Source organism: Dendropsophus ebraccatus, chromosome 6 (assembly GCF_027789765.1).
Source record: "Dendropsophus ebraccatus isolate aDenEbr1 chromosome 6, aDenEbr1.pat, whole genome shotgun sequence".
Classification (NCBI taxonomy): Eukaryota; Metazoa; Chordata; class Amphibia; order Anura; family Hylidae; genus Dendropsophus; species Dendropsophus ebraccatus.
Genome location: NC_091459.1, coordinates 130,025,471 through 130,169,649, shown reverse-complemented (window position 1 = coordinate 130,169,649; position 144,179 = coordinate 130,025,471). Strand labels below are relative to the sequence as shown.

At 44.9% G+C, this 144,179-nt stretch overlaps 3 protein-coding genes and 2 long non-coding RNA genes across 8 annotated transcripts; 3 read left to right on the top strand and 2 right to left on the bottom strand.

Annotated features, from left to right (window-relative positions):
• Positions 1–32,252: 32,252 nt before the first annotated feature.
• LOC138796066 (uncharacterized) lies at positions 32,253–81,799 on the bottom strand. Its single transcript, XR_011363706.1, has 4 exons — positions 81,526–81,799; positions 72,450–72,663; positions 33,789–33,827; positions 32,253–32,473 (listed from the first exon to the last, which is right to left on the bottom strand). It is a non-coding gene; the product is annotated as an uncharacterized lncRNA (long non-coding RNA).
• On the top strand, positions 45,647–61,919 carry XKR5 (XK related 5). The gene is made up of 7 exons (XM_069975959.1): positions 45,647–45,776; positions 49,092–49,275; positions 49,428–49,615; positions 50,026–50,235; positions 52,343–52,512; positions 54,974–55,085; positions 57,408–61,919. The coding sequence occupies exons 1-7, from the start codon at positions 45,704–45,706 to the stop codon at positions 58,484–58,486; spliced, it is 2,016 nt and encodes a 671-aa protein (XP_069832060.1). The 5' UTR covers positions 45,647–45,703; the 3' UTR covers positions 58,487–61,919.
• On the top strand, positions 81,432–114,328 carry TRAM2 (translocation associated membrane protein 2). 4 transcript variants are annotated; one of them, XM_069975962.1, is made up of 12 exons: positions 81,856–81,940; positions 82,805–82,869; positions 100,438–100,501; positions 102,581–102,690; positions 103,014–103,130; positions 103,643–103,701; positions 104,203–104,287; positions 106,838–106,908; positions 108,080–108,184; positions 108,428–108,571; positions 108,730–108,899; positions 109,232–114,328. In XM_069975962.1, the coding sequence occupies exons 2-12, from the start codon at positions 82,852–82,854 to the stop codon at positions 109,303–109,305; spliced, it is 1,017 nt and encodes a 338-aa protein (XP_069832063.1). In that variant the 5' UTR covers positions 81,856–81,940; positions 82,805–82,851; the 3' UTR covers positions 109,306–114,328. The 4 variants fall into 4 exon arrangements, with proteins under 4 accessions (XP_069832061.1, XP_069832062.1, XP_069832063.1 ...); XM_069975960.1 differs by lacking the exons at positions 81,856–81,940; positions 82,805–82,869 and adding an exon at positions 81,432–81,615; XM_069975961.1 differs by lacking the exon at positions 82,805–82,869 and having other exon boundaries at positions 81,834–81,940.
• Positions 114,329–115,537: 1,209 nt separating this feature from the next.
• EFHC1 (EF-hand domain containing 1) lies at positions 115,538–132,007 on the bottom strand. The gene is made up of 10 exons (XM_069974050.1): positions 131,839–132,007; positions 128,858–129,079; positions 127,732–128,019; positions 126,661–126,810; positions 125,179–125,371; positions 122,901–123,121; positions 118,934–119,074; positions 118,315–118,528; positions 117,811–117,952; positions 115,538–115,683 (listed from the first exon to the last, which is right to left on the bottom strand). The coding sequence occupies exons 1-10, from the start codon at positions 131,899–131,901 to the stop codon at positions 115,653–115,655; spliced, it is 1,665 nt and encodes a 554-aa protein (XP_069830151.1). The 5' UTR covers positions 131,902–132,007; the 3' UTR covers positions 115,538–115,652.
• Positions 132,008–137,079: 5,072 nt separating this feature from the next.
• Positions 137,080–141,756, top strand: LOC138795093 (uncharacterized). The gene is made up of 4 exons (XR_011363568.1): positions 137,080–137,094; positions 137,517–137,601; positions 140,922–141,046; positions 141,407–141,756. It is a non-coding gene; the product is annotated as an uncharacterized lncRNA (long non-coding RNA).
• Positions 141,757–144,179: the final 2,423 nt, after the last annotated feature.

Here is a 144,179-nt window from a genome sequence, read left to right as displayed (position 1 = left end):
AGCCATATGAGCCCCGACGACACACAAATTCCTAGTGTACCTATATAATCACCTGATGAGGCATTCTGACATCTTTGTTTTATCCTATTAAACTTTATCTTAGTATATTGCTTCTATGGTGTTGATGCAGCATCAATACAATTTTACTTTTTTAGTGGAGGTACGTAGAAGCGCGCCTGCGAGCGAAACAATTTGTCACCACCTTGTTTGGTTAGTGTCTGCCGTTGTCCAGTGTGCACTACGTCCATTTTTTACTTCTTGACGTGAAGAAATAAAATTATATGGAGTTCTTTGAGTGCAACCTTTATTCCTTTTATTGCATACGAATTATACTTTCTTAGTATAATAGTTTGTGCATTTTCAACTCCATGTCAACACCATATATGTTAATTTGTAAAGCTAGTTGTACGTTGTCATACTGCCCTTCAATGTATCAATTTAAAAAAGGGTTTTAGATGAAACATTAGGTGGTTTGTCTTAGATTTACTCTGCATTTAAAATTATGTTACATGAAGGTTTAAAAAAAAAAAAAAAAAATCAAAATTCAGCTTAGAAAAAAATCGAATTACACCAAGTTTATATAACCTTTAATTAATTCTACCTTTAAAAACTTTAAAAAATTGTTGTACTGACTCCTATTACTTTTTTTTAAGTCTATGTGGCTTTAAAGGCCCCATTTTTGCCCAATTATCTGTAGTTTCTGCAGTACCAGACTTACATATTTGTGACTTTTTTTCACTCTACACTCTGAGCCACTGGGTATAGAGTGGGCTCAAGCTGTGACTTCTCTGTATACCTACAGCACCATAACTATGTTGTGGTGCACGTGAGGGTTAAATTTTTTAGTCTTTCCATATTATAAGTCACTAAGAGGGATCTAAATATTACATGGTGTGCCACTAATAGGCTATGTTCACCTGTCTTTTGAGCTCCATTTAAAATGACGTTCATTATTGAGTCTAAAATAATGGACGTCATTTAGGTGCCTAGCCTTCCCTTAGTGCAATGACGGCTGTTGGCACATTATTCTAGTTGGGTTACTAATTGGAATTTGAGTGTCTCAATTGAAAAGTGCATTAAATTTAATAGTAAAAACAGAGCAAGAACAGTGACAAAAGAAAAACTGAACTAATAAAAAAAAAGTCCAGTTTGCAAAAGACGTCCAAAAATAATATTATTTTGAAAAACGTCCATTTAATGCATTGCCATTGGTGTCCGTTAAATCAAGGCAACAGACTTTTTTACATATCAAAATCAGACACCTTTTCTCTATTTTTGCCATTGTGTGAACATAGCCATACACTGATCTCAGTTTTCTCTTGGAATACATAACATTTGCACTACACTGCACTTTACATTCATTCCCAATGGCCCTGTCTATAATTACTTCTCTATGATGCTTCTCCAGCACTTTTAAAGTTGTTGGTGTTTCTGATCCGATGGCTTAACCCTGCAAGTAGCTGTCAATTTTTATTACTTCCTCCACCCCTTATAAGGCTTGTTTCACATGCTTTTCTGTAATCCAGAGTAGTGTTGATATAGTGTTAATTAATACAGCCATTTTTTTCATGTAATTGCTAGATCTAAGGTTTTTTTATCTTTACTAAATTATGTGACTAAACATTTCCCACATACATTTAAATTTCTTTTTTTTTTTAGGAATTATTTTTATCGTATAGAAATATACTGGGGGAAAAACACCACTAAATGGGTGAAAAAATACCAGTCACTACAAGACTGCATTTAAAGAAATAATCTGCCATTGATCCAAAATGTACCAAAAAAGGGAGAAAAAATATCAAACCCTGCTGTGTGTATACATACACACACACACACAGTTTGCACCCCAAAAAATTTTTTTCCACATTCTTAGGTAAATATGCCATGTCTGAAGCCAGCACGACTTATCCTTCTGTCAGCAGCCTGTATATGCTTTTGTGGAGGACCTTGCACATATATATATTCTGTCTAAAATTTTTGTACATCTCTATTGATTGTCAGGTCACTCATCAGATGCTGTTTAAATCCTGTCTTTGCTCAGGGCTTCTCTCTCTCTCCCTATATATATATATATATATATATATATATATATATATATATATATATATATATATATATATCTTTCCTCAGTGCTCTGTATACTCCTCCCCACACCTCTGGTACCTAGCCTGTTTTTCCTCAGGGCTATGTATACTTCCCCACACATCTCAGGGCTCTACACTTATATATATATATCCCTCAGGTCCCTAGCCTCTGTCTTTCCTCAGGGCTCTGTATACACCCCACACCTCAGGTCCCTAGCCTCTGTCTTTCCTCAGGGCTCTGTATACACCCCACACCTCAGATGCCTAGCCTGTGTCTTTCCTCAGGACTCTTTATATGTCCATAGCCTCTCTCTTCCTCTATTATCCGTCTCTATCTACAGCAACTCCTTCCTCCTCTTTACTCTCCTAAAAACTATTAAAAAATCTTGTCACTAAAGCGTCTCCTGTCCTTTTCCCTCAACCTCTCTCAGACATAGAACATCTCCCCCCAACTTCATCTCTAAAATGGCCACTAACCAGCGCGCCCGTTCTTATTTATAAGACCCCGCCTCCTCCCCTTCCCACAATGCACTCTGTCCCTTCCCACAATGCACTCTGTCTTCATGAAGAAGGAGTAATAGGAGGAAACACAAGATGGCCGCTGTGGGCAGGTGCTATGTGGGAGTAGTGGGCGGGGCGCTGTGGGAGTAGTGGGCGGAGCTTGGAGTCATTGAGGGCCGGGTGTGAACGTTAGAATGTCATGTGACTTTGGTCATGTGACTCGTTACTGTGTCAGCTCTGTGTAGCAGGCTCTCTGTACACTTGTAGGTTCCATGCATTGAAGTACAGGGGGTCCTGTGATCATGGAGGTGCTCACATCATATAGCATGTCTATCTATGGCTGTGCTAGGGCATAGATGCTATAGGGAGCTGTATGTTGTTGCTAAAAAGAGGTGGAGTGATGTGCTGCGCGCGCCTCCCATAGACTCCCATTATGAGACAGAGGCTAACAGAATTTCGCGGCGGACGATTCCGCCACGGAATTTAGCTAGTTTTGCTACGTGTGAACGTAGCCTTACAGTAAGATTCCTTGTTGCCCATAGCAACCAATCAGAGCTCAGCTTTCATTTTACCAGAACAATATGAAAGTGAAAGCTGAGCTGTGATTGGTTGCTATGGGCAGCAGAGGCACCATATCTCGCTCAGGTTGGCGGACCTGACATTTTTATAAATATTTTACTGCAAAAAAGATGAATTTATCTATGAATTTTCTGCTTTATAGATGGTGTCTGTGCTCAGGGAAGTTTCTGGGTAATTGGGCCAACAGAGTGAATCTCTCCCTCCATACGACATAAACGATAATGTTATGTGCCCTCCTAAAATTATTATAATATACACTGTATCTCCCTAAAATCCAATACAATATACACTGTACCTCCCTAACATCTATTATAATATACACTGTACCTCCCTAGCATCTATTATAATATACACTGTACCTCCCTAGCATCCATTATAATATACACTGTACCTCCCTAGCATCTATTATAATATACACTGTACCTAACTAGCATCCATTATAATATACACTGTACCTCCCTAGCATCTATTATAATATACACTGTACCTCCCTAGCATCCATTATAATATACACTGTACCTCCCTAGCATCTATTATAATATACACTGTACCTAACTAGCATCCATTATAATATACACTGTACCTCCCTAGCATCTATTATAATATACACTGTTCCTCCCTAGCATCCATTATAATATACACTGTACCTCCCTAGCATCCATTATAATATACACTGTACCTCCCTAGCATCTATTATAATATACACTGTACCTCCCTAGCATCCATAATAATATACACTGTACCTCCCTAGCATCCATTATAATATACACTGTACCTCCCTAGCATCTATTATAATATACACTGTACCTCCCTAGCATCTATTATAATATACACTGTACCTCACTAGAATCCATTATAATATACACTGTACCTCCCTTGCATCCATTATAATATACACTGTACCTCCCTAGCATCCATTATAATATACTGTACACTGTACCTCCCTAGCATCCATTATAATATACACTGTACCTCCCTAAAATCCTTTATAATATACACTGTACCTCCCTAGCATCCATTATAATATACACTGTACCTCCCTAGCATCCATTATAATATACACTGTACCTCCCTAGCATCCATTATAATATACACTGTACCTCCGAGTCCGCGGCCCTGTATGTATGGAGTATTGGCCGCACAGTTATGCTGAGCGCTCCATTCATTGCGAGAGGATTGCGGAGGTCCCCGCTGTCAGACCCGCAGTGATCAGCTTGTTGTTCCCTATTATATGAACAGTGCTCTGATGGGAATACTCCTTCAACACTTGTGTAGGCAATTATTAAAAATCTGATGTGCCCATCTCTCATATAGATGAATACTAGATGTGTCACAGATGTCACCGTTAGAGAGGCTCACTCATCTCTAGTCACCAAATGTGGCATCTGATGATAGTCCTGGTATCACAAGATCTGATGGGTCCTACGCAATCATCCACGACGTAATCAGTAACGAATACATACAGTTATGTGTAATTTACCACACCGCCCCCCGTCCTTCTTGTCCATTTCGATTTTTGTAGATAGACTGCAGCTATGTGTGATGCCCTGTACATAACACTATGTGGAGCCCAGAGCTAATGGAAGAGATTTTTTTCAGTTCCCTCTTATGGTCAGCGTGCTATATGAACAAAGTATAAAGCTTTTAATGCAGTCATCCGCTCACACCCAACTTGCTGACAGCATCCAAAGACAGCGAAATTGTAAATATGATGTTGCTGCCTGTTTGAGGAGCATGATAAATCCCAGTACATATGGCTAGGCTATAAGCCAGGGGTATGCCATGGTATACATCTTTTTCTGTTTATCCAACATTTAGCACTGCCTGATATGAATACATCCCAAAGATTCCTGTACACGTCTCTAGTGGTTTTGCTTTATGCAAAGCCATGGGATTATTATGCACTGACAGCTTATGAAGTGTTATCCATAGGTCCGGATGTAGGAGAATAGCAGTCTAGAGCACAAATCTGTACCGTTTAATGACAACACAGGGTTCTGGGAAGATGCACGGACTGTGGAAGCCATAGTCATCTGCATCAGCCTATAGTGTACAATGGCTCCTATACTGTCCAGAACGCAAAATACAGACTGGTGCAAAGGGCATAACTGCAGTATACAAGATGATTGTGCCACTTGTGACTCACTAGCTCTTGCAGTACTACAAGCCTAACTATTCCTGGACATCCTACAGCTAGCTGCCTAGACCACCTGGTGGAGAATAATGTGGTACAGTCTGGTCATAGATAAGGATCCAGGGAATATACTAAAAATGTGTATGCTGCTTGAAATCTATATACTACCATACATAGGGTTATATACTCACAAGTTATATCACAAGTTATATACTTAGGTACGCCGGTTAAGGGTGCGTTCAACGTAACGGATCCGCAGGGGGTTCCTGTACACCCTATGGGCAGACAAACTCGCAGCAGGATGTACATCCCGCTGCGAGTTTGTCAGCAGCCCGCCACGTTAACCCCCCACCGCCAGAGCATATACTTCACCTGGTCCCCGCGCCGGCTTGCTTCGGGGCTCCCGATGTCTTCACGTCCTGCTCAGCCAATCAGTGCGCTGCGGCGGGGCAGCGCACTGATTGGCCAAGTGGGACGTGCCGGGAACCCCTGAAGCAAGCCGGAGCGGGGACCAGGTGATGTATACGGTTTGGCGGCGGGGGGTTAATGGGGCAGGCTGCTGACAAACTCGCAGCGGGTCTAATCCCCCATTATTACGCTACTACCCACCGCACCAGGGGTACTGGGATGAGCCGGGTACCAGTAGTTCTGTAGAGTCAAAAATGGGGCTTCTGGACTGGAGGCACGCTGGTATTATTAACCCCTTAAGAACAGAGCCTAAAATGGCCTTAAGGACCGAGGCAATTTTCAATTTAATGTTTTAGTTTTTTTCCTCCTCTTCTTCTAAGAGCCATAAATCTCTTATTTTTCCAGCTACTGGGCCGTGTAAGGGCTTGTTTTTTTCAGGAAGAGATGTACTTATTAATGGCGCCTTTCGATCTACTATACCATATGCGATATGCAGTTTACATAGCTTTTCTAATGTTTTATTATTTTTTATTAACGGTAAAACCTTTTTTGTGCAAATAGGTGTGATTACAATGGCCGTTTTTTGGCCCTTTTTTTATAGCGTTTCTACTTTTTCACGTATAGGGGCTGTATGGGGTGTCATTTTTTGCGCCATGATCTCTAGTTATTATTAATACCATATTTGTAGATTAGACATAATTGATCAATTGGACAGAGAGGAGGAAGCAGCCTAACGCGTCGCATTGCACAACACAACGCGTTGGGCTGGTTCCTCCTCTCTGTCCAAACTGTGATGCACTATGGTGCAGGTTGTATGTCTTGCCATGCAGGCTTTTGTATTAATATTAATATGGTTCCGCGGCACTGATTGCGGAGGTGTCAGCCTCTTTTTAGATCCCGCTCTCTGTTCCCAAGTTACAGCCTTCCGTACTTGCTAATGGATCAAATCTGACCATCAGCATACAAAGAAGGCTGTAAATTTTATTTTTTCTGGCAGCCCAGCCCAGGGAGGCAGGGTTTAAAGGGGTTATCCAGCGCTACAAAAACATGGCCACTTTTCCCCCTACTGTTGTCTCCAGTTCAGGTGTGGTTTGCAATTAAGCTCCATTTACTTTAATGGAAATGAGTTTCAAAACCCCACCCAATCTGGAGACAACAGTACATGGGATACCTAAAAATTGCTATTAGGCAATACATATCCGGTTATAGGTCCTCTTTATGCTTTCTAATGGTAAGAGTCTCTTTGTTGCCCATAGCAACCAATCACAGCTCAGCTTTCATGTTCCCAGAGCGATGTGAGAAATAAAAGCTGAGCTGTGATTGGTTGCTTTGGGTCTCTTGTTATAAGACAGCACAATAACTTTCCCTTAATGTTCTTTGTAGCCCATAGCAACCAATCAAAACCCCCCTTTCACTTTACCAGGGCATCTTAATATGTGGAAGCCAAGCTGTGATTGGTTACTATCTGGAAACAAGGACACTGTGTGATAAATCCACCGAGAGCCCACCGGGCAGAGTATACTGCCAGCGGGGGAGAGAAGAGCTGGAGAAGGAGAGTGACCAGCAGGGGGCGCTCCTGTGTGCCATCCACTATGGTTGTAGTTCCCCTTTCCTCCTCACCTTACACAATAACGGTGAGTACTGCAGAGCGGCCATCTTTGGGGGGGGGGGGGGGCAGAGCTGACAGGTGCAGTGTATTATTTACACACTTATACCCTTGGACACCTTTCTCCATGCTGGTGTATACCAAATCCCCCCTATGCCTATTTCCTAATAACAAGAAGTACACATTTTTGCCAAATAAAAACATTTATTTTGCATTTTAAATTATCCGCTGTCGGCGGTAGGGATGCCCCTCTGAGCGTGGTGTGGTGGTGGTGGCGGGGAAGCCACGGAGCAGCTCCTGGGATATCATGGCGATGCATCTCCTTAGCGCCTCGGTGCTGGTAAAGCATCGCAGTAATAGTCTGGTGCTGTTGATACAGCTAATGAGCATCCTGCAGGTGGTGTTGATCCAGCTCAAGGTCTCACTGGCGGTTATGAGCCAGATCCACCTGTTGGAGAGGCTGGTCACCCACGTGAGAAGCTGAATAGTTGTTGCAATCCATACTAGCTTCTCGCTGACCATGCCCATCAAATTTATCAGCTCACCGGTGGTAGGGGTAGTGATCCAGCTGGTAACAGTTGTCCAGATGTGCAGGTAGTTGCTGCGGGTGAGGGTGGTCGTCCAGATGATCAGGTCGCTGGTGGTGCATATCCAGGACATGATATCATTGGTGGTGGTGATCCAACTCAGCTGCTGAAGAGTGGCAGTAATCCAGATGAGCAGGTGGCTGTCAGTGAAAATCCAGCTCAGCAGGCGGCTGGTGGTGGACACCCAACTGAGCACATCACTGACAGCGCTGATCCAGCTGAGCAGGGTAAAGAAGGCACTTTCCATGCTGTGCAGATGGCTGGTGATGGAGATCAGGCTTATCAGGTCTCCGGTGGTCACATTCCAGTTGAGCAGCTGTCCAGTGGTGGTGTTTGGACCCTGTAGGCTGCTGGTGCTGGAGCTGGGCCTTTGCAAATTTCTGGTGGTAAAGTTGGGACGCTGCAGGGTGGTGGTATTGCCCACTGCAGGTCACTGGTGGCATTGTCCCAGCTGAGCGGGTCGCTGATGGAATTACCCCAGCTCAGCGGGTTGATGAAGGGTTCAATCAAGACTAGCTGGTGTCTGGTGGAAAGACAGCCCACCAGGATTGGAACCACATAACAAAGGAGGTTGCCAAAAATAGCAAGATCCCTCTCAATCCTCTCCTCTCTCTCCATGGATTGACAAAAGTAAGAAACACTAGAAATAACTGGCAGTATACGCAGGCAGAACGCAAGGTAGTACAGACAGTGTGATCACTAGTGAGTTCCTAAGAACAGAGAGTCTGGGGCTCTGCACCTTCTTTTCTAGGGCCCTGGGATGACATCACCAATTATGTCACTTACTTGATGTCACTGCGTGTCGTGTTCTGATATGATGTCATGAGCGTGCCCAGGAACGTTGTTGCCAGGCAACAGTGCAGACACAAGCTGGCCTGCAAGTGAAGTGAAAACCAACTGCCAGTACTAACGAGACAGACCATGTGACTGTGATTGAACTGAGCATGTGCAACGCATGAAAGAGGATGCCTGGCGGGCTGTTACCTAGGGCAACGGGTTATGAAATTAAGCAGCACATGGGGGGATAACTGAGTTTATGGGGGAGATTTATTAAACATGGTGTAAAGTGAAACTGCTTCAGTTGTCCCTAGCAACCAATCAGATTCCACCTTTCATTTTCCAAAGAGTCTGTGAGAAATGAAAGGTGGAGCACACTTCAAAGAGTCTGTGAGAAATGAAAGGTGGAGCACACTTCATAGCGGGAGAAACACCCAGGGCGTACAGTTACGCCCTAGGTCGTCTGGGGACAGACTTCCATGGCGTAACTATACGCCCTGGGTCGTCTAGGGGTTAAGTCATGCTTGTGCAATGGAAATTTGTTTGATTTAACATAATGCATCACTATAGACGTAGTTGTGACAAAACTCCTTTAAATGAGCGGGGAATGATCTCTAGCACCAGTGACAGTGACAGTGAGCACACTCAATTCATATAAGAGGTCTGGAAGGGCTGTGTAGGAGCTTGTATTCTTTTAAAGGAGTCTACCCATTAGGGGGAGGAGGCAGTGATCCTGCAACTTCTGTACCTCCCCCCCCTAAACGTTGTCTGTCTCCATGGTAGCTACAGCACAGCACCCACTGGCAGGGTAAGTATTGGGGGGTGCATACAGGATTTATGAGGCACTGTACAGTTTCTTGCTGTGAGGCCCCTGTGGATCCTAGCTAGGCCCCTGGCAGTGATTTATTGCAGCAGTTACTGTTAACTGTGGAACCTTATGTGGTTAAATGGCGTGATGTGAGTTATCTCTGATCCCGGCTATTACAGCAGCTCGCACCTGCCAGTGATGGTGCAGCCTCTGTGCCAGTACCTTCCCACACCTCCCAACCGTCTCAGGTCCACTATTTGGGGACTGTACCTATTTGTCCCGATGAGCAATCAGTTATATGTAGCACAGTGTATCACTACGCTATAGGGTCCATTTACACAGAGATTATCTGACAGATTATCTGCCAAAGATTTGAAGCCAAAGCCAGGAATGGATTTGAAAAGAGGAGAAATCTCAGGTTTTCCTTTATGACCTGATCTCTGTTTATAGTCTTTTCTGGCTTCAAATCTTTGGCAGATCATCTGTCAGATAATCTTTCTGTGTAAATGGACCCATAGGCTCCCCACTCCCCTTGTGGCCGCAGGCTTTATTATGCCTTCAGGTGCGAGAGGCCGCTCCTTCCCTCAGGGCTCCGACACACGTCACTTGTGTGCTGAGAGCAGAGGAGATGTGGGACGTATGCTGCGCTTCAGATGGGGTGGGGGAAATGCCCACAGGAGCTCACTGAGAGCTCAATAGAGTTAGGCTGGGTTCACACTGCATTTTTTGCAATCTGTTTAACGTATGTTTTATTGAAAGAAAACGGATGCAATTATGTGCCATCCGTTTGGATCCGTTTTTCTATTGACTTCCATTATTTTAAAAAAAATGTAACGGATGCGTTTTTTTTAACGGACACAAAAATAGTGTTGACTACGTTTTTCTGTCCGTTAAAAGTAACCAATTAAAAACAAATATGTTAAACGGATTGCGAAAACGCAGTGTGAACCGAGCCTTACAAAAGAAACCATCTCCTGCAGTGAGGTACCGCGCTGGGGAGTAAAGTGCAACTGCTTCCCCTGATTGGTGTTCCCTAAAGGCCGTATTCCATGGCCCAACTCTGAGAAGCAAACGAGCGATATCAGCGCTCTTTAGCTTCTGGTCCCCTGCTTGCTGCCGCGCTATTCCAAGCGGCAGCAGCAAGCGGGGAAATCCGGGGAGGGCCGGAGGCAGCTGTGGGAGGGGGGGGGTGCCCGGGTGATCTTCCGGGCAACCCATAGGGTATACTATTACACGGAGCAACAACAGCAGATCGTTGCTACATAAGTCGTTTGTCTTTCAACATGTTGAAAGACAAACGACTTCAACAATCAGCCGACATGAATAGTGTTGGCTGATCGTTGCCTCCTATTCCACGGGAAGATTATCGTCCGTAACGGCCGATATCGGCCAAATACGGCTGAGAATCTACTATAAACAAGACTATGGGGGAGGGCTGGTTACTATATGAGACTACAGGGGACGGCTGGCTACTATATAAGAGACTATAGGGGAGGGCTGGCTACTATATAAGAGACTACAGGGGAGGGCTGGCTACTATATAAGAGACTATGGGAGAGGGCTGGCTACTATATAAGAGACTATTAGGGAGGGCTGGCTACTATATAAGAGACTATGGGGGAGGGCTGGCTACTATATAAGAGACTATGGGGGAGGGCTGACTACTATATAAGGAGACTATGGGGGAGGGCTGGCTACTATATGAGACTATTAGGGAGAGCTGGCTACTATAGTAGACTATTAGGGAGGGCTGACTACTATATGAGACTACAGGGGAGGGCTGGCTACTGTAGGAGACTGTTGGGGAGGGCTGGCTACTATATAGGACACTTGGGAGCTGGCTACTATTTGGGCCCTACTGGGAGGGCTGACTACTAAGGGCAATTTTGGTTGGGTTGGCCACTACATAGGGCAATATTGGGGGAGGGGGGGGGGTTGGTTATAACCTGGGTTGGGGTTTAATCGTTTTATCATGTCATTTATCTTAGTGCACAGCGCTGGGAGACGCACACCGCTGACCGCCGCATTCACGCTTCAATAATTATCACGGGTGGCCGCCACTTTGTTAAATTTTGGCCCACTGTGTATTTGACACCCCTGATTAAGATGCTTAAAGAGAACCTATCACCTAAACCTTACTTTCTCTACTATTAATCTATCTCCCTGCCTATGTCTGCTTATGAAGATACAGAGTGCCTTTGCAGTCTGTATCTAATATTTTACCTAATTCTCGTTTTTCGGGCTGTACCGTCAGTACGCAGACAGTCATCAGAAATTTCGGGGCTCCATACAGCCAAAAAGTCTGGGCCTCCATTAGCAAAAGCGATAATCCCAAATATTTGCAATGCATCTTTAACTGATGTCTTTAAAGTGGCATGCAGACACAGTTGCTTTGACAGGTTGGCGCTCGCTTGCTGTTAAGATCAGGCCGTGTAATAGGGGCCTAAAGGGGTTGTTCCTCTTAGGTGTGTCGCTGAAAGAGACAACAAATGGGTTTCTGCCCAGGAGAATATCTGTTGATATATTTTCCATAGCCGATTGTTTTTCGCACTACCTTGATGTCATGTAATGATGTAATATTGTCTGATAGGATGTGCACGTGAACACCCTTCAAGGTATCCTGAGCTGATATTAAGGATATCTGAACTGCTTTGAGTCCCTTCATGTTTGAAGACTGTTTCAGGATTTCTTGATCCCAGGTACCCTGAAAATCTGGGTTCCTACTTGGGCACCCCAACGCGTCTGACTTGCGTCTGTCTTCATCACATATTTTGGTTGAGGGTTCCAAGCTATTCCCTTTTCCAGGTTCTGTCTTGTAAGCCACCAGCGAAGAGAGGAACTGACCTGAGGAGTAAGGGAAAATTTCTTTGAGGCCCTTTAGTCTCTTGTTCCATACCTTCAGTACTAGTGCTTGTAAAGTCCTGGAGTGAGCCTGACTCCAAGGCACCGCCAGGATGCAGGCTGTCATTGATCCTAGGACAGACATTGCTTCCCGGACTGAGGGAAGTAGTTTCTCTTTGAACTTCCGAATTTTTTCCGTTAAGTTCTCTATTTTTTTCTTCTGGGAGAAATGACATCTGGAGATCTGAATCCAGAAGAATCCCTAGAAAAATTTTCTGGGAGATGGAACCAAGTTGAGACTGGAGTAGACTGCGTGTGGTCTCTAAGTCCCGTAGTATCTTTTCCTGTGACTCTGCTACTATTAGTAGATCGTCCAAGTATGCTACTATATTTATGCCCTGTATGTGGAGGAAGGATACTACCTCTGACATGATGTTGCTGAAAATTCTTGGTGCCGACGATATCCCGAAGGGAAGGGCCCTGAATTGAAAATGACCTAACTTTTTGTTTATCATTAGTGCAAATCTTAGTAATTTCTGTGATTGGGAGTGAATTGGCGCGTCCTGGAGATCCAATGAAATCATCCAGGCGTTCTTGGCTATCAATGGAGTGGTGGATTTTATCGACTCTATTTTGAACTTCAGGTATTTTACATACTTGTTTAACGGTTTTAGATTTATTATTAAACGGTATGTTCCATTTGGCTTCCTCACTAGGAAGAGACTTGAGTAATGGCCTGACCCCCTCTCTTCCCGGGGGACAGGGGAAATGACATTCATGTGGTGGAGTTTGAGAACACTTGCCACCATCTCTGATTGTAGGGGACCTGGAGACTGTCGGGAGATGACGAATCTTTTTGGGGGAGGGTAAGCAAGTTCTATTTGATAGCCTTCCCTGATGATATTTAGGACCCATTTGTTCTCTGTGATAATGCAGTCTCCCCCCTACCGGACAAGTGTCATTGCTTATCCTGGGGGGGCTTGAGACTGTAAAAAATATTCTTCCCTTTGCCCCCCTTTGGATAGCTCCAGCGGCCTCCTTTACCTTTGCCCCGATAAGTTTCCTGATATCTGGGCTTCTTAAATTGCTCTTTTTTCTGCTGAGTTTTACTTTCTGGAATGGCTTTCTTTTTGTCTGCGCTTTTTTCAATGATTGTGTCAAGGGCGGAGCCAAATACATATTTTCCCTTAAAGGGGATTCCACAGAGTTTGGTTTTTGAAGCGGGACCCCCCCGTCCAATTTTTTAACCAGAGGGCTCTACGTGCTGCGTTCGTCAGAGCCCCATCTTTTGCAGCAAATCTTACTGATTCTGCAGTGGCATCTGATAGGAAAGCTGTTGCGTTCTTCAATAGAAGGAGAGAATTAATAATTCTCTCTCTGGAACAATCACTATTTAGGTGTTCCTACAGTTTTCCTATCCACAAATGTAAAGCTCTTGCTACACAAGTGGATGCAATGTTGTTTTTTATTGAATATGAAGCCGCGTCTCCCAAGATCTCCCGTATCTTCTTCACTAAAAGGGAGACGTCTCCTAATCTCGCTTGAGACCTGTAATTTTCTCTCCGGATCAGACCACTCATCTAAAATTAAAGACTGGAGTGTCTTGTGTAAAGGAAAGACCAGCTTTTTTTTAGGTTTAAGTCCCTGAAACATCTGGTCTTTTGCCGCTATTTCCTCTTGTATTTCCTCGAAGCCCAGGGCACTCCTTACAGCCCTAAGGAGTGGTAGGGTATGATCGGAGGAAAACATATATTTTTTAGTTTCTTCCTTATATTCAGCTTCATCTGGCATCAGATCTAAAGATTCAGGGATCTGGCCAGATTCACAGGATGAGTTTGACGAATGTCTTTTGCGTTTTGAAGAAGAGGCCATAGACATAACCGAGTCTGTATCAATATAGGCTGACGCCAAAGGGTCAGGATCTATGATCTGAGGAGTAATTGGGGTAGTGTCCCTGATAGAAGGGGCAGCTGGCGGAGATGTAGGAGGGACAGCTGGAGGAGGCATAGCCTGGGGAGGAACGGCTGGCACTTTTGCCATAGAGGCTAAGATTTCGTCCTTTTATCATTTTCCTGATGTCTTTGAGGAAGGAAGATCTATCTTTTTTAATAATGTCCTCTATGCATCCTGCACAGATATTCTTTTTATAGTTAGAAAGGATCTTGCTATTACAGGATACGCATCTCTTTACAGGCGTTTTAGATTTCTCTTTTTTGCCTGCAGAGGTGGTTGCAGTAGTAGATTCTTTAGTCTCCTAGAATAAATATGAGAGCCAAGAATCCATGAGTGTGAGTATATAGTAACACCCCCATACATACGCACATATATACCCTGATATATATATATATATATATATATATATCAGAGAAAAAAGTCCAGCACCAGGTCAGCATATACCATTAAAATTCCATACTTTATTAGAAAATCTTCACATAGGACAGTAATAAAAGTTTACGCGTTTCAGCGCTTCTCGCGCCTTGTTCACAACTGAAGCATGATACATACAAGCTCATATTGCTATATAAAGGGTAGTGCTGTACATCACATGACTAACCCCCAATTAAGAACCATATAACACATGTTAAAAACTTCACAGGCTTGGAAAGCAAGTTAACCCTTAAGGAGTAAGTTCAAAGTAGAAAGTGAATATAACCAATTTTTCTCATACATCATATAGGTTATTGAAAGCATGGCTAGAAAGTTGCTTACATTAAATGTAGTATATAAAGCACCAGACAATATATTTATAGACCTTAATATGTCAGGATCAAATCATGTCTAGAATTCAGACCCTCTGGGACTCTCGTTCCTAGTCTAAATATCCAGAAGGATTCTCTATTTAATAGTTTACGTCTCAGAGAGCCTCCTCTTTTTGGTGGACAGATTTTCTCAATGCCCATAACTTTTAGGGACTGTACCTTTCCAGCATGGGTTTCCCTGAAATGTCTGGTTAGGGATGACACATTCACCACCTCATTGCGCACATCTGATATGTGTTTCCTAATTCTCATTTTGAGGCTGGTGGATGTGCACCCCACATACTGTACATTGCAGAGTGTACAGGTAGCAACATAAACTACATGGGTTGTATTGCAGTTTATGTAACTTTGGATTTTATATGTATTATTATTAGAACATGATGTTACTTCTTTGGAAATCGCAACATGTGAACACGTTATACATCGCTGATGTCCGCACTTATATGACCCCTTCACATCTAGCCAGGTTTGTTCCCTGGGTTTCTCTCTAACATAAAGTGAGGGGGATAGAGTCATTCCTATGGTAGGGGCTCTGCGAGACACTACTTTGACTCCTCCTTTCGTCATCACCTGCAGTTTGTCATCTTGCCACAACAGTGGTAAATATTTTTTTATTATTTTGCTTATTTTAGAAAATTGTTTACTGTAGGTGGTGACGAAAACTACTTGTTTATTGTCCGATCTGTCCTTAGATTTCTTTCTCCTATTAGACAATTCCTCACTCAGCAGATCTTCTCTACTCACTAATGCTGCCCTCTCTATTGCTGAATCCAAAATTTCTTGCGGAAATTTCCTTTCCTTAAATCTGTCTTTTAGTTTTTCCAACTCCAATTCATATGTATCTTGCTTGCTACAGTTTCTTTTGAGCCTTATCAGGAAACACATATCAGATGTGCGCAATGAGGTGGTGAATGTGTCATCCCTAACCAGACATTTCAGGGAAACCCATGCTGGAAAGGTACAGTCCCTAAAAGTTATGGGCATTGAGAAAATCTGTCCACCAAAAAGAGGAGGCTCTCTGAGACGTAAACTATTAAATAGAGAATCCTTCTGGATATTTAGACTAGGAACGAGAGTCCCAGAGGGTCTGAATTCTAGACATGATTTGATCCTGACATATTAAGGTCTATAAATATATTGTCTGGTGCTTTATATACTACATTTAATGTAAGCAACTTTCTAGCCATGCTTTCAATAACCTATATGATGTATGAGAAAAATTGGTTATATTCACTTTCTACTTTGAACTTACTCCTTAAGGGTTAACTTGCTTTCCAAGCCTGTGAAGTTTTTAACATGTGTTATATGGTTCTTAATTGGGGGTTAGTCATGTGATGTACAGCACTACCCTTTATATAGCAATATGAGCTTGTATGTATCATGCTTCAGTTGTGAACAAGGCGCGAGAAGCGCTGAAACGCGTAAACTTTTATTACTGTCCTATGTGAAGATTTTCTAATAAAGTATGGAATTTTAATGGTATATGCTGACCTGGTGCTGGACTTTTTTCTCTGGTATGCTGTGACCCTGGCTCCGGGTCTTACCGTGCACCGACGGCTATACCACAGCAGGTGAGCTGACCAACAAACAGACTTTTGCAATTATCCTGGAACCAACAGGTCGTGCACACCTAGCTGAGCTGAGCACACTAAGACTGAAAGATACAGCATGTCTCAGCAATCTTCACAAACGGATAATGGAGAGGCATCAACACCCGTACAAGCAGGCATCGACCAGATACCACTGGGAGACAACGCTAGCAGGAAGGCTAAAGCCGCAGGCGTGTTTGAGATGAACCTCAGCTCAACGGGTGAGAATGCCTCTTCTGACCTACTTATACTTATGCGAAAGCTTGAACAGTTGACAATTAAGGAGTTAAAAGTGTGGTGGGATAAAGAAACCTTAATGAAATACGTGGAAAAAGAGATGATACCACGAGGACTGAGGTTGAAAAAATTGCCCACACGTGTATATGACCCTGAGTTTAAAGAAGAATGGGAGGCAGCTTTATCCGAGTGCTCACAAAAAATTATGAAACTTATTATCAACAGAGAGCAAAAATATTTGGCTGCATTGGCGGATGAAATTAAAGAAGCCAGAACCCAGATAAACCAGTTTCAACAAGTAACCGGCTTTGATGAATTAAATGTTGCCATTAAAACTAATGTGGAAAAACTAGAAAGCGAAATCATGACCTTCAAGCGCACCAAATTCCAAAGAGATGTATTGGACTATGAAAGAAAAGAGGTATACGCCTGGAAAAATTTCCAAGAACAAAATGATTTGGAAAATGGTGCCTCTACCCCACGGTCTATCCTAAAAAAACGCTTCTCCAAAAAACGCAAGTCGAATAAAAGTCCTGCGGATAAACCGCATGTGAGCTTTTCAGATTCTGAGGACCAACGAGGACTTTCTTCCGAATCAGACACATCGGTGGCAGGACCATCGACCGCAGCAACGAAAAAAAGCACTACAAAAAAGACGAAAACTCCAAAAAACGGAGGAGAAGAGGCGGCCGGAAACACGGGAATAAGAAGGTACCCAAAGAGACAATAATACCTGAACTGTCAGTTATAAATCTGTCTGGCCAAATTATCTCTGATATACAGTTGTCTGTCTTACAAAAGGGATTGAACTTTTCACCTACCTGTAATTTTGATTTATTTAAAACTATACTAGATGTTAATAAATTTTCTCGCAATTTAACAGTCAAAAGACACTTTTTTGACAGCCAGAAGGAGGATAAGGTAACATCTGGTATGGAAAATATGTATTCTGTTAACATGTGTACTAATTTAACTGAACAGCTGTCCACTTTGAATCTACATTGTCTAGCTGCAGAATCTATGATAGAGGACAATTCACATGCTGCATCTTTTGTGACTAGCAATCCTGGGTTTTACCCAGTGGCTTCACGCTGTGAGGCACTGGATAGATTCCAGGAGCTAGTAGAGAGGGATCTAACGAACCTTGAGTCGGCAGTAACACTGAACCACGCACAGGATAATTTAACTAAAGAAGAGCGGCTTGCTCTCATGGAATTAAAAAATAATAAAAATCTTACGATCCGTAGTGCAGATAAAGGTGGAGCGGTAGTACTGCTTGACTCGGGTTTATATGAAAAACTTAATTATGAAATGCTTGCGGATACCAATACGTATCGTAGGCTTTCATCAGATCCTACAAAGTTGTTTCAGACCAAACTCCAACGATTGGTAGAGGATGGTGTAGTTATGGGGGCTATTACTCAAAAAATGGCAGATTTTCTGCTGGTAGAAGATCCTATTACCCCGACATACCACTCTCTGCCAAAAGTACACAAGGGGATCTTCCCCCCCCCCATGAGACCCATAGTAGCCGGGATCGGCTCTATGGGAGAACGACTAGGCTCATGGGTAGATCACTACTTGCAACCTTTAGTTACAGTAACCCCCTCTCATGTGAGAGATACGAAACATGTACTGAATATCATGAGGAATTTTGGTTGGTGTGAGGGGTGGAAATTAGCTACAATGGATGTGGTAGCGTTATATCCTTCCATTCCGAGAGAGATAGCTATTACATCACTAGAATACTATTTAAAAAAATTTGGCTCATACTCAGATCCAGAAATTGAATTTATCATTATGGCTACAGATTTTCTTTTAAGCCACAATTATTTTGTGTTCAATGAAGAATATTATTTACAGATCCAAGGAGTGAGTATGGGAGCCAAATTCTCACCACCCCTAGCCAATATTGTGATGTCATGCTTAGAGGAAAAATACATATTCTCAACAAACAACAAATTTCTGAAGCATATTCAGTGGATCGGTCGTTATATAGATGACTTGGTCCTGGTGTGGAAGGATTCGGAGGATTCCTTCAAGCTATTTGCTGAGTATATAAATAACAATGAATATGGTCTGAAATTTACAACATGTTTTGGAGGTAATGAAGTATCCTTCCTGGATGTACGTTTGGTGGCTGACACGAACAATAATTGTGTACAGATTATGCCATATAGAAAGGATTGTGCAGGTAATTCTATATTAATGGCTACATCGTGTCACCCACCACACGTCATCCAGAATATGCCCTATGGGGAGTGTCTAAGGCTCAAAAGAAACTGTAGCAAGCAAGATACATATGAATTGGAGTTGGAAAAACTAAAAGACAGATTTAAGGAAAGGAAATTTCCGCAAGAAATTTTGGATTCAGCAATAGAGAGGGCAGCATTAGTGAGTAGAGAAGATCTGCTGAGTGAGGAATTGTCTAATAGGAGAAAGAAATCTAAGGACAGATCGGACAATAAACAAGTAGTTTTCGTCACCACCTACAGTAAACAATTTTCTAAAATAAGCAAAATAATAAAAAAAATATTTACCACTGTTGTGGCAAGATGACAAACTGCAGGTGATGACGAAAGGAGGAGTCAAAGTAGTGTCTCGCAGAGCCCCTACCATAGGAATGACTCTATCCCCCTCACTTTATGTTAGAGAGAAACCCAGGGAACAAACCTGGCTAGATGTGAAGGGGTCATATAAGTGCGGACATCAGCGATGTATAACGTGTTCACATGTTGCGATTTCCAAAGAAGTAACATCATGTTCTAATAATAATACATATAAAATCCAAAGTTACATAAACTGCAATACAACCCATGTAGTTTATGTTGCTACCTGTACACTCTGCAATGTACAGTATGTGGGGTGCACATCCACCAGCCTCAAAATGAGAATTAGGAAACACATATCAGATGTGCGCAATGAGGTGGTGAATGTGTCATCCCTAACCAGACATTTCAGGGAAACCCATGCTGGAAAGGTACAGTCCCTAAAAGTTATGGGCATTGAGAAAATCTGTCCACCAAAAAGAGGAGGCTCTCTGAGACGTAAACTATTAAATAGAGAATCCTTCTGGATATTTAGACTAGGAACGAGAGTCCCAGAGGGTCTGAATTCTAGACATGATTTGATCCTGACATATTAAGGTCTATAAATATATTGTCTGGTGCTTTATATACTACATTTAATGTAAGCAACTTTCTAGCCATGCTTTCAATAACCTATATGATGTATGAGAAAAATTGGTTATATTCACTTTCTACTTTGAACTTACTCCTTAAGGGTTAACTTGCTTTCCAAGCCTGTGAAGTTTTTAACATGTGTTATATGGTTCTTAATTGGGGGTTAGTCATGTGATGTACAGCACTACCCTTTATATAGCAATATGAGCTTGTATGTATCATGCTTCAGTTGTGAACAAGGCGCGAGAAGCGCTGAAACGCGTAAACTTTTATTACTGTCCTATGTGAAGATTTTCTAATAAAGTATGGAATTTTAATGGTATATGCTGACCTGGTGCTGGACTTTTTTCTCTGGTATGCTGTGACCCTGGCTCCGGGTCTTACCGTGCACCGACGGCTATACCACAGCAGGTGAGCTGACCAACAAACAGACTTTTGCATATATATATATATATATATATATGTGTGTGTGTGTGTGTGTGTGTGTGTGTGTGCGCGCACATCACCCTGGTGACATCTGGAGCTAGTGTATACAAAAAAAAACAAGGAGGCCCTGATGCAGAGTTGGCATAGGAAGCGTACTGAGCATGCAGAGATCGGCACACACAAGCGTGACTGAAGGGGGGTTACTCATGGTTACCGCCGAGGCAGTCTTTTCTGAAGCGGAGGAATCGATCTCCATAGAAGACGATTCGTCCCACTTGCGCCCTCCTTTTGAATGATGGCGTTGGACCGGAAGTGCCGTGACGTCACTTCCGGCGTGCGCGCCAGGCCTACTTCCGGAAGCCGTCGGACCCTCGTAGCAGTAGTAGGTGAATCCGACGGTTACCTCGCACTGCCGCCTCTTCTCCGTGTCCACCGCGCGAGTCCCCGATATGGAGCGAGGTCTCCGGAAGATGAAGGACCATACCCGGTAAGGGACGGAGGAGGAAGGAGACCTAGGCCCGATCTACCCCCGTCCTAAATGTGTCCTCTGGGGGATCTCTCCTCATCTTTACGCGGATCCCTCCCTCTCGTGTCTGCCCTAGCAGGACAGGAAAAAGCACTAGTGCTGGAGGGAAGGGGAGGGGCTTTTAACCTCTAGTGCTTTTTTCTGTCCCTAGGGTACAACCCATCCTCCTATGGTGCCATCGTGAAGGTGAGAAGAGAAAATTTCTTTCAAATCAACTGGTTTCACAAAGCTATATAGATTTTTAATTTACTTCTATTTAAAAATCTCAAGTCTTCTCATACTTATTAGCTGCTGTATGTCCTGCAGGAAGTGTTGTTTTGTTTACATTCAGAAACAGTGCTCTCTGCTGCCACAAGAGATAATATTTTTTTTTTTATATAATGGTAATAGGTGACGTGGATATGAGGGTGTGGCTATGGGGGACGGTTATGGGGACAGCGTGGCTATAGGGGGCGTGGTGCATTGTCGTGACTGTCTCTTTTCTCGCAGCAAGAGTTGGGAGGTATGCAGTAGTATATAGCCCCCCCCACACACACACTGTGTGTCCCCCAGTAGTATATAGCCCCCCTGTGCTCCCCCTCCCTTATAGCATATAACATAAAAAAGAAACACATACTCACCTGGGTCCTGGTGTCTCCTCTTTTCTTTACTCTTGTGGCGCACTGCAGTGGTCACTGCATGTGGAGTGCAGCAGCGGGCGGGGTGCCCTGCAGGGGGCGCCATGGATGGGTAAGTAGATTAACTTGTCGCCCATAGCAAACGCTGGCCTGCTCGAGGGGGCCCCTTTAACTAGTGGGCCCGGTGCAGATGCACCTTTTGCCATCGGTATCCTGTGAATTACGTCAGATTCGTTGGACTACGCCAATGACCAGTGTTTTTTGCTTGGATTTTAAACCAGTCGGGTTATGAAAAGGGGGGGGGGCCCTATGCGTTTTTTAAATTAATAACTTGTTTATGGGGAAAAAAAACATAGGGTTCCCCCATTTTTATAACCAGCCAAATAGCAGCAGTCTAGTAGTACCAGGGTGGGAAGGGCCATTTTTTTGGCCGTCCCCAGCCTAATAATACTAGCCTGCTGCCGCCCAATGCAGGGGAGCCAAATTTGACACACTGGGACTACTGGTACCCAGCTCTGGTGGCATTGGGTACTGGAGTAATAATGGGTGGGTTAGTACCAGGCTGGACAATGTAGCCCCCAGGGGGTTGGGACACTGGCGCCGCCTAGGCAGCTGGTGCTTGTGACTGACGGGACCAGGGAGCAGTCATGCGCATCCCTGAGGGTCGGTCCCTGGTATAGGATAGGTCTAGGTTCGGTGCTGCAGGGGCATACAAATAGACAGCCATGAAGTCACATGACTTCAGTGCAACGTCCCTGGCTGTCACAGTAGGATTCTCCCTCCCTCCCTGTTTTTTGCTTATTGTATTGTGTGTACAGTGTGTCCATGAGTTTTTTTTCTCCCTGAAAAGTCACACTAAAAACCAGCTATGGCATTTTTCAGTGGAGCAGAAGACTTCCATTGAAGTCTATGGGAGAAAAGCAGCAAAGTTTGCTGAAAAAACGCCAAACTCTCAGCCTGCTGTGTTTTGGAAAATGTGCCACAGAACCACAAAAAACACCACAGTGGAGAAAAAAATGCAGAGTAAAGCCAGCCTCAGGCACACAATCAGCCTAGAATCACACAAGAACAGCTTAGATACACATGCTGTGCAGACAGTATCGCACAAGATGGTTGCAGTTGAAGAATTCCTTGGGTTTAGATACACTGCCGCACTAAGGGTGCTTTTACACAGAGAGATTTTTTTGAAGCCAAAGCCAGAAATGGATATGAGAAGAGGAGAAATCTCAGTCTTTCCTTTATGCAAAAGAACACTGCAGAGACACCATCACATGTCTCAACGTCAGTGAGCTAGCCAGACCTCCCTCCGGAAAGGAACAACCAAGCCAAGGAATGCCTCCAATCAAGGAAACCACCCAAGCAAGGTCTCCATCCACAGACAGCTGTTTCGGGGTATTTGCCCCTCATCAGTGTGTAGTAGGAATCTGGCTAGTGGGAGCAATGACTAGTAAGTGCAGTTGGGGCGGTGAACTGGGCCGGCGGGGCAACACAGGAAGGGGCGGGCTGGGCGGGACACAGTGGTGCTCGGAGCAAGTGGGACACGCCCCAAATGCTCTAAAGCTCATGATATGCATAAAAGCAATTAGGGTATTACTAGGCAATGTGGGGGAGTTGGACAAGTTTCAGAACAGTGATGTGCAGCTTAGGCAATCAGCTTATGGAGCATATCAGCAGGTTGTCTGGTCAGAACCTGCTGATAGTGCCACTTTAACAAACGGACTTGTTAAACTACAAAAACATAGTGGGACCCAGACCAAGTCCAGATAAATGTTAGTGAGCCAGTGTATTTAAACCCGTGAAAAAATTCTTTTACTTTGTCTATCATGTGTGATACTGCCTGCTTGGCAGGTGACTGTATCTTAGCTGTTCTTGTGTAATTCTATCTATTAACTGTATCTAAGCCTATCATGTATGACACAGTTACACTGTATCCATGCACAGGGGCGTAGCTGAAGGCCGATGGGCCTTGGTGCAAAATTTTAGCTTGCCATCCCCCCATCCTACCTGATGAGGCACAGTCAGAGGCCAAAAAAACGTTATATCTAAGTACTCTAGCTTGACGCCCTGTAATGTGCCCCCTCATGTACTCTACCACTGCTTCCCTCTCATGTACTGTACCACTCCCTCCCCCTCATGTACTGTACCACTCCCTCCCCCTCATGTACTGTACCACTGCCTCCCCCTTATGTACTGTACTACTGCCTCCCCCTCATGTATTGTACCACTGCTTCCCCCTCATGTACTGTACCACTGCCTCCCCCTCATGTACTGTACCACTGCCTCCCCCTCATGTACTGTACCACTGCCTCCCCCTCATGTACTCTATCACTGTCCCCTATAATTAGTGGACTGTACTGTGTCATTCTCAAATCATTGTTTCCCAATCTTTGACTCTCCAGCTGAATAACTACAACTCCGATCCTGAACTGCCAGCAGGACATGATGGGTTTTGTACTGCTGCAACATGGAGAGAAACAGACTGCAAAACTACAACTGCCATCATGAACTGTTAGCAGGACATGATGGGGATTGTAGTTCTTGGGATAATCTCACCTGTCCAGGTCCTTGCTGTTCACGTCTGGCTGTTGTGTATGGGAGAGGAGCTAATTGCTCTGCTCATTACATAGAGCAGAAGTCCAGGAGGCAGAAGAGGGAGCACTGAACTTTTTTTTTTCTTTGGTAGAAACCGGTATCTCCAGAACTATGTTGTATTTAGTGGACTACGTCGATGACTTCTTTTTCAAAAAATAAAATGGTCAACAAGTGGTAAGGGGGTGTTTATCTTCACTTAACCTCTTGGTTGCCAGACTGTAAGCAGCTATCTGTTAGGAAGCTTCATATTGTAAGGAGCAGAACACCTATCAAAATGATGGGTGTTCTACTCCTGCCTTTTTTGTGTCTCTCTTCTTTTTGTTTTTTTAGATATCGGTATCCAGAGGATTACATCAAATTCCCTGGACTACATCCATGAACAGCTGATTTTTTTTTTTTTATAAAATGGTCTATGAGAGTTTTTTTAAATAAAAAATATTTATCAATTGTGTCCTGTGTTTTTTTTTCCTTTTTATTACAGGCTTAGTTGTGGAAGGTGTCTGATAGACGGCATCTATTACCAAGTCAGGGCTTATTAATAGCTAGTATAAAATGGCTAACACCAGGCCTGGACTGGCCATAGGGCATTTCTGGCAAATGTGTAACGCTCGTAATGAGCGCTCATAGTTACCGTTCAGCCTTCGGCTCCCTCCCTGTCAGTCACTCTTGTGGCTGCAGCGGTCACAAGAGGCGGCTCTGTCCTCTCTCTGGTTTCAGCGCTCGAGTGATGTCACTGGAGCACTGACGCCAGGACAGGGGAGAGCGGCCTCTTGTGACCACTGCAGTGCGGGCACAAGAGCGAAGAGAAGAGGAGACACCAGACCCAGGTGAGTATAAGTGTTTGTTTTTTTATGTTATATGCTATATAGGAGAGGAGCACAGGGGGCTATATACTACTGGGAGAGTGCACAGGAGGGCTATATACTACTGGGGAGCACAGGGGGTCTATATACTAATGGGGAGCGCACAGGTGGGGCTATATACTACTGGGGGAGCACACAGGGGGCTATATACTACTGGGGAGCACACAGCGGAGGTCTATATACTACTGAGGGAGCGCACAGCGGGGGGCTATATACTACTGGGGGAGCACACAGGGGGGCTATATACTACAGGGGGAGCGCACAGGAGGCTGTATACTACTGTGGGAGAGCACAAGGGGCTATATAGTACTGGGGGATCGCACAGGAGGGCTATATACTACTGGGGAGCACACAGGGGGGCTATATACTGCTTAGGGAGCACATGGGGGCTATATACTACTGGGGGAGCGCACAGGAGGGGCTATATACTACTGTGGGAGTGCAGAGGGGGCAATATACTACTGGGGGGCACGCAGGGGGGCTATATACTACTTGGCACAGAAAGGGACATTTTTACAATACGGGGGCACAGCAAGGGACATTATTACTATATGTGGGCACAGGGACATTATTACTATATGTGGGCACAGCAGGGGATTCTACATACAGGGGGCAACCCAGATAGAGCCTACAGGAGAGAAAAGGGGTATAAAGTTCCTAGAAATGTTTGGAGCCTAAGATGTTTGCCTGGCAGGTTGAGAAGAGACGGATTGTAGCTGCAAGAAATCATCATGGTGGTCTGGGCCGGATAAAGAGGACAAGGTAAGTGACACCTCAGATCAAAGAAGACGTCACCTGTAAGTCCCTGAATGATCATTTTTGCATTCAGTAGAACATTATTTGGTAGGAGCGCTGCACTGCTCTATGCGGCAATAATAGTAACAGTTCATGAGGAGCAGTGAGTGCTGCACTAGGTAGCAAATGTTTACAGTTTAATAATAAAATGATGATATTAATAAAGTGAAGCGGTAGAGCCGGGGCCCTAGAATTTAAAAATAACAGTAAGGCTGGGTTCACACTACGTATATTTCAGTCAGTATTGTGGTCCTCATAGTGCAACCAAAACCAGGAGTGGAATAAAAACACAGAAAGGATCTGTTCACACAATGCTGAAATAGAGTGGATGGCCACCATATACCAGTAAATAACGGCCATTATTTCAATATAACAGCCGTTGTTTTAAAATAACAGCAAATATTTGCCATTAAATGACGGCCATCCACTCAATTTCAACATTGTGCTAACAGATCCTTTCTGTGTTTTTAATCCACTCATGGTTTTGGTTGCAATATGAGGACCACAATACTGACTGAAATATACGTAGTGTGAACCCAGCCTAAATATGAAGTTGTGAACAACACCTCCCAGCATGCCCTGACAGCTATAGACCTTCAGGAACTGCTGGGAGTTTTAGTTCTTCCTACAAAATTTTAAAAAATTTATTTTGTAGGGAGAATATAACTCCCAGCAGTTCCTGAAGGTCTATAGCGGTTTGGGCATGCAGGGAGTTGTAGTTCACAATCTATGGGGTTGGGTGTTACATTTTTTATTCCTGTAAAATGAATACCCCAGAACTATGTAACACTTAACCCCATAGATTGGGAACCACAACTCCCATCATGCCCTAACAGCTATAGACCTTCAGGACCTGCTGGGAGTTTTAGTTCTCCCAACAAAATATATTTTTTATTAAGGTAAAATTAATACATCAGAATTATCTATTTTGTTGGCAGAATTACAACTCCCAGCAGTTCCTGAAGGTCTATAGCAGTTAGGGCATGATGGGAGTTGTAGTTTCCAATCTATGGGGTTAGGTGTTACATAGTTCTGGGGTATTTATTTTACATGACTAAACATATGTAACACCCAACCCCATATATAGTAAAATACAACTCCCAGCATGCCCTGACAGCTATAGACCTTCAGGAACTGATGGGAGTTGTTGTTCTTCCTACAAAATATTTTTTTATTAATGTAAAATGAATACCCCAGAATTATGTAATACCTAACACCATCAATTGTGAACTACAACTCCCAGCATGCCCTGACAGCTATAGACCTTCAGGAACTGCTGAGAATTGTAGCTGCTGGTATTGTCCAACAAGATTATATGGTATATAGTGTCTGTGCTGCAGTGACATTTTATCATATAATTTCCCCCGTACGGTAAGTGGGCCTGTGTGCGTTGAAATGCCGGGGCCGATTTTCAGTCCCATGTGGATGGATACCTTGCTGAGGTGGTTTCCTTGACTGGAGAACGCCTATGGCTTGGTTGTTCCTTCCCAGAGGGAAGGTCTGGCTAGTTCACTCACGTCGAGACATGTGATGGTGTCTTTGCAGTGTTCTTTTGCATATTCGATTTCCCAGGGGGCAATGTTCTAGAATACATTGACGTTGAGACACGTGATGGTGTCTCTGCGGTGTTTTGGTTGATCTCCCTGAGGTCAACCAGCGTCCTTTTGCATGCACTTACTAGGCATTGCTCCCACTAGCCAGAAACCTACTCCACACTGATGAGGGGCAAAAAAACCCGAAACAGCTGTCTGTGGATAGATACCTTGCTGAGGTGGTTTCCTTGACTGGAGAACACTCTGGCTTGGTTGTTCCTTCCCGGAGGGAAGGTCTGGCTAGATCACTGATGTCGAGACATGTGATGGTGTCTCTGCAGTGTTCTTTTGCATATTCGATTTTCAGTCCCAGTCCGGCCCTGCAGCGGGATATCCATCCTGCTGCGAGTTTGTCTGCCGATAGGGTGTACAGGGCAGGGATCCGCAGCGAGAAACCCGCTGTGGATGTGCTACCTGTGAACGCACCCTAAAGGGGTATTCCAGAGAAATAAATTTTTTTTTTTACATTTCATTCTTTTTAGTATAACTGTATTAAACAAAATGTCCTCCTGCGGTGTCTCTTGGTCCCCTGCTACCACCTCCACCTCCAGGTTGAACTTACCTCGTCAGTGACAGCTCGCTCAGCCAATTACTGGTCACGATAGGGCTGGGTGATTAATCGTGGAAAAAAAAAGTAGACTAAAAATCGCCTCAGTTAGCTGAGTTAGCAGGTCAGTTTTCTCAGTTTGGTTTTTCCACACCGGTCTTGACACTCATCCGGCACCCACAGTCACCAATTTTAAACACCTGCCACAGTGGATACCACCAGCATGTGAAAACTTGGGGGACAACTCTCTAGTGCCAAATTAAAATAGCTGGCCCTCCCCACTGTAGGGGACATCGCTGCCAGCCTTAATTGTGATGTAGATTTAGGGTGCCTTCACACGTACCGTATCGCTGTGTAGTTATCACTACGAGTTTCTCGCACATAAATCCACAGTGATACTGATTGCTTTCAAGCCAGTGTATGTGTATTCTCATTGCGTGTTTGGTGCGATTTTTACATGCAAGTTTTGATTTTCACAGGCGAGTTCAACACCACAAAAAACGCAGCTAATTTCATGCGAGTTTGATGCAAGTTTGGTGCAAGAAATAAGCAGCGATACGGTACATGTGAAGGCACCCAGCCCTGCTGTTCACTCTCAGTCAGTGATTGGCTGAGCGGGCTTTCACTGCTGAGACGAGTTTGTCTTTTAGGTTATGGTGGTAGTGGTCAGCACGGAACCTAGAGACATTGTAGAAGGATACTGGTGGACCGCTGTGGGGTAAGGATGAGATGTTTATTATGTTTTATATAAGGACAGCGACATATAACAGACATTTAAGTGCCGGAGTATCCCTTTAAATATTCCCCACGTTGGGCACATGGCAGATGTCTTTTCTTTTTATTTTATTTCACTCTGTAACGTTCTCTTCTAAATAAACTCTTAACTGTTTTAATCCACCAAAAGACAAACATGATCCTTTATTTATCCTTATCAGAAGAATAGGTTATTTTCTTAAAGGACAACTCCGGCGGAAAAATTTTTTTGGCTTATTTAACATACATTACAAAGTTATATAACTTTGTAATGTGGTTAAATACCCGGTCTGGCCCCCTTCCCCCACTTTCCGACTCCCGACCCCCCACCCCGGAAGTTAAAGAATGTATACATTACCTATTACGGTCGTCACGGTCCTCTTCTCCCGGGCGGCATCTGGTGACGGGTGACGTCAGAGCTGGGGGGCGGTCCGGGTCTTCTTCCTCTTCGGCGTCTTCATTGAGAGTGAATGGGAGAGAAAAGGCTGCTGGTGCACATGCGCACCAGCAGCCTTTTCATTGGCTGGAGCGCATCACATGGCTTCCAGCTTGCTCAGTCTTGATTGGCTGAGCTTGCTGGAAACCATGTGATGCGCTACAGCCAATGAAAAGGCTGCCGGTGCGCAAGCGCACTGGCAGCCTTTCCTCTCTCATGGACCTGGAAGCAAGAGACATCGCTGGACGGCGGACGCAGGTGACGGTGAGGCGGACGGCGGGCGAATGGAGTGGCGATCGTCACCGGAGGGATGGTGAGTATGGTGTCTGTGTGTGTCTGTGTTTTTTTTGGGGGGGGGGGTCCCGCCGGAGTTGTCCTTTAACACAATCCCTTTAAAGGGTTATTCTGGAGGGAAAAAAAAATTCAAATCAACTGGTGTCATAAAGTTGTATAGATTTGTAATTAAATTTTTCAAATTTTCATTAAAACAGCAATACAAATCACACCCTAGTGGGCGGCTTAGTACACATATATAATGCACACGTGGATTTACGAAAACAGAACAGCGGAAACAACAGGCTAATATAATGTAACCAAACCAGCACACACCATGACTCCCGGTGGGGGACGGCATTACGCAGGTACATAAAGAGTAGGCAGTGAGCTAACACTCGGTCAAAGACCAAAGAAGAGCCACCTAGAAGGAAAAAAAGGAAAGAGAAGAGAATGGGGAGGGGGGGGGAGGGGGTACAGGGAAGGCTGTGCCTCACTGAGCCAAAAGAGTCTTGTATTCATTCGTCTCGGTGAATTGTTCCTAATAAAACCATGTCCGAAAAAACTTGGAATTATGTCCATGTAACTGTGCACAGGCCCGCTTCTGCCATGAGGCGGAATGAGCCTTCCGCCTCAGGCGGCATATTTTGCGGTCCGGCAGGGGGGCGGCATTATGTCCCCCCTGCTGTCATTTTTGTTAAGTATCACTTAACAAAAATGACAGCGGCCGCACACCTGTCCCGTCGCCCGCGCTCTCCACATCCCGTCAGGTCCCGCGATGTCACCCTACAGCTGTCACGGACCTCCAGGCTGTGGTGAGTGCCCGGAGTCGGTGGGTGACGTGCTGGGGTGATCGGGTCCCGATCCCGATCACCCCACTCACTCACCACAGCCTGGAGGTCCGTGACAGCTGCAGGGTGACGTCGCGGGACCTGACGGGATGTGGAGACAGCGGAGAGCGTGGGCCGGCTGCGGCGTGGGACAGGTTAGCGGCTGGCTGGGGGGGGACGTCAGAGGGGGGCGATGCCGGCCATCACTCGGGGGCGGCCGCCTGAGGTTTGCCTCAGGCGGCAGAGACCCCAGAATCGGCCCTGACTGTGCAGTGAGGTCTTCCATGCGTTTAATGTCCTCAACTTTGCGGATCCACATGGCAATGCTAGGGGGATCAGGGTGGCACCAGAGGGCCGGGATACATGCTTGTGCGCCGTTAATCAGATGTCGGAGGACAGAGCGACGGTAAGTTTTAAGGGAAATATCTGATAGATGCAGGAGAAAGAGCGATAGCGAGAAGGGGAGCTGATGGTCAGTAAAGGTGGAGGAGATGCGCCACACCTCCTTCCAGAAAGCGACTAATTTGGGAAAGCTCCAGAAGGTGTGCAAGAGAAAGCCTTCTCCACCACAATTTCTCCAGTATAGTGGCGAGACGTCAGGGAAGATCCGGTGGAGACAGGTAGGGACCCGGTACCAACGTGAAAGTAGCTTATATCAGGCCTCTTGGAGGCGCGAGGAGATAGAAGAAGAATGTGTGCAGGTAAGGAAAGTGGTGTATTCTTTCCAGTCTTACACAGCGCTCTCTGCTGCCACCACTGTCCATGTCAGGAACTGTCCAGAGCAGGAGCAAATCCCGTTAGAAATTCTCTCCTGCTCTGGACAGTTCCTGACATGGACAGAGGGGGCAGCAGAGAGCGCTGTGTCACAAAGATCACTGATATTGTGCTTATAAAGGCATTAGCAGTGCCCAGTAGATACGGATATTTTCTTTCCTACAATGTCTTCCGCCCATGCATATATCATCCAGCATGCATCCCTGCAATCAATCCTGTTATCTAGTCATCGGATTGGAGACCACACTGTGGCTAGTCATGGGTCACAGCTCTCTGCCTGTCAGTGCGCTCTGCGGAGGTGATTGACAAGTAAAGAGGCTTTTACGTCACATCCTGCCGGGACCTAGAAGCCTCTTTCCTTGTCAATCACCCCCTCAAAGCGCACTGACAGGCAGAGAGCCGTGCTTAGTTATGGCCCTGTCTCCGGCTGCTTACATAGCAGGAATTTGCATAACCCACTGCATTAAAAGTCATCTTTCCCACATATAATGTTACCGGATTGCGGGAGGAAGATATGGTAGGAAAGATAAAGGGGGGGGATTTATCAAACATGGTGTATAGTGAAACTGGCTCAGTTGCCCCTAGCAACCAATCAGATTCCACCTTTCATTCCTCACAGACTCAATGGAAAATGTAAGGTGGAATCTGATTGGTTGCTAGGGGCAACTGAGCCAGTTTCACTTTACACCATGTTTGATAAATCTCCGCCAATGTCCATATCTAGTGGGCACTGCTAATGCCTTTATAAGTGAAATGCCGGTTATTGGTTCCCTTTAATAGCATTGATTTTTGGATCTTGTCAGATGTCTAGCTATGGCATCAATCAGGCAGTTCTCCATAGAAGAAATGCTTAAGAATATCTGTACAACTTAGGGTAGGGGTGAAGGAGTGGGCATCATAACCCGTCATAGATGTCGGTGGTTCTGCTGATCTGATTTCGACCCATCATAGCTGTAGGATGATTACTATTACCTCTAATGGGTGAAACATTTAAAAACTTATCGAAGGGAATTGTTCCCCCAATATATTCTGAATATGACCACACCTTACGAATTATCACATATATACATATATATAATCGGTCATATATAGATATATAGTAGACAAGCATCGTGTGTTATTCATCATCAGCACAGTATCACAGCAGTAGTCAAGCATTGTGGGTAAGATATAGTGGTGGATGGCGGCTATACGCTCCAGTGCTGCCGTATCTTCTAGCTCACACCCGGCTTCTCAATGCAGCAGTTATGCATCCGGTTTTTGCAGACACCGATCCGGGTCGCGTTCTTGTAACAGGGTTCAAACTGGCACTTTCCATTTTTCTTACCGCAGTCCAAAGAGTCCTGTGAGAAATACACTGCGCCATAGAAAAAAAATCATGAAGAGAGACTCTACCCAAAATGATCAAACACCATCTAATAGTAATAGAAAAGAAATCTAATTGGTGCAACAATAACGTCACACCGCGTCCAAGAAGTCCCATATAGTGTTCATATAAATAGTCCAAATAGCCCAAATAGTGCCTAAAACTATAAAAAAAAAAAAGTATATACAGCATTGAGATGAAAAATGTCGCTGTACTTATAGGGGGATTTATGAAGAGCGGCGTACAAGTACCCAGGTCTTATATAAGGCCCCATCCCCTTTTCCCCGGCAGGATTCACTTAGAGGCGCACGCCTCGCTAAGAGGCGTACTAAATCTACACCTGCTCCCAGCAGGTGTAGATTTGGATCATGATTTATGCCTGCGAGCAGGCGTAAATCATGATAAATGAGGCGCGGGGGGAGGCCACGCCTTTTTCCCCGCCTCGTCACACCCCCAAGCTACCCCAGCCCGCCCATCGGGCGAGCGGGGCGTGTGTAAAGTGTACGCCAGGGAGATGGGGCGAATCTGCACCTGCGTCTTGGGCAGATGCTTCGTAAATGTCCCCCATAGTATACAGTGCGTATATGAAATGAGGCATTATGGGGGGGGGGGGGGATTTATCCAACATGGTGTAAAGTGAAACTGGCTTAGTTGACCCTAGCAACCAATCAGATTCCACCTTTCATTCCTCACAGACTCTTTGGAAAATGAAAGGTGGAATCTGATTGGCTGCTAGGGGCAACTGAGCCAGTTTCACTTTACACCATGTTTGATAAATCTCCCAGTATGTGTCCATATAATACGTTTTATATGGGGCTCCTATAAATTGCTCCATACAGGGCCCCATTACTGCAATATGGTACATTGCTGCCCCTTCTTTTGCAAAGCCGACAGGTTCCAGAGTTCAGATTATTGTGGCGTATCATTATGCCATTGTGTTCAGTAATTGGGATGGCCCCTCCATAAAACAGCCCTGTGGCAGCTATGGTGCCGGGGGTAACATTTATTTCTTCCCTATGGACATTGTAAATCTGTGCAGGGCTAGATCCTTCTTCTGCTGGCACCCTAACATTGGCAAACAAGGTTGAAGAGAAGGGCTAGGGGTCATAATGTCTTCCTACAAGAAATGGGAAAGAGGGGACAGACACCAAGCCATTTTAACCCACGATGGAGAATCAGCAGTATGAGGGGGGACCTTTTATTATTACGGTGCCCCTTCCTTCCCCTCTCCGTATCCCCCTAAATCTATGATTATTATTATTGGTTTTACAACACTCTGGAGTCCCAGTGATTCCTCATTACTGACCATCACTGTTCTTTAGATCCGGTTCCTGTGCTTGGCTTCCTGGAAAACATAAAAAAAAATTATGAACTATTTGTTATTGGGGAAAGGATCAATATTGTGCTGAAATAACTGGGTGCATGGGAAACTGAACCCTGAAGAGATGATATATAAAATAACCTCAAGGTATACGGCCTTCTCCAAAGCTGTAAGCACCCTAGCATATCCCTGTCCAAGCTAATACTCAGAAGGACGAGTTCATTTTCCGAACGTCAGTATATAATCTAAGGGTGCGTTCACACCTACAGGATCTGCAGCAGATCCGCAGCAGATTTGATGGTGTAGATTTGATGCTGTGTTCAGCTTTTTAAATGAAATCAGCTGTGGATCCGGTAAGTGTGAACGTACCCTAATAAGCATTTTCTGACATATCATTGATTGGCTGCATAACTCTTCTTACATCTGGCCTTGCTCTCTCTTAGGGTCCTATTAGACAAAGCGATTTTTAATGACTAACGATTCGTAAGCGAGATTGTTCGTAACATTCGTAAGCGAGATTGTTTATTGTTTGCCTGAAATCATTCACCATATTACACAGAACGATAGTCGTTAGTTATGATCGTTACTACAATTGTTTACTCCATCTAATCCCAGCAAAAGAATGAATGATGTGCAATTATACTGAACGATTAGTGAACGAATGAGGAATTACAGCAGGCGATTTACGAACGATTAATGATGATTTTAGGGTCAGATTTAAATCAACGATCAGCGACACATGAACAATTTTTCAACCATTGCCTGCAATTACACACAATGATTATTGTTTGAATTCGAACAATATAACAATTTTCTGCTTGATAATCATCCCGTTTAATAGGGCCCTCTTTAAAGGAGAAGTCAGGCGAAAATTTTTATTAAAGTATTGTATTGCCCCCCAAAAGTTATACTGTACATTTCACCAATATACACTTATTACGGGAAATGCTTATAAAGTGTTTGTTTCCCTGTACTTACTACTGCAAGGCTTCACTTCCTGGATAACATGGTGATGTCCCTTCCTGGATAACATGGTGATGTCCCTTCCTGGATAAAATGGTGATGTCACTTCCTGGATAAAATGGTGATATCACGACCCGACTCCGAGAGCTGTGCGGGCGGTGGCTGCTGGAGAGGATGATGGCAGAGGGATGCTCAGTGTCCCCAGGGGCGGTCTTGGCATTTCTGGGGCCCCAAGCAAAGTCATGTCCACCCCACCCCCCCTTAACATGCGCTCCCCCCTCCAGTAGTTCTCTTATAACCCTCCTACCACCATACAGTAATTGCATATTGCCTCAAAACTGCTTTGAAAAAAAACAGATATATAGACTAAACAAAATAATATATAGATTCCTTGTGTGCTGTCCCCAGTCGTATATACCTCCTGTGTGCTGCCCTCAGTTGTATATACCCCCTGTGTGCTCCCCCACTTGTATATAGCCCCCCGTGTGCTCCCCCACTTGTATATAGCCCCCCTGTGTGCTCCCCCAGTTATATATAGACCCCCTGTGCTCTTCCCCGTTTATATAGACCCCCTGTGCTCTCCCATAAGTATATAGACCCCCTGGGAGCTCCCCGTTTCTATAGCCCCCCCTGTGTGCTCCCCCCCGTTTATATAGACCCTCACTGTGTGCTCCCCCCGTTTATATAGGCCCCCGCTGTGCATTCCCCACCCACCCATTTATATAGACCCCCCTGTGTGCTCCCCCCTCCCATATAGCATTTAACACAAAAAAACAAACACTTATACTCACCTGGGTCCGGGCGTCTCCTCTTCACTCTTGTGGCTGCAGGAAGTGTTTTCCCTGCGGTCACAAGAGGCCAATGTCCCCTTGTCTTGGCACCGGCACTCCAGTGACTCGGCAACAGAGACACAGAGCGGCCTCTTGGGACTGCAGGGAAAATACTTTCTGCGGCCACAAGAGTGACTGACAGGGAGGGAGACAGTGTCTCTCACCCTGTCAGTGCTACCACTGCTGCTGAAAGTAACTATGAGCGCTCGTTACGAGCGCACATAGTTACAGTTAAGATCGCAGCAGCGGGGCAGCGGTCTTGGGCACCAGAGCAGGGCCCCCCTGGATGTAGGGGGCACCGCGCAATTGCGTGGGATTCTTGATGCCCAAGACCGCTTCTTAGTGTCCCTCCAGTGCCCTGTGTCCCTTAGTGCCCCCCTGCCATCATCCTCTCCAGAAGCCACAGCCCGCACAGCTCTGGGAGTCGGGTTGTGACATCACCATGTTATCCAGGAAGTGACATCACCATGGTATCCTGGAAGTGACATCACCATGTTATCCAGAAAGTTAAGCCTTGATGCAGTAGTAAGTGCAGGGAAAAAAACATATTATGTGCATTTCCTGTAATAAGTGTATATTCGTGATTTGTATAACTTTTGGGGGCAATACAATACTTTAAGGGTGCAAACACACAGGACGTATACGCAGCGAGTTTCTCGCTGCGTATACACAGTGAAAGTCGCTGCGTTTCCCGTCCCTGTGTAGTCAATGGCAGGCAAAATCGCAGCAGGGATAAACAGCCGTGGGGACGATCGGGGCTGCCGGGGCTGTAGGATGTGTTAAGGAGGCTGCGGGCGGCGGCTGGCTGGAGCATATACTTTACCTGGTCCCTGCTCCGGCGGCCGGGGTTAAAAGGGCGGGCTGCCGACAAACTCGCAGCAGGGATAGTCAATGCCTGCCATGCCTACCATGCCTGCCAGGGATAGTCAATGCCTGTCTTCTCACAAGATGTGAGAAAACAGTCCCAACAACAACACACCTCGGATGGTACAATAAGGAATGAGGCACATGTGGCATCTTTCTGTCTGTCTTACATAACGTCCTGGAAAACTATTTCCTCAAAATAGACCCCAAAAAGATATTTTATAAGTGGTCTTCTTTGACAGGGGATCAGGAGACAACTGAAGTCATTTATTAGGCTGGGCAACTATCAGGCGTCATAAACAAGAGGTGGAGAGAGACCTATGTTAAACTCTCCCTTTTTGCATTATATTGTTTTATTATATTGCCCCCCCCCCTATCTTTCCCCAATCACGGCGTGCTCCAAATGTCATCCTCCTTTAACAAACCTTTGGCATGTGGTATGGACATGCCTGTCCACATTGGGGAAATGGAATCAGGTCGTTTCTTACATTCATAACCATTACAAAATCAAATTGACCCTGACACCTCTAGAGATCCTGTTTCACCAAATATACTCTCCATAAATTTTATGCTGCCCCAAGGCAAAACTTTAATTAGTACATGTCCCTCTACTAGTTGCCCTGCGGTGTCTGTTTACCAATTGGCTATTACCGACCACACGAGACCACACGCGCAAATGTTAAGAACGCTGTTAAAGATTTTCTTTAGGGTAAATAGAGACAGAGAGGCACAAAGGATAACGTTTTCTCCATGAATGAAAGTCTTTTAGGGCCAGTTCAATTCTTTGAGCCGAGAGCGACAGAAGCAGAGGCATTATTATTAAAGGGTTTTTCCGACCAAAAAACGCTTTCTATATTGTTGCCTTTTGGGCGGGGGGTATTTATATTTACCTCCTGGGCTCACGCCGTCGCCTCCATTTATCGGCACAAGACCCGGTAGACAGCCAATCAGTGGCTTCAGTGATGTCCCGCCTCGGCTGAGACTGTCTGAGGGGAGACTGCATTCACAGAGCCCAAACATAGCAAGCACCGTCTACTGGGTCTGGTGCTGGTGAATGGAGGTGGTGGAGCCCAGGAGGTAACTATAAATACCCCCCTCCTAGCAGGCACCAATATAGAGAGATTTTTAGGTCAGACAACCCCTTTAAACGGTGGGGTGAATTTATCAATGCTTTTAACAGAAAACTAGTGTAAAATATAAAAAAATAATTTCACAGTGCTCTGAAACTTTGATGATTCAGACTTAGGGTATGTTCACACTGAGGAATCCCACCTGCCTCTGTGTGCCATAGCCCGTCTATGGGAGAGCGCACGCTCCTCCGCTGCCGCCGCTCTCCGGCTTGCTACCTTTTCTGTCATACTGTTGGAGAGAGGGCCCATTGTAAAGCCCCTATTACAATGGGGCGATCTCCGAGAGCAAGCGAGGTCAGTTCTCGCTTGCTCCTCGCTCCCCGCTCACTTACAAACGCCAACAGTGAGTGGATAAGTGCGGGGGGCCACAGGGGGGTTCCCCAGACAATATTTAGATAGCCCATGGAGCCCGTAGGAGAAAGCGGCAGTCTTCTGCTGCTCCAAGTACACAATGTAACGACCAGCAGATCATTGCTATACAAGTTGTTTGTCTTTCAACATGTTGAAAGACAGTGATCAGCCAAGTGATTATTGGCCGTAAGGGCCGATAATCACTTTGTCCAATAGAGCCTTTAGTCTAGTAAAATTGTCAGCAAGGCAGAGATTACAGCCACATGGCAGAGAAGCACTTAGCCAAACGTTTCTCCCAGCTCTAATGATCAATGGGGGCAGAAGTGTGCGACTGAACTTTTTCCTCCTTGGCTTTCTTCTCTATCTGACTGTATAGTAAAACTATGGAGCCTGCTGGATAGAGCAGTGACTCCAGGAGTGAAGCACACAGCCACGACTTTCTCCTCATTCTATCTAGGGATCAGTTGGGGTCTGAGCACCCAAACACCGAAAGGCATGCAGCTTTTCTTATATATTGCTGGGGCTGCACAGAGAATAATAAAAAAAACACACAGTCATGTAACACTCTCACACAGGGGTCCCCAGTGGTGTCTTCGGGTCCCCCACTGACCATTCTGATCGCTGCTTCCAAAAGGACTCATCTCAGCAGTGACAGCCCACCTAGCCAATCGCTGGCCACAGTGTTATCCCATTGCAGCCCCAGCAATATATCCCGCATCTCCGGTCCCCTGGTCCCAGACACTACTGGGTCCTGGGACGTGATGTGTTAGGCCCGCTCAACCAGTTGTAGCAGTGTCCAGTCTTGGTCACTGACTGGCTAAGTGGGCCTGTCACGTCCCAGGTCTCCACTCAGACCCAGAAGCAGCCACCGACACCAGCGCTGGAGCACGGGGAGGTGAGAGCATGTTACTCCTTTTATCTTCCCCTGCCAAAAATCACATCACCTTTAACTTGCCGCGCCCTACGTATAAGTATACCTATATTACTTAGGATGAGAATACCCCTATAACCCTTTTTCGCATTCCTGAATAGATTTACATCAGAACTGCAGTAGAGACATAGGAAGCTGAGCCCATTGCATGTGCAGCTGGTGCTGGTTGTATATTACAGCCAACATTCCCTGTCAGTTTAACCCTCTAAAGTCCCATCTACCAAAACGGCACCAATAAAACTACAGATTGCAATGCACAAAATGAGCCATATCACCGCTCTGTAGAGAAATTTTGTCAAAAGTTATAGGGGTCAAAACACGGCAATGAAATGTAGTACAGTAAAACAAAAATAACATTGGGTATGACTATAATCATAGTAACCTGAAGAATAAATGTAAAATGCAGAATTGCATTTCTTTTTACATTTCAATTCCAGTATGTTGCATAGTAAAATAAAGGATAATGTTTAAAAAGTACAGTTGGCTCCGCAAAGAACAAACTCTCAAATAGCTCAGTCAATGGCCAAATAGAAGAAGAGGGAAAAAAAGAATAAAGAAAATGTTTGTGGTCATTAAGGGGTTAAAGAAAGACTGTGATATACTGTGGCACTGCCAAATCAAGACTATATAGGGTCATGCACTGGAGGTGACACCTGTATTGGGGCAACTTACCGGACTATAATAATACAATATCATAATCTCCATATAGTATGGAGCTCCATATCTACTGGATTTAGGTTTCTAACATGATCTACCAATAGAACCATGAAGGTTGAAAGAATTTGGTCATATTTGGCTGCATGGACACCCTAATAGGGATCCCTATTTTACATACATTACACTTTAACATTCTATTTTTGCTGCCCCTCGTACCTGGATAGAAGAGTAAGAAGATGCAGAGAAGACACAGAGCTCGCATGGTGTCCTTCATGAGGAGACCTCAGCGTTGGTGTCAGTAATGTCAATGGGGAGGAGGAGGTGGCTCTTGTGTATTTATTGGGGGGGGGGGATACCTGCGAGACAAAACGTGTCTGACGGGAACTGAATCCATTCCTGACACCAGCGCTGAGGTCTCCTCATATAAATCACTGCTATAATTAAGTTATACAAGTATATTTACTTTTTACCTCCCAGTTCATTATTTTCCATTGGATTCAAGCCTGGGATAAAATGAATGCGGATTTTGTCTGACTCTCCTTAACCCTTGCAGAATCTGAACATATTTACCAATGGGAAGGCATATTCTACATCACATCATGTGAACTTAGCTCATTTATTTTTACTGGAGTCTGAATGTGAGATTGCAATCTCAATGCACCCAGGATTTCACTGCATTGAGCGCTTTAATCGGCAGCCGGCAGTGTTATTATTTGGCTGGTCTCCCTGAGATCAGCGATGTTTCTTTTATGGCTTTACTAGGCATTGCTCCCACCTAGCCAGAATCCTGCTCCAAACTGATGAGGGGCAACACCCCGAAACAGCTGTCTGTAGATGGATACCTGGCCTTGTTTTTTCCCTTGTCATTACATTGACTTATAGGGCCACTTAATATGGTGGTTTTGGTGGTTTCCTTACAGGAGCCACCCCTTGGCTAGGTCCTTCCCTGAGGAATATCTGGCTAGTCCTGTGTTTCGAGACTCTTCGATGGGCTCTTATTTTGCATATTCATGTTTCCCAGGGGGCAATGCACCTAGGATTTCACTGCACTGAAGGCTTTTACTAGCAGCCGGCAGTGTTATTGTTTGGCTGGTCTCCCTGAGATCAGCGATCTGTTTCTCCTATGAATTTGAGACTGCACACCCTAGCTTTATATTTACAGTCTCACAGTCTCTCAGCTCTATGGTGCTGATGGGCAAAGACCGGTGACCTAACTTCCAGGGATATCACTATGAAAGTGCAAAGGCCGATACCATAAATCCATCTCTGATTATGGACCATCCCACTCATCTTTTCAACCTCATACTTTTGCTGACCTGGTATTTATGCCTATAGCCATATCCACACAGTGTGGTTAATGCACTGGTGCCTCTCCTAAACTCTGCCCTGTCATCCTATGTGATTACTGATCTCATCAAATTCTGCTTTTAGTTTAGAGTGGCAAGCTATACCCTTTCCCCTGTGGTCAGTGACCTGCCGGGCTGTGAGGGGGTCCCTTGGGTGCTTATCACGGTGGTCCGGAGTGGAGTTGTGACCCACCCAGACTATTGGTACTGCAACACACAGACAGGGGAGATGACCCAAAGATGTGATGTCTGCTGTGTAGGTGCCTGAGTAATAACCACTGAGTCCAGTTAGCATAAATAAATCTTCTTTACTGAGGAAACACTTTGTACAATAGCTGATAGCGGACTGTAGACTTAAAAAGACAGAAGCTGTACTGAGGACCTTTAGAGTAGAAGAGGTGTGAGCAGTAGAGAGGAGTTTACACTGAGAGTCCAGAACAGTGGAGAGGAGTTTGTGCTTCAAGTTCGGAGTAGTGGAGAGGAGTGTGTGCTGGGAGTCCTGAGTCGTAAAGAGAAGTTTGTACTGCAGGTTCAAAGTAGTAGAGAGGAGTAGGTTGTGAGAGTCCCAACTCAAGTAGTAATGTGCTCTGCTGAAACTTTAGAAGAAGAAGTAGTAGTAGTAGAATAATGAAGACTTCAAAGTAGAGGTTTATTTGTGCCCGTGTTTCGACCGTGCCCGTGTTTTTTGCCCACTAGTGTCGGGTGACCCATCCTATGAGGGTGACACAAGCCCCAGACCTTGTTACCTGGGTTGAGCAGAGTGGCAAAGATTTCCTGGTTACACCTGCGCTGTGAGATAGAGTACGTGGGCTTTTAGCCACTTTGCTCTATCCGGATCAGTTCCTCTGCTATAGGATACCGTCCTGCACCTTTAGACTTGTTCTCGGCATGGGTTGGGGTTTCTCTGACTTTTCCTCTCCCTGGAGTAGTTTAACACTGCATAGTGTATAGAAGCGCTGCTTTCAAGAAACTTGTGTCTGAGTCTCCCATGTGGGTCTGCTGTACATAGGAACCTGACTAAGACTGTGGGCTAGTTCTGGAGTGGGGACCTGGCAAAGCCAGAGCCCAGCTGGACCACGACAGGGACCAATTTGTCTTGCATCCTCTCTGTACTGCGACCAGACTAACACTGATTAATGTGACTCTCCCCATGTGACAACTTCCTACAGGAGGTGTTATGTCCCCTGTGAGTGGTGGAAAAGAAAGCACAGAAAGAAAGGAGCTTAGAGATAGGCAGAGAAGAAGAAACAATAACCCTTTGGTTACCTGCAGCTGTGCAAAACATAATTACAGTTATATACAATAGCAGCATCTTGTGGCAAAACTTAGGTACTACTTCACTGCAACAGTTACTTGGAGTACAGACTTTTGCAAGTGGTGTAACATACTAGTAACACCCGTGGTGGGACACCACACCATACCATTTATGCTTTTGTTAAAGGCTCATAGAGCATGAGGCAGACAACTACCATCTGTGACATTGATGGCACCCATGTATAGCCGGGTGAAATGCCCTTCCGGCCACCCAATCTGACTAATAGCAGGAGATGGTTTTCCTAGACTATAATAGAGCCTGAGATAAGCATAGGGGCCCTATTACACCAACAGATTATCTGACAGATATCTGACAGAGTCAAAGCCAGGAATTGACTATAAACAGAGAACAGGTAATAAAAGGAAAGACAGAGATTTCTCCTCTTTTCAAATCTATTCCTGGCTTTGGCTTAAAAAAAAAAAAATCTGTCAGATTTTCTGTTGGTGTAATAGGGCCCTAACATGTTTGTTATGTTTTCTCATATAGCAGCAACATAATAACAATGAGCTATAGGTTCATATATAATAAGTCCGCAGCGGACTTCACACTGCGCATATGGCAGCAAATCCACTGCAAAACTCGTTCCCATTAGAATCTATAGCCTGAGCTTGAGGTTCGCTCATCTCTAATTATATGGGTGGGTTCAGACTACGGAATTCTCGCTGATAAATTTCGCTGAACTCCGCCGTTAGAATGCGCTCATGGCTGCGTGCCTTTCCGTCAGCTCCATAGACACCATTCTATGAGCCGGCTGATTCTGCTATCCACTGAAAGAATTGACATGTCAATTCTTTTGGCGGAATGCAGAATCTGCCCGTGCATAGTATGGTGTCTATGGCACAGGCGAAGAGGCGCACGCCCGTGAGTGCGTACAGGCAACAGAATTTGGCGGCATTTATCCGCGATAATTCCGTAGTCTAAACCCACCCTCACATTAGATTGAATACACTGAGGGTGAGGGCCTGGCTACTGATAGCAGTCGGTCCCCACCCGCTCTGAAGCAAGATGAGCTAAGCATGCTCCAGAGCACGCCCCCACAGGGCGTACACGTACGCTCTGATGCGCCTGCTGTCCTTAAGGGGTTATGCAAGATTAGAGAAACATAGATGCTTTCTTCCAGAAACAGCACTTCCCTTGTACTCAGTTGGTATGTGGTATTCCAGCTCAGCTCCACTGAAGTGCATGGAGTTGTAATACCACATACCACCTGAGGACAGGAGTGGTGCTGTTTTTGGAAGAAAGCACCTATGTTTCTCTTATTCTGGACAATCCCTTAGAAAGGGGGCTATAGTGTGTCCTTGGTCCTTGGTGCTGTGTCCTGGGACATAGAACTCTTGTCCCAGGAGTCTGAGTACAGGCCGTGTACCGTCATGCTGCCCCTGGTTTAGGACTGGGAGACCCTGTGTACAGACTTTGCTGCACAGAACTGCCAGAAGCAGCCAACATTGTGAGCTTGTGTAAATGTGGAAGGTGCGTCACCTGTGTACAATGTTCCATGTCAGCAAACACCATCAGTCACGTCTCTTATTGCACAGAGCAGAAGAAGTAAATAAAGGAAAAAGTAGTTATATTGCAGGTTTTACAGCAAAATTGCGAGCGCAAGACCTCCCATTGAAAGACATAGCAGGCGGAGTCTGTGGGCGGGATTCCAAGCGGAATCTCCGTGACGATTCTATAGAACAGGTCCTTATAATGGAACCCACTGTGTGGACATGACTGCAAGTCCTAGAGTGACATGCAGGACTGTGAGCACCAGCTGAGCTCTGAGGGGGGGGGGGGTTCACACAACGAAATCTGCACGGATAAGTTCTGGCAGATTCCGTGGCTCGTACCCGTTCACGGCAGCGCGCATATCCGCCCATGCCATAGGCACCATTCTATGGCTGGCCTGATTCCACGTTCATGTGGAAGGCGGAATCGGCTCGGCCATAGAATGGTGTCTATGGCAAAGGCGCCGCAAACGGGTACGAGCCACAGAATCCGCTGGAACTTATTCGGGCGGATTCCATAGTGTGAACCCACCCTAAGAGAGTGAAGAGCTCAGGCGCACACTTCTCCTGGCTCTATCTGATATCATATGATTTATCAGAAAGGATCTAAACTTTTGACATGTATAAATGACAGTAATGCCGTAAAGAAGTCTCCCAATATAAAATGTCATCCCATCTCCAGCACTCTAATCCTTCAAGGGACAGACTTGGACTGTAAAAAAATAAAAAAAAAAATAAAAAACTACCCCTCCCCTCGGTTTCATCTTGTACCGCCTTTAAATAGTTAACAGGGGGGGCATGAAAGCAGATAGTGGGCGTGGTCTGTTCTTGGGGTTCGGCCAGGGGCGGAGTTAGTCCATTGATTAAAGGGGTTGTCCGGCGAAAAAAAATTATTCACAGAATAACACACATTACAAAGTTATACAACTTTGTAATGTATGTTATGTCTGTGAATGGCCCCCTTCCCCGTGTCCCACCACCCCCATCCGTGTACCCGGAAGTGTGGTGCGCTATACATTACCTGTCGCGTGCCGACCACGGTCTCCGATCGTCAGCAGTGACGTCTTCTTCGGGAGCTTGGCGGATCTTCCCGAGTGCCGGCCGCCCTCTGCAGCGTCATCCGAAGCTCAGCCGCGATTGGCTGAGCATAACTGTGCTCAGCCAATCGCGGCTGAGCAGCTGATGACGTGGCCGCGTCATCAGCCGCTCAGCCGCGATTGGCTGAGCACAGTTATGCTCAGCCAATCGCGGCTGAGCTTCGGATGACGCTGCAGAGGGTGGCCGGCACTCGGGAAGATCCGACAAACTCCCGAAGAAGACGTCACTGCTGACGATCGGAGACCGTGGACGACACGACATGCGGTGAGTATAATGCACCACACTTCCGGGTCTAGCGTGGGTGGGGGGAAACACGGGGAAGGGGGCCATTCACAGACATAACATACATTACAAAGTTGTATAACTTTGTAATGTGTGTTATTCTGTGAATAATTTTTTTTCGCCGGATAACCCCTTTAACAGATGAATGGAGAGAACCAGAGATGTTAGGAAAAAGGTGTGAGCGGGGCGGGGTCGGCGCGGAGTATGGGCGGGCCCTGCGTCCGAGGGGAGGGGTCTGAGTATGGGCTGGTTTTGTATTTCAGAGGCGGAGTCAGTGAAGACTAGGGGCGTTCTGTGTATAGGATCAGCGTGAAGAGGTTAGGTGAGAATGGGCGTGTTCTGTACGAGGGCGGGGTCAGCGTGCAGCGATTCGGTGGGTGTGGGCGTGTTCTGTACGAGGGCGGGGTCAGCGCATTGAATGAAGGATTTATAAGTAGTCTAGTATTAGGGGCGTGGTCAGCGCGGTGAGGTATCGGCAGTATGGGCGTCTACTCGTCTGTAGGGCGGGGCGATCGTGGAGACTGGCGGTGCTGGTATGGGCGGGGTTTGTCTGAGGGGCGGAGTCAGCACCGTGAGTGGCGGGTTAGCGGGAAAGCGGTAAATACGGATCCCGGCTCCGGTTGCAGGGCCCGGCGGGAGCAGGATGGTGGCCGCCGGGGGCATAGGCTGGTTCGCGACTGTGTCTCTTCTCCTGTACCTGGCGGAGCGGGCGGCGGGTGAGTGCGGGATGCTGGGTGTTGTAGTGCACGCTTCTCCTATTATCTGCCTGCTCTACCGACACATGGAGCCACGGGGAGGGCAGACTGCACCGGGTACTGACCCATCCCTGGCACTGCCCTACCCTGTGCCCCCCCCCATCCCTGGCACTGCCCTACCCTGTGCCCCCCATCCCTGGCACTGCCCTACCCTGTGCCCCCCATCCCTGGCACTGCCCTACCCTGTGCCCCCCATCCCTGGCACTGCCCTACCCTGTGCCCCCATCCCTGGCACTGCCCTACCCTGTGCCCCCATCCCTGGCACTGCCCTACTCTGTGCCCCACATCCCTAGCACTGCCCTACCCTGTGCCCCCCATCCCTGGCACTGCCCTACTCTGTGCCCCCCATCCCTGGCACTGCCCTACTCTGTGCCCCCCATCCCTGGCACTGCCCTACTCTGTGCCCCCATCCCTGGCACTGCCCTACTCTGTGCCCCACATCCCTGGCACTGCCCTACTCTGTGCCCCACATCCCTGGCACTGCCCTACTCTGTGCCCTACATCCCTAGCACTGCCCTACTGTGCCCCCCATCCCTGGCACTGCCCTACCCTGTGCCCCCCATCCCTGGCACTGCCCTACCCTGTGCCCCCATCCCTGGCACTGCCCTACCCTGTGCCCTCCATCCCTGGCACTGCCCTGCCCTGTGCCCCCCATCCCTGGCACTGCCCTACCCTGTGCCCCCCATCCCTGGCACTGCCCTACCCTGTGCCCCCCATCCCTGGCACTGCCCTACTCTGTGCCCCCCATCCCTGGCACTGCCCCACCCTGTGCCCCCCATCCCTGGCACTGCCCCACCCTGTGCCCCCCATCCCTGGCACTGCCCTACCCTGTGGCCCCCATCCCTGGCACTGCCCTACCCTGTGCCTGGCCCTGCCTTTCCCTGTGCCCACCATCTCTGTCCCCACCAGCACGATAATGAGTGCAGCTCTGGAGTATAATACAACATGTAACTAAGCATCAGTACAGGATAAGTAATGTAATGTACACAGTGACCCCACCAGCAGAATAGTGAGTGCAGCTCTGGGGTATAATACAGGATGTCACTCAGGATCAGTGATTTTTCTTTTATTATTTTTTTTACATAAAGACTCCATTTATTATATAGATCATATATGTAATATGATCATATACTGTAATATAATCTCAGCTAGCCCTCTCCTGTATGCCATCCTGCCTGGCAGTGGGGCGGCGGGGGTCACACATGGCATCACTTATAGTTACAGTGCAGGTAATCTATTCCGCACTGACATCTATAGGTCTCATCTAATACACAGTCTATGGTGTAACTCTTCTCCACCTCTCTGCCAGCTATGCTGTCCAGGCATGATGGGAATTGTAGTTCTGCAATAGTTGGAGAGCCTGAGTTTGACAGCCGTGTCCTAGAGGATAGACTGGGTGAGAACCCATTAGTCCCCACTCTCTGGCAGGAAGCAGAGCGCCCCCCGATCCCTATGGATGATATGGGAAGTGTAGTCTATGGGGTTAGTTACATTGTTCCCGCTCCGCTCTGCCTTCCCCCAGCAGTTTCCAGGCGTCATCGCTCGGCCCTCTCCCCTTTCACGGACTCTTTGCAGCAGTCATTGTGAGACGGTTTTCTGACCTCTTTGTCGCGGAGCTGCTCATACATTAGAGATGAGCGCGGCTTTGTTATCTGCCGACTCCAGGATAAAGTGACACATCCTGAGGTCAAAAGAGGAGGACGCTCAAGTTCTGACTGTCACTCATAGAGACCTACAGAGACTGCTCCATAGAAAGTACATACACAAGGGGAGCGGTGCAGCCATGTGGTCACAGGAGTCTTATTCCTGTACATAAGAACAGTATTATAGCAGTTATAATGAAGTGGAGAGTAAAGAATGGGGCACTCACCAATAACATCAAGCTTGACAGTCCTTTATTGCATGCGACTCAGATCCTAGGTAAGGGAGGACAGCTGGACTTGGTGGGCACGTACACCACCAGAACGACGTTTCATGCCCTTGCGACGTTCTGGGGGTGTACGCGCCTGCCAAGTCCAGCTGTCCTCCCTTACCTAGGTTCTGAGTCGCATGCAATAAAGGACTGTCAAGCTTGATGTTATTGGTGAGTGCCCCATTCTTTACTTTCCACCTCATTACATTTTATTATAGTAATTATATTCTTGTATATAGGAGCAGTATTATAGTAGTTATATTCTTGTATATAGGAGCAGTATTATAGTAGTTATATTCCTGTATATAGGGGCAGTATTATAGTAGTTATGGTTCAGGGAAGAAAAAGAGTGCTGCACCTCACACCTATGGCTGATACTAGTACCTCTCGGCTGCATAAAAAACATCAGAATTCTGTATGTGAATTGATCAAGCCACACTGCCCCATGTACCTCGTGCAGGTATCTGATACACATGGGTCCCTACACTAAGTCCACACTGTGCCGGTCAGTGACCACCACCCCCGCAGGCGTGCACAGTCAGGGAAGGGAGGCCAAGGAAGGGCCCTGCAACCCCCATGCCACAGGACCAGACCCAAAAATGCCACACCAAAACCCAGCCAGCACCACCGGCGGAGGAAGCTGCCCCCAAACAGCACAAGTCTGGATAAGGTATTGCACTCACCATAGCTATCAAAGATAGAATGGGACAGACAGGAGGGATTAGAACCATGAGCACTCAGGTGTCTCCTGCTAATTGCGGTCATGTGGGTCTCACCAGGAGGAGTGCAAAACACGGAGAAAAGAGAGAAACAAAATATGGTTCAGGGAAGAAAAAGAGTGCTGCACCTCACACCTATGGCTGATACTAGTACCTCTCGGCTGCATAAAAAACATCAGAATTCTGTATGTGAATTGATCAAGCCACACTGCCCCATGTACCTCGTGCAGGTATCTGATACACATGGGTCCCTACACGAAGTCCACACTGTGCCGGTCAGTGACCACCACCCCCGCAGGCGTGCACAGTCAGGGAAGGGAGGCCAAGGAAGGGCCCTGCAACCCCCATGCCACAGGACCAGACCCAAAAATGCCACACCAAAACCCAGCCAGCACCACCGGCGGAGGAGCAGTATTATAGTAGTTATATTCTTGTATATAGGAGCAGTATTATAGTAGTTATATTCCTGTATATAGGGGCAGTATTATAGTAGTTATATTCTTGTATATAGGGGGCAGTATTATAGTAGTTATATTCTTGTATATAGGGGCAGTATTATAGTAGTTATATTCTTGTACATAGGGGGCAGTATTATACTATTATTGCATTTCCTCGAATCTCACAGATGTTGTGTTTTGCCGGCAGAGTGTGCTGCGGTTGTACACTACTTCATCAGTGCAGAGTTCCTGTGGGCAGGATGGACTCTTGGGTTGCTCCTTCCCGGCTGTTTTATCCAAGTTATCAGTTTTGCCTGGTTCTTGGCTGATGGACACCAACACTGCTTCACCTTGAGTCTGACTCACATCTTGCAGCTTGGGATCCTGAAGCGGTATGTAGTCAGTGACTTCTATAATATTTCTGTATCCATACGATTTTGCTTAGATGCAGTGCATTTACTGAAGCCTTGTCTGTAGGTTGTCGTTTGTTCAATAGCTTTTCTTAAGTGTTTATTGTGAAACCAGGTTTCGTTTTTCACGACAGACATGTAGATTCTCTGCGTCTTGTTTTGTGGAGTAAAAACAGGAGTGTCCATGAGGAGCAGGAGCTGGTGATGAAGCAGGGAGACCTGTCACTTCTCCGGCTAGTGGAAGTCCTACTACAGGCCCTGCCACAACTGCTGCTCCAGACCTATATATACATGACCCAGGAGTATGCTGATGTCTATGCAGGTGGGTTTTCTCATGGGGTAAGGGCTTTGCATCATCTAGTTTAATAGGGGATCATTAAAAAGAAAAGTCAAAAAGTTGATCAGTCATGTAAGTGTATGGGGCAGTCTTGTGTCACGCGCATAGAGAGTGGGGAGAGAAGCACTCAGTCTAGTGCTTCTCCTTGCTCGTTTTAGCTAAGCACCCAGACCCTGACTGATCAAAACTTTTGGCGTCTCTACGACATTTCAAAAAGTTTTATTTTTAAAGTGACAGGTACATATACAGTTGTAGCTGTCTGCAACTACCACTAGGGGGAGCTCACTGTGTATATATTTGTATATATTAAGTTTAGTGGGAGGTGTACATACCTGTATACATTCAACCTCACATTAGTACTAAAAATCCTGCTAATAACTTTGTATTTCTTCCAGTTAGCAGTGCCTTGCTGTGTCTCCTGTCCTTATCCTGGGCTCTGGTCTCCTTCAGTCACTTCCTATGTCTCCTGAGGCCTGGACATCTGTGTTTACCATGGGCATCGGCATTGTGCCAGCTACTGTGGAGGATGGGTATGATCGGCACCCGGGTGATGGCCCTGATCGTGTTTGCTAGAGTTTATCACTTCTGGGTGTTTGCTGTAGGAGGTGAGGGCTGTTCTAAAATACTCTGTGCTGCTGGGTATCACTCACCACATCTTCCTTTCCCTTTCCCTTCCCTTCTATCATTATCTGACTGGACAGGTCACTGCCCCCTATAAGCACATTAGTTTCCTGAAATACTCTGTGCTGCTGGGCACCCTACTTCTCACAATGTCACTTTAACATCTGTAAGTTACCTGCGTCCTTGCCTTTCCAGGTCATGGTCTCTCACAAGATCAGCACACCACTCTCCTGAAATACTCTGTGCTACTGGGAGATGGTCTCTTTCCAATATAAGCCTTTATAAGACTGGTCAGCCATAACATTAAAACCAGTGACAGATAAAGTTAATAACATTGATTATTTGGTAGCAGTGGTGTCTGTCATGCGTGATATATTTTCTTGAAGTATTTTTTTTTTTTTCTTGCATGACATGTTTTCATTAGCATTTAGTGAAATGCTTTACAGCAAACCCTATGGACGTAGACAATAGACAGGACCTTTCCATTAAGATGAATGTGAAGCAGTATTGGGCATACTCTGTGACCTTTGAAGAGGTCGTTCCTCTGGGAGGGGGAGGCTGAGCTGTGAGCTTCTATTGAAGTCCCCAGTGATATCATCCTTCACTGTAATGCTATACAGATCACCTTACATCAGCCTCCTCTGATCATATGCAGAACAGGAAGTCTCAGCTTTCTTTTAGGTCTAGTGATGAGAGTGAATACTGCAAGATTTTATAATATAAACTATAAAAGAGAAAATTATAAAAGGAAAAAAAAAAAAAAAAAGCTTAAAGGGGTACTCCAGCGTGGGGGCTAATTTTGGATCTGGCCGGGTAGGAGGTGGCTGAGGAAAAAGAAGTCCTCTCACCTCCCCGGTTCCAGCGGCGGGTGCCTTATCGCGGCACTCCGGTCTCCGGTTCCCGGACGCTTCCAGGTGTCTGACGCGGGCCAGAGACGTGACGTCTCAGGTCTGCTCAGCCAGTCAGTGACTGAGGCAGGATCCGTTTTAAATCCTCTCAGATCCCGTCTCTGTCACTGACTGGCTGAGCGGACTTGAGACATCATGTCTCGAGCCCGCGTTAGACACCAGGAAGCGGCTGGGGACCGGAGCCCGCCGTGATACAGTTCCCTCCGCTGGAACCGGGGAGGAGAGTGGACGTCTTTTCTCTCAGCCACCTCCTCCCCGGCCAGATCCAAAAATAACCCCCACGCTGGAGTACCCCTTTAAAAAGAATAGGCAATTTTCCAATGATACATCCCCATTAAATGGGAGTAAACCACACTGCTTACAGGCAGAATCACATCATAAAAAGGATGTGTTATTACGATTTCAGTAATTAAATCAATGAGGTTCCCATTTAAATCAATGGGAAGTGTTTTGTCTTTAACTTTAGCTGCTGTAGAGTAAATTGCTGAAAAGATATAGTTCCTGCTGGCAGTGATAGGATCATAGCTCGCCGTGTCTATGGGGCCCTGCAGACCAGTCCGAGAGCCCATTATGACCCTTGTCCACCACCAAAAGGGCCGATGTTGGGCATGTCAACTTCAGAACCGGATTGTGGAACAATGAAGGAAGCGTCAGCCGGGTGTATGTCTGTCACTTACCGGGGGAAGAAAGGGCACCAGGATGTACCAAGAGAAGAAGACAAGATGGCGGGGAACTGTGATGGGCAATGTTCTCCTGGCAGTCCTTGTGTCCTGGCATCATGTGGACATTACTGTGACACGGACCACCTACCTAACCATTATACACACTAAGCATTTCCCTTCATGGCAGCAGGACCCTCTAATGGTAGCGGTCAGCAGGATAAAGCCCCCGGGGGCCATACTGCAGACATTGTTCACAGTCCTATTGATCATCTGTGGGATGTGCTGGAGAGACAAGTCCCATCCATAGATGCCGCACCTCACACCGTGCAGGATCAGCTGCTGTTGTGTTGGTGCAGATGCCACAAGACATTATATTGAGAAGTCCAGGCCTCCATGGGTCAGATCTGTTTTTTATTTACATTATTATTATGGGTGGGATGTATACAGTGGTTTTATTGTTGTGGCTGCTGGGTGTATGTCTGGCGCTCTCTCCCTGTCGCTGACGCTGTGTCTCCCCGCAGGCGCTCACTGGCTGGTGATGTCCTTCTGGCTGGTGGCTCAGCAGACCGATGTTATCTCCACACCATGTTACTGGAGACTGTTCAATATCCTTCTTGGCGCAGTCTATGTCTTCTGCTTTATTAATGTCAGGGATGGGCCTTCCCGGTATCGAGTTGCCATCTTTTATGTGGTAAGGACATCTTAGTTATTGGAGACATCACCTTTATCTAAACACATTCATTAAAGGTGTTTTCTGGATTACATAATGTTCTTTGAGGCAGATGGATACCACGGTCTTTGTTGCCCATAGCAACCAATGAGAACTTGCCTTTCAGTTAACCAGAGCCGTTTAAGGGCCTGTTCACACTGAGCAAATTCAGCGGAATGTTTGATGCTGAGGCAGGTGGGATTCCGCAGCAGAGAGCTCCGCTGCGGAATCCCGTCTGCCCCAGTGTCAAACAGTGCATCTATGGAAGGGCCACCAGACATACAGGATTCCGCTGCAGAATTTCACCGAATTTGTTCAGTGTGAACAGGCCCTAAAAGTGAAACTCTTTGGTGTCCATAGCAACCAGAGTACCAGAGCAAATGAAAGTTGAGCCGTGAATGGTTGCTATGGGCAACAGACTGTATTTGTCTTCAGATAAATCTGAGCCAAGTCTATATACAGGGAGATAATAAAGAACTGTCTAATAGTAAAGCCGGCTTTGTTGCCCCTAGCAACCAGTCAGAGCTCTGGTGAAATTTAAAGGGGTTGTCCAGCGAAAAAATGTTTTCTTTCAAATCAGCTGGTATCAGAAAGTTAAATAGATTTGTAATTTACTTCTATTTAAAAATCTCAAGTCTTCCCATACTTATAAGCTACTATATATCCTGCAGGAAGTGTTGTTTGTTTACATTCAGAAACAGTGCTCTCTACTGACATCTCTGGCGGAGTCAGGAACTGTCCTGAGCAGGAGAGGTTTTCTATGGGGACTTGCTGCTGCGCTGGACAGTTCCTGACTCCGCCAGAGATGTCAGTAGAGAGCAATGTTTCTGAATGTAAACAAACAACACTTCCTGCAGGATATATAGTAGCTTATAAGTATGGAAAGACTTGAGATTTTTAAATAGAAGTAAATTACAAATCTATTTAACTTTCTGAAACCAGTTGATTTGAAAGAAAAAAAAATTTCACTGGACAACCCCTTTAAGCTAAACTCTGGTTGCTAAGGGCAACAGACCATTGTCTTTTAGTCAGCTTTCATAGTTAAATGGCCAAAAGTATTGATAGGCTATCAATAGCTGATTGATCGGGTGCTGGATGTAGTGGGCTCGGTACTCATTGTAGGGTAGCAGCTCCTATGGAAGCCAATAGGAGACGTGGCTACAGTACCCCAGAAACAAGACCATTTCTGCTATATAGAGGACCAGGGGTGGTAGGACTGGTATATAATATGATATGGTTTTATTATCATTTCATTTTATTTTTATTATTATGCTTTTGCTCAGTTAAGGCCCTATTCCACGGAACGATTATCGTTCGTATTTGGCCGATATCGGCAGCTACGGACGATAATCGTCCCGTGGAATAGAGTGCAACGATCAGCCAACATCGTTCATGTCGGCTGATCGTTGCAGTCGCTTGTTTTTCAACATGTTGAAAACAAGCAACTGATATAGCAGCGATCTGCTGCCGTTGCTCCGTTGAATAGGAGCGTCGGCAGCAGACGCTGCTATATCCTATGTGCTGCCCGGACGATCAGCAATCACCCGGGCAGCCCCCCCGCAGCTCCCCGCCGCCCCCTCCCGCACTCACCCGCTCGCTGAATAGCGGCGGCAGTGAGCGGGGAACGAGGAGCAAACGAGCGCTGAGAGCGCTCGTTTGCTCCTCTGACGACCTGTGTAATAGGCCCATTACACTGTAATGGTCCGTATACAATCTATACTGATGTTGGCTGCAGGGGGCTCAGATATTAGTATTAAGTGCATGGTGGTCTTCAAAGTATCCACAGATGTCGGTGAAGATAGGGGTTGGGTGTAATGGAATTCAACTGCCCAACCGTTTTGTTCTCAGAGAGAGAAGTTTCAGCCAGAAAGTTGTTTTTTTTTTCTCCAGCATACCCCTCCCCTTAGGGAACACATGGATGTTGGCAGGATGGGAGAGATGACTGAACAATCGATTAGCCAGCAGTTAACAGCTATTGAAGGTGTATAGGCTCCTTTAGCCTTGGGACTTCTCTATATATTGATCAGCCCCTATTACTAGTGTTGATAAAAGCAAAAAGTAAAAACTATTTATGTTCATGCTGCTACGTTGGATTAAACTGACAGTTTTGGGGTACGTTCACTCAGGATATTTTTTCCAGGGGAAGGGGGGGGATCCACAGTGCACAGTGGAATAAGCGACATGTGACTCATTCTGACGTACTTGAATTGTGTGTGCAAAACAATATTTGGTGCAATGCACAGTGTGAACTGCTGCACGTGTGACATGCATTGCACTTTGGCACATAACTGTGTGGATATAGGCTTATAGGTTTCACAGATTCAGCCTGGTGCTTGTGATAGCAGTGTAAATCACTTTTATTTTAGATATAATGTAATATATGTGTGTTGCACATGGAATTTATGTTCTGTAATTGTCATTGTGCCCCTTTATCATCCTATAGATCATGTTATTAGAAAACTGCATCCTGCTGCTGCTAGCCACAAAATTCCTGCAGGGGGCAGTGTGGAGCAACGTGAAGCTGTCTGTGGCCGTCATGTCGGGATTTCTCATCGGTGAGTGGATGAATGATTAGATAAGCTTCATAGAGACACGAGCTGACTTACAGCTCCCTATCAATGGACTCCTCTGTGAGAGACACAACCACAAAGCTTTATTTCATCTTCACTGGAAACGCGTTGTAATCGGAGACACTTAGTGTAATAAATGGCCGGGAGCAGAGCTGCCTCAACAAGTGATCGTTTCCAGATTAAAAATGTATGATGCAATTTACAAAGTGACCCCGCTCCGAGGATTAGGATTACTTATATGTAGTGTAAGAATGTCAAATCCGCCTCTGTAATATCTCTCTGACGCTTCGTGTAGTTTCCATTCACCGTGCAGCGAAACCATCAGCAAGCTGCTGCTGCTGCTAACATCTGTGCTTCTTGTCTGTGACACATGCTCTATCTCCTAATACTCTAGGTCAGGGGTAGGGAACCTTGGCCCTCCAGCTGTTGCGAAACTACAACTCCCAGCCCATGTATGTCTGTTTTGTACCCAGGCCTCTCTGGCAATCCATGTTGATGCTGGGGCCTCACCAACAAACACATACTGCCACGCAGCTCCAAATACCGCCACATATTATCCCTAAGGGTCCTATTCCACGGGCCGAGCAGGGCTCGAACAATGATGTAAATGAGCGCCGATTTGCTAGATCGGCGCTCGTTTACTGGGCCTATTCCATGGCCCCATTGATCGTTTGGCTGCAGGGACATTGTTACCGATGTCCCTGCAGCCCTTGTTTCATACATTACCTGTCCAGGCTGCAGGTCTTCTCCTTCTCCCGGTCCCGCGCGGCAGCATCAGCTCCGGAGCGGGGCTGTCTGAACTGACAGACCGCTCAGCCAATCAATGGCCGTGGCGGTTCCGGCCAGTGGTCTGTCAGTTCAGACAGCCCCGCTCCGGAGCTGATGCTGCCGCGCGGGACCGGGAGAAGGCCTGCAGCCCAGACAGGTAAATTTCTGATGCTTTGAAATTATTGGTCGCCGCCGCGCACTTCTATTCCACCGTAGCAATGCGCTGGTGGCGAACGATGATTTTAGGTTTAAACCTAAATGAACGATCAGCCGATGGCACGATCATCGGCTGATCGTTCTCTCTATTCCATGGAGCGATTATCGCTCCATGGAATAGGCCCCTTGGTAGTGCCAAACCAGCACCACAGCGCAGCAATAAATACTTCTCTACCAGCAAAAAAACAGAACCACAGTTTGGCAATACTTGTTCCACCTGTAGTAAACCAACAATGCAGTGCAGAAATAAATACTGCTCTACCTATAGTAAACCAACACCGCAACAATGAATACATGCTTGACCTGTAGTAAAACAACACTGCAACAAAAAAATACTGCTCCACCTATATTAAACAAACATCGCAACAATAAACACTGCTCCTCCAGTAGTAAACCAATACTGGAGTGCAATAATAAATAATGCTCCACCTGTAGTAAACAAACACCACACTGCAGAAATACATACTGCTCCATCTGTAGTAAACTAACATAGCAGTACAGAAATACATACTGCTATACCTGCAGGAAACCAACACCACACTGCAGCAGTCCTGTTCCCATCCTCACCCATTTCCCCATCTGGTAGCCCTATTTACTACCCCTCTTCCCGCTAATAGCAGCACTGACTCACCTCCCCTTCCCCCAGATCCTCTCTTCCCTCCTTACCCCATTTCCCCCCACACTACTTTGCCTATTCACAGTCCAAGGATAGGGCAAGGTTGTCTCCCTCTTCTGTTCCTCCGCAGCTCCCTTACACTATGTAACCATGTTCATGAGAACATCACAGGCCCTATGCTGATAATACAGGGTGGCCATTATAAGTGTAGTTTCCCCCTGGAGTCCCTGTTGTACACAGATGCGGCAGAGACAGGGACCTCGCACCTCACCAGACTGTGAGCGTCCCCTTACCAGCGACCATCGCCTCATAGTTTGAGGGGCGCTTCTCTATAGCACCATGGCAGCTGTGTGTGTCTGTACCTAAATGTTTGAGGAATAGAAGGTGGATGGGTTTTGGTGGTAGATAAGAATTAAAGGGGTTATCCAGCGCTACAAAAACATGGCCACTTTCTTTCAGAGACAGCCCCACTCTCGTCTCCAACCTGGGCGGGGTTCCATTGAAGTGAATGGAGCTTAGTTGCAAACCGCACCTGAACTGGAGACAAGAGTCGTGTTGTCTCTGAAAAAAAGTGGCCATGTTTTTGTAGCACTGGATAACCCCTTTAAAACGAGGCACAGGAGAAGTCCTGGAAGTGGAAAATATTGTGACGCACAGGCTGACCACAATCCATTTTATGGTAATTTGCTTTCTATTTTGATCTGCAGGCTGTGCTGCCTTGGTCATATATTACACACTTCTGCACCCCAAATCGACAGAAATCTCCCAAAGCTTCAAAAAAACTGGCTCGGGAGGTCATGTGAGGGAAGAAGAGACTGCTTACTCCTTCAAATGGTGGAATAAATCTCCGAAAGAGACAGCAGATGATGCATTTCCAACTGAGAACTATAATCCAAAAACTAAAGACCAGGAAACTGTCAACCAGGAAGACCTGCCTTGGAGACAGGTTGCCGAAAAACACCATCGCTTGTTGCTTCTGAAGCTAGCCATGAAAACTGGAAACATTTCAAAAATCAATGCTGCCTTTGGTGATGGTGGTATTGGTGACCTTTTCTGTCTTCAAGGTGAAGCAGATGCCCAGCAACCTATGGTCAAGAATAATAGTGTATCTGAAGGCCATGGGAAAGGCGGCTTCTTAATGTCTGAATCATGGTCTTTAGGCAGAACACCAGTGGGCGTCGGGCAAGGTCACAAGTTTGGTCCACAAGAGTTCTCTACGTATGAGAGTCTTCAAGAAGTCAAAGACGATATGGTTGATAATGTGCCTCCTGGGAAATTACCAGAGGTGGCTACCCCTTGCTCCCCAAGCAATGGGATGATTGGGAGTGGCACGCTGTACTTCAGTGCCCACACAGATGGCATAATACCAACTGGCAATGGGACAATATGCATTGTAGAGGTCCCCAAGAAACTTGCAATAGACAGCCCCATAAAAGAACTTGACCCAGTTGAAAACCAGGACCTCCCAATCGTGTGTGTGAGTCCTATTCTTGGTCTGGCTACCAATAGTAACTTCCAAAGGAGCATTGCAGAAGATGTTGGAAGTATAGGTGACGAATCTGAGATGACCACTGATGACTCTGAGATTACAGAGTCTTTGGGGACAAAGGGTTATCGTTTATTATCCGCTGGGGTTCTCCCTCCATCTGTGAAAGGAAGACTCATCCAAGAAGAACAACCTTGCTTCACATCCACTCCAAAACCTCAAGCTTCTGCTGTAGATGCTGGACCACGGGAGGAGACAAAGGCCAGGAGAAGGCTAGAACATTTGATCACAAGAACTTAGCTCCTATGACTTCTGGAGGAATCCCAGGTCACTTGACAGGTCCCTATGTTCGATAGGATGAGTACTTAGCATCAGTTATCCTCTTTAATGGTTCTTGAGGGTGGATCTCAATGTGGATAGCACCACCAGTGTCGTAACAATGTTGACTAGTTGTTAATAGACGGTACATGGCACGGTGCCCGTCAAGTATCAAACACAGTATTTGGAAAATTCCCAAACCTCATTGCCCATAATGTGCAGTTCTGGTTTCTCATCCCGAACTATACAACCACCAAGTTCCTATATAATAATGATCAATATCTATGTGCTTTACAAGGTCTGTTGGGAGATATATATGTATGTATGTATTTGTGACTATCACTGTCCTATGCCTTGTTTGTATTTCTGTATGTTCAGCATTAGAATAAGATTGCTGCCTTTTTTCAAAAACAGCACATTTTCGGTGGTATTACAACTCCACCCCATTTAGGCTATGTTAACTTGGCTAAATTAAGGCTCAAAAAAGTCCAATTGTCTAAAAGCTTGAAAATGCATCTGAAAGTTTTGGGTCTCAAAAGGAACAAAGCCTTTCACGTGTGTGGCACTGTTTCTTAGAATGTTTCTATAACCATATACATTGTTGGGTGATTATTATAATATATATATATATATTTTATTTTTTTTGGGATGTTAAAGGGAATTGCTTGTGATGTCACCTTTTTATGAGTATGGCCAAAACAAAAGAAACCAGTGCAGGCACGGGGTGCAGGAACATAAAGAATCAATACTTACCTGTCCCCATGCCCCTTCAGTGCAGTGTCAAAGGCTCACTGGCCGCTGCCGGCTCCTGAATCTCCTGCAATGTCACAACGCGGCTCAGGAATGTCCACTCAGCCAGTCAGTGACCAGGGCGGGACACCGCTCACCCTGGGCTAGTGAGCTTGTGACATGGTACTACAGGGGCAGGCAAGTATAGAGATGCTTTTTATATTCAAACACCCGCTTGTTCGCACTGTGTTTATCGGCTTGTCCAGAGTTCTCCTTTAACACTGAGGCTTCTGACTCACAATAAACTAGTAAACTAGCTGCTGCCCCTCTAATGATGAGACAGGTATGCTACAGCAAGGGGCATCTACAGAGCTAAACTACTACTGAGAATACTTACTGCACAGTGTCCTGAGTATTTACAGTGTGTGTGTGTGTGTGTATATATATATATATAATATATATATGACATTGCATAAAGAGAGTCTTATCGGCAGTATCTCCTCCAGTCAGCAGCACCAAGAGCCATATAAACAATGCTGGTAGAGAGCCTGTCCATCACTGTCTGCCCTCAAATTGTAGCATATTGCTGTTCGGGATTCCTTTGACATTTTGTCTTGGCGCCCCCTAGTAGTGGAACTCTGGGCAAGTTAGTTCTGAGGATGTTGTAAACTTGGATATGAGGAACCTGAATAGACTAAAGGTCCTTTTACTTGGCCTGATACGGGGCCGTGCAAGGATGCAAGCAAGATCGGTGCTCATTTGCAGTGTTTTTAGAAACCCCAAGTAATCATGCGGCACAGATGTTCGTGCGGCCATTTACATTTATTGCTATCCATGTGAATGACCACTTGTTACACTTGTCTTCAGTGTTCTGACTGCCAGGAAGAACATTCGTCAGTATCAGTGACTTTATATAGCAGGGCATGTCATCTACTCGTCTATGTAATTGTGCATAGTTGATATTTTTAAACCGTAATGTTCCCATCTGTGACCCAAGATTCTTAAAGGCCTTTTTACACGGACCCATTATGAGCCAGGAGCTCTGCTGGCTCGGCTGATCGGGTAATTTGAGCAGGCTTTAAAATTTATCCCTGTTGGCCATACATCTTCCTGTGTAAAGAGGGTTATGTAAAAAGATAAAAGGAGACTGGTAACACAGATACAGTATGACAGTATCCATGCTGTCAGTGTTCAGATCACAAGAAGTCTATACTTACCATACATGCTACTTGTGATCTGGCATCTGGTTCTCCGGGCCTCCGGACGTTGCTGTAACTTTAGGCCGCCACCCCCGCTGGAATAATTGACAGCCAGATGAGGTGGGGCCAGAAGATCCAGTTGGGGGCTGTAAGAGTGAAGAAGCCAGATGCCAGATTACAAGCAGCGTGGATGGTAAGTATAGACTACTTGTGATCTGGAAACTGACAGCACAGTTGCTGTCAGTTTCCAGGGCTGCACGAATGATACAAGGATCATTCGTGCAACCCGGGTACTCTATTTCTCGGGCTACATAAAGGCACTGAAAACGAGCGACAATCTTGCTATTCAGCCATATTTGCCGCCTAGAATTCTGATAATGTAAAAGGACCTGTACTGTTTATCCTGTAATCTGGAATCATCCTATCATCTGGAGTTTTTGGGTCCTTGGTGGCGAGTGACTGTGAGGTGATGGTTCATGGTGGAGCAGACAAGATAAATGTAATGTGCAAAATTAGACCTGCACTCTTTCATGCTTGCACACTAATATTTCTTGATTGTTCTTCTGATAATCTGAAAGGTCTCATCACATTTACTATGTGCTGGATTATTAAATGTAACTACCTTCCATTAGCTGGGCTTCTAATAATTTGGAAATCTTGCTAATATTTTTTTACTACATGTAAGTGGCCGGGTGGTCAGCCCATGAGGGTTACAGGAAGCCACATATAGATATATTATGCTATATCCTGTTATCTATTCAGTAATCTTATATTTCCAGACTACTGGAATTTTTCTCTATATCTCTTATATTTAGTACTGGACGGAAGGCGACACCTGGAATCGACTGAATGTCTACTGCATTACGCCTTAATACTAGTCTTAATTTATTAATATATTTTGTAGCCTGGTAGGTTTTCATATACATTTCTATATTATAATGTAAAGTATTTATTAACCCCCACGGTCTTGCATTTTATGGGATTTAATGCTATCCCCGAGGTACAGACTGTACAAAGGACTCGTCTTGTATACATTCCACCCATCTCCATCTGATGTGGGGCAGAGGGGTGCACTGACGTGTCCCATGATGCTTTGCTGTGCAGTATAAACTTTTTGCTTTGTGTTTTATTACATTTCATTTAGTCACTTTAAGTTATATTTTGAATATAATATACAATGTATTGAATAATATACGTACAGTAATGGTAGAAGATGGTACTAAAAAGGGCTTTGATAGTCCGAATTAAAGGGGCAGTGACAGTTTAAGGTAACCACTTTAAATTTAAAGGGAGAGCCCTGTATACCAAGTAAAGAGTGTGAGACTATTTTTGGCACTAAATCAGTTATTGATGGTGAAATATGATGTAATATCAAACCAATGATACTAAGAGTCCGCTCTGAGTACTGTTGTGTTAGATGTATTTGACTGTTACTTATAGTACGGTTACTTACACTTTTTGTATTCCTTTACAAAATAAACAGCAATGTGGTTACGCGGTGCGCGGCTCTGATGGTTTCCTTTTCCTACCCTGATGTCTCCTGCACTGTAAAGATCATGTTTTCCCTACATACCTTTTTTTGCAATAGTCCCCACCAGTGCCGAGATATAAGCCTTTAGGTTAAAGTGCCCAAGGGGTGTTTCCCAGAACAGCAACAGCCTAGGTAAGTCCAGTTCATATCCTTTTTTATCTACTGGCTGTTAGCCGGATAAAGGAGCTAATGCGCCTCTACTTCCGTGGCCCTCTGCTCAAAGAATTAACAATTGAATGGAAGGCACTCAAGCCATCCCATTGAAACAGTGGGCAGGCAGGATTCCGCTGCAGAGAGCTTCGCCACAGAATTCCGCCGATTTTACTATGTGTGAACTGACCCTTAGTCAAACAGGGCAGATGGATATAAACTTGCCTGGGCTTTTGCTGCACTGGGGAACACCCCCTGGGCACTTGAGCAAAAGTTGCATAATAAAGATGATGAGAAGCCTTTTTTTTCTGCTGGCAAGTCTGCGTTCGTCATCATTAGAGATGAGCGAACCGGGTTCGAGTCGATCCGAACCCGAACGTTCGGTATTTGATTAGCGGTGGCTGCTGAAGTTGGATAAAGCTCTAAGGTTGTCTGGAAAACATGGATACAGCCAATGACTATATCCATGTTTTCCACATATCCAAGTTCAGCAGCCATCACTAATCAAATGCCGAAAGTTCGGATTGACTCGAGCATGCTCCAGGTTCGCTCATCTCTAGTCATCACCAACCCTATTACAGTATCTATTGATGAGATGAGAAAAGTGGCCGATATCTCTATGTCCCCGATGCATTGGCTGCTGCGGTGATAACAGCAATTCCTCCTGGTCGTGTTGACCAGAGATGCCGAACTGTTCACCACTGTTTTCCAAACGCATAGGCTGTATCCCAGTTTTCCAGGCGGTCCTGCAGCTGTATCCACCCTCTTTACGGAGGCTGCAGACAACGGGAATCAGACGCCGAGAGTTCAGGTTCATACGAACCCGAACTTCGGCAGGTTTGCTGATCTCTATACAGGAGACATATACTAAGGAGGAGATTTATCAAACGTGCAAAGTGAAACTGGCCCAGTTGCCCCTAACAACCAATCAGATTCCACCTTTCATTCCTCACAGACTCTTTGGAAAATGAAAGGCGGAATCTGATTGGTTGCTAGGGGCAACTGAGCCAGTTTCACTTTACACCATGTTTGATAAATCTCCCTCTAAATCCAGGAAGGGAAACTAAATCCAATGAGCTGTACCGGTTGAGGATTAATGTTCCGATGTGTCCTGTATTCTGATCAGTGAGAAACCGAAGAGAATAGAACCTCTCTTCATTGAGGCGGAGGCCCAGGATTTCACACCTGTCCTGGCTCAGGTCCTAGCACTATTGTGCCTAATTTTAGCGTATTGCGTCCTGGGTAATGTGACATTTGTGAGCAGGGTAAATACGGGTCATGATGTTACTGTAACAATAGATAAAGGTCACTGCTGACTCCATCCATATATCACTCACCTACAGGCATTGTTAGTAACTAAGGGCTATGAAATCCCAATGTTACCAGAACCGGGTGACCACAGGAGAAGAAACAAACGAAGAAGAAAAATTTTATATATATAATATATATATGAATACCTTTATGCTATGCAAATGGATGTGAAAAATTAGCGCAACTCCAGCATGCTCGCGTCTGATCATTCTGCATTTGGTTACCGATGTCTAAAGAAGTTGGATGCAACCCTATGGAGTCCTGACCAACATGGATTCAGCCATAGGCCATATCAATGTTTTCCCGGACTTCCTAGGGCTGCATCTAACTTCTTAAGCCACCGTTAATCAAACGCCGAACGACTCGACTTGAGCATGGTGTCAAACTTGAAGGTCTTCAGCTATTACGAAACTTCAATTTGCATCATGCCTGGACAGCCGTGTAGATGATCTGATGGTGGACAGTGGCCAAACCCACATTGACACCAATGTTTTCGGAATGGGATGTCTAACAAGCTGATATAGGTGTCTGACATACATCCACATACTCATGGCCATATAATGTACAGCCAGTGCAGCAGCATAAGGTGCCCCTGGGAGTCTCTGTCTGTGGAAGCCACCTATTGGTAAGGGTAGGTACTGCGGATAGGGCTTGGCTTAGGGCATAGTGTGGGTAATGGCTTAGCGGAATAAGGTATTTCCAGCTTTCCTACAATCCTGAAAGGTGAATTGTACAAGGTATAACCAATCTGACGGCACAGAAGATAAATCATGCCTTCCTCCTATTCTGCTGATACAGGGATCACACCTTGTATTTTATCACTTAGTACGTTGTGATTTTATTCCTGTTTATGTCACCGAGCGGCCGCTGTAATCCACAAAACTGATGACAGGAAGTTTGTTCAGCAGATATTCTGTCCGGGATGAGTGATGAGCAGCGGATTGCTAATAAATAGGATGGAGAAGCCATTTATCATATTACAAAGGGGAGAGCGTAAACAAGACTGTGGTGTAGACACTTTGCTGACACAGCCCCGATGGGGACGCCACCTCCGAAAATCAGGCTCTAGGAAAAAATTATTTACTGTTTTTTGTTCATTTTAATTCATTTTTAATTAAAAAAAAAAAGTTGCTGTTGACAGATCTGTTATCCAGCAATGAATGGGTCTCCTTTGCTCCGTTGACCTCCTCAAGGAGAGAGATGAAGGGCCAGCTTTTAGAAACCCCAGACACCAAAGGGGTACTCCAGCGAAAATGTTTTCTTTTAAATCAACTGGTCTCTGCTTAACTTGACCCACTTTCTCTGATGGTTCAAGCTTCAGCAAAACGGGCCGCAACCCGCTTTGGCTGTGAGGAAAGAAAAGTGGAATCTGATTGGTTGCTAGGGGCCAGGAGCCAGTTTCACTTTACACCATGTTTGATAAATCTACCCCTATATACCTAGCTGAAGCTGTGCACCACTGTACACTTCCAACACTCCTGAACATTACCCAGCTGCTGAACAAAAGTCACCCCATATGGCTTGTTGTATTTTGAAGGCTGCAGCAGTGGCGGCTCATATATTCTCTGGGCGCTGTTATAGTAGTTATATTGTTGTACGTATCGGGCTATATACTCCTGGGCCGGGACCAGGGCCGGCGTCAGCATAGCGCTTACACAACGCCTCTAGGGCCCATTGAGGGAGAGGGGTCTGGTGCTCTAATATCCAGCCTGCTCACTGTAGTGCAGGGTGAGGTGCTAAACTTCAGAAGACACACGAGCTGGAGCAGGAATGGTATCCCACCACGGGTGTTACTAGTATGTTACACCCCTCGCAAAAGTCTGTACTTCAAGTAACTATGGTAATGAAGCAGTACCTAAGTTTTGCCACAAGATGTTGCTATTGTATGTAACTGTACTTGTATTTTGCACATCTGCAGGTAACTAAAGGGTTATTGTTTGTTATAATCTGTACACCAAAGAGGACATTCTCTTCTTCTCTACCTATCTCTGAGCTCCTTTCTTTCTATGCTTTCTTCTCCACCACTCATAGGGGACATTACACCTCCTGTAGGAAGTTGTCACATGGGGAGAGGAAGTCTTAGTCAGTCTTAGTCAGTCTAAGGGCCCTTTTACTCAGAAAAATTATCTGACAGATTATCAGCCAAAGATTTGAAGCCAAGGCCAGGACTGGATTTGAAAAGAGGAGAAATCTCAGGCTTTCCTGTATGACCTGATCTCTGTTTATAGTCTGTTCCTGGTTTTGGCTTCAAATCTTTGGCAGATAATCTGTCAGATAATCTTTCTGTGTAAAAGGGCCCTTAGTCTGGTTCCTGAGCAGAGAAGATGCAAGACAAGTTGGTCCTTACTGTGGTCCAGCTGGGCCCTGGCTTTTCCAGGTCCCCACTAGTGTTGAGCTGATCTGTCAAAAGTGTTCGAGTCGGTAACTGAAAGACTCAGCATTTGATTACCGGTGGCTGCAGAGATTGCATGCCACCCTAGGGCTGTTAGGAAAACATGGACATGACCGTTGGTTGTATCCGACTTGAACACTTTTGACAGATCAGCTCAATACTAGTCCCCACTTCAGAACTGGTCGTGGTGTAGTCTAAGGTGTGGTAGAGAGCAGACACACATGAGAGACAACGCAGACACCAGTTTCTTGAAAGCAGCACTTCTACACACTATGCTGTGTTAAGATACTCAAGGGAGAGGACAAGTCAGAGAATACGCCAACCCACGCCGAGAACAAGTCTAAAAGTGCAGGACAGTATCCTGAAACAAGAGGAACTGATCTGGATACAGCAAAGTTGCTAGAAGCCTACGTACTCTATCTCACAGAGCGGGTGCAACCAGAAAATTCTGGCCACTCTGCTTAACTCAGGTAACAAGGTCTATGGCTTGTGTCACCCTCATAGGACGGGTCACCCGACACTGGTGGGCAACTGGTGGTACACGACAGGTAAGGTCGAAACATGGGCACAAGTAAACGTCTACTTTGAAGTCTTCAGTATTCTACTTCTTCTTCTTCTAAAGTTCCGGCAGAGCACACTTCTACATTGGGTTGGGACACTCACAGCAAACCTCCTCTCCACTACTCTGAACTTGAAGCACAAACTCCTCTCCACTGTTCAGGACTCTCAGTACAAACTCCTCCCTACTGCTCACAACTCTTCTACTCTAAAGGTTCTTAGTACAGATTCTGTTTCGTCAAGTCTACGGTCTGCTATCAGCTTTTGTACAAAGTATTCTCTCAGTAAAGGAGATCTATTTATGCTAACGGGACACAGCAGACACCACATCCTTGGGTCATCTCCCCTTTCTGTGGGTGGCGGTACCGATAGTCTGGGTGGGTCAAAACTTCACTCCGGACCACCGTGATAAGTACCCAAGGGACCCCCTCGCAGCCCAGCAGGTCACCGACCACAGGGGAAAGGATATAGCTCGCCACTCTAAAATAAAAGCAGGTGTGCCTTAATACCTGTGTGCCCATTTGGCACTGGCGTCACGAAAATTTACCATCTGGCTGAGCTATATCTCGACCAATCACCGCAGCGGTGGCGTCACACTATATCACCTAGCAAGTTACCGTTTGGCCGTTGGGTACCCCACAGGACCTGCACCAAGAGAGAAAAGGGGGAAGGACCTGATCGCATCCTCAATACTACAGTGTGGAGAGCAGCCTGACAGAGAGGAAGATGGAGAACACTGAGCTGTAAGTGCTGTGTGTCAGTCTGTCAGTGTCAGTCAGTGTTTCAGTGAGTCAGTGTGTTTTAGTCAGATTTTGTGTCAGTTAGTGTCTGTGTTAATAATGTGTATTTGTGTATGTTGCGTCTCAAGTGATTGTGCATAGTGGATAGATGAGGGGCCCGCTGAGGTTCTGTCACCCAAGGGCTCACAAAAACCTGGAGCCGGTCCTAGCTGGGACCCACCATGAACACGAAATAATACTGTATTATGGGGTTACTTTTCAGGCCTCCTTTCTGTGCTCTACTTATGTCTGTCCCACATCTGAATCCTCAGTGATCTCTCCATTTGTGGCGGTTCTGCTGTCGGAGAACATCAGTATTACGCTCTAACTCGCTGCATACGTGTGTGGGTGGTGAACAATGTTTCCATTAATATCTAGAGAGTCAGGCTGAGCAAGATTCTAAAACGGTGAATTTAGCATTACTGTGTCATCCCTGTCCCTAGGCAGCACAAACAGTAACACACGGGCAGCACCCTGTGCCATATCACACCCGGTTTTTACCCTAAAACAAGTCATACTGCCTATTCAGTGAGTATTTTGGGCCCCCGACATCCAGGGGGGCCCCGCTCTGGTGCCCAAGACCGCTGCCCCGCTGCTGCGATCTTAACTGTAACTATGTGCGCTCGTATCGAGCGCTAATAGTTACTTGCAGCAGCAGTGGTAGCACTGACAGGGTGAGAGCCATTGGCTCCCTCCCTGTCAGTCACTCTTGTGGCCGCAGGAAGTGTTTTCCCTGCGGTCACAAGAGGCCGCTCTGTGTCTCTGGTGCCGGCGCTCTAGAGGAGTCACTGGAGAGCCGGTGCCCGGACAAGGGGACATCGGCCTCTTGTGACCGCAGAGAAAACACTTCCTGCGGCCACAAGAGAGAAGAGAAGAGGAGACGCCCGGACCCAGGTGAGTATAAGTGGGTTTTTTTATGTGTTAAATGCTATATGGAAGGGGGGAGCACACAACGGGGGTCTATATAAACGGCGGCAGCACATAGCGGGGGTCTATATAAACGGGGGGAGCACACAGCGGGGGTCTATATAAATGGGGGAGCACACAGCGGGGTCTATATAAAAGGGGGGGCACAGGGGGCTATATAAATGGGGGGACCTCACAGGGGGTCTATATACTTATAGGGGAGCACAGGGGGTCTATATATAACTGGGGGAGCACACAGGGGGGATATATACAAGTGGGGGAGCACACAGGGGGTATATACAACTGGGGGCAGCACACAGGGGGTCTATATACAACTGGGAGCAGCACAAAGGGGGTATATACGACTGGGGGCAGCACACAGGGGGTCTATATATTATACTGGGGCAGCACACGGGGGTCTATATATAACTGGGGAGCACACAGGGGGGCTATATATAACTTCGGGAGCACACAGGGGGTCTGTATATAACTGGGGGAGCACACAGGGGCTATATAATACTGGGGGCAGCGCACAAGCGGTATATACTACTGGTGGCAGCACACAGCGGTCTATATTACATTGGGACTGTACAGAGGTGCCTATATACCTTACTACTATACTGGGGCACAGAACATACCTAAATATTAAGTGGGGGCACAGGGACACCTTAAAACTGTAGGGGCACAGAGGGGTGTAACTACTATATAGGGGTACAGAGGGGTGTAACTACTATATAGGGGCACAGGGCACCTAACTACTGGATGTGTTGGAGCCTAAAACGTTTCTCTGGCAGATTCTGGAGAGAGGATTCACAGCCGGGAGAAGACTTCAAGGTGGCCCAGGCTGGCTGGAGAGGGGAAAAAAAGAAGTAAAAGACTCTGATCAGAGAAGACGCCACCTGTGAGTCACTAGATGTAACTGCACTCTGTTATAGGGTTGTAGTGATAGGGGTCATAGTGTGGCAATATTGTGTTATGGCATCATTGGTGTTATCTTTCTGTTTTGTTCGGGGCAGTTTTGAGGCAATATGTAATCACTGTATGGTGGTAGAAGGGTTATAAGAGGACTACTGGGGGGGAGAGCGCATGTCGAGGGGGGGGGGGGGGCAGACATGACTTTGCTTGGGGAAATGCCAAGACCGCCCCTGCATGTATGTGACATGTAGAAAGTGTGTGTGTAAGTGCACATATCTGCGCGTGCATGTATGTAGGCAGTTAGGATGGAGTACTATGTGTCAGTGTTATTTATGTACGTATAATACCACTTTGTCCGTTTTTAGTTATATAATCTTGCAACATTTTCAAGGTAAAAAGTAGGACAGCATTGTTTAGGTGTACAGTATGATGGTATTTATTTATATATATATATATATATATATATATATATATATTATATTGCAGCATTGTTTAGGTGTACAGTATGACAGCATTTTTATATATATTGTAATGCAGCATTGTTTAGGTGTACAGTATGACAGCATTTTTACATATATTGTAATGCAGCATTGTTTAGGAGTACAGTATGACGGTATTTTATATATATTGTAGTACAGCATTGTTTAGGTTTTCAGTATGACTGCATATTTATATATATTGTAGTACAGCATTGTTTAGGTGTACAGTATGACGGTATTTTTATATATATTATATTGCAGCATTGTTTAGGTATACAGTATGACGGCACCCATATATATTGTAATGCAGCACTGTTTACGTGTACCGTTTGATGGCATTTTTATATATATTATATTGCAGCATTGTTTAGGTATACAGTATGACGGAACTCATATATATTGTAATGCAGCACTGTTTACGTGTACCGTTTGGCATTTTTATATATATATTATATTGCAGCATTGTTTAGGTTTACAGTATGACAACATTTTTATATTTATTGTAATGCAGCATTGTTTAGGTGTACACTATGACGGAATTTTTATATATATTGTAGTGCAGCATTGTTTAGGTGTACGGTATGACGGTATTTTATATATATTATATTGCAGCATTGTTGAGGTGTACAGTATGACGGCATATATATATTGTAATGCAGCATTGTTGAGGTGTACAGTAGATTTCCAACAAGTGGTTTCCATCATCATAGATGATACCATACAAGATATAAATATATACACACTAGTTATAATACCCCAAATCATTTACCATGTGCGAACATACAGCACAGTGGTGTACATATGGATATCAGACTCAATATATAGACAATAATAGCAGTATGGTAGGGCTGTAGTCAGAAGGGTCTGTGCAATGAGCATTGCCAGTGATCATGTGACTATTTCCAGGCTGTATAAGGTTAACTTTAAGAATTTCAGGTTTACTTTAGTTAACAAAGAGACTTAGAAAAACCTCCTGTCCCTGCCAATGGATCCAGCTGTGTGTGCCCTGTGCCAGCTGTGACCCTCACAGACCAGTGTAAACATGCCAGAAACGTACGAGCCCCGCCTGGACGGATGACATTTACACTCCAGGAATCCGCAGCCTTCCCCACTAACTTACAATTACTTTCATAGTTTGGCCGTAAAGTTTTAGGATACAAAAAATTATTGATATTTAACAAAAAGGGCAAAAAACTAACAAAACACAAAATGTATTTTGTAAGTCCGACCCCCCCCCCCCCCACAAGTTTTTACAATTATTTTTTTATGTTATTTATGAGGGGACGAAACTCCAACATCTCATAAAAATTTTTATAGACTACAACAATTAGTCAAAGTACAGAATAAAGCAATCCACAGTGACAAATAAAGAAATGGGGGGGGGGGGGTGTCCAAACAAAGGGTTTTCTTACAGTATAGGATATTGTTGCATTGTTTCTGCATTCTTTTGCATGACAGGGTGCAGCAGGTGTACGTCAGTGAGCTATTACAGGGATTACGTTACATAACATTCTTACAGAATACCATTAAGGTACAAAACTTTTCCTTTCTCAATAGGGGAGTAAATGGTCAATCAAAGATAGATGGGAGTCACATGATAGGCAGCAATGTTATGGGGAAGCCAGAGCTTTAGCTTTTTCCAAACTTGATGGGAATTGTAGTTTTGCAACAGCTAGGGACCTGAAGGTTCTCCATCCCTGGTCTAGACTATCAGATATAATCATCATATAACCAATCAAGTTAGACCTTCACAGCAGCAAAGAGGGTAAGGGCCGTATTACACATTTGCTCGAAGCGAGCACTGATCTGCTAGATTGGCGCTCGCTTACTGAGCCTATTACATGGCTCGATGATCGTGCAGCAAAGGATGCATATATATCTATCGTTAGTAATGTCTGTGCAGCCCTCGCTTTGTATATTGAAAATTATAAAGTAATACTTACCTTTCCACACTCCCCAGTGTCCTCTTGGCTTCTTTCCGTTCACCGCAGCCATCGCTTAACTGTCTCTGCAGTGAAAGGCCAATCATTGACCAAGATGGGATAGTGCCACAGCCAGTCGCAGCCATCTGTGGTGATTGCAGAGGAGCCAAGACGACACCAGGAAGTGTGGAGAGGTAAGTATTATTTTATTATTTTCTATATATTGTTTCATTGGCCGCCCACCACGCACCTTCTGTTACATGGAGCGATGTGCTGTCGGTGGCTGATGATTGTTAAACCTGCTGAAAGACAACAATCAGGTGATGATCGGCTCCTCGACTTATCGTTGTCTTTATTACAGGAAGCTATATCTGCCAGATTCTGCCTGATTGGGCAAATAATCTCCCTGTGTAATAGGACCCTAAGGTCATGTTCCCACAATGGGGGATTTATCACTGGACTGCAGACTCTTTGGAAAATGAAAGGTGGAGTCTGATTGGTTGTTAGGGGCTACTGAGCCAATTCCACTTTACACCATGTTTGATAAATCTCCCCCTATGTGTTTCATCTGTAGCTGGACCGTGCACCTCATTTTATGGCTATAAATTTTATAGCCCTCAAAAATTATCCTTGAGTAATCAAATGGCCATTTTATTACTGAGTTCAGTCGTTTCTTTAACAGGCATTTTATGACCCGAAAAATGGCCCATAAAACAGTGTGTGAACATGAACATAGCCTAAGGTTACGGTCACCCCATAAAAAGATCCTGTTTAGCTTATGTGCTGGTTCCAGAGTCATATACACTGACATAGCTTTCTTTTTTATTATATGTATACTTCATGGCCGATGTATCCCACTATATGGCTATAAACTGGCACACTTCAGAGCAGGGATGGGGAACCTTCGGCCCTCCAGCTGTTGCAAAACTACAACTCCCATCATGCCTGGACAGCCAAAGCTTCGCTTTGGCTGTCCAGGCATGATGGAAGTTCTAGTTTTGCAACAGCTGGAGGGCCGAAGGTTCCCCATCTTTGCCTTAGAGGTATCCATCTGTAAGTACTCCTGTATTGTACCTCCAATGTGTTGAGAAGATACTTGGAGCCCAGCTGGATGTTGTCCATGTGAGTTATCGTAGATTCCTTCCAGGATCAGGACCTACCAGCTGCTGGGGAGCTTAGCTGGAACTTCCACATAATGTTAAAGGAGCTATCCAGGATTAGAAAAAGCTACTTTCACGGCTACCATGTATGTCCGAAAATAAGACAGGGGCTTATATTATTTTTTTATCTGAAAAAAAAAAATGACTAGGGTTTATTCTTAGAGTAGGTCTACTTCTCGTAGAAGCCCCTACACTCTAGTAGTTAGCCACCATACCGTACATCCTACTACTGTTAGGGTGGTATTACATGGGACGATTTTTTGGCAATTACGATAAACAATCTCAAACAACCACTATGACAATACGTTATTAAATCGTTCACCCTATTAACCAGGACGATGATTGTTACTTACGGCCGTTCTTGCGCTCGTCATTTCCTGGCTGATAGACTAGGGACCGACCGTACAACGTGTTATTACACCGAACACTGTTTGAATGATGAAAATAGGTCCAGATTCTATCAAACGATCAACGCTTTCTCGTTGGTGGTTTAATCGTTGCCTGCTATTATGGTGGGTTTACACGGAGCGATTATCGTTTGAATTTTCACGATAATGAGCGATTACACTGGTCAACAAAGTTGTTTGGTTCAGAAATAAAATTCTCCATTTCTTAATGATTTTTTGTGCTGAATTCAAATATCACAAGGAAAAATGTGAATTGTCTCTAGTTTCTATGATATAGAAGAGTTCTCATGTTACTGATTTGTGAATTGTATAGAATACAGTATAATAGCCGACATATTTATTACTTCTGCAATCATAAGGAAGCAAGTTTACTGTTCATAAACTTTTGAAATATTTTCATAGGAAACTTAGTTCTATCTGAAATTAAATACAATTTACAGGCAGATCTAAGAATTTTTACAAATGAATTATGTTTATTGAACTCTGGAATGTAGGTCCTTATTCAATGGCTTCTCGGTGCATTTACACGTCTTTTGTATTCATACATGGGATTGTCTCTGATAACTGTCCAACAGTAATCTGCAAGCATTGATGGGTTCCATTTACCCCAATACCTTAGGCTAGGTTCGCACTGCTTTTTTGCAATCCGTTTTTTTCTGCAAACGGATGAAAAAAACAGATGCATTTGTGTGCATCCGTTTTGATCCATTTTTCCATTGACTTCCATAATAAAAAAAAAACTGATCCGTTTTTTTAACTGTCACAAAAGTAGTGTTGACACTACTTTTGTGTCCGTTTAAAAAAGACTGATCCGTTTTTTTTTTTTATAATGGGAGTCAATGGAAAAGCAGATCAAAACGGATGCACACAAATGCATCTGTTTTTTTCATCCGTTTTTCGCAAAAAAAAGGATGAAAAACAGCAAAAACGCAGTGTGAACCTAGCCTTATACCATAACTATTGGTCATTCTAATGCTACGTTTACACGGAACGATAATTCGCCCTATCGTGCGATTAACAATGTCGGAGTACCGTTTTTTTTTTCATAACGATCAGCGTTTAGACGGTATGATATATTGTACGGAAATTAGTTTTTGCGATTGTTTTGCGATCGCTTAAAGCCTATCTCACACATTGGTTAAATCGGCGAACGACTGTTCACATGGAACGATCTGCAAATTTTTTGAGAATTTGAGAACCTGCTGAAAGATCAATCGTTGATTGTTCGCTGCTTTTACACGTACGATTATCGTTCGAATTCGGCCGTTATCGTGCAAATTTGCACGATAATCGTTCTGTGTAAACGCAGCATAAGATGATGAAATATACCAGTTGATGATGCAAACTTTTCCTAGTATTGTTTCACAGGCTGTAAGAAGTATAGAAATTAGAGCCAATTTCAAAATTTGAACATCATTTTCGATCTCAGCACCCCCAAAATTAGTTAAGTTCAACTGTTTTCATGTCGGAACCTTTTTGGCTGTTGACCAGTGATCGGATCGTGTCAACACAGCACACGATCAAGCGATGAGCGAGAAATCGTTTATTGTGATCTTTCACCATGTTCTCAAATCGTCGTTGGTCGTTTGCTAACAATTCGCAGTCTTTTACCAATTCACCGTATGTGTGAGATGGGCTTAAGCGATCTTAAAACGATCGCAATAACAATTTTTTAAACAATTTTTCACCACGTCTAAACGCTGAACGTTATAGAAACCAAATCGTTGCTTCAAAATCGTTAAACAATCGATTGGGGGAATTATCGCTCTGTGCAAACGTAGCATTACACAAAATGATTGTCGCTTAAATCCGAACAATCTAACGATTTTTCAATGATAATCGTCCCGTTTAATATGGCCCTAAGGCTCCTATAGCATAGACTCTAGGCTGAGCGGCAGCTTCCGGTGGGGGCGGACGTCATTGGATGTTTTTAAAATGTTGACACCGACACAGAGTGGGCGGTCCAGAAACCGGCAGCAGAGGAGGAGCAGGACAGGTAAGTATACATTACTGACATGTCCCCCACAGCATGGCTAAGTATGAATTTTTCTTAGACATAACTTTATATTTTTTATTGTAAACATATATATTATATCTGTGTTTTTCCTGAGCTTTTCCGTCTTCCTTCCAAAAAAATGTTTTGCATAGGGGAACTTATTCCACCCATGTGTGGCCCAATAAACTTCAAGAGTGAGACGCTGCTGCCCTACTGATGGATCCCGAGTCAATAGTTTAAGGCCGGGTTATCCTTTAATTGTATGTCAGGACTTAAACAAGATTATATTACAATACAGTTATAATAGTAGCTGGCCCTGGGCGCTGAGAACCTCTCATTATTTTCATGAATGGCGGTGACTGACGTACACTGCAAGCAAACAAAACCACAAAGACGTTGAAAAAATTATATATATTATTTTTGATATTTTTTTTTTTTTTTAAATTTATTTTTAGTATTACAATGTTTTCCCTTCAGGTCAGTCATTGTTCACCAGTGATATGAATTTTGTGTTGCTTTGTACTTACGTCACCTATCATGCATTGATCCTATATTATACTCCAGAGCTGCATTGGTAATTCTGCAAGTTATTATTGGAGACAGACACACCTCGAACACCATAAACAGCCACTATAATGCATGAGCAAATCTTGAGTAGTGTTGGCGGATTGAATGGTTTTTTGACTTGTTATACAACCCTTTTGTGTCAGCAGCACATTACGCTATGTAATAAAGGGTGGAAGTTAAAGGGACACACAACTAATCCAGAGATTGTTTATGTGACCCCGCCTGCCCAATAACTGATCTGTGCACTAGGATCAGCGGGAGCGAGTGACTATATAGTTGACTGTTTACCCATTTAATACGACCCTTAATTTTGCCCTGTGCCCTGTTGCCTTCTGGTGGCGTACACCCGCCATAAGCCCGTGCTCGTCCAATGGGCTGACAGGAGGCGCGCTATAAGGTGGGAGGACACCCAATGCAGTATATCAAAGAATCAAATTTATTAAAGTACAGAACAAACAATAAAAACATTTAAAAACAGATACATTTAGTGCATGCCATGATAAGTAACACTAAAGTTCTATGTCCACTAAACCGCAGCCAGTAGACTGCCCAACTCCCACAGTAAAGGAGAAGAAAAGGATAATCAATTGCTGTATGTAGAGGCAAAGTGCAGACAGTGCAGAATAAGGTTCATAAATGCATAATGAACTGCCACCTTCCCCTATAAACAGACAGGCTGAAGTACAAACAAATGCCAGCCCCACTCCAGAGGGGACTAAAAATATATACAACCTGTACCGCAGCCAATGCCGAGTGGACAAGAGAGAGGAATGCCCAACGCGTTGCGTCGCACAATGCGACTTCGTCAGGGACCCTGACGAAGTCGCATTGTGCGACGCAACGCGTTGGGCATTCCTCTCTCTTGTCCACTCGGCATTGGCTGCGGTACAGGTTGTATATATTTTTAGTCCCCTCTGGAGTGGGGCTGGCATTTGTTTGTACTTCAGCCTGTCTGTTTATAGGGGAAGGTGGCAGTTCATTATGCATTTATGAACCTTATTCTGCACTGTCTGCACTTTGCCTCTACATACAGCAATTGATTATCCTTTTCTTCTCCTTTACTGTGGGAGTTGGGCAGTCTACTGGCTGCGGTTTAGTGGACATAGAACTTTAGTGTTACTTATCATGGCATGCACTAAATGTATCTGTTTTTAAATGTTTTTATTGTTTGTTCTGTACTTTAATAAATTTGATTCTTTGATATACTGCATTGGGTGTGCTGTTTCAGTACTTTCTCTTTTTCTTTGACATTTACAGCCTCATATCTAGTACTGTAGCACCCCTCTCTCTTTCATTATTGTCTGTGGTGCCCTCCCTCTGTGTCTATTACATAAGGTGGGAGGAGGCGTGGCTTTCTCCCACATTTCCTTTATCACGGTTTATCAGGCATAAACCGTGGCAGAAATCGACACCTCCTTCATCATTCGCCTCTTAGTATATCTGGCAGCGGACGACATGGGGGCAGGGCTTTAAGACCAGTGTACGAGTGCGTCGATCTTGATAAATCTCCCCCCTGTGTATATAGAAAGGGGGGTTGTAGAAAAGCATTGTTATGGGGGCTTCGTGTCCATCACTGTTATGGGGTCTCTGTTCCTATCACTGTTATGGGGGCTCTGTTCCTATCACTGTTATGGGGGCTTCGTGTCCATCACTGTTATGGGGGCTCTGTTCCTATCACTGTTATGGGGGCTCTGTTCCTATCACTGTTATGGGGGCTCTGTGCCTGGCACTGTTATGGGGGCTCTGTGCCTGGCACTGTTATGGGGGCTCTGTGCCTATCACTGTTATGGGGGCTCTGTGCCTGGCACTGTTATGGGGGCTCTGTGCCTATCACTGTTATGGGGGCTCTGTTCCTATCACTGTTATGGGGGCTCTGTGCCTATCACTGTTATGGGGGCTCTGTGCCTGGCACTGTTATGGGGGCTCTGTGCCTATCACTGTTATGGGGGCTCTGTTCCTATCACTGTTATGGGGGCTCTGTTCCTATCACTGTTATGGGGGGCTCTGTGCCTGGCACTGTTATGGGGGCTCTGTTCCTATCACTGTTATGGGGGCTCTGTTCCTATCACTGTTATGGAGGCTCTGTGCCTGGCACTGTTATGGGGGCTCTGTGCCTGGCACTGTTATGGGGGCTCTGTGCCTATCACTGTTATGGGGGCTCTGTTCCTATCACTGTTATGGGGGCTCTGTGCCTGGCACTGTTATGGGGGCTCTGTGCCTGGCACTGTTATGGGGGCTCTGTGCCTATCACTGTTATGGGGGCTCTGTGCCTGGCACTGTTATGGGGGCTCTGTGCCTATCACTGTTATGGGGGCTCTGTTCCTATCACTGTTATGGGGGCTCTGTGCCTATCACTGTTATGGGGGCTCTGTGCCTGGCACTGTTATGGGGGCTCTGTGCCTGGCACTGTTATGGGGGCTCTGTTCCTATCACTGTTATGGGGGCTCTGTGCCTATCACTGTTATGGGGGCTCTGTTCCTATCACTGTTATGGGGGCTCTGTTCCTATCACTGTTATGGGGGGCTCTGTGCCTGGCACTGTTATGGGGGCTCTGTTCCTATCACTGTTATGGGGGCTCTGTTCCTATCACTGTTATGGGGGCTCTGTTCCTATCACTGTTATGGGGGCTCTGTGCCTGGCACCGTTATGGGGGCCCTGTTCCTATCACTGTTATGGGGGCTCTGTTCCTATCACTGTTATGGGGGCTCTGTTCCTATCACTGTTATGGGGGCTCTGTGCCTGGCACTGTTATGGGGGCTCTCTGCCTGGCACTGTTATGGAGGCTCTCTGCCTGGCACTGTTATGGGGGCTCTGTTCCTATCACTGTTATGGGGGCTCTGTTCCTATCACTGTTATGGGGGCTCTGTTCCTATCACTGTTATGGGGGGCTCTGCGCCTGGCACTGTTATGGGGGCTCTGTTCCTATCACTGTTATGGGGGCTCTGTTCCTATCACTGTTATGGAGGCTCTGTGCCTGGCACTGTTATGGGGGCTCTGTGCCTGGCACTGTTATGGGGGCTCTGTGCCTGGCACTGTTATGGGGGCTCTGTGCCTGGCACTGTTATGGGGGCTCTGTTCCTATCACTGTTATGGGTGCTCTGTGCCTGGCACTGTTATGGGGGCTCTGTGCCTGGCACTGTTATGGGGGCTCTGCGCCTGGCACTGTTATGGGGGCTCTGTTCCTATCACTGTTATGGGGGCTCTGTTCCTATCACTGTTATGGAGGCTCTGTGCCTGGCACTGTTATGGGGGCTCTGTGCCTGGCACTGTTATGGGGGCTCTGTGCCTGGCACTGTTATGGGGGCTCTGTGCCTGGCACTGTTATGGGGGCTCTGTTCCTATCACTGTTATGGGTGCTCTGTGCCTGGCACTGTTATGGGGGCTCTGTGCCTGGCACTGTTATGGGGGCTCTGTGCCTGGCACTGTTATGGGGGCTCTGTGCCTGGCACTGTTATGGGGGCTCTGTGCCTGTCATTGTTATGGGGGCTCTGTTCCTATCACTGTTATGGAGGCTCTGTGCCTATCACTGTTATGAGGGCTCTGTTCCTATCACTGTTATGGGGGCTCTGTGCCTGGCACTGTTATGGGGGCTCTGTGCCTGGCACTGTTATGGGGGCTCTGTTCCTATCACTGTTATGGGGGCTCTGTTCCTATCACTGCTATGGAGGCTCTGTGCCTATCACTGTTATGGGGGCTCTGTTCCTATCACTGTTATGGGGGCTCTGTTCCTATCACTGTTATGGGGGCTCTGTTCCTATCACTGTTATGGGGGCTCTGTTCCTATCACTGTTATGGAGGCTCTGTGCCTATCACTGTTATGGGGGCTCTGTTCCTATCACTGTTATGGGGGCTCTGTGCCTGGCACTGTTATGGGGGCTCTGTTCCTATCACTGTTATGGGGGCTCTCTGCCTGGCACTGTTGTACAGTACCGTTACAGCAATTGTCAGTGTTATGGAGTAACTGTGGCTGACACTTTCCAGGCACCAGCTGCAGTACTGCTATAACAGACACATCCCGTGTTCTATAATACACCTGACTACAGTGTCTTATAATACAACCAGCTGCAGAACTACTATAACAGACCCGTCTACACAGTGCCCTATAATACAGCCAACTACAGTACTGCTATAATAGACACCTCTACACAGTGCCCTATAATACAACCAACTACAGTACTGCTATAATAGACCCGTCTACACAGTGCCCTATAATACAGCCAACTACAGTACTGCTATAATAGACCCGTCTACACAGTGTCCTATAATACAACCAACTACAGTACTGCTATAATAGACCCCTCTACACAGTCATTGACAATAAGTAAATACATGTTGTATTGCTGCAAAACCCGCTGTTATGCCTCCAGCCGATCTGTGAGTGATTCCCGGTATTATATTATGCCAAAGTAAGGCATAAAAGTGTTGCCTGCTATAAGACTCTCAGAGGATACTTTTGGGTAGTGTACCTCTTGGTGGGAGATCACTGACTGCTAGACATATCTCTATGATGCACTGAAATACATTTTACTTATCAATATATATATTATTTATCTATCAAGTTCTATCTATCTACTGTGTTTCCCTAAAACTTCTATCTCCTATCTATCTCCTATCTATCTATCTATCTATCTATCTATCTATCTATCTATCTATCTATCTATTTATCTATCTATCTCCTATCTATCTATCTTCTATCTATCTATCTATCTATCTCCTATCTATCTATCTATCTATCTATCTATCTATCTATCTATCTATCTCCTATCTATCTATCTCCTATCTATCTATCTATCTATCTATCTATATATCTCCTATCTATCTATCTATCTATCTATCTATCTGTCTATCTATCTATCTCCTATCTATCTATCTATCTATCTATCTTCTATCTATCTATCTATCTTCTATCTATCTATCTATCTATCTATCTATCTATCTATCTATCTCCTATCTATCTATCTATCTATCTATCTCCTATCTATCTATTTATCTATCTATCTATCTATCTATCTATTATCTATCTATCTATCTCCTATCTATCTATCTATCTATCTATCTGTCTATCTATCTATCTCCTATCTATCTATCTATCTATTTATCTATCTATCTCCTATCTATCTATCTATCTATCTATCTATCTCCTATCTATCTATCTATCTATCTATCTATCTCCTATCTATCTATCTATCTATCTATCTATCTATCTATCTATCTATCTATCTATCTCCTATCTATCTATCTATCTATCTATCTATCTCCTATCTATTATCTATCTATCTATCTATCTCCTATCTATCTATCTATCTATCTATCTATCTATCTATCTATCTATCTCCTATCTATCTATCTATCTATCTATCTATCTATCTCCTATCTATCTATCTATCTATCTATCTATCTATCTATCTATCTCCTATCTATCTATCTATCTCCTATCTATCTATCTATCTATCTCCTATCTATCTATCTATCTATCTATCTATCTATCTCCTATCTATCTATCTATCTATCTCCTATCTATCTCCTATCTATCTATCTATCTATCTATCTATCTATCTATCTATCTATCTATCTCCTATCTATCTATCTATCTATCTCCTATCTATCTATCTATCTATCTATCTATCTCCTATCTATCTATCTATCTATCTATCTATCTGTCTGTCTGTCTGTCTGTCTGTCTGTCTATCTGTCTATCTCCCTCCCTCCTAATTCCTGGAAAGTTTCCCCTCCACCACTTCCCATTCTCAGTGACACTTTGGAATCCTCAGTCACATGACCTGTGTGGGGAATGTCAGGAGCGCCCGGGGCAGGAAGGGTTAAGGAGGGGGGGCCTGGCTGCAGGAGGAGGAAGAGGAGGAGGAGAGGTTCCCTGTCTGCTGCTACTTGTTACATTGTATCCTCCTCATCCTCAGTGAGGGGGAGAGTGGAGGAAGGGTGGATAGCCGGAGAGGAGCAGGGAGGGGGGGACACTCGCAGATTCCCGGGACGTTATGGCTTTCAGAAGGAGGAAAAGTTACCCCATCTTCAGCCAGGAGTTTGTCATCCACAATCATGCGGACATCGGCTTCTTCTTCGTGCTGTGCGTCCTGATCGGGCTGATGTTTGAGGTAGGAGGCTGATCCCTGCTCCCCCTCCTGCGCGCCCCGGCCCGGGCTCTCGGGGTGACCGTTGCTCTGGGCTCTCGGGGTGACCGTTGCTCTGGGCTCTCGGGGTGACCGTTGCTCTGGGCTCTCGGGGTGACCGTTGCTCTGGGCTCTCGGGGTGACCGTTGCTCTGGGCTCTCGGGGTGACCGTTGCTCTGGGGCTCCTGCGGATCTCACTCGTTACTTTGTATCAGACTTGTTAACCCTTTAGTGGGAGCATTGCTGATGTGTCCAGCCTGCACTTCCATGACATTGCCTCCTGCAGAGGATGACTCCCCCTGGTGGTGGGGTATGCAGAGGACTTGTCTATGCATAGTCTCACTGTATATACCTAGATAGCACACTTTTATCACTCATTCAGTTCATCAGCTGGCCCTTTAAGAAGCTTATTAACCCTTCAGAGGAGCTTTGCTGATGTGTCCCTTTTCCTGCATCTTCTCCTCTTTGCCCCCTCCCGTGGCTGGGGTATATTACTACAGGACACACATGACCTCCTTCTAGAAGTTTATTAACCCCTTTGGGTATATTACTGCAGGACAATCTCCCCCCTAAAAGTTTATTAACCCCTTTGGGGGCCTTTAACCTTCCTCTAAGAATTGCTGATGTGTCCAATTTCCTGCTTGACCCTCCAGCTGTCTCTTCATCCTATGACTCCTAGGCGCCACCTAATGGTGGGGTAGGATCCTATGACTCCCTGTTGCCATCTAAAGGTGGTGAATGATCATAATGACATTGATATATTTTAGTCTTTGTATTAATAAACAGTATATTTTCCGCCAGCCAATCACAGGCCTTCATAGAGTTCACCCCTTTATTTGCATAATGTGCAAGAAAACTTAACTCCCTCACTGCTGGTTGGTTTTATACAATCTATGCATCTGCTCTTTGCCTTGTGTCCCTATACAACCCCAGATTAGACCCTAGGCGGGCAGACAAAGGAGGGCATTATGTCTGGCAGGCCTGCGTGGGCTGGACCCCTACAGACTACATATCCCAGCATGGCCTACAGCCCATAAACCCAGGTCTGGTCATGTAACGTTGGGGGAGGACATGGGACTTGGGGGTAGGGGCCACATCTAAGTGTCAGTTCTGGACAGAATGGATGTTTTTTTTTCTGACCTTTGTCTTCAGTGACTGTGTCATCACATTACAGGGGTTGTATGAGACACTGATGCAATACCAGACACAGCCAGGGATCAGATGTGGCGCTATGTTCAGGTAAAAGTGTCCTTTCTCTATTAGTCTCATGCAACCTCCTTAAATTGTACATAGATAGTTTAAAGGGGTTGTATAGAATTAGATAGAGATAGCTTCTTACTTTCAGAACAGCTCCACACCTGTCAGCGGGTTGTGCGTGGTATTGCAGATAAGCTGTTTGCTGCAAATACAACCCAAGTGCTTTGCTTTCTCTTATAGGAGGTAGCCATGTTTCTTCATCCTTTATCATCTGTTGTGGGTATAAGAAGTCCTTAGTGTCCCATATTCAAGGAGTTGGAGGATATTAATAAAGTAGGGCTGTCTTCCTTAAAGCGTCAGTCGTTTTAAATCTTTTTTTTTTTTTTTTTTTTTTTTTTTTTTTTTTTTTTTTTGCAGAAATCAATAGTACAGGCGATTTTAATAAACTTTGTAATTGGGTTTATTAGCAGAAAAATGCTTTTTTATCATGAAAAAGCAATTTGAAGCGCTCTCCCTGTCTTCATGGTTGTCTATGGAGAGGGGAGGGGTGGAGGGAGTTGAGGCACCAAAACAGGACAACAGAGCGGTAATTTACAGCTACATCACCGGGCTATCTCCTCTGAAGTCAGAACTGACCTCTGAATAACGGCTTTCACACAGGTCCCACTGTGTAATCCTTTCTTCTTTGCTCTCTGGTGGCAACTAATCTCCCTCTTCTCCCTCCCCTCTCCATAGAATAGACAGGGCCTGACTGATGTAAAAGAGTTGAGATTTCCTGATATTTTGCAGTGAATGAGAGAGGAGGAAGGTGGGGGGGGGGGGGCTGGGGAAAGGCTTTTTGAATGCAGATATAATGTCATATTTGCCTAATAAACCCAATTACAAAGTTTCTTAAAATCGCCTGGACTATTGATTTCTGCAAACGACAGTGACACTTTAAAAAGGCAAAACAAACTGAACCCTGTAATTCAGTGGAATTGAGCTGCAATACCGGACACAACCTTATAGACTAGGTGGTGCTGTTTCTTGCCATGTCCTAGCACCCCAGGTAGGGGTAAACATTTTTGCAATGTTCCTGCCACAACTACATCTTCCATGTGTCGATCATTGTGCATTGTGTGAGGCGTTGTACTAGTTGTGCCAGTGACAATACCTCCTCCCAGGCGGCACTTCTACGGGTAGTTTACGAGTCACATTCAGGTGCTTTGTGTCTAGACTGACTCCACATGTTATGTTTCCTGGGGAAGGAATTTCACATGACTCTTTTAAACCAATTTAATTCAATTTAATAACTATCAGACCATAATGCACATAGTGCCGCCCCCTGTGCTAGTGGCTTTGTCAGGTACTGCAGTTTGGCTCCATTCACATAAATGAGGCACAGCCATTTGGTAATACACAGCTCGATGTCAGTGCTGCGGTGACCAGCACCATTGTATACGGAACATTTCTGTATTATTCTCATATATACTTTGTGTTTCAGTTCCTCTCCAAGAACTCTGCTTGCAGAATTTGAATGGAAACCTCACCCCAAAGATTGAAAACCGGTTCTGATGGTACAGGACACATTTCAATAGATATCTGCTTGCTTCAAAGGGGTACTCCATCATTTTATCTTTTTTTTTTATTATTTCAAATCAAGAAGTTTATACAGATTTGTAATTTACTTCCATTTAAAAATCTTCAGTCTTCCAGTCTTCAGCTGCTGTATGTCCTGCAGGAAGTGGTGTATTCTTTCCAGTGTGACACAGTGCTCTCTGCTGCCACCTCTATCCATGTCAGGAACTATCCAGAGCAGGAGAGGTTTTCTATGGGGATTTGCTACTGGTAACGAACAGAGGTGGCAGCAGAGAGCAGTGTGTCAGACTGGAAAGAATACCATTTCCTGCAGGGCATACAGCAGCTGACAAGATGTGGACTTTACATTTTTAAAGCGACTCTGTACCCACAATCTGACCCCCCCCAAACCACTTGTACCTTCGCATAGCTGCTTTTAATCCAAGATCTGTCCTGGGGTCCGTTTGGCAGGTGATGCAGTTATTGTCATAAACACAACTTTTAATCCTGCAGCGCTGTGTCTAATGGCCGGGGCTTACATTTGTATATGCATTAGGCTGGCACAACCTCTCTGTCTTTCCTCCCCATCCTCCTCATCATTAGGAATGATCCGGGCAGATTGCTTCCTTTTCCCCACCTGTGTGTATAATGAACATGGGCTGGATCGTTAATACACCTGTGCATAGCTTAAACAGCAGAAAATGTTCCTGGATCATTCCTAATGATGAGGAGGGTGGGGAGGAAGGATAGAGAGGTTGTGCCAGCCTAATGCATATACAAATGTATGACCCGGCCATTAGACACAGTGCTGCCGGATTAAAAGTTGTTTTTAGGACAATAACTGCATCACCTGCCTACCGGACCCCAGGACAGATCTTGGATTAAAAGCAGCTATCTGAAGGTACAAGTGGTTTGGGGGATCAGATTGTGGGTACAGAGTCGCTTTAAAAAGAGGTAAATTATAAATCTATATGAGTTTCTGCAACCAGTTGATTTAAAAAAAACAAAAAAAAAAAAAATGGATTATCCCTTTAAGTGAACAAGAAAAAAATTACACACTAGAGAACTGTCCCCTAAGATGCCATTGCAGGGCTGGTCACAGGAGAAACCTGATACATTGTGACTAGCTGCGTACCTGTGTCCGCTGGACAGAACCTGAGCATAGCCTCTGGCTATGTTCACACGTGGTATTAGGCACTGGTAGAAAACCTTAGGGAAAGCTATAGAGATTTTCTCTGTTCACTGTCGGCAACCAGAGTTATTGAAGATGGCAATAATGTGATACACCAAGTATATAAGAAAGTTGCTTGACATCGGTGAGTCTATTTGTTCCCTTTGGGCCCAATACCATGTACACCATAGGGTGCCCTATCCAAGTCAATGGCTTTCCATGTTGATATGTAATAAAGAGTTGCATAGAGCACAGTGCAGCGCCATGATGTATTATGGGCCATAATAAGGCCTAAAGGTCACTGTATAAGGCTGGACACAATGGGAGAGATTTATAAAACATGGTGTAAAGTGAAACTGCCTCAGTTTCCCCTAACAACCAATCAGATTCCTGCTTTTATTCCTCAAAGACTCTTTGTAAAATGATTGGTTGCCGGGGGTGACTGCGCCAGTTTCACTGTACACCGTGCTTGATAAATCTCCCCCATGGACCATATAGATCAGCGGTATGGAACCTTGCTTCTCCAGATGTTCTAAAACTACAAATCCCATCATGCTTGGACAGCCAAATCTTGCATGATGGGAGTTGTAGTTTTGGAACAGCTGGAGAGCCAAGGTTCCCTACCGCTGCTATAGATAGGACTTTATGATGTGAAGCAGCTGGGTGAGATGACATTGTGGGTGATGAGCAGGTTTCACTATGATGGGGAGGGGGCACATGTATGTGTATGATAGCGCAGCTGTGTTTCATAAGGTGAGAGCTATATACAGGATATAGGGGAACACCATGTCACAACTAATATTCTGTTAATTAAAGTCACTGTCTAATGAGGACCCCCCCCCCCATTCTTATGTACATTATAGAAAAAGGGGGGTGTTACTATCAGGGCTGTGGAGTTGGAAAGCCGCAGCTCCGACTCCTGAATTTTATCCAGACCGACTCCGACTCCTGCTCCTTCATAAATGGCCGGTCATATACCAGGGGAGTTATTTATCACACTGGCTCAGCAGCTTCTCCCTAATGTCCTACATGATCCTGGGGCAACTTCTGAGGGAATAAGGAAAGATATAAAGCAGCTTCTCCTGTGCGTGCAGTGGATGCAGCCAGTCTCCAGCCTCCATGTCCTGAACAACTCACAACTAGACTAGATGGAGCAGGTGGTCTTTTCCTGCTGACAGTCTTCTATGTTTTTAACTAAATATTCACCATACACAAAGACACACTTCTAACAATGCCAGATACCTGTAATATAGAGGTCAGCCATAGTGATATAGAGAGGGGTCACCCATGGTGATATAGAGAGGGGTCAGTGTGGGTGCACGCCATAGCGCGCACACACACTTACACACACAGCCTGCTGCAGCCATAGCACACACACACAGCCTGCTGCCATGGAACACTGAAGAAAAACACTACACTGAGGACAGAGGTTACTTCTACACTACTTATGTCTTCTCCTCCTCCTCTGTATTACATAGGACATCTCCATATTACACTGCTGCTCATATACAGTCATCCAGCATCAAGGAAAGAACAGCAGAGATCTCAACACCCCCCCCCCCCCCCCCCCCCCCAACACACACACACACAATGGACTCTTCCAGCTCAGAAACAAATTGCCAAATAGTGACCGACAACTTTTCCATGACCCCCTTATGCAGTGGCGGATTAAATGTACCTTGGGCCCCGGGCTGTCAACCCAACCTGCCCCCCCGGGGTCAATCTGCCCAAATTATAATCTGCTACTGACCCCCCTCCCCCCACGCTGTCCCCAATAAACACTGCCTGCCTGCCTCCCCTCCCTGCTGGCCCCAATAAACATAATGTTTGGTCCCTTGCTGCTACCCCCAGTAAGCATTGTCCACCCCACCTCCACTGCCCCCAATAAACATATTGCCACCTGGTTTCCTGCTGTTGCCCCCCCTCCCCCCCCAGGTCACAGCAGCACAGAGGTTGTCAGGAGAGGAGAGGGCTGATCTTATAGGGGAGGTCACAGGGTCACAGCAGCACAGAGGATGTCAGGAGAGGAGGGTGCTAATCCTATAGGAGAGGTCACAGCAGCACAGAGGATGTCAGGAGAGGAGGGTGCTAATCCTATAGGAGAGGTCCCAGCAGCACAGAGGATGTCAGGAGAGGGGAGTGCTAATCTATAGGAGAGGTCACAGCGTCCCAGCAGCACAGAGGATGTCAGGAGAGGAGGGTGCTGATCTATAGGAGAGGTCCGAGCAGCACAGAGGATGTCAGGAGAGGAGGGCGCTGATCTTATAGGGGAGGTCACAGGGTCACAGCAGCACAGAGGATGTCAGGAGAGGAGGGTGCTGATCTATAGGGGAGGTTACAGCAGCACAGAGGATGTCAGATGGCCCCCTCTTCCCCCCTTATAGATGGTCCCCCTCTTCCCTCTCCCCCCCCCCCTTATAGATGGTCCCCCCTCATTGCTGCCCCCCTTTATAGATGGTCCCCCTCATTGCTGCCCCCCCCCCTTATAGATGGTCCCCCTCATTGCTGCACCCCCCATATAGATGGTCTCCCCCCCCCCCACCAGATAACACACAACAAAAAAAACAACAACACAACAGTACTCACCTGCCATCCGTTCCCCTGTCGAGCCTCTCGGTCTGTCCCCGTCTGATGCGCGGCTGCCGGGGGTGTCCCGTCCTATCCCCGGCAGCGCGCGCATCAGAGAGCTCCCCGTGCGCCGGATGTCACAGCCACAGGCGCACGGGGAGCTCACTGATGCGCGCACTGCCAGGGATAGGACGGGACACCCCCGGCAGCCGCGCATCAGCCGGGGACAGATGGACTCTTGTGACCGCAAGCAAAATAATGCTTGCGGTCACAAGAGAGTCACTCGTAGTAGCGGATTATAATGTGGGCGGCGTGGCATGGGCCCCCCGGAGCCTCGGGCCCCGGGCGGCCGCCCAAACCGCCTATTTTATAATCCGCCACTGCCCTTATGTAATAGAGCCAGTGTCCTATTAGAATGTTGCTCATAATATATATTGATGAGCAAAACTCATAAAATTCATATCCAAACTCAATTTTAAATTGTTCAAAGATTTTTTTTAAAAAAGCTGGAGTCGGTAGATTTTTTTCGACTCCAGCCAAAACTAGTCCCGACTCCACAGCGCCGGATACTAACCTAGGACCACTTTCTGAAATAGTTTGTTCTTTCAGATCAGCTGGTGTCAGAAAGTTATATAGATTTGTAATTTACTTCTGTTTAAAAATCTTGTCTTCTAGTACATATCAGCTGCTGTATGTCCTGCAGGAAGTGGTGTATTCTTTCCAGTCTGACACAGTGCTCTCTGCTGCCACCTCTGTCCATGTCAGGAACTGTCCAGAGCAGTAGCAAATCCCCATAGAAAACCTCTCCTGCTCTCCAGATTGGAAAGAATACACCCCTTTCTGCAGGACATACAGCAGCTGATAAGGACCGGACGACTTGATTTTTTTTTTTTAAATAGAAGTAAATTACAACTAGCACCATTGACTCTTTAAGGTTTTCGGGCTGGGGAGGGGCAGCTTGATGGTGGTTGCTGTAGTAGTATGTGCTACGTGAGTTGTCTACAAGGCTATGAGAGATATCAGCCCAGGAAAGTACCAAGTGGAGTTGGATGGGGTTAGACTAAGGACCCTATTACATGGAGCGATTATCTAGGTATAATAGGGCTAGCGATTGGCCAACAAACAAGCAAACCCTCATTTGTCAGCTGATCTTCCGTTCTCACCTGCTGAAAAGTCATCAGTATAGAAGATGTGTGGCCGACAGATGGTTGCCAGAAAAGGCCACCCAATTGATCTAACCTTATGAGGACTTTGTAGAGGACCTCCGGCCATGTAATAGGGCCACAAGCCACAAATGACCTTCAGCAGGACTGTGCAAGTTAACATCTGTTAAAGGACCAGACGGCAGTGTGTAGTGTAAGGGTCGTATTCCAGGGGGTGATGGGGGCCCGATCAATAATGTAAACGAGCGCCGATCTGCTAGATCGGCGCTCGTTTACTGGGCCTATAACACGGCCCGATAATCGTTTAGCAATCGTTTAAACACCATATATTACCTAAGCATGTTGCAGGTCTTCTCCTTCTTTCTCCCGTTCCTGCACGCAACAACAGCTTGGTGCAGCCTGTCTGAGCTGACAGACCGCTCAGCCAATCAGTGGCCAGGACCGCCATGGCCAGTTATTGGCTGAGCGGTGAGCTCCGAAGCTGCTGGGCACGGGACCGGGAGGAAGTAAGAGTACGGGAGAAGCCCTGCAACATGTGTAGGTAATGTATGGTGCTTGTGAGATTGTCGTTCACCCGCTGCGCATCGCTATTCCACGCAGCGATGCGCAGTCGGTGCCCGATGATTTTAGGTTTGAACCTAAATAAACGATCAGCCGATGACACGATCATTAACAGATCGTTGTCTCTATTCCGCGGAGCGATAATCGGCCGATTATCATTTCGTAGAATAGGCCCCTAAGGTTAGTAGAAGGGATAAGCACAACTGATCCCAACTCGGAGTCCGATCAGCATTCGATTACCGATGGCTGAAGAAGTTGGATGCGGCCATAGGCTTTTTTTAATGTCTTCTGGATTCTCAACTTCTTCAGCCTCCAGTACTCAAATGCTGAACGATCATACTCGAGCATGCTCAACTCACGCTCAACTCTAGTTAGTAGCCCAGAAGGTTGGATCTGATTGGTTGCTATGGGCAACTGAGCCAGTTTCACGTTACACTATGTTTGATAGATCTCCCCCCCCCCAATGTTGTTGTTCTGCTTGGAAGGAGGAGAGGGTGATGCCCTCCTGTAGGGTAATGACCTCCGGCTGGACTCGCACCCCCTCCACTCTGGAGAGTACTTTGACTTTTCTCTAGAAGCAAAGACTATTTGTAGGTCGATAGTGATAAACAAGCGGAGCGGGAAGCATTGCCCGCTGGGAGTTATGTAACGTGTGGTGGTGTAGTCATCATTATAAGATCTTACCCCAATATCATTCATGTGTATGAATTATCTCCAGGCCTCAGACTCTCTCTGTAGGAAGTTCTGCAATTGGCGTGTTGCGACAGAGTTTCGCTGGTAACTCGTCCTGATCATTGGATCTGTCAGATGCTGCTGAATAAAGGGATTGCATAATATTATATATGTAATGGAGTCAATCCCCACAGATCTAGGTATAATAACATCAGTGTAATATGAACTACCGTATAGTGGTCTAAGGGCCGATTATGTGCAAGGATTTTGCTAAAAATGCTCAATCAGTCGATAAGCGACCTGTGTAGAAGTTTTAGCGAGGAGCGGGAAAACGGACGTTCCTCGGCTGATCGCATCCTTTGAGCCGGCCTTTTAATCATTGTTTTCTGGCCGAATATCTGTGGATATGAGGCCCATAGCGATGCATTTAAATGGCCGCACATATGATCCAGAAATCGTTCATGCCGCCTGCCTGCAAGATTAAGGGTCCTATAAGACAAAGTGATTTATCGACTAACGATAAACAATTGCTACCTGAAATCGTTCACCATATTACACAGAACAATAATTGTTAGTTATAATCGTTACTACAATCGTTTACTCCGTCTGATCCCAGCAAATGAAGGAACGGCGTGGAATTATGCTACGTTTACACGGAGTGATAATTCGCCCAATCAATCGTTTAACGATCTTGAAGGAACTATTTGGTTTTTATAACAATCAGCATTTAGATGAATAAATCGTTAGAAAAATCGTTATTGCGTCGTTTTTAAGATCGCTTAAGCCCATCTCACACACAGGGTGAATCTTTGAAAGACTGTTTACACAAAGCGATTTGCTAATTTTTAGCCAACGACGATTTGAGAACATGGTGAAAGATCACAATGAACAATCTCTCGCTCGTTGCTTGATCATTAGCTGTGTTTACACGAGCTGATTAACACTCAAATGCCACCTTTATCGCGAAAATTCGAGCGATATTCGTCCATGTAAACGCACCATTACACTGAACGATTAGTGAACGAATGTGAAATTACAGCGAACAACTAACAATGATTTTTAGGTTCAACTTAAAAGATGCGATTAACGACGCACAAAGGATTTTTTCGAATGTTTCCTGCATTCATGAAACGATTATTGTTTAAATTTGAGCGATATAACTATCTTTTTTTTGCACAATAATTGACCTTTGTAATGGGGCCCTAATTGTGCAGTGTAAAGGCACTGCAGGTGAGCGCTGATCTTGCTGATCTGTGCTACTGTTTGGTCATGGATGACCGAAAATCTATCAGTCTAAAAGGGCGTTAACTGCGGGTTCAGCAGTGTTTATAATTCCTATGGAGAATCAATCCGCTGTCACTCTGTTATTCCTATCCACAGGATTAGAGATCACTAGCTGATCAGCAGGGGTCCATTTTTGGGGATCTCCACCCATCAGCCAATAAATAGATAATGCTTGCCTGCCTTCCCGCTTGCTTCTCTGGGTTTTCGCCCGGTGACGGCCCCTTCTGCAAATCACTGGTTGCAGCGGGAATGAAAATCTGCTGCAAGAATGGAGTTCCATAGACTTAAATAGAAATCCCTATCACAGTGGGTTTCACTTAGAAAAACTGGCAGTTTGGAATCCACTGCTATGCAGTGGGTGTGAACAGGTCCCTAAAGCAGGGGCGTAGCTAGGATTCACAAGGCCCCATAGCAAAAATTTTTAAAGGGCCCTCCTCCCCTACGCACAACACAAAGCAATGTTATATCTATCTGCTTTACTGCTCGTGCACTGATAACCCCTGACCTCTGCATGGAGCTCTTCACATTTTCCTTTCCTACTTGATTGCCAGCTGAAGAACAGAGGTCAGAGGTTATAAGTGCAGTGAAGCAGAGATCTCCTTCTCTTCTGCTTGTTAACCCCCTTTTTTGTGTTGCAGCATGTAAGTAAACATTGGCTCACTTACACACTGCAGTACATAAGGGGTTAAGCAGAAGGACACGCGCTCTTACCTTCTCCCCAGGCCCCCCTCCTGCATGGGCCCCATAGCAACTGCCTACCCTGCCTCTATGGTAGCTTCGCCACTGCCCTAAAGCTATGTTCCCACTAAGTATAAATGACGGCCATTTTGTCTTGGATGGCTGTTAAACCACAGCAAATAACAGACATTATTTTAATGTTCAATCTGTTTTCAATATGCATGGTTCAAAAAAGTAACATGACAAAGGTCACCTGCGCTCTAAAAAATTTCTGAACCCACAGTGTATGGGGTACATAATAACCATCGCTACTCGCCTCTTCAGCGCTGGAAACGGGGAGGCCATTATTTCATTGCTATTTTTTTGTCATCAGTTTTGAAAATATTATACCAAAATGGAAATCTGAGGCTATGCACGTACCGTCCAAATGATGGCCGTCATTTAAACACAAATAAGTTTAGTTTACAATATATATTCATATAATAACGCCCATTATTTGCAGCTAAATGACGTCCAGCCAATAAAACCAGCTGTAATATTGACGGTGTGAACGTAGCCTAAAAGTCCGTCTAAAATTACGTCTCACATGGAATTTAAAAATTTTCTTGCATTTTACTCTGTGAACCTTAAAAAAAATTTGGTTTAAAAAATATATATTTGAATTAAGAAAAACAAAAAAAAGTTTTCTTCCATTCCGATCATCCAGTTTCTCATCCTGCTGGCGATTACGTTGGAGAAGGGAATAAAGCCGTCCTCTCAGTTTCCTCTTCTCCATGCAGGAAGTTAAAGCCAGCTCTATGTGCGCCTCTCGGCTCTGCCAAAATATGACTGGAATGTGTCTCTCTCCCTGAGAGGAGGGCGAGAATTTTTTTTTTCTTTGCCTGCAGTTCAGGAGTTTTGAGCTTGAGAGAAGTCAGTGTCTAAAACAACCCGGCCCTTGTACACCTGGCTCATGGGGGAAACCTGCTTTACTATTCATGGCATTAAATGGTGGGATTCTTTCATTTTTCCCCCCCTTCCTGGCTGCCACGTTTCCAAAACGGAGTGGATTAAAGCTAAAGCGGGAGGTTGGGGTGGGGGGGAGGGTACAGAAGAGAAAAATGTCTATATTGAATAACACCCGGCCTTCTGCTCCTTATGAATGTAGAAGTGAAAAGCTTATTTCCTCCCCGGGACATAACCGAAACATGAACTGTAAGACACACGTCAGTAGCCGTCAGCCCTGTGAGCAGGAAATCTGAGTAACCTGCATTTTTCTCTACATAACGAAAAAAAAAAATTGAAATCAAAATTAAATAAAATTCCTTGAATTCACATTTTACATTTTAACTTTTACTTTTTTTTTTATTACCTTTTGTTCATTAACTTATTTGTTATTAGTTTGGGCTTTTGTGCATTTGTTATTTTATTAGTGTTTTTTTTTTTTTTTTTTTTATGTTTTGTTTACCCCAGTAAGAGCATTACTCTTGTCCTCAGTTTGGGTGTGGTATTGCAGCTCAGTTCCTTTGAAGTGGATTATGCAGAGTTGTAATACCACACACAGCCTGAAGACAGAGGTGGAGCTGGTCTTGGAAGAAAGTAGCTGTGCTTTTTTAATCATTTACATTAGTGGAAAGGAGTTAAAGGATAAGTCTGGCGAAAAATTTTATTTAAGTATTGTATTGCCCCCCAAAAGTTATACAAATGACCAATATACACTTATTACGGAAATGCTTATAAAGTGCTCCCTGCACTTACTACTGGGTCAAGGCTTCACTTCCTGGATAACATGGTGATGTCACTTCCTGGATAAAATGGTGATGTCACGACCCGACTCCCAGAGCTGTACGGGCTGTGACTGATGGAGAGGATGATGGCAGAGGGATGCTAAGTGTCCCTCCAGTGCCCTGTGTCCCTCAGTGTCCCCCTGCCATCATCCTCTCCAGCAGCCACAGCCCGCACAGCTCTGGGAGTCGGGTCGTGACATCATCATGTTATGCAGGAAGTGACATCACCATGTTATCCAGGAAGTGAAGCCTTGATGCAGTAGTAAGTGCAGGGAAAAAAGCACTTTATAAGCATTTCCTGTAATAAGGGTTTGTATAACTTTTGGGGGCAATACAATACTTTAATAAAAAAAATTTGCCGGACTTCTCCTTTAAATATACAATTACCAACATCCTGTATGCCTTGATGTTATGGTGGCAGTAGTAGACTATTGACTCATCCACTCATCCAGTTTTTACATTTTCAGTCCTGTACAGACAGCTTAATATATAATAAAGCACAACAAAAAAATCAAGTCCCTCTAAAGATGGACCTTGTGCAGTGGCATACAGTGTCCCTATGTAGCTACTTTTATGGTGATGCATCAAGGAGCCTTATGTTCCCCCATTTATATAGGACTTGCTTCCCATATCACATCCAAAGTCGTGTTTTAAGACCAGGAAGCGTCCGGTCACCGGGGACTTGAGTGGCAGAATCCAGACGGCACAGCGGGAGTCGGGGAGATAAGCAGATGTTTGGGGGTTTTTTTTCACTCACCCCTTCCCTGGGTGTTCTAAAAAAATAAGTCCCTGACCCTGTTCTACTTTAAGAAGAGAGAGGGGACTAATTGAAGGAAACTTGATGTGGGATCAGACTTCACAGGATTTGTTGTCTGTTACCTTGGAGATGCATAGATCTGCATAGGAGCTGTAGAAAGAAAATTTTAAATGAAGAATTAAAAAAAAAAAATAGTGTGTTTAAATTCCACATCTTGGGGCCCTATTCACAGTTGTGAACGTAGCCTAAGAATGGTGGTATTCAGGCCCAGTTACCGTGAGGCAGACAATGTGCTCCAAACCCTCCTGTGAAAGTATCTTGTCCCTGGTAATATGATCTTGTGAGAAGATTCACCCAGACTCCTGCGTCCAGTGTTGTCTCGGACATTGATTGTCTGTTGCTAAGTAACCGTATAAAGAACGCATTCAAAGAAATATGGTAAATGTACAACTCGCAAAGTGTCAGACGAGAGAGGATTCTAGGAGAAGGTTAATTTCCCTGGTTGGGAAGAATTTCTCATCTATTTGCGGAACTCATCTATTTACAAGAACTTAAAATGGGTAAAACGCCTAACACTTGTTATAAAGAGCTATTCCAGGCATAAAGCAGGACATCAGCTGTACAGGGTGGAGGATTTAACCACTGTAATATTGCCAACTATAGACAAAAATAGAACTACTATAATACTGCCCCCTATGTACACGAATATATCTTCTATAATACTGCTCCTATATACAGGAATATAACTACTATAATACTGCCTCCTATATACAGGAATATAACTACTATAATACTGCCTCCTATGTACAGGAATATAACTACTATAATACTGCCTCCTATATACAGGACTATAACTACTATAATATGGTTCAGGGAAGAAAAAGAGTGCTGCACCTCACACCTATGGCTGATACTAGTACCTCTCGGCTGCATAAAAAACATCAGAATTCTGTATGTGAATTGATCAAGCCACACTGCCCCATGTACCGCGTGCAGGTATCTGATACACATGGGTCCCTACACTAAGTCCACACTGTGCCGGTCAGTGACCACCACCCCCGCAGGCGTGCACAGTCAGAGAAGGGAGGCCATGGAACGGCCCTGCAACCCCCATGCCCCCATGCGGTGGTGCTGGCTGGGTTTTGGTGGGGCTTTTTGGGTCTGGTCCTGTGACATTGGGGTTGCAGGGCCGTTCCATGGCCTCCCTTCCCTTCCCTGCACGTGCACGCTTTGCGGGGTTGGCGGTCGCTGACCGACACGGTGTGGAGTTAGCGTAGGGACCCGTGTGGACCAGAGGACCTGCGCGGTGGTACACGGGGCAATATGGCTTGATCAATTCATATACCGACACTTGGTGTTGATTTTTAATATAGGCCTAGCGGCATTAGTGTCAGCCATAGATGGGATGTACAGCCGTTCCATTCTCTCCAGTTCGTATAACTACTATAATACTGTTCCTATATACAAGAATATAACTACTATAATACTGCTCCTATATACAAGAATATAACTACTATAATACAACATGGAGAGAAAGGAACGGCTGCACATCCCATCCATGGCTGACACCAATTCCACTTGGCCTATTTTAAAAATCAACACCAGGGTGTCTGTATATAATTTGATCAAACCATAATAGCCCTGTGTACCACGTGCAGGTCCTCTGGTTCACACGGGTCCCTGCGCCAACTCCACAAAGCGTCAGTGACCGCCAATCCCGCAAAGCGGGCACGTGCAGGGAAGGGGGGCCATGGAATGCCCCTGCAACCCCGATGTCACAGGACCAAACCCAAAATTCCCCACCAGAACCTGGCCAGCACCACCGGTGGGGAAGGCTGCCCCCAAACAACACAAGTATGAATATGGTATTACACTCACCACTGCTGCTGACACAGAATGGGGAAGACCTAAGGTATTGACATGTGAGCACAGGCATATCCCGCTAATTTTGGTCATGTGGGTCTTATAAAGGAGTGCGAGCTGTTCAGAAAAGGGAGAACTGTAAAACACGACATGGAGAGAAAGGAACGGCTACACATCCCATTCTGTGAGAGCAGCAGTGGTAAGTGTAATATCATATTCATACTTGTGGTGTTTGGGGGCAGCCTTCCCCGCCGGTGGTGCTGGACGGGTTCTGGTGGGGCATTTTGGGTTTGGTCCTGTGACATTGGGGTTGCAGGGCCATTCCATGGCCTCCCTTCCCTGCATGTGCACGCTTTGCGGGGTTGTTGGTCACTGACCGACACGGTGTGGAGTTAGCGTAGGGACCCGTGTGAGCCGGGGGACCTGCACGTGGTACACGGGGCTAGGAAAGCTAAGTGGGAAAAACTAGCGTAGACAAGTGGGAAAGGTGTCAAACAATCTGTGGTGATCGGTGAGTGCACCTAATGTGCTTTCTGTATTTTTTTTTTTCTTATGAAATTGTTGGAGTTCCTCTTTAAGTCTCTGGGTCTTGTTTATATCTTCTGCAACCTTTCAGTAAAGGCATCCTAACTTATTCAACAAATTACCCATCTTCAATTCTATATTGATGACCAAGCCTTCCGTCCTCCACACATGGATGATTTCTTTCTACAGTCCTCCCATCCCTTTGGTTATATGCTGCTACATCTTCCCTCATCAGGTTCTTCTCGGTCTGTTCTGGTGCTTCCCCTGATCTTATTTGCTTTGGCAGCAGCTGCCTGGCGCTGGTTCCTGAAATTATTGAATATCCACAAGCCCCGCTCTGTCAGTTTTACGTAGTAAAATACCTGTAATAAAACATATATGGAGGGTTATCTATCGCCATTTGTCATCATCCATGGGATCGTGATATGTCTGATTGCTGGGGGCCAAAATAAGTCTATGGGGCCATTCTGCCTACATAGACATAGTAGTGAGAGAGGCACACAGCCTTGCATGCTCAAGAGCCGTTGGCCTGGGCACATTTACACCTGCTCGCAGGCATCTAGCAGGTGTATATTTGGTACTTTGGGCGCACGGCTAGCCAGATTCATTAAGAGGCGTGCGCCTATTAGTGACTTCAGCCAGAAAAGGGGGTGGGGCCTAATTTAAGACCGACGTATGACTACTCCGTTCTTAATAAATGTCCCCCTTAGACCTTGACTGAAACACTTTTCACATGTCAAAAGTTTTATGTATTTATTTTATTTTGATGGTTACAGTGGAGCACTTGGGGTCCTATTACACGGAGCGATTTTTAACGACTAATGATCGCAAACGAGATTATTTATTGTTAACCTGAAATCGTCCACCATATTACAAAGAATGTGCAATTACACTGAGCGATCAGTGAAAAAATGCGGAACTTGAGGGAACGAACGTGGAATTACAGCGAATGATTAACAATTTTAGGTTGAGATCTAAATCAACGTTCGTTGCCTGCAATTACACAGATCGATTATCCTTTAAATTTGAACAATAAAACGATTTTTCACACAATAATCATCCCGTGTAATGGGACCCTTAGGCCTGACCGTTGCATTTCCATTCTTTGGAGCGGTGATAAATGTTCATTGCGACAAATTATCAGGATGAGAGATGAGCGAACAGAGTTCGGGTTCGAGTCCATCTGAACCCGAACGTTCGGTATTTGATTAGCTGGGGCTGCAGAACTTGGATAAAGCTTTAAGGTTGTCTGGAAAACATGGATACAGCCAATGACTATATCCATGTTTTCCACATAGCCTTAGGGCTTTATCCAAGTTCAGCAGCCACCACTAATCAAATGCCGAAAGTTCGGATTCGGATGGACTCAAGCATGCTCCAGGTTCGCTCATCTCTAGACCGGATATTTCTGTGATTAAAGGGGTATTTCAGGTTGAGAAAGCTTTTGATATGTGGATCGGCACAGGGTAAAAATTAAATGATACTCGCCTACTCTCTTTCCCTCTTGAGTGCCTAGTCCTTTTTCTCCGTAGGACCTGCCCACTCGGTCACTCATTGGCCGAGTGGACGGGTCTTGTTGGGACACTTGTCTTGAAAACAGAAACAATCAGAAAATTGTGAAGGACCAGAAGGTGATGGAAGGAGAGTTGCAGGCTAGGAGGAGTAACACTCATTTTTTTACCCCCTAACCAGCCACATATTAAAAGTTTTATCAACCCAGAATACCCCTATAATTTCTGCATAGCTCTAAACACTAGTTTATCCTATCTGGACATGGTGTATAGTCTTTCTAGTTTCACCAAGACAAATCAATTTGAAAAAGAGTCTGACATCTCTAACCCCCTGATCAGCTGTTATCACAAGGGAAGCCATGTTGTGCCACCTATTGCCCCTACAGCGACCCCTACAGGGCAAATGTTAGCATTACAAGGCAGCCTGTCATATGGTGTTCTATCTATTAAGCCCATCATAGCGGGATCTGCCTTAAACAGGTGACATACGGGTATGCCGCCGCCGTATGCTTTCCTCTTCGCCATCCGTGTTTAATTTGGCTCCATAACAATATTTTACATAGAATATTTTGGGGAGAAAGTTATTTGGAGAGCGTTACCTGCAAATACCTCCAGGCTCCAGCCATAAATGTGACATAATCTGCACGTCTAATGAAGCTTTTCATTACTTGGTTCTGGGGCCGCGCCCGCACCTCGGGCCGCTAGTAAAATAATGAAATTTTTTAAAACTAATTAAATGTAATTAATGCTGACTTTAACTGTTTACTGGCGGCCATCAGATGGCTGACACTACTGTGCGTGTTTTACCTACAGTTATGATTTAGGCCGTGTTCACCCAACAATTTTAAACGGTCGTATTTAATACTCAAAATAACGGTCGTTGTTTAACATACTTTGGCAGCCATCATTGCCGCCTGTACATTATTCTAGTTCAAGTTAAATGATGGTGTGGTTTTTTTTTGTTTGTTTGTTTGTTTTTTACGGTCCATTGAATTTAACATTTTTTTTTTTAAAGAACAATGAAATTGAAAAAAAAACTGTCTGAACAACGCGAATTAAAGGTGTTGTCTAGAGCTACAAAAACATGGCCACTTTCTTCCAGAGACAGCACCACTCTTGTCTCCAGTCTCGGTGCATGTTTTGCTACTCCATTCCATTGAAGTGAATGAAGCTTAATTGCAAACCGCACCTTAACTGGAGACGAGAGATGCTGTCTCTGGAAGAAAGTGGCCATGTTGTTGTAGCGCTGGATAACCCCTTTTAATGTCATGAGTTATGTTGTTCAATGCGTTGTGTGAACTAACAACTGTTGTTTCCATTGACTTCAATTGGAATCACTGAAGACTGATCATGATAAAATCATGGCCGTTATTGACAGGAAAGACTTTTTTTTTTTTTTGTGTGTGTTAAAAAAAATATTTATTATTATTATTATTATTATTATTATTATTAAAACATTTTTTATATGTTTGAACTTTCCAAGCTGAAGTCAGGTTCCTTTTTTAGGCTGATTCTATATCTGTTTCCATTACAGGTCACTGCTAAAACTGCCTTCATCTTCATCTTACCTCAGTATAACAGCAGCCTCCAGTCTCTCGGTAAGCGGGCCTTCTATAAGTTACTACCGGTAGTTTGAAGTATAGTTAAAGGGGGTTATCCAGGATTAGAAAGAAATTATTTTTTTTCCTTCTTTGTGAAACAGCGCCAAACCTGTCCTCAGTGACTATGGGTACTATGACAGTTCTTGTATAGTCCTGATGGCTCTGCTGTTCATGGCCTTACAGGTGTAATGTCCTATTGCTGTTTGACGTTATGTAAGCTGCTGTGGTACTTTTTATACGACAATACACTGAATGTGTCCCGGCATTTGCTGTATCCTCTATCCTAGGGGGAGGGTAACACTGGGATATCACTTGGATCTTGTGGTAATTGTAGATCATAGACTAAATGGCAGCACAATGTCAGTCAGCTGCATGTAAGGCCAGCAGGATATTGTCATGTATTAAAAGGCATGGACTGACAAGAAAGGGATCTAATGTTACCACTTCACAAAGCATTGGTGCGGAGGCATCTGCAATGTGCTCTTCACTTCTGGGCATCGGTTCACAGAGAGGATGTGCTGGGGCTGGAAAGAGTACAAAGACCAGCAACCAATTCATACAGGATCAAAAGTATATTAAAAATATGGTAAAAAGCTATTTTATGTGAAATTGACTGGGGAAGACAAGGAGGCGCTCCGGAGGCAATAGGGTGACTTTTGTATCAAGACAATAATTTGGTTAATGCCAAGTGACTTTCGGGAGTCCCTATGGTTGATATTGCCATCTTGTTAAAGGGGTACTCCCATGTTGCTCATCGAGTTATACTTGTAGGGCTCAGAGTTAAAATATTTTTGTGCATATACAACCATTTGCCACTCTTCCCTACATCTCCTGATTATATATTTTTATATAGCTATAATGTAGACATACAGAGCTATAGTATGTATTTACTGTAAATAAAATAATAATAATAAAAAAATAAAATATATATATATATATATCTCAGGAGAAGGAGGGTAGTTTGATAATTGTTGTATTTACAAATATATTAAGGGCTATCCAGCGAATATCTTTTTCTTTCAAATCAACTGGTTTCAGAAAGTTTATATAGATTTGTAATTTACTCCTATTTAAAAATCTCAAGTCTTCCCATATTTATCAGCTGCTGTATGTCCTGCAGTAAGTGGTGTTTTCTTTCCGGTCTGACACAGTGCTCTCTGCTGCCACCTCTGTCCATGTCAGGAACTGTCTACAGTGGTAGAGGTTTTCTATGGGGATTTGCTACTGCTCTGGACAGTTCCTGACATGGACAGAGGTGGCAGCAGAGAGCACTGTGTCAGACTGGAAAGAAAAACCACTTCCTGCAGGACATACAGCAGCTGAAAAGTACTGGAAGAATTAAGATTTTTAAATAGAAGTAAAATTACAAATCTATATAACTTTCTTAAACCAGTTGATTTGAAAGAAAAAGATTTTCGCCTGAGTACCCCTTTTATACTGAGCCCTACAAGTATAACTATAGTAGGTGTGAAGGAAATTCCCTTATAACTATTGTATGTGTAACTTTACAGATCTGACATCAGTCTTGCCAGTCCTCACCACCTGCCTCATAACTGACTGTATAGAAAGTTCTGATTCCTCTTCGCTAGACCAGTGAAGCACAACCTGCGGCCCTTCAGCTGTTGTAAAACCACAATTCTCATCATGCCTTGTGGTTTTGCGACAACTGGAGGGCTGCAGATTGTGAACCACCATCTTAGGGTGCCTTTACACAGAGAGATTTATCTGACAGATTTTTGAAGCCAAAGCCAGGAACAGACTATAAACAGGGAACAGGTCATAAAGGAAACACTGCGATTTCTCCTCTCTTCAAATCCATTCCTGGCATCTCAGATAAATCTCTCTGTGTAATGACACCCTTATGGTGCGTTCACACCTACAGGATCTGCAGCTGATTTTCTGCTGCGGATCCGCAGCAGATCTGCAGCAGATTCCATTTAAATAACTGAACACAGCATCAAATCAGCACCATCAAGTCTGCTGCAGATCCTGTAGGTGTGAACGCACCCTTAGAGAGATTATATCCTAAGGTGAATAAGAATTAATCCTTCACGCTGATCTCTCTTTGCGTTCCAGATGGTGAGATCGTCTACTATCACTATGGTGCGAAGGATCTGGTCACCATATTGTTCTATGTTATCATTGCAATCATTCTGCACGCCATTGTCCAGGAATACATCCTAGATGTAAGTAGATGAACATTCTATCTGTCTATCTGTCTATCTGTCTATCTGTCTATCTGTCTATCTGTCTATCTGTCTATCTGTCTATCTGTCTATCTGTCTGTCTGTCTGTCTGTCTGTCTGTCTGTCTGTCTGTCTGTCTGTCTGTCTGTCTGTCTATGTATGTGTGTTTTCTCCATTGTGATACTTCAGGTTGCTTAGCAGCCACCACTTCCTGTCTGGGTGACCACTCTGTGTATGCATGTAGCCTCATATACTGAGGTAGTCACAGGAAGTATCGCTTATACCATAGAAAATACCACATTTTCTTTTCATGACCTCCACAGAAAATAAACAGGCGACTCCACCTGTCTAAGGTAAAACAAAGCCGCTTTAATGAATCCGGGCAGCTGTCGGCGTTTCATCTGGCCTCCATGTTTTGGAGTCTGTACGTTGCAGCGTCGGTGAGTACTGTAGTGACGTGGACTATTGGGGGGGGGGGGGGTATGGTGGACCCTTAATTCTATTAGAGACAATGGTTGTCCAAGATGGTGCCAGGCAGAGCTTACTGCTGTACTTAGGAGTCAGTACAGTACATGGTGTATGATAATAGGGGGTCCCTGTTGCATAGTTGCCATTATGGCTTCCGAGGTGTGGCACTGTATGATCTTAGTATTATGGTCTCAAAAAGACCTCAGACCCCAGAACTTATTCTCTCACAATGTAAAACAGCACATGTGCCTCATACAGGCAGCCGGCAACATTGACAGGTGTTATTGTAATCTGAAAGGTGATGAGAGGTAAGCAGAATTTTGAATGCAGCTCTGGATGTGTTTAAAATTTGAATTGCAAATAGTATTTGTAAAGTTGGGATTGTGTGTAGATTTATCCTGTGCGGTGATGAGATTGCATTTAACCCCTTATACAAAACATGTAAAAAATTATATATAATCTGTGTTCTTTTCTTTATCTCTAGGAAGGTTATTTATCCAATCCAAAGACCCTATGGGAAAGTTATCCTCATGTATATTTACCGTAAGTGTCGGGGTTATTTTGTGACTTTTTGATATGTTGCTACCCATGGTGAGACTTAACAATTCCATCCATACTTGTTATTATCAATCCAGTCTCCTTCCTCCATTTCTCAGCTGCTGTTTTCTGCTGAAAACAAAAAATCTGTGCGTGAGCTTTTCTCTCTGTCTCCCCCTCCTTCCCCCTCCCTCCTGAGACGGCTGATGTAAACAAGTCCCTGACTGGCTTTATCTGCAACATTATAGCTTCTTCGTAATGCTGGGAGTGTTATGAGGTCAAGTCGCTAATAAACTCACTGTGATTATCCCTCCCAGCATTACAAAGAAGCTACAATGTTGCAGATAAAGCCTGCCCGGTATTTGTTTACATCAGCCGTCTCAGAAGGGAGAGGGGGAGGAGGGGGAGACAGAGAGAAAAGCCCACACACAGATTTTTGCAGAACTTGGTGCCACTATATGTGTATTTATTATATATCATATATTTTTTTTTTTTTTTCAATTAAAGGTTTCAAGTGAAGTTTTTCTACCTGTTCCAGCTGGCATATTGGCTGCACGCCCTGCCAGAGTTATATTTCCAAAAAGTAAAGAAGGTAGGCTGCTCTATTTTTGTCCATCAATGTTTTCATTTTTATTTTTTTTTGTCTTTGTATGATGGAAGTATTTTAATGGAACTCTTCATGTTATGCTTGGTGTCTGAGGGGGGCGCTATGTGGTGGTGGGCATGCCACAGGTGTCCTTTTTGGCATTGTTGGAGAAGCAGCATGACACAGGGATTTTTACTGGTATGCCCTTTGAACCCATGGGTCATGCTCCGCCCCTCAGACACTAAGGGGGAGATTTATCAAACATGGTGTAAAGTGAAACTGGCTCAGTTGCCCCTAGCAACCAATCAGATTCCACCTTTCATTCCTCACAGACTCTTTGGAAAATAAAAGGTGGAATCTGATTGGTTGCTAGTTTGACTTTACACCATGTTTGATAAATCTCCCACTAAGAGCATACTAGTAAGAGTCCCTGTGTCATGCTCCTCCTCCAACAAGGCCAAAAAGGATACATATGGCATGTCCACCACTATAACCACCACCACCACAAAGTGGTGTCATGACCCTTTTCTTCTCCAACACCCAAGAGGATCTTGTGTCATGCTCTGCCTCCTCGGGCCCTGCTCTCTACTCTAGTAGGGGACAACTCGTCTGTTCCTGCACAATGGCACCAGTAGTTATGGCCTAGTCATGGGCCCTAGCCTTCATTGGTGACCAGGACTTGAGATGAGCGCAGCTTGAGCATGCTTTACTCTGAATGTGCAGCATTTGATTACTGGCGGCTGAAGAAGTTGGATGCAACCCTAGGGAGTCCTGGAAAACATGGATACAGCCTATGGCCTGCAGCCAACTTCTTCAGCCACCGGTAATCGTATGCTGAATGATCGGACTGAAGCATCTTCAAGTTGCGCTCATCTCTAACCAGGACCTAAAGTTTAGGTAGCGCATGTGAATGCACTGCACCAACCCTTTTCCTGAATTTTGGCACTACCAGGAGGTCTGATGGTGTCACCCGTGCGCCATGTTCTTTGTTGCTAAGCAACAGCCCAAATATATTTTTGTATACAAACAACAACAAAAATGGCTGAAAAAAGTGAACTGCACCTCCTGATCAGGAGTTGCAGTTCACTTTTTACAGCCATTTTTGTTGTTGTTTGTATACATTGTTTAGGTTAGGATAACTAGCACTCCTTGTCGTTATTGTTTGCGGTGCCAGCCCAGCTCTTTATAATATATACAAATATATTTTTGGTCACTACTCAGCAAGCGGTATTATTGGACATGTTGGTTTCCATAGCTGAACTGCCATTGTTTGACTGTTTGTCATCGGTCATGTGATTTTAGGATGTGAATTTTCTGGTACTTATCAGTTGCTGTATGTCCTACAGGAAGTGGTATTTTTTTTTACAGTCTGGAGAGCAGGAGAGGTTTTCTATGGGGATTTTCTACTGCTTTGAACAGAAGTGGCAGCAGAGAGCACTGTGTAAGACTGGAGAGAATACACCACTTCCTGCAGGACATACAGCAGCTGATAAGTACTGGAAGACTTCAGATTTTGGACATGTTGGTTTCCATAGCTGAACTGCCATTGTTTGACTGTTTGTCATCGGTCATGTGATTTTAGGATGTGAATTTTCACTGTTAATACCTGTTATCCTGAGGTGGCAGTCATCATAAGAATGAATGCACTTTACCCTAGCTAGTTCCAGAGTTAGTATAAGATGGCCCTATATAGGGTGGTGTGTCACTGGGTACCCATTGACGTCCCTGCTGCTTTGTGAACTTGACATAAGGACACGGTCTCCTTTATATGTGTCTGGGGAAGGAGACCGCTTGGTGAAGTAATGACAGCCCAGTCCCTACGGTCCCGGCCACTTGTGGTGAGCTCTGGGCGGATAATTACATTGTGTGTAGCTGGAGCAGGATGTGGACTTCACCACTTTGTCGGCTTGGCTATACATGCCGCCATTGTGTACAAGACACATGTCGCTGAGTGTATCCGGGTTGGGCTGTGATTTGTCCGCTTGTAGCCACTTCAGTATTAAAGCCAAGAAGCCGCGACGGCTTCTCTGAAGTAATCCTGCCATCACAGTATTGCTTAAAAACAGTAATAGGGTGAACTTGTGAGACTGCCAGAGTAGTGGCCAAATACCCATGTAATACCGCCATACAGAGCCAATGTGGTGGAGGCTTCATAATATACTGAAGGCCTGAACAGGTCACTGCCTCCCACAAGGTCACCCCGCTCCTCTCCTGCTGCCATCATTGCTCTAGTAAATGGATGGTTGTATAAGCCGGATGCCGGATATCAGAAGACAAAGTTCTGTGCCAACGTGTGTGAGGCAGGAATATATGGCCACATATAATATAATATAAAATAATAAATAATAAAAAGAAGAGTGTGTATGTATGTGTGTGTGTGTGTGTGTGTATGTATATGTATATATATAATATATATATGTATGTATGTGTGTGTATGTGTATATATATATATATATATATATATATATATATATATATATATATATATAAATAAATTATTTTTATTTTTTTTAAGCTTGTCTATAGATCTGTCTGAAACATTTTTTATATTTTCAGGAGGAAATCCCTCGGCAGCTTCAGTACATTGTACTTTATTTACTTCATATAGGAGGAGCTTATTTACTCAAGTAAGTATTGCTGCCATCGTTGCATTGTTTTAACCCATTTTTACACCTTGGTATAATAGGACATCAAAAGCTATGTCCTATGACTGCCCCCACGTGATCGCTAGCGAGAGCAGCTTTCCCGTTTGATCCTGGCAATTAAAGGGGTTGTTCACCCAAAAAAGTTATTTTAAATTAACTGGTGACAGAAATTTGTAATTTTACTTCTATTAAAAAAATTCTCAAGTCTTCTGGTACTTATCAGTTGCTGTATGTCCTGCAGGAAGTGGTATTTTTTTTTACAGTCTGGAGAGCAGGAGATGTTTTCTATGGGGATTTTCTACTGCTTTGAACAGAAGTGGCAGCAGAGAGCACTGTGTAAGACTGGAGAGAATACACCACTTCCTGCAGAACATAGAGCAGCTGATAAGTACTGGAAGACTTCAGATTTTTTTTTTTTTTTTTTTTTTATAGAAGTAAGTTACAAATCTCTGGCACCAGTTGATTTGTGAGCTTCCCCTTTAACCTATTCTAAACAGAGTGTATACCTGTGGAGAAGTCACTATGGAGGCAGCATGGGACCAGACAAAGGTGTCCAGGACTGGCTTTTGACAGGGTTCAGGAGCTGAGCTCACACCATCATCAGCAAATGTCAGTCCTAAAATAAATGCTGCTAAAAATGTAAGGATTGGCTATTAAACCCCTTGGATGCTGTTGTTGCTACAGACCATGGCATCTAAGTGAAGGGGGGTTCCTTTGCAAACCTATTAGCATCCCTTTAATAGTTGTGTGGTATGCTGGTGGGTTGCTATGGCATAAGCTGGGGACGTAAACACCCTGCTGTTTTATATTTTGGAGCCTATTAGGCTATACCAATAGCAGATAATAGGAGGACAGTCGGTCTGCATTTGTTGGTTTCAATAGAAAAACCTGTTGCAGTTGGGAAAGTGTTGGCCACCAATTACTCCAATGAATGACACTAATCTGCATCCATAATGGCTAGTAAATATGTGCCTGAAATCCAAGGCCACCTCAGGAAGTTCATTACATCTTGCACTTTTAGGGGCTCCTTAATAAAAACAATGGGCCACCTTGGTTGCAGTGTCTTTTCTCCACACAAAAACACAAGCAGAAAATAGTTGGCGTTACGAGCAGGATGTCGCCTCCAGAGTAACTTTCTTGCTTCTCTTTACAGTTTAACCCGTTTGGGGTTGATCTTGCTTTTACTTCAGTCGGTTGCGGAGCTCCTCTTCCATATTGCCCGGCTTTTCTATTTTACTGATGAAAACAATCAAAAGCTGTAAGTATTGTGGAGCATAACGTGACCAGTGGTACAATATTCTGGGTGTTACTTCTAAATTTTCAAGTTCTGTCAATGAATGAGTACTCTAGTTTATCATCACTTGGAGGAAATGACAACCATGAAAGTACAGTAGTCACTTGTCATTGATAGATAGGGATTGGGAGACGAGCTTTGATATAGATCCTCTATTGTTTAGGGCTAAATACGTCAAGTGATTCAAGTCTTCTTTGTGTTTCTCAGTTTTAATGCCTGGGCGGTGGTGTTTGTGGTCACCCGGCTCTTCACTCTCACCCTCTCTGTCTTGACCATTGGGTTTGGGCTTGCTAGAGCAGAGATCCACACGTTCAACCCAGACAAAGGCAACTTCAATACATTACTATTCAGGTAAGCTGTATGATTGAGATCACCTATATTCATATTCAATAATACTATGGGTAGGAACTGAGAGTTCTCAAGATTTTTTGGACTTTTATTAATATCAGAGTGGCCTTACTGGTTTCCTGGAATAGCCTTCTAAGATCTTGGACTTCTTTCTCCTCCAGGATGATTGTGTTGCTCATGATGTGCGTGTCACAGACCTGGATGATGTGGCGATTCATCCACTTCCAGTTGCGTCGTTGGCGAGAGTGCTGTAAAGAACAAGCTGCTAAAAAGAGGATTCCCGTAGCTGTGATGGCCAAGCAACAGGTCAAGATACTTAAAAGGGATTCAGGTAAGAGTCATAGTCTAGGACAAATCAACTATAAGCCTTTGTATTACAAAAAGAGGTTGCCCAATTGTGTCAGGGGCTTGGTGGCCCATTAGAGTTAGTGGCCATGGAACCATTGGTTGTCTATTTGAGAGGACAACATTTCCCGTTGTATTTTCTTCAAGATTAGACTTGCTTATATGTTGTTTTTTTTTATACTTTCTGGAGTTCTTTTAGGACATATGGAAAGGGGTTGGCCAAAGTTTTATTTAGAAAAATTTTGGTAAAATTTTTTTGTAGCTCCAGAACATTGCTCATTTAACTTGGGATTCATGTTTTTCTCTTTCCCTTTTTAGGTTATCATGAAAATGGGTTGATAAAAGCAGAGAATGGATCCACACCTCGACCGAAAAAAATCAAGTCTCCGTAATAAACAATGAAACATTTAAAAACAAAGCCAAACCCTTATGTGACAGAGAATCAGGGGCACGCTGAGGAACAGAACTAGAACTGTGCCCCAAATTCTGTCATCTTCTGTGCCCCCTTGGGCTAGAAAAAAAAGTGCCTTGTAAGAATCCTCATTAGAAACTTTTTGTTATGGTATTTAAAAATACTAAAATTCTGCTAAGTGCCGAACTTGCCTTCAACCCGTTCCTGGTACCCTCGAGCCTCGGAAAGCATACATTCCCTCCTTCTGGGCGGATTACAGTATTTCCTCTTCTTTACACCCTTGCACAGAATATTTTAGATTTTTTTTTTTTTTTTTCCTATGCCGATTATACAATCAGCCGTTCCATAAGGGCACTACCTCCATTCACTGCCCGTTCAGTGCTGTCATTGTATCCTACAACATACATATAAGCACCACTGTTGTGTGTCTTACCTTGTAGGGCTCCATGTTGGGGTCCTTCAATGCCTTGCCCTTTTTCATCTCCACTTTAACCAATCAAATTTTTTTTCTCTTTGAAAGGAAATTTTTGAATTTTGTTTGGAACCTAGCCATCAATTTTCACTGCAAATTAAAGAATTTAGGGTTTTTTGAGCTCCTCAAGGATCTGTCGTATGGGGAGTGGGATCTGTTGGCCTTAAAAGAAGCTCCTTCAGTTAGTAAGCGAAGTCTCCTTTAAATCTTCTGTCCTCCATTGGAAGTTTTTGTATGAACTGGAGAATTACAAGTACCTCATAACATCTGGATGAGCATGGTCAACCTACGACTGGATATAACTTTCAACGCAATAAACCTCACATGACCTAATCGACCTTGTATGCTGAAGGTCACGGAGCAGATATCTCATCTTTGGTTCCTCTGACTTCATGTTTGGACAACTCAGATCTTAGACTCTTATGATGGCTTGTGTTGCTATTAAGGAGCACCCAAGGATTATACATGTCTGGTGAATGAAAGCCAGTATGTCCTGTCCAGGATAAGAGGAGCGTGCCTCATATACTAGATTGGGCTGTGCTGCACTACCAGACACCATCATGGACTAGTCAGGTGCTGTTTTTAGACATTGCCTTATTGATCATCAATAATAATTATAACCACAGGTTAAATCTATATAATTGTGAGTAACACTGCAAGTACTCGTTTTGCATTGATCTTAAAAGAGAACTCCGGGCTGAGGTGATTTTTGGCAGAGTGCTGGGGAGGATGAAAGAAGTAACATGCTCTCACTTCCCCGCTCCAGCGCTGGTGCCGGTATCCCTCAGCTCCGATCCCCTGCTTCTGGGTCTGAGCGAGGACCTGGGACGTGACGTGTTAAGGCCAGTCAACGGCCATAGTGGGGTCATTCCTCAACCGCTAACTAGCTGAGCAGGCCTAATGCATCACGTCCCAGGCCCCCATGGGACCGGACCTGCGGAATACTGGCACCAGCGCAGGAAAGGGTAAGGTAACAACTTGTTACTACTTTCATCCTTCCCCTCCCCAGCACTCTGCTAAAAATCACCCCAGCCTGGAGTTCTCATTTGTTGTACTCCAGTCACATCTAAAGCTGCATTCAGAACATTACTGGGCACTATGATGTCATCTTGCATGCACCTAAAATATATATTTTTTTTTTTTGGGGGGGAGGGGGATAAAAAAAAAAAAAAAGAGAGAGGACATTACTCAGGTCACATAAAAATAAATATATTCCCCTGCCCCAATACTCCCCTCACCACATCTCTTCCCCCCCCCCCCCCCCCCACCCACATATCACACTGACTCTCACTGTCCCTGATCGTAATAACGCCCCATCAGCAACCATGATGTACTCGAAACAGCCGGGGATTAGGGCAGATGACTATACACTCAATGTTATTTTGACCCCAGACACGTACACTTTTTTTTTTTTTTTTAATATACCTATTAAATGGGTAGCACAAGCACATACCATGGTGATCCCAGAGGTCATCTCCCACCCACCCTGAGACTGGTGCTGCATCCTCTTCACTGGTTTTCTCTGCACAGTGACACATTGCCCACCTAGTGTGTGCACTCACTATCTATCTATCTATCTATCTATCTATGCAGCTTTGGATGTTACTGGAGCATAAAACATGACTTAATTTTAAAGGGAACCTGTCACTATCTTAGGACACTAAGCCACCAGTTTGTCTTTATTTAGCTTGAGTTTAGAATCTCAAACCAGCTTTGTTGAAGTCCGACCGTTCCTGCCATCATAAATTAGGTAACAGCAGACACTCGGCTTCTAGCATAACAGACTGTTCTATTACACGTGAGTTGTGACAGGTTACCTTCATTGCTTTAACCTGCAGCTCCAAAGGGGGGTTATTAAAACACAGCTGCTTTCTTCTGAAAAAAAACAGCGCCACATCTGTCTTTAGGTTGTGTGTGGTATTACAGCGGGGTTCCATTCACTTCAATAGAACTGAGCTGCAATACTGCACCCGAACTGAAAACAAGGGTGGCGCTGTTTAGGAAAGTAGCTTTGTTTTTTCTATTCTTAACAAGGCTTGGATCATATCTGACCAAACAGACTGACAATCCAATTTAGTACTATTAGATCCTGTTTTTAGAACAGCAAAAGAAACAACCAATGACTTGACTTTTTGGGAAGATAGGCTTATAAAAAGGTCTAAGGTGATTGGTTAGTGTTGTATCCTATTCTAGGGCCTGCATATGGCGTGTTACACACTGACCAATGCAGATGTTTACAAGGAATTTGGATCATGTGATTAGGCAGCGACATGTCAGTGCTTTGTGTTCTGCAGTGCTCTCTACTGCCTATTAGGGGCTATCCTATTGGGAATTTGCTATCCTTTAGGTGTATTTGTGGTAATTTAACACCCATAAGCACTCATGTTAAATTATAGAAGAGTGTAATGGATGTGTGTGTATAGACCCATATTACTGGTGTAAGTCCCAGTTGAATGTGGGTCTATGATTTGGGTAACAACTAGAGATGAGCAAACCGGGTTCGGGTTCGAGTTGGCATTTGATTAGCGGTGGCTGCTGAACTTGGATAAAGCTCTAAGGTTGTCTGGAAAACATGGATCCAGCCAATGACTATATCCATGATTTCCACATAGCCTTAGGGCTTTATCCAACTTCAGCAGCCACCGCTAATCAAATGCCGAAAGTTCGGGTTCGGATCGACTCGAGGTTCGCTCATCTCTAGTAACAACAAATATGGCAGCCATTTTCTTCTATTTTTATTCCCTGCCATTGGAAAACCCTCAAAATTCCCACTTTTGGGTGGGGTTTGCATATTAGCCACACCCCTTTGTATCCACCAGAATTGGAACTGCTGAGTAGGTTTTGTTTAGAACATTTTTCCTGTAAAAGTCACATTTTGTGTTGCTAATTCCAAAATTAGTTGCAGTCAGAACATGGAACCCATGGGAACCAATTATAAAAAAAAATCATCTGATTGAACTTATTGGGTTACTTTCTTAGCTTTCTAGGTGAGCAATGTAATTGTCCATATAACTTTTACGGTGGCTGAGAAGGGTCATTAGCACATAATTAAATCTGCCAAAAAGTTTTCCTAGCATGTCATAAAGGGAACAGAAGACCTTAAAGTGGTATCTTTTGATATCGCATTTCTAACAATTTCCCAAATCCAAACTACTTGAAGGACCGGTCAATCTGAGGATCAGTTGGGGAAACTTGATGGGACTACAGCACCTTTTTGAATCCCTTAATATATGAATGTAAATTTGGAAACTGAAAGGAACGTGGTCACTTTAATGGAACGTGGCATGCTGGGAATTTGACACAGTATACGATCTTGATACTCTATGTCCTGGGAATTTAAAGTGGTGTAGAGTCAGGGATAGCGTTGAGCGGAATTGCTGAACTGTTCGGGTTCTGCAATGTTCTCCAAAGTTTTTTGAACCCAAGTTCTTGGCATTTGACTTCTGGCCTATGGCTGTATCCAAATTTTCCCGGACTCCCTAGGGTGGCATCTAACTTCTCCAGCCGCAGGAAATCGAATGCGTAGTGTTTTGGTTCTGAGAACGTTGCAGACCCCAAACAGTTTGGCAACTCTGCTCAACACCAGTTGTGGCTTATCATCTTCATGAAACCATAATGTATCTACAGAGAACATTTTTGGTTGGATATAACTTTACACGGTATGGCTCTTCCAATTGGTTCCCCTTGAATTTCTAATCTTGCTTACTTTTTGAAGGTATTTCATAACTGCTTTCTTCCAGAAACAGCAAGTGGCTTGTGTGTGGTATTGTAGCTGCAATACTGGATACCACCCATGGACATATATGCAGCCATTTCTGGTAGGCTGCAGCCATGTTTTCCTCACCTTCCTTAAAGGAGCCTGCAAAGCACATGGTAATGACATCATCTTAAAGTGACGGGATCCTTTATTCTGTAAACCAGGTTAGAAATTTTTTTTTAGTCTGACAAAGTAGGTGAAAAATGTGGGGGTTGGTATGGTATTCTAGTTCGTACAATATATGTAGGTCACAAATCTCCTGCTGTAGCTGGACTACAACTCCCAGCATGCCCTGACAACTACAGACTGTTAGGCTGTGCTAGGAGTGGTAGTTCTGCCACAGGATGGACACTAGGCAGTATTGAAATGGTACCAGTTGGAAGCACTTTAATAGCACCATAGTTCTACACAGCCTGGAAGCAGTTACTGCAAGGCGTGTTTTACGGCACCAGCTGTTTTTTTTTTTTTTTTTTTTCCTGAGGTCATTCTGATGACGTAGCCTTAGTCGGCGTCTTCTTCGTCTCGTACGCCTCTTACATGTCTCCAATCAATGCACAAACAACTGTAATTCTACAACGGACCAAACAACCTCAAGGGAATCTGCGTGTTTTCACCGTTTGGCCTCCATCTTGTTCTCTTTAAGTGCCTTTATCGCTCTCCTCTTATGATGTTACTTTTTATGTTGTTGAACATGGGAAGGGGAGGGAAACATTTTATACGAACGACTGTTCAATTTTGTAAAGCGACAGTTATTTTCAGAAAATAAAAGGTGTAGAAGCAAACTTGTGTGATTGTTTGGATATAACATATTCTATATGTATAATTTCTTTCTGGACTCCCCACCCCCTCTCTACAACTACGACTACAGACCTCATAGGCTTCTCCTGCATTTATGTGGTTACTAGAGACCCTGGTGATGTCATTGATGACCTCACACCGATTACCGGTGCTGAGAAGGCCTGGAATCATGTGGAGGCCATCATTGTATACATATCACTGTTCAGCCCTGTGAACCAAACAGCAAAGGGGTGGAGTTTATGGAAACTTTGATAAAAGTGGACGTGGTTTAAAGTGACTGTACTACTAGGCCCAGGCAGAAGCACTGGAGGTGGGCCGACCCACCCTTAGTGGAAGGAAACCCTAGCCCCTCTATGATAGTGTTCCATTGATTCTAATGGAGTCACATCATGGAGGGGCTGGGGTTTCTTCCCACTAAGGGTGGGTCGGCCCGCTTCCAGTGCTTCTGCCTGGGCCTGGTGGTACAGTCACTTTAAAGGGGTTACCCAGGATAAGGAAAAAACAGATACTTTCTTATTTAAACAGCACCACCCCTGTCCTCAGATTGTGTGTGGTTATACAATTCACCTGCAAAACCACACCCAAACTGAGAATTTCTTTATTCCTTTAATAATAGGGTTATCTAGGATTACAAAAACAGCACCACCCCTGTCCTCAGGTTGTGTGTGGTTATACAATTCACCTGCAAAACCACACCCAAACTGAGAATTTCTTTATTCCTTTAATAATAGGGTTATCTAGGATTACAAAAACAGTGCCACCCCTGTTCTCAGGTTGTGTGTGGTATTACAATTCCGCTCCATTTACTTTAATGGGACTGAGCCGCCAAACCTCACACCCAAACAGAGGGCTGGAGAGGTGCTGTTTCTGGAAGAAAGCAGACATGTTTTTCTAAGTCTGGATAACCCCTTTTAATATTTGTATAATATAGAGTTACATAATTAGATTTTCACAGTTCTTAAAGGGGTTGTCCAGGCTTAGAACAACATGGCTGCTTTCTTTCCAAAACAAGGCCTCTTCTGTTTATAGTGTGGGTGTGGATTTTTGCTGCTTCGTTTCATTGAAGTGAATGGTACTAAATTGTAATACCACAAACAACCTGAGGACAGGGGTGGTGCTGTTTTTGCAAAGAAGTAGCTTTTGTTTTTTCTTATCCTGGATCACTGATGAAATGACACAATAACCTCATTCTGTGGTCTTTTATTTTGTAGAGTTTTTAGTGAGAAAGTAAAATAAATAACATCTGGTTTTCTCCCCGCTCCGGGGGATTTCTGGGATCCTTGTCATGTCTTCCTGGAGATCACGCTGTCTTCTCTGGATCATCGATTCTCCTGTGAACGCAAACACAAGTAACATCTCATGGGTGGACGTGTTACTGACCGCAACAAGATCAACACACTGCATCCCTGAAATACTCTGTGCTGCTTTATAAACCACCCTTCCTGTTCAATAGTGTCAGGAATCTGACAGTGAACGTATTACATGCAGGATGCGGCAGAGAAGTTATACTGTGCAGGAAAACTGTAGAAGCTAAACTGTGCCCCTGGGATGATGGCGGAGACGGTCAGGGCCGTGGTTTGGATTCTGTATTTATAGTGCAGAGCCAAATTTGTCCATAACTCCTCTGTGCTGAGCTTGCTTCATCCAGCCCTGGTGATTCAGTGTCCAGGAATGATTACATTTCCAATCCACGTCTGCCAGATCCTCTGCGCTCACTGCTGGGAACATAGGGGAATACTGGAAGGTGGGGGAGGGAAAGGCACTGAGTGCCCAGGTAAAGTTCTGCAGGAAGACGTTGGGGCATGCCTATATCCTGCATAGTCCACTAGGGCCCTATATAGACTTCAATAGCTCTGTACAGCTTTATAAGTTTCATATGATGCCGTAATAGGCCTGTATGCGTGAGCCCTAATTCTTCCCTGTTGTAAGGATCTCCTGTAGTTACATACATTGCCACTAGAGGGAGCATCTAAGCTATTGCTGATATCAATGATGAAACTGAACCACAAATCAGATTTATTAGGGCTCATGCACACTGAGCAGTAGGTGAGGAATTGAAGAGGTATCCGCTCTTAATTTCTGTTAAAAAATCCTCCCGTAAAATATAAACAGAGCAATGTCCTATTGTGTTCAATGGGATTTCTGCTCTGTCGTTCACACTGCAGAATTCCCGAGCAGAACTTTCTGCCGCAGATCTGCCCAAAGGGCGGGTTCAGACTACGGAATTCGCGTGGATAAAATCTGGCGGATTCCGTTGCCTGTACACGCTCACGGCTGTGCGCCTCTCCACCCATGCCATAGACACCATTCCATGCACGAGTGGATTCCACATTCCGCCAAAAGAATTGACGCGTCAATTCTTGCGGCAGATAGCGAAATCGGTCGGCCCATAGAATGGTGTCTATGGAGTCGGCGGAAAGGCGCGCGGCCGTGAGCGTGTACAGGCAACAGAATCCGCCAGATTTTATCCACGCGAATTTCGTAGTCTGAACCCGCCCAAAGAATTGACCGGTCACGTCTTATTCATAATCTGCTAGAGGAATCCTATAGAAGTCAATGGGGCTTGAATTCTGCTTGAAATTCTGCTCAAATTCCGCTCAATTTCAGCTCCAATTCTGCTACTATTTTGCCAGAGCAGAATAGGAGAGGAATTTCAAGCAGAAATCTTTCCTCTTCAATTCCTCGTCTATTGCTCAGTGTGCATGAGCCCCTACTCTTTTGTTGCTGTATGAAGTTGTTTTGCTTTATGTGCGCAATATGGAATCACAATGCAGATCAATGTGGAATGAGTTTTTCCCTAGAAATACTGAAAATATTCCTTGTATGGGACACGATGGTCCAATCCATGGTGATGGGTTGAATATGCTGTATACAGCCCTAATAAAATACATTACTGTTGTATTTGAGATATATTGTGTCACAGAAACTTAAAGGGAACCTGTCACCGGGGACGCGGACACAGAGCCCGCCCGACCCCCCGGTGCAGCCCCTGGATACTTACCCTTTCCGGTGAGTCACGCTCCTGGAGCCGGTCTCGGGATGAAGATATCAGCACGCTGTATGCAAATTACCTGTGATGAGTCCGATGCCCATAGAGAATGACTGGAGCTGTCATTCTCTATGGGCATCGAACTCATCTCCGCAGAGCACGCACGCACGTCCCGGGACCGTCTCCAGGAGCGTGACTTGCCGGAAAGGGTAAGTATCCAGGGGCTGCACCGGGGGCCGGGCGGGCTCTGTGCCTCTCCCTTGCTGTCTATGGGGCTGAGGTGACATGGTCACATGGTATACAGCCAGGAGAGAAGATGCTTTATCCTATATACATAACACTTGTCCATGTGTCTGTGTCTGAAACTGCAGAAATTAGTTCTTTAGTACCACACTCTCCCGCCTCTAGTGATCGATTAGGGTGTGAACACCAACTGATCGAAACTTTTGCCGTGTCCCTAACTTCTTACCCAAGCTCTGTGTCTCTCTCTCGCGACTGGAAATGTTTCTCCAATGAAGTCAACAATTCGCAAGGAAACTGAAGTTTGTTGGCTCTGATGTAGTTTAGGACGTATTCGTCTGCATCCGTGATGATGAAGCGGTGCCTGAAAACTAAACAGACAGAGCGGAGTTAACCACTAAGTTAAAGTCATACCTACTGTGGTATAAATTTTCCTGCAAAAACAATGTCAGCTTCCAGCCACTAGGGGGAGCACCCTTTACATGGATCCTGTAGGTCAGGGGTAGGGAACCTTGGCTCTCCAGCTGTTGCCAAACTACAACTTCCATCATGCCTGGACAGCCAAAGCATAAGTTTTGCAACAGCTGGAGAGCCAAGGTTTCCTACCCTTGCTGTAGGTCATAGACTGTATACAGGTTACTCATAGTGGCGGTATCAGGCGACTGCTGCTGCCCTAGGGCAAATCAATGTAACATCCCAGAGAGTCCATACTGATAGATGATAACTGCCTCACCTTCAACAACGCCGCCAATGGTGAAGTCCTCCGGGCTGTAGTAGATGGGATCGTCCATAGAGGAGCCCGGTTTGGGAACTCTGCTCTTTTCTAAGAATTTCCCTCCGATGATTCCTGAGTTGCGGACTTGTGGCTCAAAAATACTGATCATGTCATCGGACAGGTAATAGGACAAGATGAAACGGCGCCCTTTGTCTTCAGGGTTCATGGAGTCCTAGGAAGACATATGATGGTTAGGTATAGCTATAAGGGTAGATAGTGACCCCGCCAGAGGGTGCTTGTAATACTGCAAAGCTCTGGTAAGACTTCCCAGTGGTTCTCCCCCCTCTTTCTCTGAATGGTATCTTCTTGACAACAGGAAGGGGCTGAAAAGAGGGTTCACAGGTTGTGGTTGTCAGACCCCATTCTTATTAGAGATGAAGATGAGGCCCCAAGCCCAGTTAGAAAATAGGTTGGGGGAATCCACCAAAGGTTGATTATCTTTTACTTACCAGTGTCCATACATCAGAATATAAGAGCATGTTCTATCCATACAGACTGTACAGAAGCATTGGCATCTGTGGCCCCGGGACCCACCCTTGAGCTGGAAGTATGTTGTATATAGGACAGAGAAGCGTACCAGGGAGGCTGCGTATCTCAGGACTTTGTGGTCGTTCTCCAGCATCTTGATCACGTCTTTCTTGGGCGGTTTTGGGATCAGAGTGAGACAGTTCTGAAGAGAGTCCTCCAGCAGACCGTAGCCGTTGTACGGAGGGATGTCCTAGAGGAGAGAGAAGGGGGAACATGTCACCTGGGAGCAATGGCTTTATCCTGTATACAGAGACCAAACTATTGTATTCTTGTTTGCCCCAAAGCCTTACATCATTATTATTATTATTATTATTATTATTATTATTATTATTATTATATGGCAATGTGGCTGCAGGAGAGCTTGTTTTTTATGAGGTCAGGCATAATTTTTTTAGATACATATAAACTGGGTTTCAATTGTTATTCATGTACACTTATTACTACTTATTATCATTGTTTTGTAGCTTTGAGGATTTAATACTGGGGGCTCCAGTAGTGACATAGCGCTACTCTTGTCCATGTGGCTGTGTCTGGTAATGCAGCATTGGTTCTTTAGTACCATACCCAATGTTAGAGCTAGGGCTGGGCGATATGGCCAAAAATTAAAATCTCGATTTTTAAAATTTTTTGGACGATTCTCGATTTAAATCTCGATTTTTTTTTTCTTTTAGCTAAATAAACAGAACATTTTTCTCCCTGCAGTGTCAGATACTATTTTAGTGATGTTTGAGACAACTATATTGCTTCCCAGTGTACCAGTGCTCCTAATGTGCCCCCATGTAGTAGACAAGCCCTCTCTGCGCCACTCTGTGCCCCATATAAGTAGTTTTCCCAAATATGTGCCCTATGTACTCTGTGCCCCATATGGTATAGGAGATCATCTTTGTGCCTCCATCTAGGCAGGGAGTAGTAGTGGAGGTATAGTGGATAAGGGGTGTAGTAGTACAGGAACAGATGAGGGGTGTATTAGTAGTAGTACAGATGAGGGGTGCAGTAGTAGTAGTACAGGTACAGATGAGGGTCAGGGACATAGCTAAGAGCATGGGGCAGACTGGGGGGAGGGGGATGGCGAAGCATGGGGCACACTGGGGGGGGCATGGGGCACACTGGTGGGGAGCATGGGGCACACTAGGAGGGGCATGGGGCAGACTGGGTGGGGGAGAGCATGGGGCAGACAAAGGGGGAGGGGGATGGCGAAGCATGGGGCACACTGGGGGGGGAGCATGGGGCACACTGGGGGGGGAGCATGGGGCACACTGGGGGGGAGCATGGGGCACACTGGGGGGGAAGCATGGGGCACACTGGGGGGGGGAGCATGGGGCACACTGGGGGGGGAGCATGGGGCACACTGGGGGGGAAGCATGGGGCACACTGGGGGGGGAGCATGGGGCACACTGGGGGGGAAGCATGGGGCACACTGGGGGGGGAGCATGGGGCACACTGGGGGGGAAGCATGGGGCACACTGGGGGGGAAGCATGGGGCACACTGGGGGGAAGCATGGGGCAGACTGGGGGGAGCATGGGGCAGACTGGGGGGAGCATGGGGCAGACTGGGGGGAGCATGGGGCAGACTGGGGGGAGAATGGGGCACACTGGGGGGAGCATGGGGCACACTGGGGGGAGCATAGGGCACACTGGGGGGAGCATGGGGCACACTGGGGGGAGCATGAGGCAGACTGGGTGGGGGGGAGCATGAGGCAGACTGGGTGGGGGGGAGCATGAGGCAGACTGGGTGGGGGAGAGCATGCATGGAACAAACTGGGGGGGTAGCATGCATGGGGCACACTGAGGGGAGGGGGAGCATGCATGAGGCACACTGGGGGAGGGGGAGCATGCATGAGGCACACTGGGGGAGGGGGAGCATGCATGGGGCACACTGGGGGAGCATGCATGGGGCACACTGGGGAGGGGGAGCATGCATGAGGCACACTGGGGGAGGGGAAGCATGCATAAGGCACACTGGGGGAGGGGGAGCATGCATGGGGCACACTGGGGGAGGGGGAGCATGCATGGGGCACACTGGGGGAGGGGGAGCATGCATGGGGCACACTGGGGGAGGGGGAGCATGCATGGGGCACACTGGGGGAGGGGGAGCATGCATGAGGCACACTGGGGGAGGGGGAGCATGCATGAGGCACACTGGGGGAGGGGGAGCATGCATGAGGCACACTGGGGGGAGGGGGAGAATGCATGAGGCACACGGGAGGGGGAGCATGCATGAGGCACACTGGGGGTAGAATGCATAAGGCACACTGGGCGAGCATGCATGGGGCACACTGGGGGGAGGGGGAGCATGCATGGGGCACACTGGGGGGAGGGGGAGCATGCATGGGGCACACTGGGGGGGAGCATGCATGGGGCACACTGGGGGGGGAGCATGCATAAGGCACACTGGGGGAGCATGCATAAGGCACACTAGGGGAGCATGCATAAGGCACACTGGGGGAGCATGCATGGGGCACACTGGGGGGGGAGCATGCATAAGGCACACTGGGGGGAGGGGGAGCATGCATGGGGCACACTGGGGGAAGGGGGAGCATGCATAAGGCACACTGGGGGGAGGGGGAGCATGCATGGGGCACACTGGGGGGGGGAGCATGCATAAGGCACACTGGGGGGAGGGGGAGCATGCATGGGGCACACTGGGGGGGGAGCATGCATAAGGCACACTGGGGGAGCATGCATGGGGCACACTGGGGGGAGGAGGAGCATGCATGGGGCACGCATGGGGCAGACCTGGGGGAGCATGGGGCAGATCGGGGGGTGAATTGGGCAGACCTGGGGGAGCACAGGGAAGATCGGTGGGAGCATGGGGCAGACCGGGGCAGGAGGGAACATACCTGGTGTACCCCCTCTGCCCGGGCGCTCACCACCCGCACTTACGATCTCCTCCCGCCCGCACATACTCCCCGCAGCTGACCCGCCCCCATAGCGGGATGAATATCACCTCGCAGCCGCACATGGAGGTCCTCGGAGGAGGCTGCAGGGACTGAAGCATCGGGTGATAGTGTCGCTGTGGTACAGCTCCAATAACCTCAGCAACACTATCACCCGATGCTTCAGTCCCTGCAGCCTCCTCCGGGGACCTCCATGTGTGGCCGGGAGGGAGCGTGTGTACACATCCGGCTATGGGGGCGGGGGCATAGGGCGCTACTGGCCGCTCTGCATAGACTGCTGGACGCTCTCGCTCCTCTCACTGTTTCAGTAGCTGGAGGATGCGAGCAGCCCGCCCGCGCGCCCGCATCTAATGATTTTATTTTTTAAATTCGATTTTCGATGTTCAGAGCAGGAGAGGTTTTCAATGGGGATTTATAGAAAACCGAGACAAAGTTCCTATCTCGGCCAGGGATGTCAGCAGAGAGCACTGTGTCAGACTGACAATAAAACAACATTTCCTGTAGGACATACAGCAGCTAATAAGTATGGGAAGACTTGAGATTTTTTAATAGAAGTAAATTATTAGTAAATCAGTTGATTTGAAAGAAAAAGATTTTCGCTGGACAACCCCTTTAAGGAAGTCTGCTCTGTGGTGTTTTACGCCTGACCTGAATATCTGTATGCATTTGGGGGGGGGTCCTGGACCACTGTACCCCATTTATTTGGAGAGATATGCACAACGCCCAAGAGGCTGTAAAGTGAGAGCCCTAATATACCTATAGGATACGTTGTTATCTATAATATCACATGAGGTTCTGTCCTCCGCCATCTTTTCTCCTATTTTAGTAGACATACGGCAGACATTGTTAGGATCGCTGATGTCCTTTCTGAAAAGTTGGCAAGTAAATTAAATCCAATATGGCCGCCACTACAGCTCCATCTGAAGCTTTACTGCTAATCTGCCCAGTGTTACAGGAGAGGCTGCCCATCATAAGGAGGAGGACCTACCATTAGGGGCTCCAGGGAAGAGTTCTCTATAATGATGACCATACTGACCCAGATTTACAAGCTACAGATAGGGCTGAATCAGAGAACTCAATGACTCCCAGGTGAGGGACGGCCTCGCTGTATAGATCTACCTGTTTCACTTCTTCCTCCTTCTTCTTCGTGACGTCAGCGGGGACTATGTCTTGGATTCCAAGGTTGTCCTTATAGAAGTCCCGGGTGTAGTCATCACAGTCATAGAGGAAGAACTTACGCCCCAAGATGTTGACGTGCTGACCCACAACGAAATCCCGGGGGGAATACCACTCCGTAACCTCCTCACCGGAGATTTCCAGGACACATTTTGGAAAGGTGTCTGTGGGGAAAAGATGACGTAATACTCTCTATAGCGTATACAGCCTCTATATAGATAGGATGATATAATACTCTCTGCAGTGTATACTACCTCTATATAGATAGGATGATATAGTACTCTCTATAGTGTATACTACCTCCATATAGATAGGATGATATAGTACTCTCTATAGTGTATACTACCTCCATATAGATAGGATGATATAGTACTCTCTATAGTGTATACTACCTCCATATAGATAGGATGATATAGTACTCTCTATAGTGTATACTACCTCCATATAGATAGGATGATATACACTCACCGGCCACTTTATTAGGTACACCATGCTAGTAACGGGTTGGACCCCCTTTTGCCTTCAGAACTGCCTCAATTCTTGGTGGCATAGATACAACAAGGTGCTGGAAGCTTCCTCAGAGATTTTGGTCCATATTAACTTGATGGCATCACACAGTTGCCGCAGATTTGTCGGCTGCACATCCATGATGCGAATCTCCCGTTCCACCACATCCCAAAGATGCTCTATTGGATTGAGATCTGGTGACTGTGGAGGCCATTGAGTACAGTGAACTCATTGTCATGTTCAAGAAACCAGTCTGAGATGATTCTAGCTTTATGACATGGCGCATTATCCTGCTGAAAGTAGCCATCAGATGTTGGGTCCATTGTGGTCATAAAGGGATGGACATGGTCAGCAACAATACTCAGGTAGGCTGTGGCGTTGCAACGATGCTCAATTGGTACCAAGGGGCCCAAAGAGTGCCAAGAAAATATTCCCCACACCATGACACCACCACCAGCCTGAACCGTTGATACAAGGCAGGATGGATCCATGCTTTCATGTTGTTGACGCCAAATTCTGACCCTACCATCCGAATGTCGCAGCAGAAATCGAGACTCATCAGACCAGGCAACGTTTTTCCAATCTTCTACTGTCCAATTTCGATGAGCTTGTGCAAATTGTAGCCTCAGTTTCCTGTTCTTAGCTGAAAGGAGTGGCACCCGGTGTGGTCTTCTGCTGCTGTAGCCCATCTGCCTCAAAGTGCGACGTACTGTGCGTTCAGAGATGCTCTTCTGCCTACCTTGGCTGTAACGGTTGGCTATTTGAGTCACTGTTGCCTTTCTATCAGCTTGAACCAGTCTGCCCATTCTCCTCTGACCTCTGGCATCAACAAGGCATTTCCGCCCACAGAACTGCCGCTCACTGGATGTTTTTTCTTTTTCGGACCATTCTCTGTAAACCCTAGAGATGGTTGTGCGTGAAAATCCCAGTAGATCAGCAGTTTCTGAAATACTCAGACCAGCCCTTCTGGCACCAACAACCATGCCACGTTCAAAGGCACTCAAATCACCTTTCTTCCCCATACTGATGCTCAGTTTGAACTGCAGGAGATTGTCTTGACCATGTCTACATGCCTAAATGCACTGAGTTGCCGCCATGTGATTGGCTGATTAGAAATTAAGTGGTAACGTGCAGTTGGGCAGGTGTACCTAATAAAGTGGCCGGTGAGTGTAGTACTCTCTATAGTGTATACTACCTCCATATAGATAGGATGATGTAGTACTCTCTATAGTGTATACTACCTCCATATAGATAGGATGATGTAGTACTCTCTATAGTGTATACTACCTCCATATAGATAGGATGATATAATACTCTATAGTGTATAGTACCTCCATATAGATAGGATGATGTAGTACTCTCTATAGTGTATACTACCTCCGTATAGATAGGATGATATAGTACTCTCTATAGTGTATACTACCTCCATATAGATAGGATGATATAGTACTCTCTATAGTGTATACTACCTCCATATAGATAGGATGATATAGTACTCTCTATAGTGTATACTACCTCCATATAGATAGGATGATGTAGTACTCTCTATAGTGTATACTACCTCCGTATAGATAGGATGTATAGTACTCTCTGTACTGAATGTTTCCTCCTTATTACACCATATTGCCAAATGATTCTCCCTGTTTATGGGGTCAGGATTGGTATAACCAGATAGCTGCAATCTTCCTTTGTAGATGGGATACATTGTTCTCACCTTTTAGATCCTTCACAGATTTCGGTAAGCGCTGTCTCTTCATCAGTACAGGGAAGGGATCCCTCCCGTCATTTCTCTCGTGGACCTCCCGGACCTCTACGGTGTCATCCATCAGATAATAGTGTATAATAACCGGCCGGGTCTCTCCAAACATGCTGTCCGAGTCATCCCAGAGCGAGAAAAACCGCAGGACCTGCAAATGTACAAGCGTATGGAAATAAGATGTTACACAATATGGGGGAGATTTATCCAACATGGTGTAAAGTGAAACTGGCTCAGTTGCCCCCAGCAACCAATCAGATTCCACCTTTCATTTTCCAAAGAGTCTGTGAGGAATTAAAGGTGGAATCTGATTGGTTACTAGGGGCAACTGAGCCAGTTTCACTTTACACCATGTTGGATAAATCTCCGCCATTATGTGTCTAAACTGCATTTCCCTGATCCAGAGCTCCAAATACCCACAGCCACCACTAGAGGGAGCTCAGGGAATATTATTAAACAACAAATAGTTTTTATATTGTGAGTCCTCACGGCTGCAGCTATACACATTGAGTAGTTTTTCTTAATACTTACATTTTTTTCTTAATACTTACATTTGTAAGGGATACATTTTACCTCCTTTCCCATTTTTTTTTTTTTTTACATTTCATTTAGTCCCATTATTAAACCGTTTCAGTGTATTATGCTTCAGGGGGGGGCCTAAGGGGCATACACAGATGAAATGAAAGACCTGACAACCTTCTTAAGGCCCCTAACTGCCATGACAACTCATCGTCATCCTTTCCAGAAATGGGTACATAGCTCATAGGGAGATAAAACAAATGATACATGTCACTTAGTTGTTGGCTGTTTGTAAAGTTATAAAATCATTTTTTCCTTCTAAGCTCAAGTGTCAAAGAAGTCGGGCTGAGATGCAGAAGACACACCTACTCCCTCTCTGATCAGCCTGATTGATGTACAAGGCTCAGTGCCAAGCATGGAGGGGTGGGGGAGGGAGGAGGCGTGCATGCCGCAGCTCAGCCCAGCCTCTACGGCTCTTAAGCTTGGAAGAAAAACATGATTTTATAAAATTGCAAAGAGTCATAGGCTAAGAGACAGGTGTCATTGGTTTTATCTCTCTGGGTTATCTGCCCATCTCTTGAGCTTTGAGCATGATATTGAGCCGACAGCTCCCCTTACCTGTCACTAAAAATAACCGTTGACATAGCCGGGGAAAAAGCCCACAATGCAATCAACTCTCCGACTGGTCGCGCAGTACGTCAATATTTTCTCAAAGAAAGTCTATTAAAAAAATATTGATGAAATCAGGGGCCGGTCAGGGAGTGGATGGCGCTGCGGCTGCGATGTCTCCCCGGCTATACCTTCTGATCAGAGCGGGTGTCAGCAGTGAGACCTGCTGTGATCAATAGCTTTTGACATGCCTGTTCTTTTCAGTGACAGTGCCCATTTAAGTAATTCTGCTGTATTTATAATGAATGTTACCTTGCGGTCCATGGTTAGGAATTGCTTGAGTTTATCAAAGTCAGACGGGGTGGTGTAGGTGCGGTCCGGCTCTCTGCGGAGCTCAGTGTAGGGATCAGGAGGGATTCCTTCTGGCAGGTTCAGTTCGATGCCTTCACTTTCTAAGAAATCCTGTGTAAGATGACAACAAATCATTGAAGACTGTGTAGATAGCAGAAATGGATATGGTCATCTAATTGATGGATTGTTTCTTAAATTAGGCCCCTTAAAGGGGAATTCATTATTATGGGGGATGGGATACTCCATGTCATTTTTTTGCTAAGGAAATACTGACATTGTACGTGTCAATTAAACGATGACAAAGTTGCAGGCAGCCATTAAACTATATGTTAGTTGCACCACACTGCGACTTTGATGCAAAATATTATTTGTCTCACTGCTTCCCCACAGATGCAAGCTAAGGCTAGGTTCACAATGCGTTTTTGCAATCCATTTTTTTCATCTGTTTTTTGCAAAAAAAAAAACAGTTGAAAAAAAACGGATGCATTTGTGAGCATCCGTTTTTCCATTGACTTCCATTATAAAAAAAAAAAACGGATCAAAACGGATACTTTTTTCTTTTACGCTACTTTTGCGTTTTGTGTCCATAAAAACAAAACGGATCCGTTTTGATCCGTTTTTTTTTTATAATGGAAGTCAATGGAAAAACGGATGCACACAAATGCAAAAGGATGAAAAAAAAACGGATCGCAAAAACGCAGTGTGAACCTAGCCTTAGCTTGCATCTATAAGGAAGCAGTGAGACGAATAATATTTTGCATCAAAGTCGCAGTGTGGTGTAACTAACATATAGTTTAATGGGAGATGCCTGCAACTTTGTCATCGTGTAATTGACACGTAAAATGTCAGTATTTCCTTATTTGCACAAAAGTGACATGGAGTACCCCATCCCCCATAATAATGAATTCCCCTTTAAGGGGCCTAATTTAAGAAACAATCCATCAATTAGATGACCATGTCTGTTTCTGCTGTCTATAATAACTATGATTTTTTTAAATTATTATTAGACCCTTGCCTCTTTTGGCTTATTACCTGAGTAAATTTGTCGCAGCTGACGATACGGAAGGTCCGTCCGTACAGGGTGATGTTGATGCCCACGTTGAGATCCTTCCAGTGGTAGTGATCCCCGTTGTCATTTTTAGGGTGTCTCTGTCTCTTTATAAAGGTGCCTTGAGGTATTCCGGAGTTCTCCACCAGGGGCTCCACCACGGATATAGTGTCGTCTTCCAGGTAGTAATACACACTCACTTTCCGCACCCTGTAGCGCTCCTCTTGGGAGACGGGGACGCCTTCTTTGAAGTAGGCGTCAAATTTTAACACCTAAGGGCGAAAAATTATTTGGAGAATTTACACTAACCTGCTGCTGGCTGGGCATGTTGGGTGTTGAAGTTCCACAAATGCTATAGATTAGGGATGGGGAACCTTTGGCACTCCAGCTGTTGCAAAACTACAATTCCCATCATGCCTGGACAGGCTGTCCAGGCATGATGGGAATTGTAGTTTTGCAACAGCTGCAGGGCTGAGGTTCCCCATGCCTGCTATAGGCACAAAAAAAAATAGCAAAATGATCTCATCTCCACTTAAAGTGAAAGTAAACCATATAAAAACAAGAAAAAAATACACACATATACATATATACATGCACAAGCCAAAAAGACAGAAATGGCTGCACATCGCACCCATGGCTGACACGAAAGCTTATTCAGCTACATTTAAAACCAACATCAGAAGTTAGTATATAATCTGGCCAAACCATATTGCCTCATGTACCACGTGCAGGTCTTCTGATACGTGCAGGTCTTCTGTGGGGTCTGGGGGGGCCTTTTAGGGTCTGGTCCTGTGACAATGGGGTTGTAGGGCCATTCCGTGGCCCCCCTTCTCTGCTTGCGCACGTTTTGCGGGGATTGTGGTCACTGACCGTCACGGTGATGTTTTTTGGTTAGGGACTCATGTGTATCAGAAGACCTGCACGTGGTACATGAGGCACTATGGTTTGGCCAAATTATATACTAACTTCTGATGTTGGTTTTAAATGTAGCTGAATAAGCTTTCGTGTCAGCCATGGGTGCGATGTGCAGCCATTTCTGTCTTTTTGGCTTGTGCATATACATATATATATATATATATATATATATATATATACTATATGTTGATTTACCTTTTTGTCGAACACCACGAAGGAGGGGATGAAGCTGGATTGCGGGGCTTGCTTTACCTGCCCATAGGTTAGAGTGGGTCTTTTGTTGGCGAGTTCATCTAGTTCAGCTTGTGACAGCTGGTTGGCTGTGATTGGATCCCTACCGATCCCTACAGTGGGAAGCACAGGCCGACTGTAGCCGTTACGATACGTCAGGGTCTGAGTGCGGTGGAATGCAGATTTCTGTTAACAGGAAAGAAATGTTAGTAAAACATATATGGTGCTCACACTAGACACAGTATTGATCGCATTAACCCCTACGGAATACCGTCTGGGGTCTATACACACTGTATACATTCTGGTTGGGATTCCATGCGTCTGCACAGAAAAATCCCATGTCTATTTTGAGTAGCCGCTATTCATTGAACACCCCCTGCACAAAACAGACTGTGCACACAATATAAAGAAGGCCTCCGGCCGTACTTTACATTGTCTGCTATGGCTAATTGGAGCGCGGGCACACAAATTTGAGTTTGCCCATATTCCAATTTAAAAGAAGTGCAGTACCGGCTGGGTTGAACATCTCAGACAGCAGCCGTTCTGTGACACGGCCGTGTCACAGAATGGCTGCTGTTTTACCACATCTGAACATGGCCTAAGGCTGGGTTCACACTACGTATATTTCAGTCAGTATTGTGGTTCTCATATTGCAACCAAAACCAGGAGTGGATTAAAAACACAGAAAGGATCTGTATATAGTCTATCTCTGCCGCACGCCCACCCTGGATGGCACAGCATGGTGGTGGGATCAGACAGTGCGCTCTTAGGGCATGTCCACACTGTGGATGTAGAATTTGCGCCAATTTCCAAACCCAAATCATCACGATTTTGGATGAAAAACTCATCTCCCATTAACTTTAATGAGGAATGTTTCTCCTCTTCAGTTTGCAGTGTGAACAAGGCCTTACAGCAGGGCTAGGGAACCTTGGCATGATGGGAGTTGTAGTTTTGCAACAGCTGGAGGGCCGAGGTTCCCTACACCTGTCTTACAGGGACAGGGCTGACCGAGATGGTCCGAACCGAGTTTGGTTCGGGTTCGTACGAACCCGAACTCTCGGTAATGATTCCCGCTGTCTGCCCGCTTCGTGGAGAGGGTGGATCCAGCGGGAGGATCGCCTGGAAAACTGGGATACAGCCATAGCCATAGGCCAGTTTTCCAGGCGGTCCTCCCGCTGTATCCACCTGCTCCACGGAGCGGCCAGACAGCGTGAATCTGATGCCGAGCGTTCGGGTTCATACGAACCCGAACCTTGGAGGGTTCGGACCATCCCTATATGGAACCTAAAACTGTTAATAAAAAGCACCAGTCCGTCTGCCACAAGTGAGTATATAGCGTATTCTGTGAGTATATAGCGTATTCTGTGAGTATACAGCGTATTCTGTGAGTATATAGTGTATTCTGTGAGTATATAGCGTATTCTGTGAGTATATAGCGTATTCTGTGAGTATACAGCGAATTCTGTGAGGATACATTGTATTCTGTGAGTATATAGCGTATTCTGTGAGTATATAACGTATTCTGTGAGTATACAGCGTATTCTGTGAGTATACAGCGTATTCTGTGAGTATATAGAGTATTCTGTGAGTATATAACGTATTCTGTGAGTATACAGCGTATTCTGTGAGTATATAACGTATTCTGTGAGTATACAGCGTATTCTGTGAGTATATAGCGTATTCTGTGAGTATACGGCGTATTCTGTGAGTATACAGCGTATTCCGTGAGTATATAGTGTATTCTGTGAGTATATAGCGTATTCTGTGAGTATACGGCGTATTCTGTGAGGATACATTGTATTCTGTGAGTATATAGCGTATTCTGTGAGTATACAACGTATTCTGTGAGTATACAGCGTATTCTGTGAGTATATAGCGTATTCTGTGAGTATACAGCGTATTCTGTGAGTATATAGCGTATTCTGTGAGTATACAGCGTATTCTGTGAGTATATATCGTATTCTGTGAGTATACAGCGTATTCTGTGAGTATATAGCGTATTCTGTGAGTATATAGCGTATTCTGTGATTATACAGCGTATTCTGTGAGTATATAGCGTATTCTGTGAGTATACAGCGTATTCTGTGAGTATATAGCGTATTCTGTGAGTATACAGCATATTCTGTGAGTATATAGCGTATTCTGTGAGTATATAGCGTATTCTGAGAGTATATAGCGTATTCTGAGAGTATATAGCGTATTCTGTGAGTATATAGCGTATTCTGAGAGTATATAGCGTATTCTGTGAGTATACAGCGTATTCTGTGAGTATACAGCGTATTCTGTGAGTATACAGCGTATTCTGTCAGTATATAGCGTATTCTGTCAGTATATAGCGTATTCTGTGAGTATACAGCGTATTCTGTGAGTATACGGCGTATTCTGTGAGTATACGGCGTATTCTGTGAGTATACAGCGTATTCTGTGAGTATATAGCGTATTCTGTGAGTATATAGCGTATTCTGTGAGTATACAGCGTATTCTGTGAGTATATATCGTATTCTGTGAGCATACAGCGTATTCTGAGTATATAGCGTATTCTGTGAGTATATAGCGTATTCTGTCAGTATATAGCGTATTCTGTGAGTATATAGCGTATTCTGTGAGTATACAGCGTATTCTGTCAGTATACAGCGTATTCTGTGAGTATATAGTGTATTCTGTGAGTATACAGCGTATTCTGTGAGTATATAGCGTATTCTGTGAGTATATATCGTATTCTGTGAGCATACAGCGTATTCTGAGTATATAGCGTATTCTGTGAGTATATAGCGTATTCTGTGAGTATACAGCGTATTCTGTCAGTATATAGCGTATTCTGTGAGTATATAGCGTATTCTGTGAGTATACAGCGTATTCTGTGAGTATATAGCGTATTCTGTGAGTATACGGCGTATTCTGTGAGTATACAGCGTATTCTGTGAGTATATAGCGTGGTTACTTACGGTAGGATCCCGGTAGGTGTTCCCGGGCAGGAATGGCAGCCCATGTACAGGATGAGAGGACATGATCCCTCCAGCGTCTCTCTCCCTCCAGTCTATGGACCCGGCTGCCTCTCTGCGGCTTGTTCTGTCTCCAGGCAACGGTCAGACATGACTCTGGTCTCCATAGTGACGGTAAACACTCCCTGGTCACATGACTCCACTGAGTGTCATCCTGGGATTCCTGTATACACAGGGTATTCCCGTATACTGAGCCTGTGCAATGTGAGAACACTTAGGGGTCACCCAGCTTTCCCAAAGGACACATCCATCCAATTGTGCAGCCATGCCTCTCTAGCTGGATATCTAAGAGACCCAGCTTTTCTAGAGACCTGAATGCCAAAATGTCTATTTCTGCTTTTAGACATCCCCTCATTGTATAAGTAGTATCATTCAACACATGCAGCTTTCCCAGAGTCCTGAATGGTAAAGTAACTATGCCGTCATACATCACTGATCTATGTCAGGACACCCAGTTTTCCTAGAAATCTGTCTAGTTATATAGAATACGGCTCAGTAAATCACATTCAGGACACCCAGCTTTCCCAGAACCCTGAATGGTAAAGTAACTATGCAGTTATATATCATTGCTCTATGTCAGGACACCCAGCTTTCCTATAAACCCGTCTAGTTATATAGTATATGGCTCAGTAAATCACATTCAGGATACCCAGCTTTCCCAGAACCCTGAATGGTAAAGTAACTATGCAGTTATATATCATTGCTCTATGTCAGGACACCCAGCTTTCCTAGAAACCCTTCTAGTTATATAGTATATGGCTCAGTAAATCACATTCAGGACACCCAGCTTTCCCAGAACCCTGAATGGTAAAGTACCTAAGCCGTCATACATCACTGATCTATGTCAGGACACCCAGCTTTCCTAGAAATCTGTCTAGTTATATAGAATATGGCTCAATAAATCACATTCCGGATACCTCAGCTTTCCCAGAATCCTATTTGGCAAAGTACCTATGCAGTTATATACATCACTGCTCTTTAACAGAAATATGTCAGGACACCCAGCTTTCCTAGAAACCCGTCTAGTTATATAGTATATGGCTCAGTAACTCCCATTCAGGACACCCAGATTTCCTAGAATCCTGAGTAGTAAAGTAACTATGTAGTCAGACATCAATGCTCTATGTCAAGACACCCAGCTTTCCCAGAAACCCGTCTAGATATATAGTATATGGCTCAGCAAATAACATTCAGGACACCTAGCTTTCCCCAAACCCTGAATGGCAATGTTATGCAGCAATGCATCCACTGCCATATTAACTACAAACACCACAAAAAAAGAAAATCCAATGAAGGATCAGAAAATGCAGGACAATCACAAGTAAATATTATCAAAAACCTTTATTTAGATAATTCATATTTGATAAAATTCATTAAAAATGAAGGGAGTGAAGCAGAACCAAACAGATGGACAAACAAACAGTGAGGGGACATATAAATATACTTTATAGGATCATATATTGCACATGCATACAAAGTGCTAATGAAAGTATGTAAAATTGTAGAAATACAGACAGCCTCCACTAGATGGCACATAATGATATAAACAACAATCGATGAAAAGTATATACACAGAAGCTGTAGCTCCTAGGAGGAGTTATAGTCTTGTTAAAATCATCAGATATAGTTAATACATCTGATCATTATATAACAAACTTTTGTTAAAGGGGTACTCTGGAGAAAATAAATTCAAAAGTTATTTATTCAAGTTAGTAATTTCCTTTTTTTTCTTTTTTAAATATTCAAGCCTCCCAGTACTTATCAGCTGCTGTATGCCCTACAGAATGTCATGTTGCAAGGAGCTCTGTGTCAGACTGGGAAGATTACATTACTTCATGTAGGGCATACAGCAACTGATAAGTACTGGAAAGCTTACTTTTTTTTAAAAATGTTTAACTTTCATCATTCTCCAGTTCTCTCACTTGTCAGAGCAATATCAGAAAGCTGAGCTGTGATTGGTTGCTATGGGGGCAAAAAAATCTTTCTCTAAAACAGCCTGCTGATTCTCCAGCCATATCCTATGAGGAGCTGATAGAGAGAGGCATCATGGGACCTGTGAACTAAATGAACTAGATGAACTGCTGAACCAAATGGTTTGAGAGTGAATCAGGAATCAGGTCTAGTTCAATGTGATGCATATCACTGAGCCCAGCACTGCCCCCTGTGGTAGTGTAGAGGACTGACTCATAATGAATGTGTATGCGGGAGCTGAGAAGCAGATCAGCAGCCACCATTTTGAGTACAGAACAGGAGCCAGGGGGTAAAGATTTTAGCAATGGTGAACTAGATGAACTAGTTCACTCTGAAGATTAGTTCATTTTGAACTAATCACTCACGAACTACCCATCACTAGCCCACACTCAGTATTACAGGCGGCCGCTCAGGGAGAGCACTACCACTGAGGAGCCAGGAGAAGCCATCATCTCACCGTCCTCCTCTAACCAGTCATGTCCTACTACGCCGTGCGCAGAGGCCGCCAGCCCGGTGTCTACTACAACTGGTGAGAGGCGGGAGCGCCATCTTATCGCCGCATCTTCTTACATATGACGCATTTACCTAATGTTTGTAAATAGTGACCATTATACTTATTATGGAGTGTGGAATTATTACTGGTGTAGATATGACCGCACAGTTTGGGGACATCGACTAGCCGGGAATAGTGTAGGCCCCTTGGCGAGATGCGGGAGAAACGCCCATGCTTAGCAAATGGCGGCCATGTTAGGAAAGTGGCGGACAAGATGGCGGCCAGACAAAATGGCGGGAAGTGAGGATAATCGTGTGTGTGAGGGGCAGGTGAAAATAATTGTTACTGGAAACAGTATATAAGGCATATTGTGCGGTTTGTAATACTATATATAAGGCATAATGTGTTGTCTGTAATAAAAAAAAAAAAAAAAAAAAAAAAAAAATATATATATATATTATATAGGGCAGACAAAATAGTTATAGTGGGAACATAGCCCAGGTTAGGAAGAGAGGAGGGAAATATTACCAAAATGGCGGCAAGAAGCCTTTTCTAAGTGGTCATTCCCAGGATTACAGGAGTGTTCACACAGCTTACATATACTACCGCTTTCTTCTGTGGAAAATCCACACCCAGACAACGGGAACATTACTGCAAAATTGCTAAAAAATTACCAGATTGTACCGCTGTAATGACAGAGCAGTGTGATCATTAGAACAGTTTCTCTGCTCCTGATATGATGTTTAGATGTACAGGATTTGATGGCTCAGATTTGCTTTGAATCTGATCTGGGCCATGAAATCTGCTGCAAAACCTGTACGTGTGAACGCCTTCACATTCGCTTCGAGTTTGCAGCGAAATCCGCTGCGGATCCATGTAGTGTGAGGGTAGCTTCACACGCACCTTATCGCTGCGTTTTTGGTGCGAAGATGCGCGTTTTGATTTTCATGTGAAAATCAAAACGCGCATGTAAAAATCGCATTAAAAATGCAGCGATACGGTACGTGTGAAGGCACCCTGAAGTAAAATGGGGTTACATATCCGCTGTCGATATGTGACCCAGCTCCTTTAACCTCCTTTAACCGCGCAGAGCAGACATTACCTGCTCGGCGCCGCGGGGAGTGGGACCGCCGGGAGCCTCACATTCAGCTGCAGCACCAAGCAGGTAATGTATTTCTCGGGGGGGGGGGGGGGGGGGGGGGGATTAGCGTCCGCTGCTGAATCATCGCGGCCCAGCAGAAACTACCTGCTTAGCCGTTTAGTGACTGCAGCTGTGTCCCGCCTCACTTGCTGAGTGGGGCCTGGACATCAAGGATCAGGAACTGATGCTACACTGCAGGGACACGTAAATAGAACGACTTATGTTCCCACCACCCCCTGTTTTTCTGCAGCGTAGACCTAATCACGTGATGGGCAGACGGGGAGGTTGAGTGGTGGAAATCTATACCTGCTCTGGAGCAGATGTGGATTTCTGCCCCCGCCGTGCAGCATGCACATGTCCCACCCACATCTGGCGGGGTAAATGGAGGCAGGGTCTAATTAAAAGGTCCCCCATAATCTTCTCTCTGAGAGAAAATGCCACATTGGTGTAGAAAATGGCATTAGCACCTGTAGTTTATGGCTCGTCGCAGTAGGATGACATCAGAGAGGTTTCTTTATAAAATGGAGATTTATTGCTGCTTCTTTAAAAGTGCTATACCTTACATCAGGTATGTAAGGTACCTTGGCTCTTCAGCATTCATGTAAGAGCTGCATTAAAGCAGCCGTATGGCAACAGGACCATATCGCCATATCTTCTCACTCATCCTCACCTTGCACATGTACTGTTATCCTAACACATATCCTCTATCTCCACTGATGACGTCACACGAATATAAGTGATGGAAACACGTAGGGAGTGTGGTTTGCTGGGTATACTTCCTTGTATGGCAAAATTGTGCTTTGGACATAACGCATAGTTATATATATCGGCCAATTAATTTGGTATAGTTATTGTATGACTACTGATTGACAATGATAGTTATTGCTTTTACCTGGTGTCTGATTCACAAATGGCGTTTCTTAGGTAATAATAAGGGTGCGTTCACACGTACAGATTTGATGGCGCAGATTCAAAGCAAATCTGCGCCATCAAATCTGCTGTAGATCCTGTACATGTGAACGCATCCTAAAAGTTTAAGTTTTAAGGTACTTTAACCTTTTCTACTATATTGATGCTTAAAAAGTCCCCTTTGATAGTGGCAGTGGACTAGCACGCACAGCTTGTGGTGCTGTTTATGCAAGAAAGTAGCTCAATTTTTTTCTAATCCTAATTTGTATGATACTTGTATAAAATCAATATATCCATAAGGATTGCTCATAGATCGTTCATATTTCATGTTGATGATGGATATTAGGTAGCTGTTATAGACTGTCAGCAGGTTTATGCTGTCCTATCTCGGGGTAGCACAAACCAGTCATAGAGAAGCTGAACAGAATGATGTATCACTTTCGATTGTTCTTTGCAGGTGTTTTAGACAGCTCTTTCTGAATAACATGGACAGTGAGTAGTCCTCTCCATTATGTGCATGAGCCCAGTAATCCAGGATATTCATGAGCAGAAAACTCCACCCACCAGCTGCTTATTGGCAGTTATCTATCCATGCAGTGTATAGGAAGTCACCTGTCAATCGGGCGAATGGTGGGGCAAGAATCCTATTCTCCATCGTATTAGGAGAACGGCTGAACAGAATGATGTAAGTAATACACCAATCTGTTCAGCATTTCTGTCAATAGTTTATGCTACCCTCATTTATGACAGTATATACCTAGTGACAGATTCACTTTAGGAGTCAAAAACAGAATTGTTTAGGTCAGGAGAATCATTCACAAATAAACTTTGAAAAAAGGTTTCCTTGCATCTCACTGGCTGAATCGTATCGCACATTGAGGCTCTGAATACAAGACTTCCAGTCATCTTTGATGATTCAGTATGTCTTCAAATTGCATAAGACTAATATCATAAACTCACCAGGTGTGTGACAGTCTGGGATCTCTCACAATAGTTCAGTGTACAAAAAAAATGGAAAGAGACTCTAAATTAAAATGAATACATAAATTAAAAATTTGTGAACCCTTAATTTTACTGCAAATTTGATGGTGTCCTCTCGCCCACCAGGCAGCCAGCAGAGCGCTAGAACAGGCTCGTGATCACAATATTACTAACCTTAATGTTCATACTGACAGCAAGTTTACTATAAAAGGTAAGTACACAAGTGTTTCCTAATTGCTTTTATAACTTTTAGTGAAAAAGCTGCTGCATGTGAACGCTTAGGATTTGTGGCAGACATAGAAGGTGAATTTGCAGGAAACTAAACGTGTTATGTGAAGATTTCTGCAGTGGATTCTGGTGCAGGTTTAGGCTATATTGCCACTGTCTTTTTATGGACGACCGTCAACTTCACGGGAAATAACCACCGTTATTAAATTATATTGACTGTGTGTGAACATGGTGCTCCCCCTTTTCACAAACAGAATTTGCTACTGAAACTGGCAAGCTCCAGACTTAATCTGTATTGTAGGACAATTACCCCAACCTGATGGACCCTATTAACCCCTTAACGACCCATGACGTATCTCATCATTAGGGGAGTTAAGAGAGGGGCCGTGCCGCAGCCCCCCTCTGAACTGCCACGATCCTGGCTGCAGAACCGCGGCTATTAGAGGGCGAACGCCGTGCATGCTAATAAGGACATTTAAATGCAGCTGCATTTAAAGATCTCCCCCCCCAAACACCCCCCCCCCCCCAACCCGCAGAGGGAAAATCCCTTCTCCTTACCCAGCCGGGCCTCAGTGTGAGAATGATGCTGATCCCGGCTCTGTATTCTATCGACGGGTTATCCGTTGCCATTCCGTAGTGTGCACGTACCCTTATAGAGCACCGATCCAATGGATCAGTGCTCTATATATACACAGCATTGATCTCAATCTGAGATAAGTGCTGTGTATATAGAAGTCAACCAGGGAGCTTCTAATTAATGTGAGGTTTTTGTTTTTATTAATAAAAAATGCCCTCCCCTACAGTTCAAATCACCCCCTTTTTCTCATTTAATAAAAGAAAAACATATTTGGTATCGCTGAATGCATAATCTCCCGAACTAGTAAATAATCACATTCCTGATCTCACACCGGTGCAAGCGCAAAAACCCACTGAATTGCACATTCTTGGTTGCATCAAATCCAGGAAAATTTTGATCAAAAAGTCGCATATATGCAATTAAGGTACCTATAGAAAATACAGATCATAGCGCAAAAAAATGACCTCACAGAGCCCCATAGACCAAAGGATAAAAGCATTATAAGGCTGGGAATAGAGCAAAAAAGGGAACATTTTTTTTTTTTTTTTTTTAAAGGACAAGTCCGGCGAAAATTATTTTTTTATATGTTATTACTTATGGAAAGTTATACAGTTTTCTAATGTACATTAATTATGGGAAATGCTCATATACTGCTTTTCCCCTTAATTTAGTGTATCAGGAAGTGTTAGAATTATCTCTGAAGCAGTGACGTCACGACCAACGGTGTAATTCCTATGGAGTGTCCAGCAGGGGGCGCTCTATATATAGAAGTCAATGAGTACCTCTATATATAGTGCGCCCCTGCTGGACACTCCATAGGAATTACAGTGTATGTAATGTAATGTAATGCACTGTACTGTTGTGACTTTATGAATACATTTATGGAATACTTTGGGGAGCAAGTGTCCTTGCTCCCCAAAGTATCCCATAAATGTATTCAATGAATACATTTGCAGGGCACCGAGCAGGGAGGGAGAGAGGTGCCATCTACCTCCCCCCCCTTGCTCGGTGCTGGGAACATATACAAACTCACACAGGGGCTGCTATTCATGCCCCCCGCCGCTCCCCCTCCTCCTCCCGACATCAAACTTACGATCGCGCTGCTGATTCCCCGCCGCCCGCGCCGCTCCTAACTACCCGCCCGCTCGCTCGCCCGCCCCGTTCCTAGCCGCCGCTCTCTGCTCATGCCGGCCGCGTCAGCCCGCCCCCACCCCGGCCGGGGACACCAGGAAGCGCCGTGCTCCCGGCCGGGGTGGGGGTGGGCTGACGCGGCCGGCATGAGCAGAGAGCGGCGGCCAGGAACGGGGCGGGCGAGCGAGCGGGCGGGTAGTTAGGAGCGGCGCGGGCGGCGGGGAATCAGCGGCGCGATGAATAGCAGCCCCTGTGTGAGCGGCGGCGCGGGCGGTGATAGGGATAGCACAGGTACTACTCCCCCATTATCTGCAGATAATGGGGGAGTAGTACTTTGTATATGTTCCCAGCACCGAGCAGGGAGGGGGGAGGTAGATGGCACCTCTCTCCCTCCCTGCTCGGTGCCCTGCAAATGTATTCATTGAATACATTTATGGGATACTTTGGGGAGCAAGGACACTTGCTCCCCAAAGTATTCCATAAATGTATTCATAAAGTCACAACAGTACAGTGCATTACATTACATACACTGTAATTCCTATGGAGTGTCCAGCAGGGGCGCACTATATATAGAAGTCAATGGTACTCATTGACTTCTATATATAGAGCGCCCCCTGCTGGACACTCCATAGGAATTACACCGTTGGTCGTGACGTCACTGCTTCAGAGATAATTCTAACACTTCCTGATACACTAAATTAAGGGAAATAGCAGTATATGAGCATTTCCCATAATTAATGTACATTAGAAAATTGTATAACTTTCCATAAGTAATAACATATAAAAAAATAATTTTCGCCGGACTTGTCCTTTAAAGATTTCCATTTATTAAAAGCTGTCAAATAAAAGTTATATATTGTTGTAATTGTACTGACATTAGGAACATATATAACATGTCTGTTTTAGCCTAGGGCAAATGGCGTAAAACACCCCCACTAAATGACGGTAAATAAAATTGCTTTTTATTTTAATTTTCACCACACACACATTTTTTGGGTTTCGCAGCATATTTTAAGCAACAGTTAAGTCAGTCATTGCAACGTACAATTAGTGACGCAAAAAATAAGGGCCCATGTGGGTCTGTAGGTAAAAAAAATACAAGCGCTATGGCCTTTTAAACACGAGGGGAACAACAACAAAAGTGCTAAAATTAGCTCAGACCTTAAGGGGTTAATGGTGTCTGACCTGTAATAAGTCAGAAGCTGTGACACTAGTTACCAAAATAGAAGTCAAAGTAAAGTTTCAAATAGTTATAGCCCTCTTGGGGTGGTAGTTTGCTGTAGTCCACTAAGGTTGCATGCACACATCCTGTGAAGACTTAACATCTGCGGTGCTCCTGGCATCATATTGATAGGTGATACTGGGAGGTCCGTGATTCCACCAAGCAGTGGAACATGTGTAATACGGCCTTAGGGGACTAAGCTAGACAATAATGTTGGACCTTTACCTTTGGTGTTAGACAACAGTATATTAAAATATAACACTTGTGCCAAGTGCAGGACCACAGTGATGGTGTACAGATCAGACTTATTTTGCAGGCAGCTAATGGGGACCCTACTAAATCACATAAGCACACCCTATGTTTTTAAATTTAGGAATGACTGAATGGGTGCCGAGATAGAAGGAAAATGGCTGGAAAACCTTTCATGGAGAAGAAGTTGTTAATAAGAAAGAATTTGAGAAGCTTGATAACCTGTGCAAGGATCTCGATGTCACATGGGTAAGTCTGTCATGTCACAACCCTGGATTCTTACAACTACTATTTACCAGTAGAGATGAGCAAAACTACAGTAAGGGTAGCTTCACACATACAGGATCCGCAGCAGATTTGACTAAATAACTGACCAATTCATCAAATCTGCTGCGGATCCTGTGCGTTTGAATGCACAAGATGAGGGTCATTTTGCAAAATATGGAATGCTCTGCATTTGACTCTTGGTGACTGGAAAAGATGGAAGGAGTCCTAGGGCTGCATCAATCTTCTCCAGCCACTGGAAGTCAAATGATCAGCGTTCAGTGTCTTTCTGCTTCCTGTAATGTGTATGTATAATGTGTTTTTATTTTTTTTATTTTAATGTAGACACACGTCCCAGGGCACCGTGGAAATTCAGGAAATGAAAAAGCAGACCATCTGGCCAAAAAAGGAGCAAGAAAATAAGAGTGTTACTTAGACACTCTGCAATTCAATGGTTAAATGTATTTTTTTTGTTTGATAAACTATAAAGGTGAGGGTGATCCTACAAAATGTGTTCCGCATGCGGTAAACACATAACTTAACCCTTTCTAGTCTGCTGTACAGGATTGCTCTAAATGTTACTGACTGGTTTATAGTCACTGGCTTCAGTTAGTTTGGAAGCTTATTTACAATTGTTGTATATGAAACTATGGAAAAAAAAAAGAAATAAAATAAAATGGGTATGCATAAAACCATATTGGGGCTTTTCTTGCTCTGTTACTGGACATGCATAGGTTACACACACCTCAAACCTCCAGGTCTTAACCAATCAGAATTTCTTGACGTGGAAAGTAGTTGTAATGCCAGTAACACTTTGATTCTCTTGCCATGTGCTTTCCTTGTACTGCTCTGTAATGTCTGGCTTCATCTCCTGTTACTTGTTTTAGGAAGCTGAATCTGCTTTCTCTCCTGCTGGTTACTGATCATGCAGGATATGAATGTCTGAAACCTTTCCCAGGACTGCATCCAGCTTTTTTAGTCACCCGGGGAGGAGTGGCAGTGAGTTTAATGGCAGCAGGTCGATGAGCGGATTGCAGAGATAATTACTGTAAATTTGCTCACATCTACATCCAACTTTAAAAACCTAATTACCTTTTATGCTCAGCACACCATGTGCTATGGGAACATGCCGGCAGGTTTAGAGTCTTCTTCCCTGCTGTCTTCTTTAACCCCTTGAGCAGGGGGGCAGATGCCCCCCGGGCCGGTCCCTATACTCAGGGGACACGGCTGCTGGATCTCTGAGCTGCAGGCACAGACAGCTTGCTCTGTATATACAGTAACCGATTAAAAGTAAAAGAACCGGTTACTGACAGGACTTATAGGAGGAGCAGGGCCCGTACATTCTGACGGGGACCTCCTTGACAATGATGCAGGGGCAGACGTCCTGTGGGCTGCACAGATTGTTATGGGGCCAACAGACTATACAGGTGGATGTGTGGCCGCCAGCACTGAGTCTGCACAGCACACAGGTCACACAGGCTGTGCATTACCTGACAGGACCTTACGTGCAGAGTGCAGAGAGCAGAGGTCATGTGTGCTCCTTCCCCTCCACCAGCCTTACTGTGCTCTGCTGCAGCTCCCGGTCATATGTCACTGCAGACACAACAATAACCAGGCCACCGCAAGCCCGCACATATACAGACGCCCGATGATGTGCAAAATATTGTATGCGATCACTGACGATCCACTATTCACATCCTAAGGCATATAAAACATAACTTTTATTATAAATATTCTAAAATCCAAACACAAAGCAAAAATTGTGCTAGTGTATTCCTGTACCTATGTCAGTTGATACTGAGGGATCGGGGACCCAAAATATTTACAAATCGAAGGTTTGGGGAGGGATGTGCTCACTCACAACTACATGGAGTAATTTAATCTCACCCTGCCTTTTGGGGTTACCCACCTCCTTAACAGGGTGGCCCCAACCACGGTGTCGGTCCCTTCCTAGACACTAAGTGCAGGGAAAAAAATAATAAAACTGACAACAAAAACACGAGTTATAAATGACGGGGCAAACTAAAAGTGCCCCAACCAACACCCTATATACAGTAATATATATATATATATATATATATATATATATATATATATCTCCTGGTAGATGAAGTGTCGGATCCTCGGGGTAGGCGGGGACCACAGGAGCCAGAATGACGGCGCTTCACGGCTTCAGGTTTAATGAAGTTAAACGATGAATTTTAATGGTCTCATAAACAACGCGTTTCGAGGCATAAATTGCCCCTTTGTCAAGTAGAAGAGACATGTCTCTCCTACTTGACAAAGGGGCATACAGGTGTTGTGTTCTTAGCACAACACCATCAGGTGAGCAGTTTTATTATCAGCTTGTTCGACCTACAATCTGTTGTTTACGTTATCACCCTATGGCGCCCTTTCCACTTTTTTAGCCCTACTCATATATATATATCCGACGTGTTTCTCCTGTCCATTTGCACAGGTTCTTCAGGGAAACAGGTGTCTAATATACAATGGATTTAATTTAGAATAGATATATAGATATTAGTGATGTCACGATACCGAAATTTTGAGTTCGATACCGATACAAAATTTTTAATTTCGATACTCAATACCGGTTCGATACTTAGTAAAGTATATAAAAAAAACACAGTGGTAGAAATATAATACCCCTATACAGCAAATATAATAAATCGGAAATGTTATCTATATTCTTCAGGTCCGCACTGTTACAGTGATAACAATTTATGTACTTTTTTTATTTTATGGCGTTAAAAATAAAATTTACATTTTCGAAATAATTGTGGTTAAAACTGTCCTATTCTAATTCAGCTATCAGGCTATGCTGGGGGTTGTAGTTTTGTAATAGTTTAGCTACCGGTATGCTGGGGGTTGTAGCTCACCGACAGCCACAGGCTGGGAATACTATGAGATGCAATAGAATCTAACAGTCTGTACTTGTGATTATCACCACTATCCAGAGTTTGATACCATAGCTGCAGCCGTCACCAGCACCTGGGACTGTGCCCAGATTCTATTGTATGCACTAGCACAGCTCTGCTAAACCAGGTGCCATGATCACTGATACACTAGTCATTATCATTAATACAGTTCTGCTCTTCCAAATAGCCTGATCACTAAA

Excerpts from the sequence above, each read along its gene's own strand:
- XKR5 (XM_069975959.1), top strand. The coding sequence starts at position 45,704 with ATGGTGGCCGCCGGGGGCATAGGCTGGTTCGCGACTGTGTCTCTTCTC. Across the intron at positions 52,513-54,973 it reads GAGTTGCCATCTTTTATGTG|ATCATGTTATTAGAAAACTG; the intron begins GTAAGGACATCT and ends ATCATCCTATAG. Across the intron at positions 55,086-57,407 it reads CATGTCGGGATTTCTCATCG|GCTGTGCTGCCTTGGTCATA; the intron begins GTGAGTGGATGA and ends TTTGATCTGCAG.
- TRAM2 (XM_069975960.1), top strand. The coding sequence starts at position 81,499 with ATGGCTTTCAGAAGGAGGAAAAGTTACCCCATCTTCAGCCAGGAGTTT. Across the intron at positions 102,691-103,013 it reads TCCAGGAATACATCCTAGAT|AAAATAAACAGGCGACTCCA; the intron begins GTAAGTAGATGA and ends TGACCTCCACAG. Across the intron at positions 108,900-109,231 it reads GATACTTAAAAGGGATTCAG|GTTATCATGAAAATGGGTTG; the intron begins GTAAGAGTCATA and ends TTCCCTTTTTAG.
- EFHC1 (XM_069974050.1), bottom strand. The coding sequence starts at position 131,901 with ATGTCCTCTCATCCTGTACATGGGCTGCCATTCCTGCCCGGGAACACC. Across the intron at positions 125,372-126,660 it reads TCCTAACCATGGACCGCAAG|GTCCTGCGGTTTTTCTCGCT; the intron begins GTAACATTCATT and ends GTACATTTGCAG. Across the intron at positions 117,953-118,314 it reads CATTGGCGGCGTTGTTGAAG|TTTTCAGGCACCGCTTCATC; the intron begins GTGAGGCAGTTA and ends CTGTCTGTTTAG.